Source organism: Anoplopoma fimbria, chromosome 20 (assembly GCF_027596085.1).
Source record: "Anoplopoma fimbria isolate UVic2021 breed Golden Eagle Sablefish chromosome 20, Afim_UVic_2022, whole genome shotgun sequence".
NCBI classification, from domain to species: Eukaryota; Metazoa; Chordata; class Actinopteri; order Perciformes; family Anoplopomatidae; genus Anoplopoma; species Anoplopoma fimbria.
The window spans coordinates 6,220,229-6,339,781 of NC_072468.1; the positions used below are offsets into that span (position 1 = coordinate 6,220,229).

The following is a 119,553-nucleotide window of genomic DNA, read 5'->3' on the forward strand; positions in this document are numbered from 1 at the left end:
CAAAAAGGAAAGTTTCATGCTTCTGTGTGTGTGTCTTTTATGTGGGTCACCCCACCATGTCTAATGGCCCCTTGCTGCGTGCAGCGTCCTGCGCTGAGCTGCTCCCTGCTGTCACACTCACACACAAAAACAAACGCATACACGCAGCGGGGGAGATCTTGGGGTGTCCCTCACCCTAATACCCTCCACAATACACCCCTACTGCATCTGTTGCTCCTGTTCTCAAAGTTGAAAGTTGATCAGTGAAGTGCTAGCATGTCTCTGCAAAGATGGGTAACTACTTTTACCATTTTTCCTCTGCATTGTAGGTTATTGTTTCTTTATTTATTTACTCTAAATTGACTAGGGCGGGATTTTAAGGATTAGCTGATGACCCTCTCTTTGTGTTTTGTCTGTGTAAAATAGAGGTGAAGGCTTGGCCCTCTGCAGGCCTCCATCACACAGACACACAGACAGGGTATATCATACTGCTAACAATTGCCTCAAACAGGTGAGCATGTGCACCACACACATTTAAAACACCACTATGATTTGTGTTATGTATACTTCTCTTAGGATTCAGGTTTAGATGTAAGTCATCACTTGTGCATTATAGTAAAACCATTTGGTATGTTTGTGTTGTTGTGTATCAAATACATTGCTTTGGATGGAAAAACTACAAGTAGTAGTACTTTTTCAAAAAACAGCTTGTTAGCATTGAATGTTATAAGCTAACACAAAGCTAACCAAATCATGCTATCACTATGTCTAATGGAAAAAACTGAATCAAGTCAGCTTACACCTTATGTTGTAACAGTGTAGGTATATTTTATTGGTAGTATCCCTATTACTGGTCGGGTGGAGAGAGGGTTTATGTACATGTTTAAATGTATTCTGTCTGAATGTGTGTTGTTTTCCTGCAAAGACACCAGGGTTTTAAATTTGCTCTTTGTGTCAATCTAGGCTCTAACCAGACAGTAGGGAAGGAAAAAGATCATCATTAAAATTCTAGCAGTGCAATTTTATTTACAACCAGCATTGTGAAATAGTCTGAGGAGAGGAGAGTATAGGGGAGGAGAAGAGGGGGATGAATGAGTTACAGAGTGGGAGAGGGGGAAGGAAAGAAGAGCAAACACTGAGATGCTGAAAATTCAGATTTCTACAGCTAGAACCTGCCCATCCCCGCTGTACACCTGAAACAGACACTCAGACACATGAGGGCATATCAACAAAATGCATGGAGAAGGCATACAGGCATATACAATAAGTACAGTGAACATTCATGCTTACAAACTTGCTGCATACTCAAAAGAAAAAGGGCATGAAGCATATGTACATAGCATGTTCAGATGCTTTGCATTTGCAACATTGCATTCATATTTTATTTGATACATAAAGCATGGAAACACAGTCATACACACACAAGTTAAATCTCAGACACAGAGAAGCCAGCTACGTCAGTATATTTTCACACTGCGGTAGTGTCTCTTTGTCTGCCTGTCGACCAGCCTGCTGTAAGATGGAGGGCGAGAAATATGCTTTTAGCGGACGGCCTCGAAACACAGCAGGCACGGCTTTGTTATTTTTGTTTCTATACAGCATTGTTGTAATATTGATTTCTGTCATACCATTATTTTAGTTTGGCATTTGGTGTTTTTTCTTTTCATCAATGTTTGTATGTCTAATTGTTATACAAGTCAGGAGAGTGTATGTGTGTCAGCGCATGTCGAACAATGCATCGATTAAACTCACTAGGTAATATATATTACCTAGTGAGTATAATTAGAATATATAATTTCACAGTTATGTGTGCTTACTGTGTGAGATATGTTTCAACACAAACATTCTAACACATACCTTGTGTGTGTTCAGATATTTGTGTGCACATTAGTGGGGGATGGCGACCTTCTGTCCACCTGTCCACGGTATCAGCTGTTGTTTGTGTTAGCACACACACACACACACACTCACACAGAGCAGAGGTAATTTGTTCCAATCCCGTCCTTGTTGAAAAGGAGAACTGCAAGCAGCCTGGCAATTGCTATGACATAGAAAAACATGTACACACACATACCAACAACAGGACTAGATTACGATATGCATCCCAGCCCCTGCTGCAACATATGCCACCTTTGGAAAGCTTAAAATATTATTCAACACACTAATTTTTGATATTTTGTAGAATGTAATGCCGGGTGTCATAGCAGCTATTGATGCTATGAGCATATAAAAGACAACTTTTATACAAATTAATTTTGTGTCATCAGTTGTACTCTACACTGTTATATTAACTTTAAAGTTAGCGTCGACTACTTAAATACAGAAATGTTACAACACTATCAGATGCAAATACAATAAGTTATTTCCTACAAACCCAGGTCTAAAACCAGCACAGCAGTGTACAGGCATTTTTTACCTAGCAGTTGACAGTCCTGCACTGCCTAAAGAGAAACCCAATTCTATGGAAAAGCATCGATATGTAATTCACACGGGCACAAAATGAAACTCCAGAAATGCATGCAAGGCAGAGAAAGACACAGAGCCGTAGAGATTGATTCAGATGTATAGAAGGCCTCAGTGAGAGAGGCTTTGCTATTGTGTGATAAACACAAACACAGATGCATTTAGGCTTTGATTTCAGGTTGCTTTTTACTGCTCGCAGTGGGAGCTGTCCTAAAGAAACAACCCTCTCATACACACACACACACACACACACACACACACACACACACACACACACACACACACACACACACACACACACACACACACACACACCATGGACTGGACTGATAGGATTAGAGACTGGCGCTATAGTCAATCTCTCTTTTTCTTCCTCTCTCACCCTTTCTCTCTCTCTCTCTCTCTCCCTCTCTCTCTCGAGCCTGCCAAGCCTTGATTATTCACAAGGTTAGTTCCTGATTGCCTATAGCAGTAGCAGACACAGGTTCATTATCCCTCCACCTCTTTTCCTCTCCCTCTCGCTCTCTGTCCTCCTTGCAGTGAGTTAATGCACGATGGTTGAGTGAAAGGGCTGGAATCACAGAAACTAAAATTTACAGGCTCACAAAAGATCCACAAAAACACAGGGTGACTGAAATGTTAAATTTTCTTTTTCTTTTCTTTTTAAGTAAAATTAAGAGTCTATACAATTCTCGATTATTACTATCAATTAATTTGTCTCTATTCCTGCAGTCTTCCCTTATTTTCATTTCAGCCAAAACACTTAAGCACACTTTGATGTGATAATTAGGGAATCTGATTGAGGCTGAAGAGAATTATGTTATTGTTTTAATAATTAAAACATTTATTCACCCTACTCTAGAAAAATGTAATCTATCTATCTATCTATCTATCTATCTATCTATCTATCTATCTATCTATCTATCTATCTATCTATCTATCTATCTATCTATCTATCTATCTGTCTGTCTGTCTGTCTGTCTGTCTGTCTGTCTGTCTGTCTGTCTGTCTGTCTGTCTGTCTGTCTGTCTGTCTATCTATCTATCTATCTATCTATCTATCTATCTAGCTCTCAATAACTTGACTTTATGTTATCAAATCCACCATACCGTACCGCAAAATATTATTTAAGCATTTATTGGTTGATATCAGCTGTCGATTATCTTAATAAAAATACAGCAGAAGTGGAGACAGGCAGGTTTTCTAGACTACTGATGACACTGTATGTGTTTGTGTGTTGGAGGAAATCAGTGCTACTGCAGCAAGCTTCAAACGGTAGCCGTCGGCCAGCGCTCTGCTGTCACAGAGGGTTGTTATAAAACCTCCACTAGTAGCTCAGATAAAAAAAAAGCATATGAGGAATGATTCGAGCTAGAATTACCTGAACTAAAATTTCGATTTTGCAACACATTTGCTTATGAGAGTAATTATCCTGATATTTTGTTACAGATATTCCAGCAACAACTGAAGCTTTATTTATGTTGTTTCTCATTTGCTGTTAGGATATCGAAAGAGTGTTGGTTTTTCTTCCTGTCTGAAGGACAATGTCCCAATTCTGAGAAGAGTGTGAGTCTAGTGTTGACACATGTTAGTGCTGGCTGATTAGTAGACATATAAAGGAACACGCAGCTCCTCCATCACTATTCAGCCATTTTGTATCCCTGTCTGAGTGGATGTATGTGTGTGTGTGAGGCTTTTGTTAAGGTAATGCAGAGGAGAGAGAGAAAGAGCGAGGGAGAAGACACCGTGAAAAATGACACGGACCACAACCGAGTCCAGGGATGCTTTTTTCCTTTGATGGCTGCACATCGAAATCAAACAATTTCATTCATTTTCACCTCAAAAGTCCTAATTTTATAATAGCAGGGAAACACTTGAAATAAAATGTTTTAGTGATAAATTGGTAGGAAGGTGTTGTGTGGATCTGTTGTCTTTTGTGTCTTAAGTGGATTAACAGAGCGGTCAGGGAGACAGACAGCCAAAGTGGCAACCATAACCGTTGTTTACAAGCTTGTGTCGCCTCTGTCGCTTCAAATTTTCATATGATACTGATTTTTTTTTCTCAGGATTTCCCACAATAGCGGGGTGGAGTTTGTGCAAAATTGTTGTGTAATCTTTTTCTTAAAAGCACGAGAGTTGACGTAGTCACATCCCACATATTTACTGACATTTTATACATTTAAAGCTTCCTCAATACTGCTGCATGTGGTCAGATGAAATTCTATAGATGTTATTGTAAAATATTTTTACTATTATTTCGACATTGTTTTTATAACCGGTAAATTGACAAATTCATAATGTAAAATTCAGGATTTCTGATTCATACCATGCAGTATGCAAAATAAAAAAGTACTGTAAGCTACATTTCTGCATTTTATATTTTGAAATGAAATTGTTACTGTTAAATGTCACAATGACTTCACTTGTTTTAATATTTTTAAATATCCACATACCATTCAATTTCACAATCTCTATTTAATAAGGACAATTCCAGTAATGCACAGTACTGCTTAATCTGTCATTTTACCATTTTATTAAGGATACAATAGAAATATATGTAAAAAGGTATAGGTATTGTTCATAATTTTCACGGACACAAGACACAAACCATTAATATCAGAACAGTTAAATATGTATGGAAAAATAGTTGTTTCTATTACAACATATAAATGCAACACTACAAACATCTGATCATTTTCAGAACATGATTAATATTTTACCCAAATTCTCAACAACAGACTATAATGTTAAAATCCTTTGCAACATTAAGATATGTTGTGTTTTGTGAATACCTGTTAATATATTAACAATCATAGGGATAATCATAATTATTATCATTTACTTTATTAGGTCTAAAATGTTCTAGATAATTGACTATTAACATTAAGTGACGTGTTTCATTTTGATCCAAGTACAACGTTTTGATTTGGTTGAATATTAATATTTATTATTGTTATTATTGCATAGATATTTTAGATAGATTAGCATAGTGAATTGCCTCACTGATTGATTTTACAATTCTTGGAAAGTATAAAAACAAATGAATTGTATCCAATAAGTAGATTGTACATGTTTGAACATCATAGCTCCCCCTCTGGTTTTCAGGTGACTAAACATCTTAAATGCACCTCATTTGATGGGTCCAGTTTTTGTGCAAAGTCAAATCAAAGCTGTGATGCTAAAGTGTATGGTTGATTCTTTTTTTTCCCAACGTGTGCTTCAGTCCTGCTTTTATTCAAAAGTTTTAATGCAGAAGACTGATATTTCAGCTGCGCCATATATATTTGTACTTATTTATTTAATATAGTATTTTTGCCCTTTGCTCAAGTCCATTTTGTTTTTGTTGACATAATCATATACTTTCATAAAAAATCAGGCACTCAGCAGTCACCTAAAACACTATCTGAGTTTCATCTTTAACAAGGTTTTCATGCAGGTATACAAAATGTCTTATAAAAGTGTTCTACTGCAGATTAATTCCTGCTGAAAATTGTGTTGGAAAATACATTTATGCCTTACTTTTGTATCAGACTATTCATAGAGATCCAGATAAGAATAATTTTAAGTGAAGCTTTTTTCATAGTTATCATCATGCTGCATATTTCTTATAAAATAAATACTCAGTACTTTCAGATATGTTATCATGCTCCGTAGTTCTTATCTCTACAGGTAATAAATACGCCTTTATGTATACACTTAACCTTGCCTTCAAGAGATCAAAAAGATAAGATTTCTATAGTTTCTTAAGTGCTGTGAATTAGATGATGGTGTGAAATACCTTCGAGGCCTTGAAGTCACATCCAGTCAAACAGCATGTTTTATTTTATTTCTCTCATATTCTTTTGAAATGAAAAAAAAAGATTTCCATGGACATCAGCTGCTGCAGGTTGTGTATTGCTGCATCTGATGGCGTATTCAGTAGTTGACGTGTGTTATGTTGTCAACATATATTTGTGTGTTTGCCGTTAGGAGAGAATATATGCAGTGTTTGTTACTTGTTTTTTGTAGTTATGCATCAAAATTCAAGCTTCAGCATTTAATAATTTCTTTGTGTCAGTGCGTGCAATTTTGTGTTTAGGCTCATTCGATTTTGGAATCAATTAGATATATAGTGCCTGCTTTTATAGTAATACAGAAGATGCATAATGTCATCCACCTCTTCACTGATGTCTTGTGGCTTTCTTGCCTTCATGTTTTCGTGTGTAATCAAATAACACAATCAATGAATATAAACACCCACTTTTGTTTGTCTTGCAATAGCACTGAATGAGTGGTTGAATAAGAGATTATCGTGAAGGTGCACAAAGTCTACGACAATATTAAGACGACTGTGTGTTAAGCCAAATTATCTGTAAGTGTTTAAAAGGAGCGTCTTCTCCTAACCATTGAATCTATCATCTCCATTCAGTCCTTTTAGCTTTGACTGAGGCCTGTGCTATGAGCTGCTATTCATGTCCAACCATCTATGTAAACAGAAGAGTGTTGTCGTGACGATGTGCGTGTGTGTGCCGTAGCCTTTTAAACTGAGGTTTAGCATCCTCAGTGCTCCCTTTCTGTTGTCTATTTTTCACTCTTTCTCTTTTCTGTCCATGTCACACACTCCGTAGCGTGAACACACACACACAGTCAGTCAGTCAGACCTACGGAGGATCAGTCATGCTAGAGGTCGTCTTTGGGCCAACTTGACATTGTTGTCTATAAGCTGCTTTGGAGGCAGAGGAGAAGTTTAAAGGACAATTCCAAATAGTTTGTACAAGAAAAGGTATTCTTACAGGCTTTCACACATATAGCTCCGTGTCAGTGAACCACTCTTTGTACGGAAGGGCGAGGGCGTCAACTCATTCTCGGCTCAACCCTCCCCTATGTGAATAGAAACTGCAATTGATTTGCTAATGACAGAGTATTCACTCTTAATAAATGGTATAACAACTTTGTCCTTCTTAATATTGGAATGTTTGGAGGAAAATTGACTTCTTAAATTGATTGAATTGAAGGTGAACTGGAGCCAGACATGGAGATGTTGTTTTACGCTGCGGAGCAATGATTTGAGATAAAAGTGATACAGCTGTCCGTGACAGTTTTATTGCTTGAAATTGTTGAGGCAAACCGAATTATGATTATTGAATGAATGGACATATATGCTCAATCATTTATTAAATTAATCTGAGGGTAATCAATGCTCTTGGGTAGCGCTGTATTCATCTCAGTGGAGGATGCCTGGCTCAGACTGTCAATATCAGTGTCATTTTTTTATACAATGTTTTTACACGCAGACTTCACATGATTTAGTTTTAATTCAATTTAAATCACATTGTGTATGCCTGCTTTAGTTTTTCCATTCATTTTTATTAGGCTTTTACAATTTTTTTATTATTATTCAAAAAAAGTGTGGGATTGTAATTTGTAAGGGAATTTTTATGCTCAGTTCATAATCATATTCTATTGTTGAAAACTAAAACAAAAATGTATAGATTGCTTGTGTTTTTTTTTCTTAAAAAGAAAACAGGTAATTACTATGTTTATTCCCCCTTTTCCCTCCTTACGTACAACAACAACAACAGTTGCTGTAACATGCAGACCTGGCTGGTATCATTTTAGCATTGCATGATTTATGTTTTCTCTTTTTATCTATCCAAACTAAACCATATTGACTATATTATGACTAAAAATGATTGCACTATTTGAAATTGCATTTCCCATCAAACTAACATTTACACTCTTGTGGCTTGTTAGAATTATTTCTTAATTCATAATGATATGACAATAATAACGATAGTCATATGGGAAGTGCTGTGTAGTGACGCAAATGGCATATAAATCCAGATGTGACTGGCTTTAATGAGCAGATGTTGAAGAGAATCCAGCTGATAAATGACTTTTAGGAGCTTTAAACCCTCCAACTCCAGTATTCTGTATGTGGAGTTTAAATTGAACATGACATCATGAGATGTAATAAAATATCAGTGAGCCGTGTGGTAGCTTAGTCTACCAGCCACATATTCACAGTGTCATGTTGATTGAAATCCAGTGCAATGGCCTCCCTTACCCTCTGCCAATCTTGTACTTAATAAAACAGAAAATTGGCATATCAATAATCTAAAAAACAGCTGTGAATACAGTCCGGGGCCTTCCTTGTTCATAGGCTTGTTCATAGGCTTGGTGGTTGTCATGTTGTTGCTTTGCAGTAATGGATACTTGAAAAAAACCTTAGCGTGATTTTACCACTACATCCCAATGTTAGCACACCACACAGCTGTACTGTGGCTTTCAGCTCTTTCTGACGCCCAGACCCTCACTTGCAGTGTGTTGCCTCTCTGTCTGTGAAGGATAGAGTGCGGGATGGAGGACTTTTACCATGGCAACCACTAATGCAGTATAGATGCAGGGACTGAGCCTTGGCTACCGTTAATACGGGATCCATGGAAGGCAGGTGAAATGTCATCCAGGCTGTTGTTTTAAATGAGCAAGTAGTGCTTTTGATGTCTAGTGTGGTCAACACTAAATCCCACTTGGCTCTGCTGTGGAAATGAGGTTCCTGTATTAGTTCAGCACCATAGCATCTATTCTATTCAGTGCATTTTCAGCAGCTTTTAGATGACAAAAGAATCTCTCCACAACATGGCTTCCTACCCTGCATCATAGCACCACTACATTTTTTATGTCAGCACTGCCACTATTGTCAAGTTTCTCCTTCACATTGTTTCCTATATCGGCTTATACCGCCCAATCCTCATAATCCCTCTGTAGTCTGAGTCAAATATCTGGTTCCTGCAGTGTCCTCTCACCTTCGTCTAGGATGTGATTTCTGTATCCTCCTCTTCCTCCTCTTCACATACTGGATTACAACTGGGAAACTTTGAAAAGTGACACCTAACAGGTTAGGATAGAGTTTTGATTAAAGTAACTTTCTGGTTGATAACGTATCATGTTTTAGCTGTCAGAAAGGAAAAGTGTAACAATTTCACCCCTGTATATTTTGTGGTGAATAAGGTGATGTTTAGATGATGCAATGTTTGCATGTCATGTGTAAAAGAAATTCACATAAACTGAAACATGCAGTGTAGCAAACTAAATAAAATTGCAGATATACAGAGGCAGTGCTCCTTGATAATTGATTTAAAGCTAATTATTCCATATATGTGGAGTTCACAGACTACTTTATTTTATATAGGAATAAAACTGTTATATTCATAACCAACATGGATATTTCACCTTGATAAATAAATACATTCACAGATTGAGACATCCACAGCTCTACTGTTAATTTTAAATATATATAATCTTTGGTTTGCGCCTGAAGTGTGAGAGCCATTTTTCAAGGAGGCGTAAGTCACAACCCTCTACACGACAGTGTCGGTCCAAAACAAACATTCCTTCCATGTGGCCCTGTGTTTAGTGCTTCCCTGACCTGCCCTGCTGTTGCTGGGTGCGTGTGTTCCTGTGAGTTCGGGGGTGTTTGTTTTGTCTGCCCCTATCTATAGCTTTGTCCTGCCCCTTTCTTTCATAGTTAAAGAAAGGAACCACACCCCTCAGGCCTTGGCCTAGTGTATGTGCGTGTGTGGCGTTTCGCTCTCTTGGGATTTGGGGATTTCTACTGCAGTCTCTGTTCCTCAGCAATAGCTATGCAACGCCAAATACATATACATCTACAAAATAAAATTAACATAGGAAGTTCCATTAAAGGTATAATGTGCATTACATAAAGGTACACATTTATGCACACATATGCAGTATATACAGTATGTGCACAAAAATATAAATACCCACATACGGAAGGAAACACATAAAGATAGAGGCATGTCAATATGTCAATGCAAGCATCACATAGACACAAGATTGTGTACACACATGTGTATGTAACCACACCGAGTTTTCTTTGGCCAATAAGAATAGAGCTTGAATGTGACCTGTTCTTCCCTTGTGAATATTAAACCCCAGGGAGAGCAAAGCCTCCCTGTTTTTATCTGTTTTTGTGTGTTATTCCTGTTATCCTGGGTTCTGTGCGATCATGGGCTCGTCCTCTGTTTAGTGAGAGCAGCAGGCGCATACACATAGATGCATTTTCCTCACAAGCAAGCATTAAGCCGGATGAGTGCACAAGTCAGGATAATTGTTGGTTCTGTCAAGGTGTGTGTGTGTGTGTGTGTGTGTGTGTGTGTGTGTGTGTGTGTGTGTGTGTGTGTGTGTGTGTGTGTGTGTGTGTGTGTGTGTGTGTGTGTGTGTGTGTGTGTGTAGCAAGTAACAATGTATGCAATCCCCATTGGCTTGCGTATTTCTGCTGGTCTGAATTATAATTTTAATCTGCTTTAGCACATTTTCTGTTTTAAAACTATAAGACTCACCTGAAAAAACACTTTGTTGGATAATATATTCAGTCAATATTAAAATTCTGACAGTGTTTTTATATGAGAAATGTTGTCAGACCAGTTCCATGGATAAATTATGAAAGGTGAAGGTCTGATCTTTACCCAATGAACAGATTTATACTATTAGTTGATTACTTTCAAAGTGAATTGACCTGCACGGTGCATGATGTTGAATAGCAGACAGATATTATCAGCAAAGATGCACAATGATTCAGTCAGTATGGAGAATACATTTAGAAATCAGTCTTCACTTGTCCTGCATTGAAAGTTTGCTCAAATTGAGGGGCATTTGACACATTGTTTTACTACTTAGAGTAAATATTTAGTATTGTAGTGTAAATGAATACAGCTTTATGTTTTGGGAACGACATTTATTAACATACAAAAAAAATTGTCATTACAATTACAGTCCTATTTTTTCTAAAATATGTTGTCTTGATTTCCATACCAATCTGCATTTTCAATAAATTGCAGGTGTAAATACTCGTCCAGTGAACTCCTCACGCTGCCATGATGAAACAGGAATCCAGCTGGAAGAACAAGTGCTGTGTGGGCTCCCTGAAGTGGTGCAACACTGGGTCATTGGAGAGCCACAACGTATTTGGGAACAGAAAAGTCTGTGTTATTTCAGCACAGCCTGTTGGATGAAGGGCCATTTCAAAGGCATTATGGATTAATCTTTGGCAGGATCTCTCTAGGATCAAACAAAATTGGATGTTTAACCTCACGTGTCCTAGAGCTGAGAGTTATCTTGTGATAAACCAGGATAGAGAGGATTGAATCTGACCCACATTGGGTTAAACGTCATATACTTGTAAATTTATTTGAAATGACTTCTTAAAAAAAAAGAAAATATAGTGTGTATAGACATCCTTCCTCAGGTGAGTGTAATCCCAACCTTGAAAAATGATTGAATTCATGCTGTAACATTTTGTCCCATTACTGTTTCACTCCGCAAAAAGAAGAAAAAGACTCAAGGACTCTGTCCAGTCTTTCTCCCCAATCCACTTTACTATTTTTGTTATTAATAAAATAATTTTGTTTCTGAACATTCTCCCCTTTCATTTGATGTCTAACTACTCAAAAAACAAACGAAAATAAGAAAAACTTTGAGAATTTTGAGCAAGCTATGCGATCACCTGATGTCCTTTTCAGGTTACAAAAAGTGACCTTTTCAAATGCACAGTTCTATTTATTACTTCATATTGCTGTTCCTATTTTGTACACAGAAACACAGATTGACAGCTGCAACCTCCCATATCTTCACTTATCTTGAACTGTTTGTTATACTTGGCTGGGTGTAGAAATATAACCAAGTTCAGTTCAACAGGAGCAGTGATTGAAGGGTCTAAATGTAACAGGCATGGTGCAATTTCACAGTTAACATGCAGAAAAAACATTTTCAGAGACATTAAATAAGATTATTTACCCTGTGCTCTTACTCCAGACCCAATGGTCATGGAGTGATGGTGCCAATCTGGGTCTGACTAAAACTACTGGTCTATAATTTAAGTCCAACTCTGTAAAAGCACTTTTTTTAAAGATACATTTCTACATGATTTATTCTTAGAGCTTTTGCTACAAGTAAAGGCATTGTGTGACATAAATAACATACAGTTGGGATAAATAATAAATGTGTCACAGAGACATTTACATTTTGAAAGGTCTGTAAACCGTGGGGTAAAAGATGTCTGCATTTTGATTTATGATTGATTAACAGAGTTCAATCAGGTGCAAAATAAAAACACTGGGTTACTCTAATTGTGGATATGTTTTTCTGATTCATGTGTTGCACAAAAAATTCAAGGTTAAAATCAATGAACTTGATATATTAATCATAATAACCAGTAATATACACAGTTATGTTTTCAGAATAATTTTAGAAGGATTATATTCCTTGAAAAGGTTTAGGTTGGGGGAGCTCTATTTCAACAGATGGAAACTTCTTTTATGAGGAAATTTACAAGTAAACTACTTTACAAGACTGTGCGCTTGATCCACAGATACAGATTACACTACCTTTCCACAGATACACATTTTGGGAATATGATTAAATATCTGCAACCCAGAGTATTATGTCATCTTGTTTTCTTGAAGTCACTCTCTATGCCATGATTTCGTTCCTGTTTGGTGCAGGAGCCGGCTCCTGCGACATCACGTGGCTACATGAACCGAGCCAATTGATTTCACAAATCATGACTGTATATTAAACTGACTGAAACTGTCATTCCCGCTGTGGTTTGAAAGCCATTCAAAATTAAATCAATCACTCGAAGCTGCTGTAATTTTTCAATGTTGAAATCTAACGACACAGGGCGGACTCATTCTGGGTGATGTGTCACATATTGTGTATACTGGCTGTGATGATATAATTCCTTTAAATCCTATCTAGGGACTTCTTTATTGATTGTTTTGAATAAGAGTTTGGCTTTCTGTAATGTATTTCACTCACATAGTGAAATTAACGGTGAATGAAATAGCCTGTAGGCAGATGAGCAGAGAGGAGTTCACCTTTGTTTGCCAATGACAGTATTCGCTGTTGAATGAAGGGACAGTATGAAGGTAGCACATTTCCTGCTCTCCACCTTTATTAACACAGAGAATAAGGGACCAAACACTGACTAGAGGACTTGTAATGCATATTTAAATTTCCTATGTGGCCTATCCACTATCGTGTTATATTATTATTGAGCCAAATAGAAAGTCATCTGAAAATTAATAGCCACAACTCTGTGATCTCAGAATAAAGGGGAGATCACACTACTCACTTGAAGGACCTCGGCTATGCCCATAGATCACTAATAATTTTGATGACTGAATTTATTTTTAATGAAGTCTTGTAAAATGATTAATCTAACTCTGCAATATTTTGAAGCAATAATCCTTTTAGCAATGCATGCATTGTTTGATCAATTAAGTCTATAATACAATTGCCTGCACTCTGATTTTCTCCCACTCAAAGCATGAAAACAGTAGTGATGATTCACTTCCTTGAGATATTTCCTTAGTGGATGAGATATGATCTTATTCACAAACACATCTGAGTCTATTTCAGTAATCAACATGGAATCACTGACATTCACTGACTCACAAATGAATCACTTACACAAGGTGCTCCGACCTGCTGAGTGACTTTTTCTTTATCTGTTGGCCTAATCACACTGTTTCCTTTAGGAGGCTCATAGCCAATGAACTGCTTGCTGAACTTACACATGTAGGCCACAATAACAATTTGAATGGCCAGCAGCAGAGGGGTTACTGAACAAAAAAATCCAGCTCTTGAGGCTACTAATGTTTGACAGACATCTAGTGCCTATTAATTGACTGCCAGTGTAATAAAACAGCATCTCCTTGTTGAGTTTTTCTTGTTTGCAGTTTCCATTATTGTGTTTTATTGAACTTAATTTGACCCTAAGCATCACCTAGCTTTTTGAGTAAACAGTTAATTGTAAGGTATTTCAAATGAAACCCACATTTTGTCTCCCAGAACTTGCCTTTTCATTACTGTGTTTATTACTGATTGTTTGGACTATTTAAACTTGTTTTCTTTTTGTAAACGGTGGGGTTAATTATTTGTTTTACATGGGGGCAGGTGACAGTTGGTGGGGACAGGAGTGATACTGTTGACCACTCTCACTGTCCCACCATGTATAGGTGAAGGAAATGATGCGCTTTTTCACAGTCCAAGAGGTTTAACTTGGGGGAAAGGAATCGGATTTCCTTTTTGTAGTCGGCCGGAACTACGTTCAATTGTGTATTCATACTCTAGCTGTATACATTGATTTCATCTTGCGCTTTTCGTTAAATCATCTTAAACTCACAACCAAGGTGTGTATTTATTATGATGGGCAATCATACGCGGTGACATGTAAGAGTGGCATAAATCAAAGACTAATCATATTTTAGTTTCTACTTTTTTCGTGCGCACGGCAGGATATGTAACCGCTGGAGGTGTGCTCCGTCCTATATATATGCGCCGCCATCTTACATTTTCCAGTGTCTGCTGTTCCGGCCAAGTCATTATTGACTGACTGCGGAGGGAGTGGACGAGGGCTCCCCGCTGACGCTCGCCTTCACATTATTCTCGACTTTTGCCACTTCTAGGAGGATTTTACTCTCCAGGATCAGAGTAGACGGACTCGCTGTGTTGACAAGGGTAGGCTTCAACATTCAATCAATCTATCGGCTCTACCCAGTGTCTCCCTCGGCTCTGACGGTGCTGGTGTGCGGGCCAGCTGGGATGCCGCCGCCGCAGCAGCAGCAGCAGCAGCAGCTAGAGAGCCAGCGGCAGATATGTGGGATATGCCGGCCGCTGCCTGATGGGATCGTAACTACTACTCGTTGACTGTGTGGTAGCCCCGGGGCTGTGTTGTGTAACCTGGACCCCCGTTAGTAGTTAACGCTAGCTAGATGGGTCCGATGGATTTCACTGCCTCCCAATTGATCTGGGAGTGGACGCCGTGGTGTGTCCCGCTGGTTTGAGTAGTTAACGACAGCTGAGGATAGTTTACGATAGTTAACGACAGCTGAGGTTGGTTAAGGATAACTAAGGGTACTAGTGGCCCACTAACGCTGCTGGCCACATTCCTCCACTCGGACTCGTGTTTGTATCGTGTGTTCGCCTCTGGGTCGGCTGTGGGAGGCTAAACAGATGCCATTAGGCGTACATACGGCGTGTTAAGCGTGGTAACTTTTCCATAGTTACTTGGTCAAACTGAGCTGGTTAGTTACCGTAAAGCATTCCTCCCAAAGTTGAGTTGGAAGTTCGTAAAACTGAAAACCATCCTAAATGTGAGCCTTGAATCAGGCGAGTTGCCAACAATAGTCGCTCAAAACTCAAAATAACTGGTTTATATGTGAGTGTGTTGTAGGTAAAGTTTCTCCTGAGTGTGTTTTCCACTCGTCCTCTTTAAACAAAGACCGACACATTCCTCTCAGCCGCTGTGCTTTGGGAGGAAGACGAGGAGGAGCCAGAGGGTGAAATGTGAGTCCGTGGTGTTGTGAAGTCAGGGGCCGCCGGCAGCTGTGGGGAGAGGGGCCGCCGCACACTGTTATCCGGGTAGGTGGTGGTGGTGGGTGTTGGTCTGCTGTATTAAACGTGTTGGCTGCTTACTTTTGCACAACAATGTGTTTTTGTTCGGCTGCTGCAGAGGCACAGACGGGCAGCTTGATAAAGTTGCATTTCTCTCCGGTTGTCGCCATCCTGCCGATACGGACGACAAGCTTCAGCTGGAAAAGGTTTTTTTTAATGTGGTTTAGTATTACAAGAAGACGTGGCGGTGTGAGTTTCCAACAGCATTTATTATATATATTTGTATTTATTGGGAATCATTTAATGGAGATTAAGCTGCGGGTGGAGGATGTTTACGTCTCATTAAACGATTCCAGGTTGTTGTTTTTGTTGTTTTTGTCACGGAAGCTCTGAAACCAAACGTGTTTATTTTAAATGTGAACACAGGAGCAGGGACGAGTTGTCTTTGCAATTACTGAACACATAGTCTCTGGTGTTTTCATGCCCAGTAATTCACTGCTTTGTCTTTTGGTTTCTTTTAAATGGGTTAAAAAAAAAATTGTTTGCGTCTTTTTGTGGTCCTTTTTAGAGAAATCCCCTATCAGATTACACAATGGAAACCAAAAACGACAAACCAGCCATCTCGTCAGCAAAATCTCCTTCTAACGGTACATTAACATTTTTATCACTAGCGTGGGTGTAGTCTACATCGGAGACCGGTAGTGGTATGTTTTGATATAATCCACCTGCATAAGACTGTTCCATGAACCTTTGCAGAGGTGTTGCCATTGCCTAACACTGTTATTTTTTTTATTACTTATGACCCACCTTTGTGTCTGCAAGTGGTCATTTGTACGCAATTTCTAGATATGATGCACATTTTTAAATGTACCAACTTATACGATAATAGTTGTTATTTTCGATTTTATTTCAGAAATTATTTTCTGCTCGAATCAGCTTTGTCCTCATTGGGAGGTAAAGTGAAGAAAAGTGTTTTGCGTTTTTGTACTATTCACAATCTATTTGTTTTAATTACCCCCTTTTAAAAAATAATAATATATATATATATATATATATATATATATATATATATATGGATAATTATTGCGCAGAAGAAGGGAAACGTCAACATCATATGGCCATTGCTTGAATGTCCCCTGGAGCTCCTGTTTCTCACTGGTCATTTTGCAGTTGAAACACCGACCTAAGCACTGCAGCGGCCGCAGGCATTCAGCTCATTGTGTTGTTGGCAGCCGTCAGTGAGTGCTGCTGACCCTGCACATTACATGGCTAACATTGAAACCTTTGGCAGCTCCTTTCTCTCTGCTTCAGCTGATTATACAGCTGGTTTGGGTCATTAACTAATATGGATGTATTGGACTCGTTAGTTTTTTTGGGGGGGGGGTTTTTCACTTGAGAAGAAATTTACTTTGCATGAGTTAAGACGGATTTAGTTTTTTTTTGGATTGCCTGTTCTCAATAAATATATATATATTTTTAACCCAAGCACAGTGTGTTCCCTCTAACTAATGAATTGTATGTTATTTAAATGCAACAGCATGCTAGGAAGAGGCTGTAAAATTTAGCTACAAATGTCTGTAGCCAAAGGAGATAAACCTCCAAGCTCACATGCACTCACTTTGTGGCTCACATATGCTGACAGAATGGCATTCTTTTCTTTTCATTGAGAGGAAATATGATTGAAAAGTTTAGATGTGCAAAGCTGCTTTGAATTCGTTATGAATTAATAGATTTGATTTTCAAACCTCCTATGATTGGTTTATTTAGTGATGTAAGCGAGGATTATTTTGTGTTCCTGCATTTGCAATATAGATTTTTTTTCTTCTTATCCGCTTGAAGATGTTTAGTAATGCAAGATTTCCCACATGGCTTACAGATTTCTTTCACGCTTTCCTCCTAGCTTCTGATGTGTCTCGATAATTGGTTGAACTCAGTTATATTAGACTGTGTAGGTGTCATCGTGGACCTGTAATAACTTGCTGTTCAAGTCTTATTTTGTTTGTGAGGTTCAGAATGAAGGTATCTCATGATGGTTGTCAGTCATCTGACTTTATGCCTAATCCTGATTGAGTTGCCCTCTGTGTGATGTAAAGTAAGATCTATATGCTGGGAAATCCTGATGGTTCATTAAGCCCACCTTGTATGAGACAGATCTACACTATTGCAGGACTTTTCTTCATGGTTGAAATATGCGTTCATTGATTTTATAGATTATAATTTTCTGCCTTGTGTTACTATCAAGGTCCTTGCCGTTCTTCATCCAGCTCTGTTTACAAATGTTATGAGTTGTATTCCCAATGCTCCTTTTTTATGCTGTCTCTTCATGTTTGTCATTCACACATTAATGAACTCTGGCTCTCTATTTGTACACCATGTTTTTCATTACTATGCTCAGGGCAGTGAACCTGACTGAAGTACACTTAGACTGGCCGTCCAGTTCTGTGCTGGAGCAGTAAGCCTGTCATTTAAGTGTTGACCTGGGACAGAAGGTCTGTGATTACACTTCACTTCATAGGGTTTTGTGTGCCTGTGGCCATGAACATTTTTCAACATTTAAATTTTTGTGTGGCTGGAAGATAAAAATGTGTTTGAATATCTACACGCAGGGCTGCATGTATGACTTTCTATACCTTATTTCATCCCATATAATGCTTAAGGCAGCCATCTGACTCTGGTAACTGGTGTGTCACTCATTAGTCATCTGGTTTAAATTGTATGGCTTTTAACTGGAGCAGGCACGGCTCTACATATTGGATTTCACATCTGGCTTCAAAGAAACCGTGCGTTTGGATTTTTGTGGCCAGGCTGCTTGCCTGATATCAAGGAACTCTGACCGTTAACTCAAAAAAAACTCATTACAGTAAGAGTCTGACTTCTGGGTAAGGCTGCTATTTGTGTGTCTCAATTGGAGACCAGACTCTGCTGGTTTGCCCATCAAAAAAAAACTACATCTGGCTTTGGAAGCTACGCCAGTGATAAAGACCCACATTTTCCACCAGTGTGAATGATAAATGGTTCCACTGTGCGCTTTGATTGTATGTTTGATTTGTATACAGCCTTGTGGGGGACATATGGCACCCATTAGGGCAGGGCTAGGTTATGTGAGGGCAGGCCTGCAAAGCGTGGGAGGATGGTGTGTGAACAGTGAATTTGAGTTGGTGCGTTTGTGGTCAGAAGCAGCAGTCTTGGGGCCTGACTCAAGATTGCGTTTTTGAACACAAGAAGAAATTCAGAGTAGTGGTAGTAGAGTTATCATGAGTGTATTTGCATATTGGCAGCCATTTAACTCCACAAACTCCCACACATTCACCGGCACTCATGGCAGACTGAATTTTTACCACAACATGCCTGGCCGCTGTCTATTGTATGTCTTTCATTTCATTTAGTCTAGTTTTTGTTTTTTATTCTTTACTTCAATGATGTTCTTCCTCAGGATAACTTGTATAGAGCCTTTTCAGGCAGGATATTAAAAAGTCTCCGATAGAAGGCTGTTAAACATGTGACAAAAGGTTTGAAGCGATGGTGTTCTGTTTGTATGATATTTGTTAGCGTAATCTCCTCAAGGGTAGAGAAACTATGCAGGACACAGACAGTTAACCGCAACTAACGATCAGCAAGGTCATTTTTGATAAATGGTTACCAACAAACAAAAAACTATATACCTTTTTTAAATTGAGTCGGTAGTTTTTCTCATACAACAGGGGGATTACAGGGTCAGTCACAGTTAACCTCCGTCTTTGCTGTAGTCTATAAAATGCACTCAACAAGCCGCACTGTGTGGTTTAGAGAGAGGAAAAAACAGCAGTTTATATATTTTTATGTGCAAAAAGATAGTGGTATGATCTCTTAAGTGCTGTTCGGAGACCTGAGAGTTGAGTCTCTATTGAAATAATGAAGGTGATTACGTCACATAATAATGAGACACCTTGTTGATCTCTCTGAAACAGGACCTCCAAGATTCATGGTTGTGATGTAACATTTCCTGTCAGTATGTAAAACAAAAATAGCTGATACATTTTTAGCGATGCCGCATGGATTATGTTACCGTAACGGTATTTGCTACTGTTGATGCAGTCTTTGGCTGACTTAATGACACCTGGCAGCCTGCATTTCCTGCACAGTGGGAGTCATTTCGAAAGTAAATGGCTATTTCACTGGCAGAGGTTATTTATTGCATTATATTTCATTCTATTACAACCTCCAAAATCAGAAATAATGTCCCTACTGTCAAAATTTGGTGTACCGTTGAGTGATCACACAGAAACTTGAAATATCAAATTAGTTTTTCATAGCCATTTTTCATTAGTTATTGCTGTCAATACGTCTGACCTCACAACAGTAACCCAGTGGAACACCTGTTGCATCCAGCCTTGTGGCAAGAAGTGCTGCTTAGAGTTTGAATATAACACATTAACTTTCCATGGGGACAAATAAAAAATTGTCTGCCAAATATTCCTTTTGCCTAAGAGAAGTAGGTGCGGTTGCTCTGTTTGGTAAGAACATCATACTACTCGTAGTGCAGTATTGTGTGTTTGTTTAAATATATACAAGGCACTGTATTCAGCGTATGGTGTTAAATAACTTTTCTTAATGGCTGGTGCTGAACAAATATTGGCACAACAGTATCCATGTCAAATGAAGTTTTGGTAATTAAAGGCATTTGACAGTTGGCAGGTCTGGGGTTTTAACTTGGTTAGGTTACTGCAGGTTGTTTTTAGTCACCTACTTTCTCCAGGAAGGTATGAATAAATGATTGGCTCTTTAGTTGCCTAGCTCTAATTAACCTTAAGTTTTAAAGCATGTCCAAACTGGTACGCCATGTTTTGAAAGGATTTGATCGCTAGTTTTCTGTACGCTTAATCTTGAAATAAACATGTACAAAATAGATTTCCAAATCTATGGCTATACAGCCCCTGTTTGTCTCATTTTAGCCATGATTTTATTCTGCAGATTTTTCTCATCTCCTGATTTTGCTGGTTACTGTCATAACGTATATCTTTTGAGTATGAATTGGAAATATTCCCCCTTCAATTTCCCTTGTTTTTCCTGAATTACTCCCCTCCCCCTTGCTCTACCTCTCTTCTGCCATTGCCAGTGTTTACTTTCCTGCAGAGTGTGGTTTCGGCTTCAAAGCAAGCACAAGAATGTGTATACCCTCCTCCCTTCTCCTGCCTCTTTTCTCCCCACCCAATGCTCCACTTCCCCTGTACTTTCCTACCTAAATAGTTTTTAGCTGCTACACTTAATGATGGCTTTGTGTGGGAGCTGCTGCTGTTTGCATGGTTGCATTTGACAAAGGAGGAAATCCAAGAAAGGAAGGAGGCAGGAAATGATGGAAACACAGCCAATATACTTGACTGGAATATTTTCTCCTGAACCTACAATAATATTAATTTCTAAAAGCGTTTTTCTGCTGTTACCTAGGTAGGAATGATAGAAGGCGAGATGCCACTAAGGCAGTATGACTGACCGCTTTTTTCCTCCTGTTTTCAGATCAGGAAGCTGTGTCGGCCGCGGTTTGAGAAAGGAACATGGCTTCCCAGGGTGAGTTGATGGTTTTCAGACACACACTCGAACTCTTTCACCTCTTTGCTCTCTCCAGCTTCATCATTTGTCTGCATCTCTCTCTTGCTCTCCCCACACACACACACACACACACACACACACACACACACACACACACACACACACACACACACACGCGTGCATTGACTAGTACGCAATGTGTTGAACTTGCAGCATTTCAAAATCGGCCCCTTCTGGTGCAGATTTATGTTCTCATTAGAGCAAAGTGAATTAGTTATTGATTTCAATTTGAAACTTGGAGCACATGTAGAATCAAACTTTTATGTTACAATAATGTTGTAGCCATTGTTTAGATGGTTTGAACCCCACACTGTTTCTTAGACATTGTAAAGCTGTCCAATCCAATATCTCTTCATTATATTGTCTTTTGACAACATTTTAACAAGAATTTCATCCCTTTTTATATACTCAGCTTCTTGGTCATACTGACTTTTCCGAATGTTTTTCATTATGTTGATGCACAATTTCTTATTCTTCGTCTCTTTCCAGCTGATCTGATGGAGCTAGATATGGCCATGGAGCCAGACCGTAAGGCGGCAGTCAGTCACTGGCAGCAACAGTCTTACCTGGATTCAGGCATCCATTCAGGGGCCACCACAACTGCTCCCTCTCTCAGTGGGAAAGGTAACCCCGAAGAAGACGATGTCGACAACCAGGTCATGTACGAGTGGGAGCAGGGCTTCAACCAGAACTTTGCCCAGGAACAAGTACAAGGTAGGTCATAATACCCACAATTCACTGGTCTTTTGAGGGAGACACTTATGACCCTAGTAGCAGTTTGAGTCCCAATATAACAAAACAACTGTTCTTCTACCTCTACTAGACATAGATGGTCAGTATGCCATGACGCGTGCCCAGCGGGTGCGTGCAGCAATGTTCCCAGAGACTCTTGAGGAGGGCATGCAGATCCCGTCCACACAGTATGATGCAGCAAACCCCACCAATGTTCAGAGGCTGGCAGAGCCCTCGCAAATGCTCAAACATGCTGTGGTCAATCTGATCAACTACCAAGATGATGCTGAGCTGGCAACCAGAGCAATACCAGAACTCACCAAACTACTCAATGATGAGGACCAGGTAGTTGCCCATGAAAACTGTGAAGGCTTTTGAAGCCTTTGAGTATTTTTGAGTAGCTTTCCCTACGGTCATTCCCTAACATGTGTGCATGTCCCCACCAGGTTGTAGTAAACAAAGCAGCAGTGATGGTCCATCAGCTTTCAAAGAAAGAAGCTTCTCGCCACGCCATCATGCGCTCTCCTCAGATGGTGTCGGCTATTGTCAGGACCATGCAGAACACAAACGATGTGGAGACGGCTCGCTGCACCGCGGGAACACTCCACAACCTGTCCCATCACAGAGAGGGCCTGCTGGCTATTTTCAAGTCTGGAGGAATACCGGCTCTAGTTAAAATGCTTGGGTATGTAATTGGAGGATGGAGTGATACAGGATTTGCAAGGGTATTTTTCTTGGGTTTCCATTTGTTTGATGTGCTTTAGCTCCCCAGTACAGTAAGGCATGGTGTGGGATGTTTACACAGATGCTGGTAAAATAAATAAATGGTGCTGTTTGGTCAAATCCAGAGTTAAACAAAAACAGCATAACTTGGTAAAACGCTTCTTTCTGATAAATAAGCCTATCAATTGAGATAGGAGAAACATGAGGGATTACAATTGGCTGCTAACTCATCAAAGGCAGAGAGGAAGGACCCCTTGAGAAACCTAATCCATTATATTTTTAGTTGTGGATATTTCCTAGTGGGACAGTAATCTAATAAGCCTTTGTTTGTTCTGCAGTTCACCGGTGGACTCCGTCCTGTTCTATGCCATTACCACTCTCCACAACCTCCTCCTGCACCAGGAAGGAGCCAAGATGGCTGTCCGTTTAGCCGGGGGTCTTCAGAAAATGGTGGCTCTGCTCAACAAGACCAATGTCAAGTTCTTGGCCATCACCACTGACTGTCTCCAGATTCTGGCCTATGGAAACCAGGAAAGCAAGGTGAGGTCCAAGTTGGCAGAGGTGTGTGTGTGTGTGTGTCTGTATGTGGTCAAAAGTTAATACAGTGTTAAAACCAGTTAATACACATGTAGCTTTTTCGATGTGTAAGTTCATGCTTGTGTGATAAATTGGTCTCTGCTTGATGCATTCAGGCAAAGTTACTCCTCATGCCACTGTGGCCATTATGGCGACTCTAAACCCCTTACCTTTTTGTGCCTTCTCTTGTTGTGTAGTTGATTATCTTGGCCAGTGGTGGACCCCAGGCATTGGTCAACATTATGAGGACTTACACCTACGAGAAGTTGTTGTGGACGACAAGCCGTGTTCTCAAAGTTCTGTCAGTCTGCTCCAGTAACAAGCCTGCCATTGTTGAAGCCGGTATGTTTGGCCTCCTAAACATTTTAAAATGTTGTAATATGAGCTTCACTACCTTTCTTTCAGCTTATTTAAAACGCAGCAGTGCAAACTGCTTAGTCTAGGAACATTTAGTGATTTGAAGTGAAATGTTTCACATGCATATACAAACAACACTTTTTCCTTTTCTTTGTCCAGGAGGCATGCAGGCTCTGGGACTCCACCTGACAGACCCCAGCCAGAGACTGGTCCAGAACTGTCTCTGGACTCTCAGGAACTTATCAGATGCTGCCACCAAACAGGTAACAAGAACTGCCCCTTGTACAAACATTACAATCTTGATTGTCAGTGATGTAACTCGGCAGAAAGATGATAAACTCAACTATTTCTGTTGCTGTTTTTGAATTCATCTTAGTACCAATTGTTCTCCATGCTGTTGAAACTGCGTACTAATCTGTCCTTTCATGCTAGGTTCACAATTGTCTTTCTCTCCAGGAGGGGATGGAGGGTCTCCTAGGAACTCTGGTCCAGCTGCTCGGCAGTGATGACATTAATGTGGTGACCTGTGCCGCTGGCATCCTGTCTAACCTGACCTGTAACAACTACAAGAACAAGATGATGGTCTGCCAGGTCAGTACACACATTTAGTGACGGTTTTCAAATACTGTCCTCTAAATATTTTTGCCAGAGTATGGTTCTGAGTGTTCAAACCGTTATTATTTCCTCACTTGTGGTTACGCTTTCATAGTCTCCACCTAGTAAAAGCGAGTCCCCGTTAATCTGTTATACCAACTGTTTTTTGTTTTTTTTTGTAGGTTGGAGGTATTGAGGCATTAGTTCGCACAGTGCTTCGTGCCGGAGACAGAGAAGACATCACAGAACCAGCTATTTGTGCCCTGCGTCACCTCACATCTCGACACCAGGACGCTGAGATGGCACAGAATGCAGTCAGACTGCACTACGGGCTGCCTGTGGTCGTCAAATTACTGCATCCGCCATCCCACTGGCCACTTATTAAGGTACACACACACAGACTTGCCAGCAGAGGCAGCCACATAAGCTGCTTATTGCCCTGTCAGCCACTCATGTGTCTTTTCTTTTAGTGGTGTTTCCAGTTAAAATCGGTTTACACTTGAACACGCCTTGAATCTAAAATAATGGGCCAAGCCTGCCACAGTATAACTTCTGTGGAAAAGTGGAGTTGGCTATTAGTCCATGCAGGCAGCTTCGGGTCTCTCAGGACTGAATGTTTTTGTGAATTGAGAATGCAATACATTACTGCTGGAAGATCCGCTGGACGTGTCTAAAACCTGTAGATCTGCTAACTGTGATCGTTTTAGGCCCGGTCAAATGTAGAAGCTGCAAAACCGTGTCAGTACTGGCGTATAGTATCTTGTAGTGTATTTGTACTGACAAAAAAAAGCATTTCATAACACAAAGCTAGTCCAAAATTCCCAACACAATTCACCATCAACAAGGAAGGACATTTCAAATTAAATGTTGATAAAGAATGCCTTTTCTAAACGCACTTTTGGCTGTGGCTCTTTATCAGATGTGACTAATGGCTACCTAAAGTTGACATTTAGAACCGCCTTAATTGACATTTACATATGTTTGTTTGGCTACAGGCTACAGTTGGTCTGATCCGTAACCTGGCTCTGTGCCCTGCAAACCACGCTCCTCTGAGGGAGCAGGGAGCCATCCCCCGACTGGTTCAGCTGCTGGTCAGAGCACATCAAGACACACAGAGACGCACCAGCATGGGAGGCACGCAGCAGCAGTTTGTGGTAAGAGCTGACACACACACACACACACACACACACACACACACACACACACACACACACACACACACACACACACACACACACACACACACACACACACACTTCCATAACAACACACTAGCACGCCATAATTAATGGGAGTATTGGACATGCAGAAATCAAAAATGTAACTCTAGAGCTCTTGTTAGATTAACTTGACTGACTGAGTGTTTGTGTCATTAGGAGGGAGTTCGTATGGAGGAGATCGTGGAGGGCTGCACAGGAGCACTTCACATACTGGCTAGAGACGTCCACAACAGAATAGTCATCAGAGGACTCAACACCATTCCACTCTTTGTACAGGTAAAAAGTAATATTATTTTTGGGGGGGGCCTTGTGTCATCATGTTGAAATCATACTGACGCATCATTGAACATAATCTTTATTGTCTTCAACTATGTTATGTGGTTCTTGGAATTCTAAACTGCGAGATATGTGATGATAAATGGTTTTCGGTACCATTTTGGATTGAATAGGGGTTCTGAATATTACAAATGTCAGTAATTGTGTCATTGAGGTAGTTTAAAAAAATAAAATAAAATAAAACCCTCTCTGCCATGGTTGTTCCTGGATTCTTGGTTCAAGTTCAATTAATTGTACCACCTGTTGAGTGCGTGGCCGTGCACTCCAGGGATCTCTGCTTGTTGCATCCTCTCAGATCATATGTGAGTACTATGAAGGCTGAGAATATTTATTTTCTGTGTGCAGCTGTTGTATTCCCCCATTGAGAACATCCAGCGTGTAGCAGCAGGCGTCCTGTGTGAGCTGGCTCAGGATAAAGAGGCTGCTGAGGCCATCGAGGCTGAAGGAGCCACCGCACCGCTCACTGAGCTATTGCACAGCCGCAACGAAGGAGTTGGTATGTTCAGAAAAAACACGCTAATATACATCAGGGATCATTTTAAGCTATGCAGATGTCCAGCTGTGAAATTATCAGTTTTCTACAGACTGTTTTTATTTTCATTGATGTAGTCAAGTAAAGTAACATTTTCTGTAGCTATAATCATAGAAATGCCTGGCCTCTTGATTGGCTCTCTGCTTTATGACTAAACCCTCCATCTTCCCTCAGCTACCTATGCTGCAGCCGTTTTGTTCCGTATGTCAGAGGACAAACCCCAAGACTACAAGAAACGCCTCTCTGTAGAACTCACCAGTTCGCTCTTCAGGACTGAACCAATGGCCTGGAACGAGGTATGAAGCACTCAGACACTGTTGTTTTCACACTGCAAGCGGATGCTTGTTCACCGAAGATGACTTCAACGTGTAGATAAAATCCTTGTCTTTCTGTCTCTGTGTGTTGCTTTACAGACCGGAGACCTCGGTTTGGATATTGGAGCACAGGGAGAGCCTCTGGGCTACAGACAGGAAGGTGAGTCACCTCTTCACCTCTGGCTGGCTGGGAGACTCCCATGAGAAACACAGGAGGGGACATGGATGTCACAAATACCCTCATGTTCTGTTATTGTCTCTAAATCCATGGTCCTCCTCCTGCCTCCCTCATGTGATAACACAAGGACATTTTGTTACGGTCATGGCTGAGCTCTATCTGCCCATCTAACCATTGCAGATGACAGGATTGGCTGTTAAAGGTCATGATACACAAGCAAATGAACACATTGGTGAAGGGCAATCATGATTTCAACTTAAGGATGTAGATTGCTTTATCCCTGCTGTCACACCAAAAAAGGCAATACTGGTGCTTGTAGTTATTATCACAGTTGGCCATCTTAATTGTATGTGCCCCAGGACCTTGAACTGTGTACTCACCAATAGGCTAAGAGTTCAGGGTTAGCGGTTTATTTTTTATTTGCACTACTCTCCATTCCGCCAGCCAAATAAAAACAAAGACACGATGTTGGTGTTGTTGAGAGTACCTGGCCACCACAGATGGATTTCTGTTGGAGGAACCAAACAAAGCCATCAGTTTGAGTTCAGATAGCTTTGTCTGCTGGAGGATGGAGGTGTGCTGTGTTGCTGTGTATTGTTACGTGTGAATCATCGTACTACTGTGTGAACAGCTTGGTTTGTTAACATGCTTCTAACAACTGCTCTGCTTCCCCCGCCTCTCCCCCGTCCACTCCTTCCTTCCCCAGACCCAAGCTACCGTTCCTTCCATTCAGGGGGTTACGGAGGAGACACAATGGGTATGGAGCCCATGATGGACCACGATCTGGGTGGGGTCCACCACCCTGTCCAGGACTACCCCCCTGTAGATGGGTTGCCTGACCTGGGACACGCTCAGGAACTGATAGAGGGCCTTCCGCCTGGCGACTCCAACCAACTGGCCTGGTTTGATACCGACCTGTAAATACGATAACCAACATTACACTACACTTTTTACTAGGTAAGAATATCTTCACAGTAGCCTTCTATGCAAAAAAATTGATCTACTTTTACGTCTTGCCCCCAAAAGGCCTAAAAACAGGGGGAGGTTTTCTCTCTTTGTGGCGGAGAGGAGGGAGAGGAGAGTGGGTTGTACTCACTGTGGCTGCTGCATGTTTAGACTGGTTCTAATTGCAAAGCTTTTTGATGTGCGTTTGATGTTACTTGGTGTTTGATCTGTGTGTGGTCTTAACCAACATCTGTGCCCTGTCTCCTTTCTCTCCCCCTCATTCCTCCTCCCTTATTTTTCATTCTCTCCATCGTTTGCAGCTGTATCATGTGATCTGGATGAACCTGCATTGTGATTCGCCCATATGGAGGAGGCGGGGTTTCAGAAAGTGCCTGAAGAAGACTCAACAACAGCAAGCAGAGTTTCCTGTCTATGGGAACTCCATTGGGACAAACTAGATTTAAGTGCGGTTCTGTTCTGGTCTCAGCCTGATGGTGGGCTGACTTCAAATCCTGATGACACACAGATTTCGATCTCAACAATTAATTTTTGAAAAATGCTTTTTATGTACTGTTTTTCATTTTTCTTTAATTTGGTTGTTTCCTTTTTTATCCCCCCCCTCACGTCTATAATGGTACAAACTGATTCTAGCTTTTTTCATTATCCTGAATTATGATATTCATCTCTTGTTTTTGCAGTCCCTTGTATTTTTAAATCACTGGTAGTGTCGAGTTTTTTTTTTTTTTTTTTTTTTTTTTTTTTTTTTTTTTTAAGTGGTAATGCTCCATCCAAGTAAAGAATCTGATCCATTTTAAATGGTGTCCAAACACTAAAGTTAATCAGTTGAATTGTATTCTGATGAAGTGTAACATTGTGTAGCTTTTGTATAAAAAAAAAAAAAAAACATGAATTGGAAATCATGGTCCAAATATCAAGCTATTTTCTTGCTTTAAAGGTGGACACTGATGTGTCTCTGCTGTTCCAAAGGGGGTGTAGCTGACCTAGCTGGATGGGTGTGGCTGTGGAAGGACAGGGGTGGAGGAGGGCTCTTATTAGTCTACTGTTACTAAGGGGTGAGGTAGTAGGAAGAGCTGGTTGCTGTAGCCTGCTGTGTTCTGAAACAATAAAATGGACTGTCATTTCACCTCGACGCCTCCGTCTCTAATTTCACAAACACCTTAAATCCACACGTATGTAACGCTACACAGACACTTACTTTTGGAACGTTTATTAAACTAGAAAAACGGATCCACCAGTTGTGGAAAAGAGATAAAATGGACCTGCGGACACCATGCAGCAGGGTGCCTGGTCAGTTCATCTTCCTCATTAGAATTGGTCAAATTGCAGTTAGTATAATTTTTGATGAAATCAAACAACCGAGTCAGCTGTCTTAGCTGTAGATTAGTAACAATTGCATACAAAATTTGTTTTTTCTTTTTTTCAGAGGACATGGTGTTGCATGGAAGAGGCTGGAGAGGTTAGAGTACTGTTACCAACATACTACACCCTGTGTAGCATCATAATTACAAAAGACATGTTTCAGTGTGTAATGGAATAAAATATTTTAGAAGTGTGTTGCTCAAGGCCACATTCAAAGTAGACATTTGTGATTATGTCAGTTAGTGTATATGATCTCAGACATATGATAATTCTGATTCAAAGTATCGAGACACATCTGATGGTTAGTGGTTTGACGCCTGTAACAGTCATTAACTATCATGCTGTAATCCTGAGCAGTTTGAAGGATTCTAGATGGATGCTTTGATTTAGCTGTCAGCCATATCCATTACTGTCATTGATCCAATTTGCACATTTGATGAGTCCTATAGAGGGATGCACTGAGTGCTCTGACGCCACACAATCATTTATTATAAAGATCAAGCAAAAGACGAAATGGTAATATCTCAACATTTTATTCCAAAACTGACTACATCTTGAAAGAACAATCCTTAAACTGATTATTTATAGAAACAAGTTACCTGAAGAGAAATTTTAAAAAGCACATTACCAGTCATAAGTATCTTTATAGTTCCAAGATGATGAAATATTGGATGGCTCTGGTTTGCTTAGGGTTTATGGATTAAAATGTTTGTGTCCAGAGATCTCCTGAAGGATTTCAGCAGCCAGTGGGATCACATCAACTGGACACCTGGGACAGAGAAAAAATATTAACTGTATCAAATTCATGTTTAACTAGTGACACAAAAATATGATTTCAAATTTTCTTTAAAAAAAAGCTGGGGGGAGATCTTATTGTTTCATGGTTAAGAGGCAGACTATACTATGTCTTTTCATGACCTTTTTTAGGAATACCATATAATTACTTTTAGAAGCTTCTTTGACATACTATCATAAGACTTTCAATGACTTTTGTTTGGCATACTTTACAATGTTTCCCCCAACATACGATAAAAAAACTTTCTGGGCAGTTTTTTTGACATAATTACTTTTTTGACTTTGTTCAACACACAATTTTTTTTTTCAACATGCTTTACTACGACGTTTTTCAGAAAAAGTCGTAGAAAGATCCGTAAAAGTATTACATTTTTTATATTTTTATCTACTGTGACTTATTCTACTTTTTGGATCGGGGTTATATCTGGACTGTGATCGTGCCTCCTGCTGTGGCCCTGCTGACACCCACTGCTACTACCACTATTATTATTAGTCACATTACTATTATTATTCCCTGTACTATTACGCTTATTGGCTTTGCTTCTACCCTGGAGTCTTTGTGATCTCACCTCGCAGGTTTCCATAAATCGTGGCTGTACCTGGAATGTGGTTGTGCTTCCTGCTGTGGCCCTGCTGACACCCACTGCTACTACCATTGTTATTATTAGTCACATTACCATTACTATTCCCTGTACCATTACGCTTATTGGCTTTGCTTCTACCCTGAAGCCCTTTTTGCTTTCTCGCCTCGCAGGTTTCCATGAATCGTTGTGGTACCTGAACCGTGGTCGTGCCTCCTGCTGTGACCCGGCTCACACCCACTGTTACTTTGATTATTATTATTATTAGTCACTATTCCCTATATCATTATTTTAATTCTACAATAGACATTGCTGCTTTTATTATAATTAGTCTTAATTTTCTCCTTCGTTACTCTGCTTACTACTGTGATTATATGAATAATTTATGTCATATACATTGAATGTGCTGTAACTCTGTTATGTTGTTCATTCTGTACACATGACATCTATTGCATTCTGTCCATCCTGGGAGAAGGATCCCTCCTCTGTCGCTCTCCCAGAGGTTTCTTCCTTTTTTCCTGTGCCGATGTGAGGGTTCCGGGACAGAGGATGTCGCATGTGTACAGATTGTAAAGCCCTCTGAGGCTAATTTGTAATTGTGGGCTATACAAAATAAACTGAATTGAATTGAATTATTTAGATTTTTTTTCAATTTACAACACACCATACCATGACCTTTTTAAACGTTTTTCTAAATTACTATACTATGACTTTTTTTCGACATACTATACTATGACTTTTTCGACATACTATACTATGACTTTTTCGACATACTATACTATGATTTTTATTCTACTTTTTTCGACATACTATACTATGACAACTTTTTTTCACATTATACTACTTTTTTCGACATACTATACTATGACTTCTTTCTTTACTGTCCTACTTTTTCGACATACTGTGACTTTTATTCTTCTTTTTTCGACATACTATACTATGACTTATTTTGATTTTTTGACATACTATACTATGACCTTTATCAAAAATACCTGCCTACTTTTAATGAAACCTTTGCTAACATACTATTATACGTCTATTAAAGGTATATAATGACTTTTTATGACAAACTGTGATCTTTTATGATATTTGTTACTGAAAATGTTTCATGGCATAATATAGTTATTTATAGACTATTTATGACCTTTTCATGACATACAATACTATGATTTTTTGATGGCATTTTTATGATACCAAACCATACACATTACATAACCACAAAACCCCCTCTCTCTCATTCCTTAATTCCTGTCTACCTCTATCCATCTATTTAAACTGTTTAGTCGAAAAAAGACAAAAAAAAAATCTAAAGAAAATCTAAAGAAAGTGATAATAAAAGCAGTCTCTCTCTGCACACTGAATTATTCTAAACATTCATAGTGCCATCTGAATTCCTGACCATTTATGAACATCAGGCTTTTAGCATCTAAAAAATGATTTCACCATGCTACTTTACCAATATAAAGCAGGTACAAACTTTACTAAAACACACAGTTCAAAAGTCTCTATCACACAGGGGGCATGTAAACTTCACTGGTGACCAAACACAAGTCTTCATCAATACTTTAAGTGCAAAGTTGTTATGTCTTGTATTGAATAAAAAAGTATGCACATTCAACATAGAATCACAATGTACAGTGTACTACGTTGCATATAAATCTGTAAATATCAAAATAAAAAAGTAATGCTTGATAACTTGAACCCCCCTTCTCTTCCTTTCAGGTGCCTTTGAGGTCAACCTGACAGCCAAGCCAGCAGAAGGCCACACAATTAACCTAATTAACAGCACTCCAAGAGGCCACATACATCCTTGAAAGTTGTGAGTACAGAAAACATAAATTTGATCCTTTAAAGTTTTAAGACAAAATTTTTAGTTTAGAGTTACTCATTAAGTCCCTGTACTTTCACAGTCCTAAATAGACACTAAGCAGCTGCTCGGAGGACAGCGGAAAATATAATAATTGGTTTTAGATTACGGTGAATGGATATTACAGAACCGAATTAGCCTTACACCAGGCTTACACCAACACTTGGAGCCACAGATGGAGTCAAAGAACTGCAAGCAAAACTTAATGGACGAGGAGCTTCCTCACTCTGTTTTCTTCATCTTAATCTATTCTTCACAGAAATACAGTAGGGTTAGTCCATTCGGAACAACTTGGTCCTCAATAATTGGCCAGACGATTTTCAAATTGGCTTTAATGATGACTGACTAAAAACATAAATTCACCCACCCCTTCCTTACATGTTTGTCTATATTAAAATAAAGAGAAATAAATGCCTGACCATATGACATCATAGTGCTTTAGTAAGTGATAAAATAAAGAACAGTTTACATTTACCTATGGCAGAGGTGAGCTATTCTATAAACCAATGGCACCCAACTTTTCTTGTCTACTCTGACTACTCTGATGTTCCAATAATTTCTGTACACAGGACATGATCCTGAAATTGTGATATTTGATTCTTTTTTCCATTATGTTTGCAGATATAAGGGGGCAGCATAACTGACGGCTTTATGTTTGGCTAAAAGCATCAAGAAACATGAGATCAGGTTTAGGCACTCAAGGCTTTTCTTCAGCACGGAGAACTATGAATGATGCCTCTCCCCTCCCTCTACACTCGCTAACGCTTGAGATTTTGAAAAGGCATTCCTCAGGTTGCCATGGTAAAGTCCGAATGACATCATTTGGGTTGGGATCTCAGCCCAGACCTTCACTCTCCTTCCCACTCTTCTTCTGTCTCCTCTTTCTGCACCAACCATTCTCTCTTTTAGATCCCTCCCCCCTCACAACTTCTTTCATCTCCTGCCCTTTCTCCTAAAACCTCTGCTCCCCTACTTCTACAACTAAACCAGTGGGAGTGTGCCAGTCTCAGCCACTTCAAAGGCTGGAGCTGATCTCCGCTTTCATCTGCCAGAGAGGGAGAGGAGAGAGAAGAGGCGAGGCGAGAGGAGTAGAGAAGTGGGAGAGGGGTAGTCCAAGAGAGAGAGAAAGAAAGAGGTGAAAAAGAAAGAAAATGGAGGAGGGGAAATGGGTATAGAGGGTGACAAAAGGGAAGAAATGGGGTGACCAAAGAGAAAAGAGGGGGGAGGAAGGGGAGAGAAGGAGAGTCCTCTAGAGCAGGACAACAATACACCTTTATTATGGATCTGAGAGGGCATGTGTGTGATTGAGAGACAGAGAGTTTGTATATAAAAGGGAATAAAAGCTACTACTTGTGTGTATTCATTGTGTGTGTGTGTGTGTGTGTGTGTGTGTGTGTGTGTGTGTGTGTGTGTGTGTGTGTGTGTGTGTGTGTGTGTGTGTGTGTGTGTGTGTGTGTGTGTGTGTGTGTGACATGTCGCTAGTCTGATACATCAAGAGATCAAAGGAAGCATGGTCACTACGGCGACAAAACCCTTGGCTCGAAGAGCGAACACACATTCGGCCCACATACTCATAAAAGGCAGCCAGATGCAAAGATACATGTGCACACATGAACACACAGAACCAGCCCACATACAATGCATTTGAAAATTGTTGGCATCATGGGTAAATATCAGCTATTAGAAGGTTATATTTATTTTCATAACTATGTGAAATATTGTATGGGTTAATCTACAAATGAAGAAATAGGTAGTCCTGTTTCTAGCAGCAGCTGATTTTTAGATTTGGTCCTATTTCATTTTTTACAGATAGTGGAATTTAATGGATGTGCGTCTGATATGTCAGATTTAATACAGCCTCCTGCTTTGTAGTGCATTGCACTTAACATATATCTTTTTTTATAAATATGTGTATAGTGGACAAAACAATTATCTCATAAATTATCTTTCACCTATAAAATTAATTTAGCTCTTGAATTTAAACCATGTATAAATTATGATATTTTTAATGTAAAAAAATACTGTGAGTTCTCGTCATTTTGTATGACTAACTTTATTTTACATTTTACTAAACATTACTAAACAATCTATACTATGACTTTTTATGATATTTGTATGGCATACTATTCTATGACTTTATGGTATTTTCAAAACATACTGTACTATGACTGTTAACATATTTAAAAATGTTTTTAACATAATATACTATACATTTTTATGACATTTTTTAACATATTATATTTTGACTTAATAAGACATTGTTGTGACATTTTTATAGCATACTATATTGATGATTTTTAAATTAACTTTTTAATGCCACATACAATTAATTTAGCTCTTGAATTTAAACCATGTATAAATTATGATATTTTGTATTACATACTTTATTTTACATTTTTATTTACATTTTGAATACTAAACAAACTATACTATGACTTAATATTATATTTTAACTAACTTTTAAATGGCATACTATACTATAACTTTTTATGAAATATTAAAATATTTTTACGAAATTTTGCACGATAATCTGTACTATAATTCTCATGACATTTTTTATGCCAGACCATACTTTGACTTTTTGCAACATTTTTATGACATATTATACTATAAAGACCTTTTTTATGGCAAACTATAATATGACTTGGTTTTATCTTTGTAATGGCACACTATACTATTCATTTTTATGACATTTTGTATGATAAACTATGCCATAACCTTTAGTACATTTTCTCGGAAATATCATTTTTAATGAATTATTATAGCCTACTAAAATATAATATTTTGTGACATTTGTATGTTATACTTTACTCTACTTTTATGATATTTCCAGACAAAATCTACAACTGCTTTTCGTGACATTCTTATGAAATACTACACTATGACTTTTATGACCTTTTTGCATATTATAGAATATTTATTCCTATTCTTATGCCATATTATACTAAGACTTATGTCATACTATTCTTTGACTTTTTTGTTTACTTTTTATAGCACACTATAAACTTTGATGATACTTTTAAAACAAAAAAAAAATAACATGACTTCTTATGACATTTGTTAAGGCAAACTATAACATGCCATGTTTAAATTGTTGGGATGGTACCCTATGATTTTTTGACATACTGATATATGATTTTTCTCATTTTTAATACATAATTTACTATGACCGTGACATTTGATGGTATACCATAGTATGACTTTTTTTATGTATTATATGTTCCCATTTAATTACATTTTTAATGAATTTTATGGCATACTATGACTTTTTTTTACATTTTCTATGACTGTTTCTGCTATACTTTGCAATGACTTTTCATGATGGCATACTATTATGACTATTTAAAAAAAAGATATATTTGTTTTTATGGGATACTATACGACTTTTGTGACAATTCTTTTTTACATTTTTCTATGCTTTTAAGACATCATTTTAACTTTTTATGGCATGCCGTATTCTGACTTTTTATGATATTTTGTATGATATACCATACTATGACATTTTAGGACATACTATAAACCATTTCTTATGACATTCTATACATTAACTTTTTCATGACATATTATACCTACATTTTTATGATATTCTTAATGACTTTTGATGGCATACTATTTCATGCTTTTTTAAGACAATTAGCCAATCAAAATGAAATCTGGATAGAAGATAAAAGATTGTCGAGCTATTAGAATATTAATCAAATGATACAATTCAGGCCTCACGAAATATCAAATGGTGGCTGCAGGCTACATCGGGCGTAAACTTAGACCTATTTATAAACTGCAACTACTGTGGTCTATAAAACCTTCACACTCCTTCAGCTTTGACAAGGGCCTCTTACTGCTCAATCTACTTTTGCTTTTGGACTCATTGGTGTTTGACACTAGCCACCTCCTTTCAATTTCTTCCGCCAGTTTTCAGTACTCTGGTTCGGCTGCTGTCATCCTCTCAAGTGACAATTTGATAAATGATTTGCAAGCACTGGAACAACTGCTGACAAGGACACATTTTCTTCTTTGGACAAGAGCTCATTGAGCGTGATGAAAGGCTTAAGGATAGTACCAGTTTCCTCTTCCATGGCCCACTGGTCTGTGAGTTAAGTCCAGTGTTTAATCAGCCATTTCGGTAACGTTTGGGTAAGACAGTACTGCTGAAATGGGCCACCACGGCTTGCTAGAATGCTATAGCAGGAAGAATGTCAAGTTGGGACATCTTGAATCAATTTGTGCTCTGGGACCTGCTGAATGTCCTGGTTTACCTTTATTGTCCCGATTGCTTTTGCCCTTTTTCCCTAAGTGCCCCACAAGTCGCCTTCCAGCAACCACTATGCAGTGAACAGGGTCTTCTCTGAGAATTTGAGCAGTTTAGAAAACTGGTAAAGTTTGCTCTTTTCTGTAAATGTTTGGTGGCAGTTGACAGACTACGATGGCCAGGTTATACATTTTTTGAGATGATTTTAAAGCTCCCCTCCACTCTAACTGTTTGCTTCCCCGCTCTAGATCTGAACATTCCATCCAAAACACACATGTAAAAATGAGAGAAGGGCATTTTTTCAAGACTTTTAATGGGAATTAAGTTTCTACATGAATGTATGAATAAGTAGAAAGACGTTGAAAAAGCATTAATTAGTGTAAAATTTGAACATTTATCTATTAATTTGAATTTGTAAAACTTTGCAGAACACATGGAATATTTCTGAAAGTATGAATGGAAAAGAATAGCACACGTGTCTTAATTGTGCTGAATGTGTTGATATTTGAATTCAATTTCTACATTTAAAAATGTCGATGGAGTTAGATGACGACAATATGCGGGGAATAATAAAAATAACGCTTTTTTGTAAAAGAACATAGGTTGAGAATGCTTTCAGGGTTCACACCAATTAGCCATCATTGCTTATTAACATTTAGCAATTGCAAGACGTCTAAGCACGTAGATTTGAGATATTCCAATTTTCATTGGAATAGTGGGCACTTGGTTTTTTGGGGGTCATCTTTGTAAATGTTGACATGATTACATATACTTGACTTCTGCAACATCTTGTAGTCAATTGCTAGCCCTGTGACATTGTCAAGCTAATGCACTTTACGTGGTGATAAGCTATGTTGAGGAGCCCCGCGCTGCAAAGATAAAGTTAAAAGATAGAAAGCTGACATGATCTACTATCTGTTTGTCACTAACTCCCCCGTTTCAGTACCGCACTAGTATTTACAGACACAGACCTCTACACACAACTACTCAACTACAACAAACAGTGCTATCAGTCTGAGAATAACTAATAATAATAATTAATGTTGAATATTATTATTATTAGTAGTAGATTTATTATGACTGTTATTATCATTGTTATTAATAGTAATATATTATATATAATAAGATCATCATTATGATTATACATTTATTCCTCATTTAAGTTTGTGTGTTCCTTGTACATTTCCTGTGGTTGAGATTGTATTAATCTTGGTCCTCATTTTCCATCATCTTGACCATCTACACCCAAATCTTGCAGTTCCCAAACTCATAAAACTTAGTTACTGTTACTTTGTCAGATGTGTAAGGTGCTGCAGGCTAGGTTTTGTATCATTGATATGAGATCTCAAGAGACTACCAAACAAAGAAGTTTTGTTTTAAATATATGTATTAATTTAATCTTTCAGCTCTTTGTGTGTCATTAAACTGACACTGTCCTGCCAGAAGCTTGCATCCTTTCAAATAACTAGGAAAAGGTCAGTTTTGACATGTATAATCCTGACATGTTCAGACATGCATAAAAATAATAAGATGAAGGAAAGAGCCGGAGGACACACATCTAAATCCACAATGATTTGTTATTGGTATCCCTTGAGGTATGGTTTCAACACTGAAGTGCACATACTACTTACAGAAATTAGCGCTTCATATGAACATCTAAAAATTCTTGTTTTTCAATTTCAGATTTATACAAATTTTCTGTTTCACCCCTAAAAAATTATGGAAGGAATATTCCATAACACGTTGATTAGCTATATGACAGGCACAAGCGCATTTAAACAGTAGAAACACGCACCTGTTGGACGTAGTTATCTCCTGCAGTAGACTAATTAGCTCCGCTCCTTCAGGACATTCTAACCAATCAGATCGCTCTGTAGTCTGCACCTGGAGAAAGAGGGAGATGGGAGAAACAAAGTGAGTGAGAAAGACTAATGCCTGATGTATACTGCAGAGGCTGTGCACCATTAGATTCTGTGCGGGCACCTCCGCGCATGCTGGACATTCCTAGTATTTCAGACCCTTTTGAAAACCCCAGTTTTCAAACCCTTTTTCAGGCGTTTTTTGATGTACTTGATAAGTGTGACTTTATAGTTCCATACAAGTTTGTCCCAACACAATTCAATGGCTTGAAAAATATATGGCAGAGTTGGATAATGAGGATTAGCTTCTGTGCCTTGAATAAATAAGGTTGTTGTTGTTGTTGTTTTTTTGTACCAGGATGTGGGGATTCTTGTCTGGAAAAACTCTCCGGGGGCTCTGATCAAATGATGTATAGCGGCTGTAGCAAGTGCATTTAGGGCGTGTCTTATTCCACTTTTGCTAGTTAAATTGTGCATAATCTGTGAGTAAAGTAAGGCTAAAGGGGCTAAAGGGTTATATTTAGTTTCTTAATAAATCAAAGGTCTGTTTTGGGTGTAACATAAAACAAACCAATAAGAGTGTCATCTCCCAATCCCTCTAAAAGTCAGGAGCTCCTGCATCCTTTCAGGCTATTGGACAGCTAATGGGAGGTTTCAGGGGAGGAAGACTTCTCGGTCTTTATATCTTTCATTTATTCATACTTGTATTTTTGCACTGCTTACTGCTCCTCAGCTGTAATGTTTGTTGCTCCATGAATTTATTGAATGATACTATTGATGAATTTGTATACTACTCTGGATTACCTAGGGCTTATTTAGCTAAATAGTATTCCTCTCTCTTTCCTCACCAAATTTCCCTACTAAATCATTTGTTTCTTCTCTACGTCATCCTTGTGTTTTTATGCCTGTCCCGACATGTCTCCCACACCTGGATGTCTAGGCTCCACACCCAACCAGGAACACCTGGTTCAGAGTCTGCTGTCTGTTATGCATGCATGTATGTCACATCAAAAAGAGGAACTTAGAGTGGTCAAACTGTTAGTTCTGAGTTAAATCTGTTTTAATAATATTTTGAGAGTTTGTTGTGGAACTAAATAATATGTTCCATTAAGAGTAAAAACCGTTTGCCTATGTCTTTTTAAGTATTGTTCAAGGTGTTTTTGTTAGTGAATATTTATGTGTGTGTGTGTGTAATTGTGTGTGTTTGCGCATGCTTGTGTGTCAGCGTGTTTGGTGAACTAGCTCTCTCTGATCTCCGGTGACATCATCACCTCTGTCTCTGGCGACACAGCATGGTTGTTGCTAGGCAACGGGGTTAGGAGGAGACAAAGAAGCTCCCCTCACTCGCTTACTTTTCTCACAAACACACACACTTCGCCTTCCCAATCAGGGTGAGGAGACATTTATGTGTGCCTGCCAGCCAACGACTTAACACACACACACACACGCACACGCGCACACACACACACACACACACACACCTATTTATGATCCTTTCTCCATTTCTGCTCTCCACCACATCTTTGCCCTCCCCTCCCACTTATCCTCCTCTCTCCCCATCTCTACCTGACCAACACCCTGAATTTATTTCAGGATTTTGACTAAACTCAAAGTCAGATGAGAAGCACATAGACAGAAAGACAGACAGACAGACAGAGACAGTAGACTACAGACAGACCTCCAAGAGAAAAGAGCATCTGGAGCACAATGACTGACTTGTGCAAACACAATTTCAGTGTACTTCAGTCCCTATTTCACCAATAGAAGTTTGCTATCCTCGTACTGTGAGGCACATGATTCATCTGCATACTGCTGGAAGATGCGTGTGTGATTAAGTCATAGAGAGCTACAAACAGAGAGAAAGAGAAAAAGAGAGATACAGAGACAGAGATTGCAACCATTGAGGACTTTTGTCTGACTAAAGGACTGGTTGATGGATGATGGATTAACAGATTTCCATGTTTACGGTCCTTGCATTTAAAAGTTTGAATGATTGGACATAATATTCTTTGACATTTCGTATAAATTGTGCATACATTTTAATTCAGCATATTCGATACAAAAATACAACATACTTAAAACATTATTTCTGAATGTCACTACAGTGTCAGTATAATGGGGTTTAGTGTGCGACATACCTTGTGCATAAATATTAAGCCACCATTCCCTTAACATTGTATTGCCAGAGGTAGACTACTACGTTTAAAAAACTACAAATCAAACTTTTAAAAAATAAATAATAAATGCTTATTTCTCGGACAACTTTCATTTAATTAGCATTCCCTTTTAAATCTTTCCAAGTTGTGTGAGGTGAAAAAAAGACAAGTTGAATTCAGACTGATTCATTCTCCCTCTCTCCTTCTTTGCAGTTTCCAAGCTATTAGCGGGATCTTTGATTGAGATTAACAGAGCCCTGAAATCAATGAAAGATAATTAAAAAGCCTTTGTTGAAGGGCAAGCACTTGTCTAAAAGTGAGGGAGAACGTGTGAGTAATTGTGTGTCTGTGACGGTCTATCTATAAAAAAGTGTTGTGGATATTGAATGTCTATGGCATGCTTTCAAAGGTAATCTTGATAATGAGATTTAAAAAAAAACTCAATTTAGAAACGGTTCTGAAATGTTGATTTTAGTTGTTTTTTTTAAACTTTAGCAACTAGACCCCAAAGGGAAAAAAGTAAAAGATGGGGGAAGAGTATTGCAACCATACTCTGAGGTAACTTAAATATTTTAAATGAACTAATGTGCGCTGAGTCGAATGACTAAATGTGCAGAATGATAGATTGGTATTTATCTGAGCAAATAAATTATTTCTACCCCTAACATTGAGCTTCTCAGTGACTCGTCCACTAGCTACGAGGAAATGGCTTTCCTACTAGGAGTTTTCACACGAGGACACATTTGCTACAACAGACAGCTAGACACAAAAAGAGAGAGAGGTTAGTCTGTGGGCTTGTGTGCGACAGAGTTTGTGTGTTGGTGGTTCAAGTGGCTAGAACTAATTAGTGAGAAGACTAAAAAATTCTCACAAGCAAACTCTCTCCTCCACACATATACACACAAACACACACACACCAACAAATGTCAAGTAGCTGCCAGGCAAACCTTCAGTCAGGTCATATGATCTCAGGGTGACAGTTGACCTTGTGTCCCAAATGCAGAAACTATTTCATGACCCTACGGCTAGGCCAAATTATTAAGAATGCATTTTACATAATTCATATGGGTCTAAAGAAAATCAGTAAATGTTTCACAATGGTAATTTTAAGATCAATTTTCCATGGACCGCCATCACCAACCCTGCCTCTGTTTTACTCCTCATTTTATTTATGTGTGTCTATCATGCCACCTGATTAATGTTAGCTGCAGCTGCTCAGTTTTCTCCCTGTAACCAAATGGAGCTAATGCGGTTTCATTTTATTTTGGGGAATAGAAGCTTCACTAAATCTCAAACCTGCTTCATACTTGAGTCAGCCATCTTTGGCCTGTATTACAAATTATTTTGACTATCAGACAAAATTGGACAGACATTTGAACAGAGAGTGACAGGCAGATACAAACTAACACTTTCTCTTTCCCTCTGTCTTGCTCCCTCTGTCAGTCTAGTTCTAGTGATACTACACTCTATTTTCAGAACAGCAGCACATCAGGGCTGTCTGTGTGTGTGTGTGTGTGTGTCTGTGTGTATGTATGTGTGTGTGTGTGTGTGTGTGTGTGTGTGTGTGTGTGTGTGTGTGTGTGTGTGTGTGTGTGTGTCTGTGTGTCTGTGTGTATGTATGTGTTTGTGTGTGAGTGTCTGCACTGAGACTGTTCTCACCTGATAAAATGTCATACAAGCAAAATTGACATGTGTGTGAACATTTCTACATGTACATAGATGTTGGTCTGTTTGTGTCCGTGTGTGTCTGCCTGCCTATATGTGCACTATACTCACCAGTCGTTTGATGATCCTAAGTGTTGTGCGTTGGATTCGGGGGGTCTCGATGTGCATGTGTGTGTGCAGCACATGTGAAAAGCTTTGCAAACAGGAAGGCGACAGGCAGTCATAACCCTCTCCTCCATACAGCTGGACCAGTAAGGACAGACACTGAATAGATTCCTCCCAAACCTCATGATTTTCAGTGGACAGCTACAAGGAGAGAAAATCAGTTAATAAATGAAGAAATAGATACCTCCATGCACCATTTTTCGATTTACGTCACTGTCGTTACTGTTATGCCATGGGCTCAGTCTTCTTCTAATCATATATAAAATATCTGAATTAGAAATCTGAAATAAATTCAAACAATGAAGTCAAATTTTCCCCCACACAGTTTAGCATATTAAAGCACACTTTCAAGATAAATTTATATTAAAATGATTAATTAAAGCAACTATGTGCACAGTGTACAAATTTGCCATGATTTATTAAAATATTAAATATTTTATTAATTGAAGAAATATTTCACACAAACACTGCCAGAAATTATTAACTTTCTTTGGCTATTTTGATTAGCTTAGAAGCGATATCAGGTCAATGTAAAAAAAATGATACGCAGAATCATTCAGAATCGATGTTCACGTAAACGGTGCCCATTTTAGCAAGATTATTACAGGTAACTGACTCTTTCTAAATAAATGAATTTAAAGCAGTAAGTAAATCATAATACCTGCCATGCAAGCTGACTACTCTTCAGAACTGTATTTTTTCAACACAAGCAAGTTTTGCAATTTTAATGGTTTTAATTAGATTCAGGGATTATATTGACGCTGCTGCTCTTTCTATCCCACTAATCTCCCATGGGGTAAAAGGGCGGAGCAGAGACCGGGGTGTCTCAGCTGCCCCCTTAACACTCTCATACTCAACCACACTCCCAGATGCACACCCAACACTCAATGTGTCAAGTACAAGTAAAAACCTCTATTGTGTCCCTTGGGACATCCCCCCCTTTAGGTTCTCAACTTCCCAGCATTCACAGTACCCTCTCGCTTTTTCTTTTGCATGGAATCTTTCCAGGTCTCTACCTTTCCTCAACCCTTGCCTGTGAATCTGACTTCATCCTTTCATCTTTATATCATTCTTTAAACAGATTATTCTCCCTTCTTTCTCCAACTCCTTTTATTAATCTAAGTTACTGTTTTGAAATATTTATGAATCCTGTTTAATTTCAGTGTCAACCTCGCTTCAGTAGTTAAAGACAAAGACCATCATTCATCAAGCATTTCAGTTTGATTGCAACTAATATTAAAATGCTTCAATCATAATTATTTTAATAGTTCTGATTGAGGAGTGTTATTTTGCATCAAATTAATCTTTAATATCTGATTTTAAAATATTGTTTAATCCAGAGCCTGTTGATGTATGAATGGCTACTGAGATAAGATTACATTTCCACATTTCCCTCAACATAAAGTCCAAGATTGTACTCTCTCTTATCTTCCTCTTTGTTTTTCAGACAACATCACATTCTGTGCTGGCACTTGCCAATATAGAAGCCTCGTCAGCAGATTTCTGGGATTAATATTGGTAATAACAGTAGTATATTTACTTCAGTAAATGAGAATAATCATCTGTATCGAACAAACAAGCAATGTGAAAGAGGTAAAGTGCATCAATATAGCCGCATACACTCATTTCACATGCAGCATAGTAAATTTGCAGAAAAATAACTTAAATTCGAAAAAGGACTTCATTGCCATAACAGTTTACACACTCCTTTGGATGAAAGCTAACTAAGGAAGACATTTTAAATGAGCTTGATCAGTAGTGTAGCCATTTACAGTGCAGAAATGAGAGTAGGTTTGAGAATAAGTCTCATTTTACAGAAATGGTGTTGCTCCCTTATAAAATCACTATTCTAGCTTTAGATGGAACTTATTTAAGGTGTCCTGCAATTTAAATACAAAACAGAAAAGAAGTAGAGATCAAAATATTATAAGCAGTTAAAAATAAATTCTAGGACCAACTGTGAAATTATAAAGATTAGGACATTTTTAAAGTGACACACAGTCACAGATGTAGGGGGGCCAAGTGACTGTACTGGCTAAGTTTCGTAAAGTGTAATTTCAATCTAAGTAGTTGACTTGAACTAAAGAACTTCATCTTTTGTCATTAGTTGTGTTTTTACTTACCTTTACTCACACTAATAACTAATACAAGTATTACTTGTGTTCAGAAACCCTGTCACGAGGCTTATTCCTGACACAACATAATAAAACACTTAACCAGACGTGTTCTCTCTTTCTGAATCTCTCTCTCTCTCTCAAAAACAAATACACACACATACAAAGTTTGACTAGCTAAATCTGGCAAACATTTAGACATGCAATACACAAACATGCATGCAAGAAGTAAACACAGAAAATATTCATGCAAGGCATTGGCACACACACAGCTCTGTGAGTATTGGTCTCACCATGTGAATGAGGTGTGTGCTGAGTTGGCTCAGGGGTCTGTTTTCTAGGAGCAGCTTCTCTGCTGCCTCCATCTCTACTGCTGGACAAGATAGCCTCTGGCTCTACACACAGGTACACACACACACACACACACACACACACACACACACACACACACACACACACACACACACACACACACACACACACACACACACACACACACACACACACACACACACACACACACACACACACACACACACACACACACTAAATCATTTATAGAGATTTGACAGTCAATAATGATGGATCCAGAGAGCTGCCAAGACAGACTCTGACAGACTGAGACAGACAGAGAAAGGTCCACTGATAACTAGACTAAGAGAGGAAATAGTTTTTCTGCATATGTTGTGTTATTCTGAACCTTCTTCATCACCAGATGTGCTCAAGACAACACAGGTTGAACAATTTTTATTTATTTACTTTTAATTTTGTCACAATAAGTTATTTTTGCATCTCATTACAACTTCAGTCTCCCTTTTTTCCTGCCCCCATCTCATTAGCACCTCTGTCCCTCACTTATTTCAGTTCAGTCCATGCCTACAGTGGAACTTCAGGCCAATTAGCTGTGGAATAATGTGATTAATACTGGCACATATTTTCTCTCTCTCTTCCCCAAGTCACTTCTTCTCTGTTATGCTCTCTCTCTCCTTCCCGTTTTTCTTCTGTACTATATATAATCTCTGTCTCTCTCTTTCTTGACCAATGGCGTAATAGTTTGGGGAGAGCGTTCTAGTCACGTCCTTGCTCCTTATCAGACCTTATTACCCAAATGAATTTGGTTTGGGCCGAAGTTTTCTTTTTAATGAGCTTTGCATTTCTCGCAGAATTGATTTCCGCTGCACATTCTGCTTGCTCCCGTCCCTCTGTCTCTTCCTTTCTATCATCCATACTTCTCTCTCCTTCTTCCTTCCTCTTCTACCCAGTCTTTTACCCCGCCTCCCCTTTAGTCCCCCTACCCCCTGTCCAGGCATTAATATGTATGCTTTGGGCTGGGGTGCACACTATGGGGAGACAGGGGCTGTTGTGTGTGTGTGTATATGAGCGTATGTCGGTGTGTGTGTGTGTGTGTGTGTGTGCATGTGTATGTAGGAAGGCAAGCTAAGGACAAAGCCACTGGTGATAATGAGGCCGCAGGGACATAGCCAGACAGGCCCCTCTGTGTATGCCTTTGTGTGTGTTCATGTGTGTGTGTGTGTGTGTGTGTGTGTGTGTGTGTGTGTGTGTGTGTGTGTGTGTGTGTGTGTGTGTGTGTGTGTGTGTGTGTGTGTGTGTGTGTGTGTGTGTGTGTGTGTGTGTCCCAGGGATTTGGGACCCCATCCGCTTTCTCCTGAGTCCACAACTTCAATATTGCAGTTGCTTAAACCTGCAAGCTTCCATTGCACACATCAATGGTCACACATACACACACATACACCCATGCCTTCGGGGACATGGTGCGAGGGCAACATTTTGAGGGAATTGACTTTGTGATTCTGTGCTCAACAGAGATGAAATTGGTAAATTGTTGTGAATTGATGTGGGATATACATCAGCCTATAAGGACCAATGTAACATGATACAGCAAAACAGCTGACTTATAAGCTAACAATTGTTTAAAAGGATCAAATACTGTGGCTCTTTAAGGATATCTTAGCAAGGACTGTTGTGGTTTTTAGAAGTATATATTATAACAAATATTATAACTTGCGAGAATAGTAGCTAAATATTTGATCCACGGATACATTTTGAAGTAGTCAGTAAAGCAGAAAGCCACAAAGCTGCGATCACATCCACATTTACTTCTAACTAATTAACATTAAAATTAAAGGCCATTTATCTGCCTCATCAATGGGTTTTCATTCTTAAAATGCTATAATGTCGGAGCAAGTGTTTGAGTGATCATACCTGCAGTGCGGAGCGGACAACAACAGATGTTTGTTTTAGGATGTTGTGAAGCAGTTCCAGGAGGGCTTGTAGCACAAGATGGCTGTCCTTGCTCCCAGCATGTCCCTCTCCATCCAGGTGGACTAGTGCAGCCTCTGAGAGGGTGCTCACCACCACCTCTATTAGGCCTGTACAGTAGAGGAAAAGTATTAAAGGACTTTGACTTGTTTTCGTTACCAAGGCTTACCATTTTATACTCTGGTGACAGTCTACACCAGGGGTCTCAAACCTTTCTTCCTATGAGAGCTAACTTGGCAAAATGAAACTTGCCGAGATATTTCCATAGCTACAAGTTGTACGTTACCAACAGCAGACATTATTTCTGTTTTACTTTTATGGTCCTTTTATTACGGTACGGCCACCGCAGTCATCGCCTCTATTGTAATCCCGGCATTTGTGAAGGGCTTTTTTTGCTTTGTAAGGATGTGTTCCCTTTAAACAAAGCCTATGTTTCTACATTATCTTTCCTCATCAGTGTGGTCAACAGACACTGTTGTCTTTTATGCGTTGTTTTCACCCCCTATACCTTTTCTGGTCATAAAGAATGCTACCAGCTGGAAAATCCAATAAATAGTTGCGCTGGACTTTAGTGAAGTTGTGCTTGATGATACCTCTTTAACTGACTGACACGCTTGCATTACAAAAGATGCACACACATTTTTTACACTGTTTCCCATTCCTATAGTATATATTTTTTTAGTTTATTGGCCTAGCTAAATTCTACGGTCATTGTCATACCTGGTGTGAGCTTGCTAGCCTGCTTACTTTGAGTAATGTTAAGGTGTCACTGATGCAACCAAAGTTGCCAGACCAGAAAACAATCATCTTGTGTCAGAAGGGGGCAGGCTGTCTGTGAATTAAATTGGATGGACATTTAAACAGGTTTACAAAATGGCTTTGTGTTATCAACTTTATGTACATGTTCTTTGAACCTTAAGCAAGCTACTTGTTTGAGACCCCTGGTCTACACTAACCTGACCCGCCAGATGATATGTGTAAAATATGCATGTAGTCTCTGTGATGTCACCCATAAGTTTCTGAAGAGCCGTTGTGAAGCTCAAAGCGGGACACAGAATCTTGGGCATGACAAAACAACCTTACTGCGAGCTAATTCCAAAATAGGCGAAGAGGTTGATAGTCGGTGGAGCTGCTATTGTAGCATTTATGCTAACCTCTTCAGGAGCGGCCAGTGCTGTTATGAATAGTCGCCTCTTTGTGTCATTTTGCACACACCTCAAACCCACCCTTTACTGGTAGCAGTTTCTCGCAGGACGCTGATTGGCCCAAACACAATTGCAATACCTGTAGCCTGACAAGAAGGATTTTTGTGTGTTATGTAATCCCACAATCCTTGCACAATCTTGTGAAATTGCGAGAATCCAGCTGCTGTGCAAGGTAAGGTCTACACAGAAGGGGTGTGAATCTTTCGGTAACTCGTGATTTGATTCAAAATGGATTCTCGATTCAGTACATGGGGTGCTCATTTCAGGATGTACTCCAGTCCGCTGTGCACTAATAAAGGCGTATGACAAATGAACACATGAAAAGCAGAGTATGTGTGTACATGATTACACTAATTTTCAAGACATAAAGGCAAACTTAAGAAAGTTCAAGTTCAACTTGCGCTACTAAAAGTTTGAAGTATTTCTCAATTCTCAGCGACTTTAAGAATAACGAGTTTGAGTTATCCAAAAATTTTAATTTTGCCTGTTACATAAATACAATTGATAGGCTTAGGCTAGCTGCCTTTTTATGTCTAAGAAACCTGTCATTTTCAAAAATAAGTTTACAGCTGCATTATGACACAGCTTTGGCACATGGGTCTCTCATTGTCATTATGTTATATCAAATGTACAACAACATTTGTTCACAAGCTCGTTTATTCATTAATATAAGCTCAAATCAAAGATTGTAACCACCTACTTCTACAGCTTTTTTTCTCTCTCCTACATGATTGTCAGAAGTACAAACAATAAAAGTATACCTAAGCCTGACCTGAGTAAATCTTTGTAGCTGTGGGCTCTGGTTTGACTCCACAGTGCATCAACAGCTCCTCTACATGGAGAGGGACACTCTCCTTCTAAGGTCGATTAGCAATTAATTGTCACCAATTTTTTCCAGCAGCAAAATATAGCAGAATTTGACATTTAACTAATTAAACAGTATTCAAAGCTGTGCGAGTTGAATTCATCAGTGAAAAACAATAGTTGATAGTATCAACACACTCAAGTCCACAGAATGGTAAGTAGGTAACAGCAACAATAAAAGACATTTCAAATTTAGATTTTCATCTAAAAATACATTATGTTCTCTCTGTGTCTTCCTTAACTCTATCCTTCCCTGGAAAACTGTCTAATGTAGAACAGGTTGTAAAGCTGCTAACCCTTGCTAAGTCATGAATAAATAGCTCTTGCTAAAGTGCAAAACCATGTTCCTTTGCTTATTAAATTTAACATCACATAGAAGATACTGTGCATTTTGCAGCTCGATCTGGGTTGTTAGCAATTGTAGGCTTCGGTCCCTGAGGTGTTCTCTGTAAGTGAAGATTCTGCCCTGACTAGGTTGAGACATGAGACATGCCTTCCAATAAATGTACACTGCCAATACTTTGGCTATCAATAACTACAAACTACTTTGTTTTTATTTATGTGCACAAAAGGGGAACAGTTAAATAACTGTCTTCACTGGGGAAAACACACCCAGTGTTATTTTTTGTTTCCAATAGATCTTTATTTAGAATGTAGACGTTGTGTGTTTATTTTTGTAAGCAAAAATGCAACACTGCCAACATTAGAAAGCTATCAAGCTAGCCTGCTGTCAATTGGATGTTACTTTGTCAAGCTGCCTCATAATTGAATAAACAGACTGCTCTACTTTGGACTGTTCAGTCAAACACAGACCTTTAGTGCTGTTAATGTGATCCGACAATGCAGTCCTCTTGAGAGGAAAACTCTGTTCTAGATAGCTGCTCATGTATATGTAAATAAGATTATTCTGTTATTATATGTTGAGAATAGCTGTCATCATTATACACAGCATTCTTTACCAAATAAAAAAAGAACATTATGTTAAATATATTCCAAGAACAAAGAAATAATTTCAACCAGAAGCAACATTTATATCCCCATCAGTACTACAAACTTTCAGGTGCTCAGTCAAACATTCGCTATAGCTAGATGAAAAGCACACACACACACACACACACACACACACACACACACACACACACACACACACACACACACACACACACACACACACACACACACACACACACACACACACACACACACACACGCACACACGCACACACGCACACTTTTACTGGGGATATCCTTTGCAGGTGCTTAGACAATGGTTGTGGTGTCACAGCAGAGCAGCTAGTATGAGCTCTCTGCATGTTTGTGTGTGCATAATGTAACGATGAGTATTGCTGTTATTGAAAAGGTACGGACATGCATACATCTCTAGATTGTGTGTGGGTGTGTGTATGTATGTGTGCACCTATGAGTTGAGGACATAACTTAGTGTCATCAGAGGGATATCAACTTTATTCAGTCGACACTAACAAGTTCCTTTCAAAAAATGTCACATAAATACAAATATTGCATGCTCATTTTAAGACTCAAGGAATATTTTCTGAGTGGAAAACATTGTGCTTTGTCCTATTTTGGAGTTTAGACTTTTACGCGGTTAAAAATAGACATTCTACAATTCTTGGTGGCATTATCTATTTATAAACCACTGTAAAATTAGTTCTATTGGAAATAAACAGGATGGATGGCTCAGAGCATTACTGTCTAAGCAAAGTAGGAAGGTTTTTTGGGGACCGAAAAACCTACTGAACTAATTAAATCAGATTAATGGATACTATTTCAGTTATTTTTAAAGTTAAATTAAATATTGTACATGGTTTCAATAATGTGACTTTCCCTATTAATGTATGCAACGTTTGGGTAGGTTTTCAAGGATAGAGTGAAGCATGCTGTCTTAGTCGACGAGGATTTCTTAAGTCGACTAATATGCTTTTTCATGCTGAATGACTTATTTCAAAGAAACTTATGACCACATCTCTGGCAAACGAGAGAGAAACAATTCAAGCAACTAACTGATAAGTTGACAAAATCATATGAGTGTTTTAGTGTCAACTAAAAATGTTTTGATTGATTAAATAATAGAAGTCATATTTTATTCATAATATGTTAAAGAAGTGTCCCCTTCCTCCATATGCTTGGTTGGTCAAGAAAACAACCTGACTGACTCTACAGGAGCAAAAGCTGTCACCACAATTTTGCAGTAAATTTAAAATATATACCAAAACCAGAACACATACTCAAACAACAAAACAAGGTGCTTATCAGATATTTCCAAAATGTCCCATATGACTGTTCCAAAGATAAATTAAACTTTAGTTAAGTTTATGCAACTAAACAAATGAGTTAAAGTTAGGTTAAGACTGTGGTCAGGTTTAGGGAAATATCAGCACATTGCCACATATTTCAATAAACTACATATTATAATAGCTTATTCACACTCGGAAGTTGTTGTTTTTAAAACAAAATGCTTAAAATACAATTATATTTTAGAAATAATTATATGCACAACTTTTGACTAATATATAGGGATTGTAATGCAAACTGCACAAGTATCAATGTAATCTATACAGAGCATGACAGCCAAACATCTTTAATGAACTGTCAAAAGTGTTTTATTGATTGCTATTATGTAAAATAGCCAGTCCAGTGACCTCGTGTGCGTGAACACATCAATATGGATGTGGATATAATTTGCCAGGTGGCATAATTGATTAGACACATATGGACTGTCACACTATGTAGACAAACCATTATAGAATATTTTATTAACTGTTTGGGGAAATAACCTGAACCAATTTAAAATGGCATATTATAGATGCAAGTTCCACAGACACTAGATAACACCGATGCAGGGGCAATAACCAAAACACTCCTCTGAGCTTCTCACAGAAGGTCAAACGAAATAACAAAAATTGGTGGCAGACCAAACTCAGCGAGGAACGTCAAAGATTCTGAAGACATAAGGAGCCCCTAAAGACTTCTTTAATTAATTAAAGGATTAGCATGTTTTATTCAACTGACACCTTGTCAACACCCTCTAAGACAAAACTCATAGGTTGATATGAACACTTCTGAACTGTTGGGTTGATTTTTTATTACATGTCATACTCTATGTGTCAATTTTCACTCCAAGCAGCGAAGCTTGAGGCTTCATATCCTTATATAATCAGATTATAACCTAGACTTTCTATATTCATCTGCTTTATGTTCACAAATTAAAACCGAGCCTTCCACAATCATATAAAATAATAAGAACTTTGTTTAGGAAGAGTCTCTTAATCCCCTCTCTTCCCCTCCTGCCTCCCTTTATCAAAATGTCACTCACTTCAACCTCAAAATTTCTCCTCTATTATCTTAACCCTCCTCTGCGTCTTCTCACCCAATTGCACCAGACTCGCTCTCTGTGTATCCCATTCTTCCTCTCTGTCACCTCTTTGCTACCTTTTTTACCTCCCATTTTGCGCTCCTGTCTCTGTCATCTTTTTTACTATCTTCTTTTTCTTTCTGTTTAGTTCTCCCTCCCTATCTCTGCCTTTCTCTCTCTCTTTGGTCCCTCTGTCTTCATTCCCCAGGGGGTATTATCTCAGTCGGAGGCAAATCTGCCCAATTATAAACCTCATCTCCTTTTCTCTCTCTCTCTTTCACACACTCACACACATATTGTGCGCTCCTGCATCCACACGCACATCTCCTCTGTTTCACACATACACATGAGCATAAGCACAAAAAACATCTCCCTATTTTGCTCTTCTCCACTGTCTATTTAATTTCCTCCCAACACACACACACACCCACACACAGAGACAAACACACACACATACATACATGCTCACACACCTCCCTTCCCCTCCTCTTTCTGTCACACCTTAAAAAGCCAATTATACACGCTTCCTCCCTACTCCTCTTCTCTCCTCCTCGCCCTCTCCCTTCTTCCTTGCCATCAAAACACAGATCTGGAGTGAACCACAACTAAAAAAGGGAGAAGAGGAGAGCAGAAGATAGAACAAGACCTCAAAATAGAGAATATGGGAGAAGGAAAAAATGGGAACAGAGCGATGGAAGGAGAGGAGATGGTGGGGCAAGATGTGAGCTGAGTAGACTAGAAAAGTGGAGGGAGAACAGGAGAAGGAGTGACAAGAGGAGGTGAACAATTTAATACAGGAGAGGAGAGGAGAGGAGAGGAGAGGAGAGGGAGATAGCGTTAATTGCCCGGCAAGTATTAGTGCTGGGTTGACAGTTTCTTGTTGAGAAGGAACCTGATTGGATGATAATGATGCTGACTACAGAACTGCCGCACTGCTGACCCAATGAAAATAGGAAAGGTTGATAGTGGTGGTGGTAGTTTTGGGGAGGCAGAGGAAAAGACGGATAGACAGAATGAGACACAGAATAATCAGTGAAAGAGAGAGACAGGAACACAGTCCTTCGTATCATTTTGGGAAAGCAAGTATTATTGTGTTACATTTTCATTGCTGCTGAGAGTTGCAATTATACTGTGAACTGTGGGTCCTGAAACATTTGCATATACACACATACACACAAACGCAGCAGAGTTTGTAAATGTTTTGTTGCAAGCATCTGTAATTTACTGCATTCATTTTATAATGCTAGATTTAGGCTGCAACTGTACTTGCCTCAGCTTTTGTGCCTTTAAATCCGTATTTTATTGAGTTTCACCATAGCTGATGACAAAAAACTTTGCCTTTGCCTCACACACACACACACACACACACACACACACACACACACACACACACACACACACACACACACACACACACACACACACACACACACACACACACACACACACACACACACACACACACACACAAACAGCCAAGGTTGTTGACCAGGATGAGCTTTATGCTGCAGCAGGACAGCAGGCTGGGGAAAACTAGAGTCAAAAAGTAAATGACAAAAGCTAATGCTAGCAAAGTAGAAATACAATATCTACCCTCTGCTGCAGTAGGGTCAATGACAGACGGGCCTCTAGGACTCACTTACCTAACTCAGTAATAACAGTACTTTTGTAAGAGACAGTACAAAACAAGAAAGTAGAGAAAAGTTGGTTTTCAAAGCAGAGGTATCTTCCCTCTTTTCCAGCATACTGTAAGTGTGAACATACTCTACCTTGTTGGTATTGTGGCTCCAGGTCCAAGACTGTATCCCCGCAAAGATTACACAACAAGGCGATGGCATTCTGGACCATCCCACTGGTAACATAACTACTGTTAGCCTATAGAAAGTAAGAAGACAAAATAGGATAACAGGGTTTCAGTTCAGCTAACAACATCTTGTATTCCATTATGAATTCACAGTCAAATGTTTTCTATGAAGATTTCTTTTACATATTCTATCTAACATCAACGTAATTTGATGACTCGATTCGATAGACAATGTAATTAGAAGAATGGTAGTGAACTTTCACATATGGAGGGCATCGTTTTTATCATTAAAGTGTGTAAGAGTTTGAGGGCAGAACTATTATTCTTCCCAGACCTTTAAACTTTTTATTTACCATTTGGTAAAGCTTAGACCTAAAGCTCCAGTGAATGAATTTACACAAGGTCAATAATAACTAGTGTGGACCATACACCTCAGAAACCAACCAGCAAGAGAAAAAACTGTCTTTAATATGCACTGATAGGATTTATTTATTATCATTTTGTATTATAAAATGTATATTCTGTCCTGAAATCACTGGTTCATCAGTTCAGTAGGTCTCCAGTTTACTGGATGCAGGCCCATTGGCAAGTCTTTTTGTCACTACTGAATATCAGCGAAGCTTCTGTATAATAGAGAGCTGCTGCTTTTCCCATGTTTTATGGACTGCATGACAATGTGACATGAAATAAGCTATTTTCAGATGTTTCAGTCTTTTTGTTGTTATTAAAGGTCAACTTTGTACTTTGTAACATAATCAAACAGGTGCTCATTACATATGTATCATCAGAAGCACAGCAATATTGACAAATATTTCTTCACACAGAAGACACAGAGAAGAACTTGATATTTCATCTGAGGAGAATCTTATGTACTGCAAATTATTATTGTGAAAATTGTTATTGGGGCACAATGTTGAAAAAAGGGTTAAATTAATTGTGTTTATTAGAGGATGGTGTAGTGGATAATGAAAATGGTTAAGAAGAGAACAAGAAGTAGTTTCCAATTCCCTACTCCAATCTCCTCAACCTCTCCCTTCTCCTCCTTTGCTATTTCTCCACTCACGGTCTTCTTCTTCTCTTTCTCCTTCTTACAAAACCCTGTCTCCTACCTCCTGCAGTAATCCACTTCTCCGTTTCTCTCCTGCCCTCATTTCACTATTTGATCCTCTCTGAGATACACCAGCTCTGCCCGCAGGGTCTGCACGCATCAGAGTGATCTCTGTACGGGCCGATAAGCCTGGCTCGTACTCATCATTTGCAGTAGCCTGAGGCTGAAGACAATGATATCAATTCACACCTACTGTAGGACAACCTGCCTGTCAGTAACAGCAATGATAAAGCTAATTTATTTTTGATCTTTATGGACTAATGAACCGTGAAAGGACTATGATGTACATCACTGAAAGCATAAACCTGACAAAGAGCAAATAGGGAATGGGAAAAAAGTGACTCACTGTCTTGCAACTTAACTCAGAGCGTTCAACCTTTTTGGTGGTGCATTTACAGAATGTACAGTATAAGTGAGATAGGATTTGTAAAAGTATTTGACTGTAAGCCACTGTAATCAGTCTTCTGCCTCCTCAGGCACAACCAACCAGTTCAAGAAGTCTAGTCTGCTTCCTGACGTCCTTTCATGTCTGAAGCAGAACTACTTCATCATCCAGACAAATACAATTAGGTGAGTTTCTTCACGACAAGTGTGATCACCAGTGGCAGGTGTAATCAATCCAGATCACAGTGTTTCAGGCAGCAAAAATCAATGCAAACTTTAGCAATACAGACGGCACTAATAAATCCAGACATGACTGGTTCAGACAAGAGTAAACAATCAGGAGAGGAGTTAATCAGGCTGTTGGATAAGAGTGTTTAACATTCTGCATCAGCTAGTCGGGGCTGGACAGGCAGCCATGCAGAACACTGATTATTTAGTGTGTGTGTGTGTGTGTGTGTGTGTGTGTGTGTGTGTGTGTGTGTGTGTGTGTGTGTGTGTGTGTGTGTGTGTGTGTGTGTGTGTGTGTGTGTGTGTGTGTGTGTGTGCCTAAACTGTAAATTGTTTGCTGCAGCACAAGTGTTTTGGTTTGCTGAAAACAGATTGTACTGTTTGTGGGTTCATTAGATTGTGTGTGTGCAAAAAGGGTCAGATGAAATAAATTGTTTACTGGAAACGTTGTTATGCTTCGCTGATAACAGACACGTGCTGTGTGTTTGTGTGCATGCATTTGTGTTGGATACTAATAGCGGAGTCTATATTTTCACTCTATTAACCCCTCCTCCTCTCTATGGCTGACCTGCCAGTCAATTACAACAGCCCTCTAATAGGTCAACACCACTCAGACTTATTTGCATAACTACTTCTATAAGGGTTGGATGGAGCATGTAAAAGACGAAAGAGAAAGAAGGAGACAGAATACAACTGAGCTGGAATAAAATCCAGAAATGCCATAAAATAATACAGATTGGGATAATGTAGATTGATGAGCTGATTGTAAGACAATTTAACAGACTGACTGACTGATTCATTAAATGACTGAATGAGCAAGTGATTTGCTGATTGGCTGAATAAAATTGATTAATTGATTTAGTGAGATTGGTTTCTTACCATAATGAGTTGAAATATGGTTGGTAGGATCCTACTGTGATTGATCAACCTGAAAATCAAATGGGAAAAATACATATTGGAGCAGAGGTAGAAAGACGAGGGTCACAAATGTATTTAATTTTGAGGCAATTCACTGCAATGTTCACACACACACACACACACACACACACACACACACACACACACACACACACACACACACACACACACACACACACACACACACACACACACACACACACACACACACACACACACACACACACAACACATACGCAAACAAGGCCACATGCACACACACTGGGCTGTTTCATCTTCATTAAGTTCCGCTACAATGGCTCCTGTCCAGTTCCAGTGGAATTGTGGGGAAGAGTGTAAATGGAAAGAGGAGACGTGATGAGAGCAGATGAAGTGAGAGGAGGTGAGAGAGGAGAGAAAAGGACATGGAAAGAGGAGTTGAGAGTTAAGGAAAGGATGAGGGAAGAGAAGATTACATTTCATGAGGAGAAAGAAAGGAGAGGATTAGAGAAGAGGGAAGACGATTTGAGAATAGTGGGAGGACAGAGGAGTGGAACAGAAATGGATAGGAGTGAAAACAAAAGAGTGATGTGAATAAATCCACATTGAAAAACTAGAAGGAAAAGCTGTGAGAGAATCAGATAGAGGGAGAGAAATGGATGTCTATATTAGCAATGACATTCTGTCTACTTACTGATTAAGGTTCTTTGATTTCCAACCAATTACTGTGCGGTAGGAGAGTCAACACATATGCACACACACTTTGTGTAATAGAGCAGGAAGCATTAAGGCGGTAATGGGAACAAAGCCAGCTAAAGTCAGGTCGGTGTAAATATGCTAAAGGTAACAAAGCCCGTTCACTGATTTAAAAATCTGTCTTGATTTTAACTATGATCTATAGCTTGTCTGGCAGGCATCACACCACTTATGGAAACCTTTCTGTGGACTTTTCCGCAGCAAACACTTTCGATAATGTAATGTTTTTTTAACCTTATTAGAATGATGGTGTATAAACTGGGTGGCTGTGTTCATTTGATAAAAGTTAGATGATCCGGTAGAAAAGCACCTTGTTTTCATTAACTAGTCAATGTCTTACTTTGTGTTCTATAAGTTTGCTGATCCATTTAGTCTTTTTCTTAGAGTTTATGACTACTTTTGCTGCAGTCCTGTAACTTACTTTCAACACAGAAATCAATATCAGTATACTTTTAGCTTAATATGTGCTGAGAATCTATTCCCTACACCATTACATAGCTTCTGACCAAAAGCCTTAGCATCTGCTACCGATCTAAGAGTATTCAAATGCATTAAAAAAGATGTGTCTGTTTAGCTGAACAGTAGCCATGTCCATCATGAATACTGAGAACACAGACTGTCTGTAGGAGCTTGTAGAGTTGTGGGCACTGATTATATCTCTGTAATTGCAGTTTTTTACTAACCAGCGTGATGATGAACTATATTTTAAGATTGTACCCTATGTTAGGCCATCAACAGTTTATCTGATCTCGTCTTATGATCAGGTCAGTGTTTGTGTGCGTGTGTCTGTGTGTGTGTTTGTTTGTAGATGTGATGGATGTCCTCCCATTAGGTAGGTGACAGTCTGACAGATGAGAGGACAGGCCAGGCCAGCATGACATGATAAACTGAACCACCTTTAAACGACCAGCCATACATCAATAGACACAATGCACAACACCAGACATTGAACAACCCAGAGCACGACAGACCGCCTTTAATAGAACAAACACAGATGAGACAACCCTTACTGCATTAGTCATACATCATGAGTAGATTATAATAGACAGTATATATCACATTATGGACAACCACTAAGATGTGTTAACCTCTGCTCTACGTATGATATAATTCCGCTGTCAGATGTATTTGTAGCCCTAAATCATCGTCTTGGATAATTTTGCAAGGGCATACTGGACCTTGTTATGTGAAGTGAAAAGATAATAAACACCAAAGCTAAAGTCAGGAGATTGTTTCCTAGTGTTTTGAAAGTTATAGTCACTGGAATGTTCTGCCCTGGATGATGGTCCAATTATTCACAAATGACACAGCTTGATGAGTTTCTGTATCAACTAAAAATTATTGTATTTATGCATTCATCCACACCAGAGAACCCAGTAAAACAGTCTGTAACATGCAATTACAGATTTACCACCATGGTGTTGTTAACACCTAATGAATCCACTTTTATCTGGCTTAAGATGTCCACTGGAATAGAGCATATTAATGGTGTAATGGTTTTGCAAGGTTGAGTATATGAAAAGCTATTAAGTTATGGTAAAAGTAAAGGAAAAACACAATCCCAAGAATGACGGGTTGTTTAGGATAGAGTTACTTCTACAATCACAACACAATAACCAACCCAGTTACTCTAAGATAAGATATTAACTGATTCTTGACTTATAACCACCAACATTTGGCAGACAGACATTCAGTACGTATGAGGCGAAGACATACTTGGACACACACACATGTAACCACACAGCATAAGGTTCTTTGGCTAAAGGTCATAGAAAATGTAGTTGTTTGAAGGTGTGTCTGGGCTGTGATAATGCAGAGAGAAACAGCAAGCTGCCTTCCCAACGTTAATGTCCCCAATTTACCATCTAATTACCGCTCGGCTGGCTTCATAGCCACACTTATCTAACCAAGACCCAGGCAATTTAATTTCTGATTGTATAACCGGAGTGATGGAGGGAGAGTTGTGGAAAGAGGGCACAGAAAAAGAAAGAAATGTGGACTAATGTTAATAAATTAGAGATGGCAAGAGAAAGAGAACGAGGAAGATGGAGAATTAAAAAAAAATTATTGTTAATAATGTCAGAGGGAAAAGAGTGAGAGAAAAACAGAGATGTAGAGAGAAGAGTGCTGACACCAATTTGAAAGGTTCACGTCACTCTACTTGTGTCAAGGAAAGAAGGGGATGAGGGGAAGGGGAGGAGGAGAAGGACGGAGACGAGAGGGGGTAGTAATATTACTGATAAGAGAAGTAGGGGCGTATTCAGCTACGAGGGGGAACTCTGAAATCGGGAGGGGGGGTGGATGGAGATGGAGTGAAAATGGGATATTAGTGATAAGAGGTTTGTTGAGTTAGTATTTCTGAAGTAGATAAAATTTGTGGATGGAAGCAGGGACAGAAACGACAAAAAGGACAAAACAAGGCAATAAATCATGGTTGCTGGATTCTAGAATTCAGACATTATATTGTAATACGGATGAAACTGCACCCTATTTTCGCCTACTTTTTTCACCTCCTCAAGGAGGCGTTTAATGTCGATTCATGCTACCCCACCCATTAACACTTCCTCCTTTCTACACTCGATATCCACCTTTTATCACAATCTTCTCTACTCAGTGTAACCTTTTCCCCCCTGACTAAATCTCTGTCTATCTCTTTCCTACTCCCTCTTTATATTCTTCCTTTTGCCCCTCCATCCACTCCCTCTCTTTCACCCTCACCTTCTTTCTCTGTCAACAGCTGAAAAGAGAAGACAGGTGACCAGAGAATCAAGACTTACTGACAGCTGCTGTCAGAACAAATCCATCAAACACACATAAGCATGCACAAGTGAGTACACACACACACACACACACACACACACACACACACACACACACACACACACACACACACACACACACACACACACACACACACACACAACACACACAAGCATATGCACAGATAACACACAGATATGCACACACACACACACACACACACACACACACACACACACACACACACACACACACACACACACACACACACACACACACACACACACACACACACACACACACACACACACGTAAGTCATCTCATGGTAAGACTAGGTATCAGCAGATTCTCTGTGCAACCAAACCAGAAAACACATCATTACCTATTTTCATTTTGGTGTCAGTTGACTGCTTCCTCAAGACATGTTTTTAAATTCCTGAATACCGATTTACTTCAAAATTATGCAGTAGTGAATTTTTCACGCCAGCAATAATTTTGTCTTAGTGTCGTATATTTAAAGAGGGTGCAGTACACCTTTTAACAAAGCCCTTCAGGAGTAGCTGGTGTGCAAAGATATATCAGCACAATATGTCAAGTCTTTACACATCTTAGCTGATACAGCACCTTATGCCTGCCACTAAACTGATTACTAATGTAGAAAACTCTGGCTTTTAGAGGGGCGTAAAAGATCACTGCTAATAGTAAGTGTGTGTGTTTGTGCATTTATCCAAGCGTGCATGTATGTGTGTGCGTGGCTGTGAATAAAAAACTGTTAGTAATGATTCACAGTGCTGAACTGGGAATGACTGGCCTTGGCATTAAAACATTACACATTGATCGCCTAAAGTGTGCCTGTGTGTATTTTTGTGTGTGCCTGCTAGGACTGCAAAACACTTCAAGACAAACAAAACTTGGACTTGGATAGAGAACAAGAATATTGGAGTAAAACGTAGTGGAGTCTTCAGTTAGCAAATGCATTGTGTACATACAATTTCAGGTACTATAAAAAGGATAATGTATGTTAAGAGGTGGACCCAGGTCTAGGAGAACAGGCTGACCAGCATCTATAGAGCAGGTTTGCTTGTAAGTTGGTGCTGCTGTGCAGGGGACAACCTCAACTGATGTGTAATACACAGTGCTGTACTCTACAGCGTACCTTATTGTGTGAAAAATACCTGGGATGGTACTGTAAGTTATAAGGTCACATTTTGGTATTTCCATGCCTCAACAGTGTTTTGTGTGCAGTACCTGCAGATCTGCGTGCTGTGTTCAGTCATCGATACCAGCAGTTTGAGTGCGTAGAGTGGGATAGGCTCTGTTGCTCGAAGAAGAGAATCATACCTAGGCACAAACATGCACGAGTACAACATTTGGTTTTCATAGTGTTCATAATTAATGTTCTGTTCTTATCATTAGTTACAGAGAGTAAACTGGAACAGATCTGGAGAGAGAAGTGGAGAGGAGAACTAAAGGTATAATAATAGACGGAGAGGAGAGGAAATGTGTGAAGAGGAACAGAGGAGAGAATTCTAAATGCAAAGGGGGGAGGAAGGGGAGAGATGTGTGATGAGGGCAAGGAGGAGAAATGGACAAGAGGTAGAGTAACACATGGGGTAACCCTGAGAGAGAAGAACATTTTTTTAAAAGTAAGAATTAATAATGGTTTAGGAGGAGACAGTACAGATACACATAGAGGGTATGAAGGAAAGTAAGAAAATACCTAGAAAAGCCAACGTCTATTTTGTATGTTTGTTACTCTATCATGATGTGCAAACTGCACTTCTCTATCTGCTCTCCACAGATTGAACCCTCATTTGATGTCAACTCTCATAAAGACAGATGCTTGTCAGTTAACTGCATCTGGCAAGTACTGGGATGTGACCTGAACCCACAGAAGCAGGACAAAATAGTCTGTACAGCTATTTACCACATGAGTAGAATCCATAACAAGGTTGTTACTTGATATTGTCAAATGGGGGTTAAAGAAATGTTTTAATAGTGAGGGACATAATCAATAACAACATCACTGGCAGAAGACAAGGGTAGGAATCATTTCGATGATGTTCTCATTCAAGCTAAATGTCTAATAAAAAGTCACAATCAATTTGGTTACATTGTATTGATGTACAAAAGGCTACTCCTAGAACATATGACGCTCTTCTGTTCCTACAGAAACAAAACATATAAGAGGAAAACAGAGACACTGTCAAGCTCATATTTAGAAAGAGGCCGACCAACCTTGGAAGCAGAGATTTAGTAATGAGAGCTAAGATTTGATTGCAGGAGCTTCCATGATGTCTTCCTTCTGCTGCCCTTCCCCCTTCCTCTCTTCTCTCTTTATTTTCCTCCTTCTGCTCATCTTCCTCAGTTCCATTACTCTCTTGAAGCAGCAGGACAAGACTAAGTTCGGACAGCACCCTCAGAACAAACACAGACCACTCCACTGGAGCACACGCACACGCACACACACACACACACACACACACACACACACACACACACACACACACACACACACACACACACACACACACACACACACACACACACACACACACACACACACACACACACACACACACACACACACACACACACACACACACACACGAGAGAGTATTAATATAGTAGAAGTGTTTTGAGTACTGTATGTATGTGTAGTTAGGAGAAGCTTTTGGCTACATCTTGGGTGAGAGAATGTTTTATAGTTGTATTTTTGTTTTCAATGGGACCATATATGTATGTGACATTTGAAAACTACATGAAGTCATATGATTAATTTAGAGGCAACAACACTAATGCTAAAATGTGAGATTCTACTGTAGGATGTCACTGGAGCTTAATCCTAAAGGGAAAATATATTCAGTGACATTTTATGACCAGTTGTATTTTACTCCAAAAAATATATTTTCCTCTACAGCATTTAACGTTTCTTTCCCTCTTTATCCCATTTGCATCTCTTCTCTATAATTCTCTCCCAACCTGAAAATGACCCGCCATCTCTCTTACCATTTCTGCTGAAAGCCAGTGTTGTCAGAGGAGGCAGGATGGCATCCACAACCTTCAAGAGAGAGATAAATAGGCAAACCTAGTCAAGTTGCAGTTTACGTCCATGTCTGTCTAAAATGTCATCATTTTATCCTGCTAGACATCGGAATTATTGAAAAACGTTGTTGTGTGAAGTCATAATGACCTTTGACTTTGACCACCGATACGTTTGTTCCAAATGTGGTGAAATTCCCTCCAAAAGGTCCTGACATATTGGGTTCACAAGAATGGGCCATATGTATGGGCAACACAAAACATAATGCCTGAAAATGGCATAATAAAACTCCACACATGTCCTTCTGTATTGGTCGTTGACAGGCTACTCTGTGAGAAACTGATTACCTACTCTGTTGAAGCAATGCTAGAATCTTGCACAATTGCAAGCTGGTGTTATATAAATTCATCTGCAGATAATGTCTCAGTGCCATGGACATGAAACAACTCAGGTCAACCAGGCTGAAATTATGGAGCAGTAGAAAATCTCCTAGTAGAAAATGTACCAGGTAAACAACTGCCAATGTGCTCAGGGATTTTGTAGGTAAAGATTCATATACAATCTTACTGCTCGACATAAACAATATAAAGCTTAATTTGGTCACGTGTTCTCTCATTTGAGGCGGAAAGAAAACAACAATCAAGAAAACAATTTCCGCCTAAACTGTGAAAAACACTTAATACACAGCAAAACTGAAAGCAAATATATTTTAGATCAAACGGAATAGAGGACGCTGTTCTATATAAATTCAGTGGGCATCAACCACACAGACCACTGTCACAGAGGGTCAAATTACTATGGAAATGCACTGTTGAATGAGCTCTTTGATCAAGAACACATACACGCACAAATGTACTTCCGCAACTGTCAAAGTCCTTATTTAGGCATGAATCTGTATTGCATGAATTTGCATGATTACCAATATTACCATAGAAACAACACTAATGCTGAGTGAGTGTGTGTGAGGTCATTACATTGAAAGCCAGACCGAGGAAACTACAAAGGATGTTGTCCACCACTTAATGGTGTGTGTATTTATATCACAACCATCAAAAGACTGAATAGTGTGTGTGTGTGTGTGTGTGTGTGTGTGTGTGTGTGTGTGTGTGTGTGTGTGTGTGTGTGTGTGTGTGTGTGTGTGTGTGTGTGTGTGTGTGTGTGTGTGTGGGGCGGAGAGGCTTGGTGCAATTTCTCTGAACTGTGAACTATGGGGGGACATGTCCCCTCAATGTTTGAAATCCTGTCTTGTCCTCATTTTCTGGTTTGCTCTCTAACTTAGTTACCCCTCCACCTATTACTAAACTACAGATGCATTTCCTTCAATTTGCTTTACAGAAAAAACAAAAATAGCAATATACTATTTTATCTGTATTCTCACAGGACTAGAAAGGATGAAATGTGGTATATTTTCTCTTTTTTACCATTTGGAAATCACAGGCAACAGTGGGTCTTCTGAAATTCCACTTCTGTTTCTTCTGGTAGAAAAACCTCATGTATACACAGTTGATTAGGCTGTGCACAAAACTACTTTCTTCAAATATACCTGCTGTGCTGAAAATACTGTATATGATAAACACAAAAATAACTAAGATAGTCTTAGCATGTAGCTGGATATAGATTGTAGTCTACAAAGATGCTCACTATTTCTGGGCAATATTTGATTGAAAACTGTTTTATTCATTCATGACTGTTGTAAATATAAGTTTAACACCTTGCCTTTTTCTCTGAATTTCACAATATGCCCACACTCAATAAGCCAACTAGTGGCTGAATGCACATTTAGTGCAATAACATCATGCTCAGTGACTGAAGTCTATTTTTAAATGTATTGGTTTTCAGTTTATGCTTCAGATTTTTAAAAGGTCTGTCTAACCTGTAAAGTGTTGTAACTGTTTTTCTATATCACAGTTCAATGATACATCAAGGCAAATGGCACATTTAGTAAATTCTTCCCAATCACTCCTTTGTTTATTATGTAATGCTTATATAGCTGAAATGTTTCACATTTTAAGATGACTAAAGAACAAATGTAACATTTTCCCATAGAGTAAAAGCAGCTTATGTAAAATAGAAAAGATGAAAAAACGATGCTTGTGGAGACAAAACTTACTTCAAACTTTACTATGTGATGAAGATTCTAAGACATAACTAACTCAAACATGACTTTGTGTCCTTGTCCAGCGGGCAATAAAAGTTAATCTGAGCTGGCTGGTGGTAATTAAAGTGTCTCCCTGTGTTATTGACTATCAGTAGCAGCAACCTCCTCTTTGCTCCTTTCCTCTATTCCTCATCTCTTTTCTTTTCTCTCCCTCCATTCCGTCTGCTTCCTGCTGCTCTACACTTCCATACGTCAATAGTCATTAAACACAATCTCATCGCCCTATCCCATGCACATACACGCACGCACGCACACACACAGACACAAAGAAACACACACAGCTTTGATGAGGCTCTGTTGGTTCAATAGTTGATTAGTGTCTTGCCTAATAGCGCACAAGCTGACCTTCTGTGCTCTGACCACTGTTAGACAGGTTTACTAGCCTGGAAGACAAACACTTGATATAAAACCAGTGGCACTAAATGAAATGGACAAAAACTAGAGACTTTCATGGAGACTCTTCAACATACACCTGACAATTCTTATACACATTTACTCTCCTATAAATTAAAATTCACATAAAGAATAAGTCTTTGACTGCTTACTCTTCCTCACTAACTTCCTAGTTAATTACTTCTGTAATAAACATATTTCCCTATAAATTATTAACAATAAAATTATCCCAGTAGTTTGTTATGTAAAAGCATCTATTCGGAAGCAGCAATTTCAGGAAATGTTACGTGTTCATATGCAGTAACTTCACAAAACTCAGACCCTGCAGGGCTCGAGCCTTGGTTTTCCTCCTCTCTTCCTTCGCCTCTCCTCGGTAGAGAAACTACTTGGATGGGGGAAGAAGATTGGAGACCTATGTTTGATAAATTGTCCAGATTGTGCCCACGTGCTGTTCACACATCACTGAAATACGAACTCAATGAAGGCCACGTCGCATGTGGTCTGGCCGATCGGCTCCCAATGGCAGCGATATCCGATCTCGCAGCGTATAATTGACAGTTAATGTGTTCCGGCATGATCAAATGACAAAAGTCGCATTGAAAAGACAAGTGGAACAACGGTCACGTGCCATTATTTCACTTCAAACAGGCAGCAGTAGCAAAATAGTGGAGTCTGGAAAGGGCCAATCAGAGCTCAAGAATACAACATTCTGGTTACACTGAAATGCTGCCGTTTCTCAACTGAGATTTACTCTCATGCACACTACTGAAAGGATCTCAAACATAATACTGAAAGGATCTCAAACACATTACTAAATCACAAATGCGGCTTACAGAAATAATATTTTGAGCACTTTGTGAGTGTGTAAGTGCATTGTTTGTGCTTATGTGAGCATAAACGTAGTATGTAAGAGCTTTTTCTGTGAAGGTTCAATAGTGAATGAAAGAGTACTTTTTGAGTGTGTGAGTGGATTTCATATGTATGTGTATTTCTTTACTAAACTCTCTGCAGACGGTCAGTCAGTCGGTCGGTCCGTCGGTCGGTCCGACTGACTGACCGACCGTCTGCAGAGAGTTTCGTAAAGAAATATAGGAGACTTTGGAGATGACTTGTCATTATCCTGGTATGCTAGGAGTGGCCGTATAGACCATAATTCAAATTATCTTGCACATACATATGAAAGGCCTCCCACATTCACAACTGAACCTCTTCCCGGGGCGGCTGTGGCGTAGTGGAGAGCAAGGTAGTTCTCCAATCAGAGGGTCGGTGGTTCGATACCCGGCTTCGGCAGTCGATGTGTCCTTGGGCAAGACACTTAACCCCAAGTTGCTCCCGAAGGCTTGCCATCGGTGTGGACTGGATGTTGCATGAATGTTAGTTAGAGTCTGATGGTGGCACCTTGCATGGTAGCCTGTCATCAGTGTGTGAATGGGTGAATGGTATGTAATATACTACTGATTGTAAGTCGCTTTGGATAAAAGCGTCTGCTAAATGACTGTAATGTAATGTCTTACACAAACATAAAAAGCTCTTACATACTGCGTTTATGCTCACAAAGCACAAAAAAGTCCTTTCACACACTAAAAAAGTGTTCTTGCATTCACTATTGAACTTCTTACAAAAAAGTCAGTCAGTCAGTCAGCCAGACACTACAACAGACAGACACACAAACACAACCTGTCATTCAGCGCTGTGTCAGGAAGAGAAGAACGGGAAGGCAGTTGCATATTTACTTACAGTACTATGATGTGGAGTGATGAGAGCATGGTGCTGACTCAGGACTTCCACAATGGAAAGAGATGTCTTAATCAATTCCTCACACACCGCTGCACCTAATGGAAAATAAAATATAATTTAGCCCTACTGAAGCGCCTCCTCAATACAAGGGGAGGATGACCCACAGACTGTAAAGATGGCTGAGTGTACTCAATTTGTGGAATGTTGTTAATATTATAGCCTTTGAGCAAGGCACTGACCTTGCATCTTGCCTGCACAAGCACTTGAAATGCAATACCACACCTGTCTCCCCAAGGCTGGATGTATTTTTCAGATATCAAAAATGTCTTTATTGTAAAGATCACTTGTGAGTTTATGTACAGCTAGATAATGCTTAATTCATTACTTTAGTCTTTATTTATTCTGGTTAACAGTTTTACTGATTTTAAACTGTTAGTTTAACCATTTAAAGCAAAATGAAGACTTGTAAAAGCATCAGGTAAAACTATTAATGATAACCAAAAACATAAAAAAGTGTACAAAAGGAAAACACAATCCATAAGATGGTGAACATATGTAAACGAAAAGTGAACAGGTTTAGTTTGGTCAAAGAAATACAATATTATAGATTTTTACGGAACATGCATAAAAAAATATAGTAATCTAGAAAGTAACTCACCCAAAGCACTGGTCAGATTTGTTTCATTGGACTCTATAGAGGTGATATAGTTCTGAGAAAAAGAGAGGGTAGAAATGACATATAGATAAAAGACAACAGTTATGTATTTTTTGTATTGCTCTGTGATTATTGGTGGTTCTCATTTTTCTTTAAGCACGCACTGATCACTATGTATTGTTATGGAATTGGTTCCCAAATTTCTCCTGGTCTGAATATTATCAGCAATGGATATCAATACTATCATTTTCTTACATTGATTGTCTTAATGGCTTAAATATTGTTGGAATTCCACTAAACTGTATACTTTAACTTCGAATTAATTGAAATTCAAAATACGATTTAATTTTTTTTAACAGTATTTTTTTATGCCTTTAGTTTGTCGAACAATCAACAATCAAACATAATACTGTTCTTCCAAACACTTACCAGAAGTAATCCAATTTGAGCTAGAAACTCTTCAGATACAATTTGACATCTAAAGACCTATGAGAGGACAGTCACACAGACAATTAGTGAAGGGCTGTTGGGAGGGGAAGAGCAGGAAGACACATAACATTTTTTTTCTTGGAGGTTTCAAACCAACATGATGTTCGGTGTCACTGCACCTTCTGTAACAAGGTGTATCTATCTGGCCCTAACCTAGACTTACAGTACCAAAGCACAAGTGCATCATGACATTAACATGGTTTAATAACAGGCCTAAATAAAACTAAATAAAAAGTGCAATACTGTGCTGAACAATGAGAATGGGTGCTGGTGATCTATGAGAAAATCAGATGTGTATTGGAAGCAAAAATGCTAGAATTTTATAATCAAACAATGAATAAAACTCCTTAAGGTCTAAGTTACCTGTGATGAAAGAAGTTCCAGCACTACAGACATTGTAGGCAAAGTGTGCTTAAGCTGTCTGCTCTGGGCTGTAGATGGGTGTTTCCTCCCGATCACACCTCGTAATGCACATAAGACATCCTCTGGAGAGAGTAGAGGACACATGGAGACACAAGAGGAGATGAGAAGGGATGAGCGTAGCAGCTTGGGACTTAATGTATTGCAGTATTTTATTAAAAACGTCTTTTACTTTTAAAATGTAACACCAAGAGAAGCGCACATAATCACGATAACAGTATTTCTTATAGTTAGCCATAAAATATTTGCATTTGAATATTTTGTTTATCAAAACAATGATGAGTATATTGATTTGTAAAAAGGAATATACAAAGAACAAGCACACTTATGCAGAGGGGAATTTGTGTGCGTGCGTGCGTGCGTGCGTGCGTGTATACCCAGTATCAGTGGTGCAGTGCCACCCAGGTATACAATCACTAAATCCAGACACTGGGACAGGTATCCTAATTGGCTGGGGTTTTCTCTGAGGGGAGTGGCTTTGCGAAGGTCTCTCTCCAGGTGCATCACGAGTCTAGACACAAAGACACACATGCATTTTGGGTCACATTAAGTTTTTTGTTCACTCTGACTGCTTTTAGGGTTTCATTTTATTCTGGTAAATGTGGCTATAATGTTGACTGGATGCATACAAACGAGGGACAGGGAGATTGGCCAAGAGAGAGACTAACAGAAGGTCCTGAATTTGGGAATGTTTTTATCTCATCAGACTGCTTCTATTGAACAGTAATCAATAATATTCTATTCACAAATTCATAGCAGAGCCAAAAGGTCACCACTGCTTTCTGGTATTTATTACTGACACACAAACCCACCAACATGTGTGTATAAGCACACACAAGCACAAAAAGCATGGATGCATACAAATGCAAAGAGATTCAGAGAGGTCATATTAGTAAGCAAATATTGATTCTAAGCTTTCGACTGAGAATTGTGCAGCGGGAGTCAGGGATTACAAATTCAGTATTTTTCCTCATAATGTTGCATAAAAGATTAGCAGCCACGAATCACAGTTAGATGGAAGCCAACACAGCTGCTGTTGCTATATTAAGTCAGTATCAGGGGGGTTGCAAAATAGTTTTTCCATTTGATGTTATTGTTATGGTTTTAGTACTTCCAACCTTAAAGAAATTAAAGAAATTACTCACATTAATATCTTACCAACATATTATAGGTATTGAACACAATGATAATATTATAAATGAAAATGCAAAAATAAAACAAACAAAATGAAGAAATTCCACAATAATAATTCCACAGGACTGTAAATGTTTTCTTTGGTGGGAGAACATTTGAGTTACAACTAGTAGTATTAAGTTGCCTCATAAATGCCATGCAGCTTGTTTGGAAGGAGTGGCTTTGGGATAGACGGTGCACGTTGAGAAAGTGTTTTTTTTATTATTTTTGTGTGTTTCTATGTATTCTTATTTTTCAAAAGTTGTCTGATGTAGATGAAAGGGTCTAATCTGTAATGATTTGAAGTGTTTGCCTTCGAGAGACACTTAGAGTCTACAGCCATGTTAGGAGCCGTGTGGGGCTGGGTTTCGGCATAGCGATGCTTTAAGATAAATGCCATCATCATGCTAACATGCTCACAATGACGATGCTAACATACTGTTGTTCGGCAGGTATAATGTTTACATATGTTCACCATCTTAGTGTAGCTTTTCAGCATTCTAACATTTCCTAAATTGTGCTTCACACACATTACAGCCAAGGATGATGGGAATGTCATTAGTTTTGCAAGGTTTTTGTCATATGATGATGGTGTTAGCTCTATGCCTGCTCCCCGTCTCTCTGCCTATTTGTTTCACTGATAGACTTCTGCCAGTGTGGTCCTCTGTAAGTCTTCCAGCCATTTTTCCCGTTTGCTAAATAAAGAGAGACAAACTTGCCGCCTCTCTGTCAGTCGCTGTGGGAGACTCACAAAGTATTCACACACAACCGACCTACAAGGTCTCTGCTCTGTGTGTGTGTGTTTGTGTGTGTGTGTGTGTGTGAGAGAGACTGCGTCTGTTGAAAGCCATCACACTCCACTCCCAATGGCAATCTTGACACTTCCTCAGTGAGGCCTGAGCATGTTTATCTCATACAGACAAAAACGCATACACACCACAACACACACATATTTTCACGCCACTGAGGAGCTAATTAAACACAACGTGCCTGGGTGAGAGCAGGGCTGAGGGACGTGTGCCTGTGTGTGTGGTGGAATCATGCAGAGTGCTCAGTGGGAGAGAGACAGGCAGGTCAATTCTGACAGCTCTAACACAGTGAACAGAGGAAGAGCAAGAAAAAAGGACAGATAGCGAGAAAGTGTGTGTGTGTGTGTGTGTGTGTGTGTGTGTGTGTGTGTGTGTGTGTGTGTGTGTGTGTGTGTGTGTGTGTGTGAGACAGACATATGCATATATATATATATATATATATATATATATATATATAATTAATTGGAGTATATATCATGCATATATATATATATATATATATATATATATATATGCATCATGCATATTTACAGATGCATTGCAAGTTACTGTGGGGTGAAACACAGGACAACCGGCTAATGAACCATTTGAAGTTCCAGTGAAGTTACAACATACAGCAGCACAAACTGAATGTCCAGGGTACATACGTTTATATTATCATTCCCACGGCTGCTGTGCTAGTTAACGCAAAGGTTACACAGAGTACAACCGCCTTGCCAACAGCCCCAGGCAGCATTTTTATGAAGAAAGCCTCCCTTCTTAAAATAAATCTGCTTTAAATACCAGAACACTGTATTGAAAAGCAATCTATGAGTACTTGTATCAGAATGTGAAACCTCTGCTTCAACATAAATCACTCTACAAAAGCATGCTTTGCCAAATTTGTTGGTTCAATAATCTACTAAATCTTTAACTGTTATTGTAAAACATGAGCTATTCTAAAATGCTCTTATGAGTTAATAAATTTGAAACTACTGTCTTGTAATGTGGACAGGAGAAAACTGATCTTAATGTTGAATCTTGCTCAGACACAATCAGCTGCTGTGTAGCAGTATAGTTAAGAGGTCAACTTTCTATTGCCTATAACAATCAAACAAATCTGTACTGTGTACACGTGTCACTTTCACAAGCAAACAGTGTTTTTCATAACACATCTAAATATAGACTCTGAATAGGCTTCTGCATTCCATCTAGTGGGAACGAAAAGCTCTTGAACTTAGTGTGTCATCTTTTTTACCAAGTAATCAATAAATAACACCAGCCATCTGATTCGACTCTTGATCCAAGCATTTGCTGGAACTAACCATTGGATATTATACACCAAATTCACTGTGTTAAGTAATTGTTGTGGCAGTAACAACAAATGCCATTTCTTAAAAAAAATAAAAAATATGCCAAAAACCTGGAGCAAGATTTTGGATTTGCCCCACCACACTGTATCGTGAAGAGGGAATTCAGTTTTAGCTATAGTGCAGCTGTGTAAGAGGAAACAGTCTGGAAGCTACAGCTAAATAATTAAGGAGGAATCCCACCCTGAAATGGAATTCACAAATGGTATTTGTTTGTTCTCTGACAGTTCAGACTCTGTGTGAACATGGGCAACTACATTCCAGAGAAACTAATTAGCCAGTGGTTCGAGTGGAGCTATGAGTAAGCTTCACGGGTTCAAATCTCAATACAGTCAGTCAGTAGGACTTACTATGTGGTAAGATAACAGACACATCACTCTCAGGCAGCATGGTAAGCAAAAATGTGTTATAACCGTATTACAGTATAGTAAATTTAAAAAGAATGTTACTTTTTTTTAAACAAAATGAAGGGTCACATAGAGTGGTAGTTTCTACAAAAGTGCACACAGTTTACACCAAACCTTTAGGTTTTCTTTGACAATGCTTTAAAAGGAAAATGTAGTTCATCTAACTCAAAGAGTTATTCATGACGAGCTTCTGATATCCAGTAGACATAAGATGGGTCATTTTCCAAACAACCATGGTCAGGGTGAGTGACAAATTGTGGGCTACTTTCTAGTTGTTGCTCAGTTAGTAGGTTGAAACAAATGTACTTACACAATCTGGCTAGGAGCATGTAATAACATATCCTGAGGGAGAGATTTTGTCTTTGTGTGAGTGTAAGTGGGTGTGCATGTATTTACCTGTGTTGACAGCAGTATAGCAGTGTGTGTGTGTTGTCCTGTACTAGTAGCAGTAGCAGTAGAAATGCCTTGGCTCTTGTCACTGTGGATGGACTCTCAAGACAGCACAGCACCTTCAACACCAAATCCTACAAGACCCAAACACACAAATGAATAAAGTGAAACTGACTCTGTACAATCCAAGATACGATGCTTTGATGTAAATACAAGCCAGCTATATGGAACGGACTTTTAGCACTGCAACGCAACACGTAAATGTTTACATGGTTACATCCCAACAAAGTAGGTTGAGTATAAAGACAATCAATGTCTGCACACTGTACACACTGCTTTGTTCTCAGTTTGTCTTGTCAAAATATATTCCTGCAATGTATCTAAATAATGTATGCAAAGAAATGAGAACATATTCTGTGTAACATTTTCCCTAAGGTAATCTGAAAATGTGTTGACTAAGAGGCAAAAATTTTAATCAGCTCAGACTCTACATTATCACACAACCATGTACACACACAACACACACACACACAAAAAACAAACTTGTATGCCTACAGCTACTTTAGACATCCATTCACTTAGCATAAACTCAGCAGCAGTAACTGGTCGAAAAAAATTGTGACTGGCCAACATTCATTACCATTATCATTATCACCAACACCATACGCTTCTGACTGTCTGTGTGTCTGTGTGTGTGAGCTAATGTGATAAATTGTGCACGCATGTGTGTTTATGGGACGACACACCAAGTTAATTAATTTCAAAGCCCACTAGTGTGTGCCTAGCTGATAAGTCCCTCCCCACTACCCATAATGCTCTGCTGAAGTAGAAGGCTGTAGCGTGTTCATTCAGCCAATTAGCCTAGATACTGACACACTCTACAAATTAGCGTATGTGCATGCACACGCACACACACACACACACACACACACACACACACACACACACACACACACACACACACACACACACACACACACACACACACACACACACACACACAAACACACACACACACACACAACAGACAGAGTTCTGTGTAAACAAACTCTTGGACTGTCTGTCTTTGTGCCAGGGGAGAGAAAAGGGGGGTGAATGCATATCAGTGTATAATTATAGCAGAGTTGAAGTACTAAGTTTGAATGCTGGAGCTAAATTGGATGCTCAATGCAAATAAATTCAGCTCAGAGTCAATTACCAATGCTAGACTCCAAGTTAAAAACCTTCAAATCAATTTTAGCCCCTCTGCCTCACTAAGATTGGGACTTCGTATACACAGTATGGGCTGTCTTGTGAAAAATTAAATAGGAAATACATCACATTTAGTTCACTCACAGTTCAGCAAGTTCATGAACTATAAGTAAGAAAGAAAGAGAGACAGAGAGACAGACGGACAGAGACGGAGAAAGACAGAGAGACAGATAGAAAAATAGAAAAAGAAAAAGAGAGATAGAAAGCATAAAGTCAATATTTAGAGAATTTTAAGGTAGTTTAATTTGTTTCTCATGTTTGTTGTGTTTTCTTTCCTTGGTTGTTGTGTAAAAATATCTCTCTCAGGAACTTTTAGTTCACTAAGTGGTTAGACTCTCAATTTACCATATGCCTGGCCAAGCTCAAGATTGTACTTTGGGTCAACCATGGCACTCAAACCGTTATAGATGACCCTACAAGCTTTTATGACCCCACTTTTCTGGTTACGATCAGCCACATTCCTGAGGAAACAGAGACCCATCGAATTTAAAAATCAGATTCTTTAGATGGCGTTCTCCCCTCCCTATCTTGCCTCTCAACCAGGACACACATTTGTGATTAAATGTTGAGTTTAATCCTATCCATTCCATCCATTCATCAAACTGTTTGGTAACATTTTGGTGCTGAGTTAGCCCATATTTCAAATATGGAAGAATTGAATAGACTACGTGAGTAACTAATATTAATTCTGTAAAATAAGGCTAAAATGAAAATACCAAGAAAGTGGTTAATATGGGAGTGGTTTGCTGTTCCAGCCATACACTGCACCCCCTTTTCTCAAGAAGATAAAGCAAGATGACTTCGGAGGACAGTTGTCCTCTCTTGTACACTGCACTTCGACTCTGGACTCTAAATACTGTTAGTTAAAGTAATGGTGTCTTATGGCGTAAGCTGAATACCATAAGTATTTTATATTAATTTATAGGTTTCTAATTCATAATTCAATTATTAATTATAGTTACATATGTTGATATTAATTAATTAATATTACTTAAATCTGCTACCAGCAACAAGGCTACAAATGAAACCTCTCGAGTAGTGATGTTTTCACCTTCCTGTAGAATTTTTGCAATGTATTCTTACATTCTAATGGAGGTGTGCATAAGAGTTTACATTTACCTTGCTCTGTGTGACACGGTGTGTTTGGATGCTTGAGGTGAGTAGGGCAGCGGCCATAGCAGTGAGTAGATGCTGCTGGACCCTGGCCCCTGCTCCACCCACACCCTCCAAGATGGCCGCAGGGCCACAGGTGTCAATCACTGCCAAGAAGACTGCTGGGACCACCTGGGTTAGCCTTGAAAGAGCCTGGAGACATAGAGACAGACAGTTAAACACACATCTAGATAATGCATGTCATTAATGGATTGCGTTCCCATGCCGTTGTAATGTCATGTTACACTTGACGTTGCAAATATTAAGCTGTTAGTATCTTAAAACAAGAAACAAGTGCTCAACTGTACATAAATGGGGTGAACATTAACCTAAATGCGTTTATAATATCACCCACTGCGCCATTAACAAAGAAGTTAATATGATTCACAATCTGACAATAAGGAACATCAAAATGTTGCATGAGGGCTATGTTAATAGAAGTGCATGTAGCCCATCTCGATTTTTGGTTGATGTAGTTAAAAAAAGAAATATATTATATATAAATAAACTCATGTTCACAATGTTTACTGAGGTAATAAATCAAATGAGATGTAGGGTCCTTTTTTAATAGACTTCAATACAATCATACTTCTTTTTGCAACCTGAGGAGTCGCCCCCTGCTGGTCAGTCGCGATAATGCAATGTTTAAAGACATTTAACACTTCACTTGGCAGAACCGGAGATTGCTGCCTGGTTCCACAGAGATTTTACTATGTATGTATCTATGTCAGTGTTTATCCGTGTGTGTCTTCAAGCATGTGAACTTACAGAGATGGCAGTGACTCTGACAGCCTCCACAGTGGAGTGAGTGAACAGGTACCACAGGGCGGACCCTATCTCTGTGGTAACCAGGTGGTGGGAGGGTCCAGAGACAGCGGTGGAAATGTTCTCTATGGCTTTAGCAGCCATGTGATGAACTATGGAATCATCCTGTAAGACAGACACACCAAGACTTTTGTATCATATAAATCAACTTTGGAACAATAACCAACCAGGTAATTTGAACAAGTATATATTACTAACTGAAATTATGAATTAAGGTACTGGGTTATTGACAATTAGAGTCCACCAACACTAACACTATGACACTGACCCCAGTGACCCTCCTTAGCATATTCAACATGTTTAGAGATGATATAGACTGTGAGAACAGAATGTTGTACACAGTAAGTGTTAAAAAACCTCTTGCTTCGTCCAAAGGGCCAGTATAAATATGTATCAGTAGAACAGCTAAGTAGTTGATATCTTCAATTAGTACTTATATATGTTAAGTTTAGTTTTCTATGTGTGTGTGCATGTGCACATACATCTTACAGTAATAGCAGAGCAGCAGGAAGTGGTTTGTGTCCAAAAAATGTTTTTTTTTGCTTTTTCCCCCCCTCATTTTGTGTTCATTGTTGAGTTACAAACTCAAAACTCTATTACTGAAAAATGTCATACACCAAAAGGCAACGAAGAACAAACGCAATCACAAACTGACGATTAGATTAGCTCTCAATACAAAAACAAGAGTGAGGTAACCTTTGTGTGTGTGTGTGTGTATGTGAGTATAAGTTAGTGTGTATATAGCTATGGGTATACTGTATGTGCCCACACACCTTATTCCGAGTGGAGAATAGTTGTTTGTGTTCAACAATGGGGCCAGGCTAATGAAATCTCTGTGGCTGAGGAAATTAGTTTTTCCAGGAAAGTCATTGTGGAGAAAGACAGGAAGTAGAACAGTAGTGATTGCTTCTGTCAGGTTATTATTGTGTTTCACTGTGTTACATCACTTAAGACGCCACTCTCCCTAGATATGAGATACAAAGGAATCTATTCATAACACTTGGTTAACTGTATTTCGTGGCAAAGGTTTATAATAACAGCTGAAACATTAATTTAATCATGGCAATTTACGGTGGAGACTTATGACAATTACAGTGATACTCCAATGAAAATCACTATCAAACTTTAAACTTAAAGGCTAGTTTTGCAAAGATTTTAGTTTGTTCCTTATCACGAAAGTGCAGCTGTTATCAGCTGGAATTAATTTCATGTACAATGGACTCAAATGGTGACTAATTTTTGGACAATCCATTTCTCTGCTGTCCATCTGTGTGCTCAATATGTTTCAAAGAGCCATAGTTTTGGTGTAAGATGGTTAAATAAACTACTTCTGTTCCATATTCCCCTCCTCTTTAAAAGCTCCAACACTCAATACACGGATGGACAGCAGATGTAGATTATGTGGATTAGGATGAGGGAATATTTATTTGTCTTGAAATTGAAATACACATCTTCAAAGAAATGTTATTTATCTATTATCTATCGTAATAGACATACATTTAAACTGTGTATAGCTGCTGTGTGTCAGAAAGAGCAGATTGTCAATGCAGGTGTTACTGTTAGCCCTGTTAATTAACACTTACACCACACTTTCAATATAGAAAAATGTATCTCAACCCCATATGCCTTAACATATGCACTCTGCAATAACAGCAGAATACTGGCCCTACTGCCCTGCAGAAACCTTGTGTCCTGAAAGATTTTAGATTTTTGAAATAAGGAAAATCTTGATTCACTTATGGAGGCAAGGATGAACCTCTGACATAACAATGCACCAATGGTTAAGCTGTGATCCACAGTTATTTAACATTTTATATGAATCAAAACAGCCTATTCACACACATGGGAACTCCAATCGTAACCGAGAGCTAAAATAATCTATTACCTATTAATCTAATATAGGACATCACATTGTGTATTCAACACCAAGGGACTACGTAGCATGACAACGTAATGAATCCTCTGGCACCCCTGCGGGAACCAGTAGAATGGTCTGTTCCAGCATTCCCCAGGCTGTGCGGGCCAGCTCACTAATGAGCCCACGGGGGAGCACCCACTGTCTGTGTGTTTAATAGACTGTAGCCCTGCCAGGGACTACACAGAAAGAGGGGGAGACTGAAAGAAAGAGAGAGAGAAAGAGAGATGCACTGAGAGAGATATCCTTACATGTGGTGAGAAACAAGTGGCTCATGCAAGAAACTCCATCATTATGATGCAGAGGAAGAAATGCAGGAGACAGAGGAAAGAGCAAGTTATTCTCATTATAATTTCTCCCAGTATGAGGAACAAGTTCATCCGAGAAACACACTCATTATATTATACTCAGTGTCCTACTTAAACCTCACATATTGGGAAAGCCAAAGTAAAAGAGTACAAATTTTGCAACGGCTTTCCTTATAACTTGGCTACAAGGTCATCCAAGATTTTTTTCTAAGACTTTGCCAAGTCTGAACATAAATGGTGAGAGATCTATAATTTTACAGGACACATTTTGAATCATAAAATCACAGTACAATACCTGCATTTCTTAAAAGATGAGAGGCAGTCTGTACACAACCAAACAGACCAAATTTAAACATGTGAGGAGATTTTTGTTGGCTGTCCCCCTCACCTTCTATCTTTCAACTATTCTTAAACATATTCAGGTTATTGTTGAGCAAAGGACTAAGATTCTACAGCTTTGCTCACTACACTGTAGTCTGTAAACAGCGCTGCTTCGAGCTAAATGCAAATTTCAGCATTCTAACATTCTCACAATGACAGTGCTAACATGCAGATGTTTAGCATCTGTTATGTTTACCATGTTCACTATCTCAGCACATTTAACTTGATTGCATGCCAAAATAGTAAACTTATAGACCTTTTTCACAGACATTTTGGCATGTCACAAAAGAAAAAGCATAGGTGTAATTGATTACAGTAATACCAACTGCTTTCATTTTAGTTGAGAAAGTTGAAGGCCCTGGTATTGTGCATCCTGGCTCGTTGGCATGGCTTACTGAGACACTTAATCGGACTGAGCCATCGCAAAATAACTTTGTTTCACCTGTGTTTTTTTTGCTATGTCAAGTGAAAATATCTGTTGTTAAAGAATGTCTACGGCACTCAACACAAAGCTGAGGTTGATGGGAATGCAGTTAGTTTCCAGGCATTTGGGCATAGACATTAGTATATACAAAGTTTTGCTCAAGGCTTGCTAGTAGCGCTAGATGAAAAGTCAGGAGATAACAAAATGATTAAGCTTTATCCCTTTGGGACCCTGAAGATGAATATATACCAAATTGCATGGCCTTCATACAATAGTTGACAAGACATTCCACTAAGAATCAAGAATGTCAACTTAGTTTAGTGTAAGAGGAAAAGTTAGGGGATGAACAAAGTCATCAAATATGGTAGGCTTTATTTTATCTATTAATTTTTTAAATACAAATGTTAAACATCAAATCCCGACCTGCTTGAATCATTTTACAGCTAACTGTAGTGACTGCACTGAGCCTTGTCTCCCCATCTGTCTTCATTTGACAACACCTCCTCTCTGAAGCTCTCACAGTGCTCTTATAGTGTGTTGATAAATTTCCCCCCGAGTGTGAGGGACATTTGTTGGGCTGGAGTAAATTAGATTCAAGGTGTCTGAATAACTGAAATAATTATAAAATGAACAAATAATAGTAAATAAATGTTGAACAATATTTATAACACAAACAGTAACTGTAGAAAAAAGTGGAGAAATGTCAAACTTACCAAAAATATTGTGTAATTAAGATTCATGATCTAAAAATTACTTGATGATCAAGTGTAAAGTAAATGTAAAACAATGTTCCCATCCCGTGATTGAGTTTCAGAAAACGTTTGGACAATTCATATATTAGTTATCTCAAAGATCCCAAATGTTTCTACAACTCTGTATCTCTTCAATGATGATTGGTATAGATTTTATAGAATCAGTAAGGAACTAATTTGGCAGATTGTTGCTATGGCAACGGCAGCGCATGTACATGCTGCGGCAGGGACTGTAGCTTCCATGAATTCTGCTACATTTTTGTCTTTATCTGTTGTTGTTTTTCGTGTTTATCACTAATGGCATGTGACAGAATACATTCATCGACATCTGTAGAGGAAGCATGGGGATTGGATTAAGTGCAGAAGACTTTGAGACAATCACCGCCCACGGCCGACCAACCAGCCAGACCTGCCGGACCAAATGCCACTAAACTGCCCCCAGGGAGGAGAGCGAGGAGAGCGAGATGGAAGCTAAGCTAACCCAGCTAGGACCTGAGGCTACTCCACTACACAGCCTACTGCTGGCTGTCTGATGCCCGGCTGCTGAAAAATAAGATGGATGTAATAAGACTTCAGGCAAACCCAGCAACGGGAGGGCGAAGACTGTTGAGCCCACATCTTCACAGAGACCTATCTCCATCGTTCATCCTGGATCAAGCTGCACTTGACGGCTGGACAGCAGGACAGAGCGCAGGACTCCAGTGGGACGAGAGGAGGTGGACTCTGTGTTTACATCATGATGCACGGTGCTCAAACACAATCAAAGTTGATGGACAATGTTTTCCTCAGGTTGAATTTTTAATGTGAAGATGTCGGCCATATTATCTGCCAAGAGAATTGTTTTTGGTACTGCTGTTTACTTTCCTTATAATGCAAAGAAAATGCACTACAGGAATGTACTACTGTTTTTATTTTGTTTTGTTTGCCAGGTGTTACAAATGGGCTACAACTGAATATGTTTGTGCATCCCTGTGTTGCATATTGACAATAAATTATTCTTGAACCTGGAACCTTCATTTAGCGCATGATGTTCAGCCTTCTATAGGTGTCATGGGGCAGATCTAATTAAATGGCATATACACTCTCTTACTTTCAAATGTCAAACATCCAGCCATTTTTGAGTGTGCACTTTTTATCTTAATTTAAGACTAGTGGAGATTTCTGGTTTCCCAGGTTTGAATGTGTCAATTGCTGAAAAACATTTATTTTATCTTTTAAATAGGATTTCCATCTTTTTTGTCAAGTTGCAACAGGACTAACTGGCTTCCTGGCAACTGGATTGAATTAAAAAAATCTCCCCTTTTTTGTGGCTCAGGGCTGACAGATAAGATTTACGCACTTTGATCCCCTGGCTAAAGAAAGTTGGAAAAACCTCTGTTCCAAATGAAAAGAGTTATTAAAAGGCTAGGCAGATATGGAACAATAAAATCCTGTCTTCAAGTGTCGATCAGTAGATTAGTTTTATATCCAAACATGTTTGCACCTGGCCTCTGAGTCTCGAGTAGAAAGAGAACACATCACAAAAACTACATCACATGATTTGACGCAGGATTTGTGTGTATGCCTGTGTGTGCCTGTTCACATGTCTGATGTGGTTTCCCTCTGTAATTAAAGTCCTTCAGAAGCCAGTGCACCTGGTTTTGAATGAGCCCCTATGGCAAAGACACAGACACCATCTATCAGCCTCACACAGAACATCTAACAGCCCTAATAGGCACACTCAAAGAGAGAGACAGACCCACTGCCTGTCTGATTAACAAGCTAACAGACAGGCAGTGGGGCATGAAGGAAGAGGAAAGGACATGTGGACAAAACAGCAGAGAAGAGCAACAAGTGCAAATAGACAAATGGGAAAGTAGACAAACAGACAATCATATGTAAAATAACAGGCAAATCAGCAGACCAAACAAGGAGACAAACCAATAAAGACACAGAAATACAGGTAGGCAAATAGAGACAAAGGCAGTATCGGAATACAATCTTATATAGGAAAAGGAAAGGCTAATACAAAAGGAAAAATAGGATAAACAGGCAAGTGAACAGACAGGTTCACAAACACTGTTATTAGTTGTCATCTCTCCCTGTTTCTTCTGTGCGTAATGGACGTTTCAACAATTTTCTTTCAAAAAATTGCAAATCAATACTACCCAGTAACCATGTGTGTGTGTGTGTTTAAGTGTGTTTGTGGATGCATGCACATGGAGTGGTCATCTTATGTTAGAGACACAAGGGTAGGACCCATGACTGTTATAGCGATACCCCCTCTGTTCTCTTCTCCTTTGTGGAAGATAGTGATAAATCATTAATAGGCTCACCGTTGCTGCGCGTGTTTGTGTGTGTGTGTGTGTGTGTAAAAAATTATGTGTGAACAGTATTATAGTGATAGAAGCCAGGGGGCAGAAGGCAGAAATCCCCCTCTCACACACTCACACACACACACACACACACACACACACACACACACACACACACACACACACACACACACACACACACACACACACACACACACACACACACACACACACACACACACACACACACACACACACACACACACACACACACACTTTCCATCGGACTCATAAATAATTTCCTGCAGCTCAAGTCTGGCCTGGAAACCTGCCTTTCACTCCATGCCATTCACTCCCCCTCTCCAAGTACAACTCACTCTCTCTTTCTCTCTCTGACTCCCTGCCATCTCCTCTCCTTCTCCCAATGCACTGATGCTTCTCTCTCTCTCTCTGTCATTCCCTGCCATCCCCCACTATCCCCCGCTCCACTGGTAAAACCCACCATGCTCGCTTTGGCTCTGTGCCCCCCTAGTCGACCCCTTCTTCTACCACAACGATCTCTATCCCTCTCTCCAGTGCTTTACTTGTAAATCAGGAAAACTCTCAACAGCAGCGGAGGGGTCTGGGGTGATCCAGGGGGTCAGAAACCGCTTCAAAATCAAACTGCCTGGAGCACATTAGACAGGGTATTGGCGCTGTTCCTCAAAGCTGTCATGCAATAAACAGTGTGTGGCACTGGATTTACATTTAGCACATTGGTAGACAATCTCCTTCTCCAGACAAACACTACATGGGTAATGCATCACTAAACATTGGAGCCACCACTTCAGTAATAAAACAAAAATTACAAGTATACAGTTGGACACATATCAAATCAGACGATATACATTCTAAAAAGGTCAGCCAAGAGTAGTTAAAACATAAAATTTGTTATTTATGCTCAAGAGAAAATTAATTCAAAGTGAATTTTACTCTGCTCCTGGATTCTTCAGAACTGCATTGTAATACAGTAAAACCACAGCAAACTGCAACATACTTTATATCCCCTACATAGGCTAACAGTGCACAACATATTTCGTATTCAACCCGAGGTCAGGTAAAACCAATACATAAAATCAATATTCCTGAATCTTAAATGGCCCCATCCAGTGTCTGACTTATCTTTGGAAGGGGGTTAGCTAGTTCAAATATGTTTTGAAAGTTGCACTAATCAATAATTTTACATAAAAAATGAATCAAATGTGGAATGTGGAAGGTGCTGCATGTTGTGAAGGACTCACAGAAAATAATCAACCAACTCTACAGGCTTCATCCACACCGTATACTTTGTCGTTTTAAAAATTATCCATGCTTATTTTGTTCAGCACAACTATTTTAAAGTTCACAAACTATAAACGAACAAAAGAATAAATGCTGCTCTCCAGTATCAGTAGCAACTCAGCAGAGCTACAAGTGTGAGAAGTCGCTAACCGAGGGGGAACATGTGAGAGACGTACCTTGACCAAATATCTTGACCCATAATCTAGTAAAACTTCTATTTTTAACTGTTCATCTAAAAGTAAATGTAATGTGTGTCTGTGTGTGTGTGTGTGTGTGTGTGTGTGTGTGTGTGTGTGTGTGTGTGTGTGTGTGTGTGTGTGTGTGTGTGTGTGTGTGTGTGTGTGTGTGTGTGTGAGAGAGAGAGATAGATCAAGGCCTAAAGGCGTGTGTGGGAAATACAATGGAACAAGACCTTTATTATAGGTACCAACTGCAGAGTAGACAATCTGCTTCCTGTTAACAACAGCACGCGCATGCCAAGTGTACGTGAAAGATTATGTGATATACGTTTTCAGGCATGTTAGTATGGAAGGAGATTATTTCCAAAATGTTGCTGAACGCTTGTGTGAACAGAGTTGTTTAGAACGAAAACGTATTAGTGTGGATGGTGCCTGCAGTTCCCCTCAGCTTAGCTACTCTATATAAAATTGTATTGTTTTTTTCAGGCAGCAACTCCACTTATTAAACTCATTTCAAATCAGGAGCAAGGAGCTGCTTTCAGCAAGAAAACAAACAACAACCCAAAAAACAACTGTATGCTGCATTACCTGTCCAGCACCGAATGGCAGACAAAGTCAGGAACTAGCTGGTGAACATAGTAGAGCATCTAACAGCTGTTTCCCTCAGCAGTATGTTGGGACCAACAAAAGAGCTAAAACATGCATTCACATGCATTTCTTCCAACCCTAAACCATTCCAGGCAGAGTGCATTAGTTGGCCTTTGGGAGGCTTATCCCAGTATGATGGTTGATGAGTGAGGGACCACTCAAAGCAGAGAAATCCACTTGCACATCCTTGTGAACTGGGTGGTCCTGGAAGCTTGGTGATATAATAGGTGCAGGGCAAATGCTTGAGGTACTGTAGTTGGCAAGCTTAACACTAACATGCTAGCTAGCAAGGAACATGCCACAATAACCTGCCAAGTCGCAAACTAGATGTTAAGTTACAGTAACACAGTTTATTCAAGAGACTATTTATATCACTGACTCAAGTCTCACAAAGGTCTGCAAACCACACCTTTTGTTTCTGGGAGAAAATCCAGTGATGGCAGCGATTCCTTTGCAATGCAATTCATTTAATTGACTGTGATAAATGCTAGTGTGGCTGAACCCTGAGACTTCCTGTATTCTTAAAATGTTCCACAAATATATATCATTGCAGCATCAGTAATGATGGTCATATCTCAACAGTGCAAATATAGGTTGGTGGAAGTATAGTAACCTATGGTATAGTCTGATCAGCGTGTTAACTCCAGGAAATGTAATGCCCATGAGACAAAGTTAGACTATTAAGACTGCCCTGTAATAAAATAGCAAATATACTTGTGCAGCCACGAGGAAAACAGCCAGTCAGGGAGAGGGAGGAAGAGAGACAAGGTGGCAAGAGGGAGGGGAGAGGAGGGTGAGAGGGAGAGATGGAAAGAGAGGAAGGCAGGTTGGGTCTAGGGATGAGCGTCTGGTCCCTAAGGCTGTGTGTGTGTGTGTGTGTGTGTGTGTGTGTGTGTGTGTGTGTGTGTGTGTGTGTGTGTGTGTGTGTGTGTGTGTGTGTGTGTGTGTGTGTGTGTGTGTGTGTGTGTGTGTGTGTGTGTGTGTGTGTGTTTTTCCGTCAGCCTCCTCTCACAGCTCAATAATGATAAATAAGTCAACCTCCTTTCTCCTCCTGTCACATACACCCCTCCTCTGTTCATCTACCCCCCCAATACACTCCCAGTGGTAATGAAGCAACAGTAGGTACTAGCTGACAAGTGTGCAGGCCAGAGTTTCATCTATATTCATTCTGCTCTGGTGGGCTACCACAGTAAGACCCCTTCTACCTCTGAGAGACAAAACAACATCCATCCACACTCTCCTCTCCCTCAACCTGTACCCTGTATGAATCAGTCTCATCCCCCACCAAAATTCTGCTTATTCGGCAGAAGTTGCCCACCTTGTATAAACATTACTTACGAAGAAAACTATTATATCTTATGGTATGATGTTGAAGCCCTCGGCTGTAAACAATTTGATACAAAAAGAAGTAAACCAAAATGTAAAAGTGTAAGTAGCCAATGTTAAAACCTCACCGTTCTTCCAGCTGCAATGAATTAAGGAGGAAACACAGTCACAGACTATATTGTTCAGGTAAAGAAGCTCAGGGTCTCAACTAAAATAATACCAGGTAAATATCAAATTGTCAGTAGCATGATGCCAATATTGATATATTACCTGAATAATTTAATTATGTTTAAGGCCATAGCTTCATCACTGTGACATCTGTGACCTTTTGTTATACTATTATACCAACCAAAGTCATATTTTATCTTTTTTTCTTTCTTATTGACAGAACATGAGAGGGGAAGCATAATTAAATAGAAGTAGAGAGCAGAAAAATAGAAAAACAGCCAGAAAGCTACCTATATTTCTGCTTGTGTTTCTGCTCCATCTACTGCATGCGTGTGTCTGGAGGGTCCTAATTGCTGCTGAGGTCAGGCTGCTGAGCAGTAAAGGGTTGTGTTTGATGCAGGTGAGAGTGTGTGTGCGTGCATGTGTGTGTGACTGCTCTGCATGCCCTTGACTTGCAGCTGGCAAACAACGCTTTAGGCCCCCACAGCTGCCTCATCATTACTGTTCACAGGGTTCCCCTGCCACACACTCGCACACACAAACTCGCAGGCACACACAGTGAGAGAGACTTAGTCACAGCTACACAGGCACAGACACAAAAACAGACACACGCAGACATACACAGAGACACTCACCCCTTCCCGCAGGCTCCTCATTAAGCCAGTGTAGGCGGCAGCGGGAACGAACCACAGTCCCTCTGGGGAGCCTCTCTTCTCCTCCTGATAGAGAGACATAGAAAAGACAGGGAGAAAGGGTGAGAGGAGAGAAGAGGAGGGGGACGTTGGGGGGGCAGTGGAGGAGTAGAGTGGGAGTGAGAGAAAGGCAGAGAGATAACGTGGAAGGGATGCAAGTAGAGAGGAGTGAGGGAAAGGCCAAAAAAAGGCCAAGTCAGGGAGGGGAGAAGGGTCATGACATCCTGATTACTTGGTTACCACGTCTGTAGTTGAAAATGCTTTCATAGCTGTTTAAATCCATATTCATCCAAGTTCTAAAATACTGAATTAACGTACAAAATTAGTAAGTGTAAGCACAATGTTTTCTTTCATTTTTCTTCTTTGTGTAGTCAATCATCTTACTCACATTTACATAATAAGAGGTAAAAAAAATGTCAAACTTTCCCCATACTCATTAAATTTCAGGGGACTGCAAATTATATTTTCAAATCTTCTCTCAACTACTGCTTTAACAAAAAATACAAAATGTTGTTTAAAATATATCAGAAAATAGTTGTAAAAGTCTATCATAACCACCTAAATAACACCTTTTTTTTCATTTTAAAACTATATGAAACTGAGAGAAGAAGTAAATTGCCACATTTGACAAACTGGAAGCAGAAAAGTTTGGCAGTTTTGTTTGATAATGACCTAAATGATTTGCTTCTTTTGTTGAATCACTCGTATTCATCTGATCATGTTGAAAAATGTGTATCTTTCTTGACAAAATATGTTATATATTCACTGTTATACCAGAATGTTCTATCTTCTCATGAAACAATGCCACATTCTATTGCTACTCTGCTAGGCTTTAGGCAATATCTAACCTTGAGGGTAACGACAGCACTGGAGGCTAGAACTTATCGTTGTCATTGACTGGTTCTGCAGAAGAAGACGGGACAACGTGGAGGATTTTACCAGGGGACACTTAAAGGATTTCCATATTACTTAAATAAAACTGTTTCTCCTGCCATTAAACAGAAAAAGTGATTCCAACTGTCAGGATGAGTTCACATCCTGTGTTTGGGATTTTCATTACAATTGGCTGTAATGAAGATATTAGCTATGGCTGATCAAGTCCTCAGTCCTGATTTCTGTGGTCATGTACTATTCTAAGAAAGAAATTCACCATACCCAACTGTACCCACCATATGGGAATAGTCTGACAACTTTTTGTTTTAACCTTGAAACTATCAGTCCAAAAGTCCAAAAAAGTTCATGTTTCTGTGGTTATAACCTTGAGAATAGAGGCAGCAATGCAGCTGATCGTTGACCCTGACCAGAAAACCAACCAGACAGCGCTCTACCAGTCTAGGGGACTGAAACAAGACTCAACTCTACAAATCTAATAATTACTGTTCTTTTAGAGCTCTCAATTACTTGACTGGCTCTGCTGGAAGGACATCAGAGTCTCAGGTCAAAACTGAAATAAGTGACAAGTCTGAGACAGAAGACCACACAGAACTTAAAGTTGTGCTAATCATAGTAATCGACTAAAAAACCCAAACAGTTGAAGATTTTCAAAATCTAATCCTCATCCAAAGCAGATAAGCAGGTGGTCTTTCAACAAGAAGGTACTTCCAACATCTAACTAATGACTACCTTTGCTTAACATTGAGCCTGCACTAAGCGCTCTCTAATCATGACTCTTGAACCTTTAATAGAGCTAGAGGTATAGGTCATAGCATGTACATAGCTGTCTGTGGTTCTTAGAGCTCTACCAATGACATCATTTGGAAGCATCAACAATACAGAAATTAAAAATAAAATAAATGTTAAAAATAAAATCAGAAAGTAATGAGTCTACTACATTTTTCTAAACAAGTAAATGCATCTTTTACTATTTACTCTAAAAATGACAGCCAGCACAGTGACTTACACATTACTTACAACACAAGTAATGTGAGCTCTTCTATGCTTCCGTTGCAGATTTCTGTAAGTTTATTTCGTATTATGGACTTTTTGTACAGGCCTAAGAGCAAAACATTACAGTTGTTAAGGCTTCATGTTACAAAAGTATGCAGTCATTTATCTGTAGTAATGAGAGAAAGGAGTGGAATTAACTTTTGGATGTTCTTTAGGCAAAATAAGGTTTTGACTTAACTTCTGAGGTTATCAGAAGTTATCACTACATGATTAAATCCTCATTTAGATTATTTCACCTGTGGGTGAATAGTTTTGCAAACAGCCTTGCTATAGGATTGCATATAAAAATACTAAATAGGTTCTGGTGCCACAAAAAAGTGCAATTAAAATGTCACATGATTGGTCACATGATCTAACAGAGCACCATTAAATCTGTTTATCACAAAAGGGGAAGAATGTGGCACTAAAACAAATCAGCCACTTGAGGACATATACTCACAGAACAGGCAAGGAGGACATTCATCAGAGAGGAAACAGAGACCAAAGATAACTGAAGGTGCAGGAAAGCTCCAAGGCTGAGATCGGAGTATCTGTCCAAAGGACCACTTTAAGGCACACACTCCACAGAGATGGGCTTTAAAGCAACAGTGTGTAACATTTGGGGGTTTATTGGCAGATATTGAATATAATATTCACAAATATGTTTTAATCAGTGTTTAATCACCCAAAACTAAGAATTGTTGTGTTTTCCTTAGCTTAGAAAAAGCCATTTATATCTACTAAGGGAGCTGGTCGTCTTCCACGGAGCCATCTTGAAATGCCATGTTTCTACAGCAGCCCATAACAGACATTGGCTGTGGCGAGACCCCTTTGCGTATAACGTTATCTGAAGGTAGGGATGCCTTCCCAAACCCAGTATTAAACGGGCCCTGGTGCTAGATAAAAAAGATCCTAGTATTGATAAGAGGATTGGCCAGAAAAAAAGCCATTGGTTAGAGGGAAAACATGAAAACATGTGGGGAGTTGCCCAAAGGCATGCGGGACACTCCAAATATGTAAGTGACATTGTCCCCATAATCCTGAAACATGTTACAGAAGAATTGCTGTATGCAAGTGTATGTATGTCCAGTGAAGAACCTTCAACTTAGCTTTTATGTTTCATTTTCTTCCTGTAACTAACACACATTTACACTTTTAAGGTACTACTCTAAGCGGGGTACAGGAATCAGACTATTATAGAGTTATAATTGGTCAAGAACACATTGACATCCATGGAAAAACACTAGCTCTTGCAGGAGCATCAAAGTTAATTTATTAAGAGCTTTACTGGACACTGATGAGATTCCTCATGGCTTCAGGAGAGTAATAAGTGTAATCAGGCAGTGTGATCGATTTTTGAAGGTTATCCATCAGTCTTGTAAATAAAAATCTTACACTTAATCGACTTGCCTGGCTAGATTGAGGTTAACCAGAAATAAATTGGGATCACCTTTTCTAATGAAGTCAAACAAAGCCTCCTTCACTCTCTCTTGTAATTTTCAGGGCTTGGGGTCAATTCGCTTTCGATTCAATTTAGTCAGCATGTTAATTCTAACTCCATTACATAATGACAGAGCACTCAGTTTCATCAAGATTGGTCTTTCTCACTGAAGTAATAAGAAATGTGTTTTGATCTTTATGGCATTTGGCACCAGTGTTTTGCTCGGTTCACTTTGACTTATTAACCCTCAATAAATTTGCCATTCTGCAATATTTACTTCAGAGTTGGGAAAAGAGAAACTTTTCTCCGAGAGATGATTTTCACTCTTCACTTTTAAAAAGCAATCTCTTCAGGGCATCCTGTGTGTAAGGTCCAAGTGTAAGGTCCAGACTCCATAAACACACTTTTATGGGCTAGTTTGTGTAGTTTGCACAATATTTGGAGAATTCACTAGAGTGAGCATCTTTACAGTTTGCTTATTATTTTAGGTAGTGATTTATCAGCAGATTGAGCTTCAAGTGGATCTATGTGTTTATTGCATTTCTCATAACATGTAATAATTTGAATCAATCTATGCAATTATTTAATTTTGCAGAGGTTATTATGTATGAGGGCCTCCACAATATTACCAGTGCTTCAGATCTAATTAATGACCCCACTATAGGATGTTGATTTCATCAAAATGTTTGATTGAAATAAGCAGTCTCCGAAGGGTCCAGATAGCTTTTCAACGCTGATTTCTACTAGTGTGGTCAGCTTATGTGACTTTAAAAATGCATTTAGCTGAACTGTCTGTGACTTTTTGTCAAAACTTCAAACTAATAAATATAAATGTATTTATTTACCACAGTCAAGTGGATTTTCACACTATTCAGTGGTCAAAAACTGGAAAAACAAATAACAGAAATATTAGAATATTGATCCTTAATTTTTATCCCATGTCCCATGCCTCTTTTTCGCCCTGTCTAAAAGAATATACCCTTTAAAAAGTAATATTCGTGTCAGCTATGGAACTACTGCAAACTGTGCCTTGTGTGTGCATTCAAGCAAGTGCACGTGTACACATTTCTCACATATACAGTATGTGTTTGGATCCATTCAAATGTTTCCTTTGGATCAATCAACTGCAGTATTTTTGCATCACAGAAATATGAAAAGACAAAAATAAAGAGAGAGAGTCTACCTGAGAGGCGATGAGGTAGAGGATCTCCCCCAGTGGTGGCAGCAGGAACTGCTTTATTTTGTTATTTCTCAGGTTATCTCTCAATAGGTCTGTCAGTGTGGACACAACCTGGAAAGCAAGAAGATATATGGTTTCATCAGCAGTAGTCTTTTTTATTTTTGCCAAATCAAATAAAAAAATGTAAAACTAGACTTCATGCTTTATTTAAAAAATGATCAACGATAACATTTTAAAAATATCAGTTATAATTGCACAACGGTGTTAATCCTTCATATCCTAGAATATAAGAGGACATGGAAAAATTATACAAATTAAGATAAACTCCGATAAATTCATCATATCTTATACGTGGATGAAAATATATAGTTACAATATGTATTTAACACTCTTGGGACATCTTTGCGTACTTTCAAAGTTTTACTGAAAGCTGACCAGGCAAAATGGGTTGTATTTTGAGGAATGCATAATTCCAGTACCGATCTCCCTGCCATACAACTCTAACTTTTAACATTGATTCTATTTAGGGATGTCTGTGATCTCTTTTGTGTCTGACCAAAAAGGAAAGAAACTAAAGCAAGGCAAAGGTAAAAGGAGAAAGAGTGAGGAGGAGGAGAAGGTAGCGTGAGAAAAGAAGGGGGAAACAACAGTAAAAAGGAAAGGAAAGAAAAAAGGAAGTCAAAGCGGGAAATAGAAAAATAAGAGCTGGACAGCAGCAATAACAATCTCACTGAAAACCATTGAAATGAACAAACGCACCCCAAAATACTCGGTAAGGGACACACACGAATACATGTATAGAGAAACAAGTGTTTTCAGGGCACTAAGTATATGCATACACATAAGGTACACAAATTCATGCAATCATATGCAGTGAAATGCACTGCACCCTCACACACACACACACACAGTTAAGTATATGCAGAGACAGCCTTGCTGGCTGGCTGCTTCCTGGCATTAGCATTACTGCCAGCTTCCCCCCTCTGTGATCTGATGAAAGTTCTGCTTCACTCCTCTATCACTCCCTCCCTCTTCTCCACCTTTCTTTTTCCATCCCTCTCGGTTCTTGGTCTCTCTTTCCTCATTGTTTTTCACCCTTCTTGTGTCTTTTTTCTCTTCTTGCTCTACTTGTAATCGCTCTCAATGTACATAACATCTTTCACTCTCCCCCCTTCTTTCTCTCACCTACATCATTCTCTCACACTTGCTTGCTTTCACAGTCTCTCACCTTCTGTCTCTCTTTCTCGTTGTAGGGTGAGAAGTGGTAACAGTCTGTTTGTCATGTACTCTCTCAACATATCTTCCCCTTTCCCAGAAGAATTATTCTTTCCTTTTATTTCTGCCCAAGAATCGTGGCGTATCCTCATGCGGGGCCATCAATGAGCATGGTACAGCATCAGTTTGCCACTGGAATCCTGAGCAGGTCTGAACTTTATTGCGAATACACTGAGACTAGGACGGAAGCCAATATGTATGACTTAGTTGACCTTATTTAAAGTTATAAACTAAAAACTCAAATCATGCTGTGTAATTTCTAACCAACTATGGGAATTGTACAAGTGTGCTGTAAAAGAAACTGCTCTTGGTTTTCTGCCTCTTTCCCACATTATTGTCCTCCGTTCTTCTCCGTCACTACCTTCCTGAGCTGAACCCGCTAATAACATAAATGGCTGAGTGCATAGATGAGATTCTGTGGTGTGTTTGAAACTGGTCTCGCAGCTGCTCTCAGGCAGAGGGTACTGAAAGGCACCCCTGTGCAACGAGCCAGAGTGGAAAAGCAAGCATAAACGTGCACACACACACAAAACTATATTCCCTTCTAGAACACATTATCATTATTTCAGCATCAACACTCCCTCAAAATCAAGTAATGCACATGAATACACACAAGGAAACATACACACATTAACTTAATTAACATACACTAAAAGCATTCATAAAGTCACACCAAGGATAAAAAGACATCCCAACACCTCACACAGAAGTCTTGCATATACACAAACAAATATGACACCTACAAATATCGCAAATGAGCTACTGTATGTCTACACTTGGGACAGATGTTTTTAAGAATGAACATGTTGGTGGATTATCTGTGTTATAAGGCAGGAAATGCACATTATTTTATTGCTAATACAAGGCATGTCTTTGCTGAGGTGAGAAAAGAGACTAAGATATAAAGCAGTATTGGAGCATTGCAGTCAGAGGTAACCCTCTTTTCTTCAAGCTTTTCACCTACATTTTCTTTATTTTTTAAAAAATGTACATACCAAGATGTCCTAAGAACGACACTTGCAAAATGTATGCATGTTCTGAAGTGTCCCATGGCATATTTGACACACTGTTTGTCAAATGGTAAAACAAGACAACACATGCGTGGCTATAATATACAAGTTGTTGTGTTAAAACTGTTTAGTTCATGAATCAAACACCAAATTTAAGAGATTACAGATTAGCACAGGCTCTGAGAATATCTTCACCGTCTCCAGGAAACAATAATGCTGTATTTTCTGTGTGACCATTATACTCTATACTGTAGTGTAGGTTTTGGATGGTTTTCATCAAAATGTATTAGTTATAGATGTTCACACAACACAAGTGGTTCAAACTCTCATATATTCCTTACAATATTTACAAATGCCCTCTGAATGCGTGTTCCTAAAGATTGTTGTGGGCTTTAGAATGCCTTAAGACCCCGTATCCCATGAAACACCCTGCAGAGTGGAAGCTTTACCGGCTAAACAGCTGTAAACGCCACACAAAAACTTTATAGGTGATGATAAATGTAACGGAAAATGATATCAGTTGGTTCTGAAAGCACAGCTTCCCTACGTCGCATAAGGAAAGCAGTAAGCTTGCGATAGACACATTAATCCAGAAAATATTATTCTCATTTAATTTTATTCAAGGAGAGAGACAGAGAGGGTGAGGGACAAAGACAGAAAAGAGATAAGAGGCGGAGAGACAGAGAGGGGAAAGAGAGACAGAAAGAGAGACAAACAGGTGTGTTTGTGTGTGCATGTGTGCGTGTGTGTGTGTTGGGGGGGTCGAAGCATATAGCGGTTACTATGGTAACTAAGCCCAGCCCTGACACTCCAATCAGTAGGACTGCAGCAGGAGAACCCCTGCTGAGACGACAACTCACACACACACGAAAACTCAAGTATGTGTCGTTTTATTGGTCATCTGTTAGTACCATCACAGAATAATACACACACACACACACACACACACACACACACACACACACACACACACACACACACACACACACACACACACACACACACACACACACACACACACACACACACACACACAAATAGGCAAACCCCTGCTGAGTCTATAGATGGAGGCACTCAGTCATAGACACAAACAGACTGACATACAGACACAAATGAACACCTTTGTCCTTTTCTTAACAATCTGTCATCCTACGTTAGCTGGAGGGATGTAAGGACAGTAGCGGAAAAAATGTTCCGCCATTTGTCTTTAACAACAAGCGCACTGACAAAAACACTGCTATGCCACAGTCGGCCATTTTGTAAATCACCGTGACGACTCAGTAGCAGTAAAGTGTCGAAACAAGTGGAGAAAGAGAGAAGAAAAAGATAAACCTGGAAAGAGAGCGGATGTGGGATCAGATCTACCGTAGCCGGAATGGATTACATTCAAAATAGATGTGATGGAGCAGACGACGAGACAAAGAAGTGTAGAGAGATGCGAAAATGTGTTTAACTTTGTTGAGGATGAAAGGATCAAATAAGGGAGAGGCTCGCCATCCCAACGACAAACAAAACTGCTTTTAACATTGAATTAGTCCAACACAGCTTGGTGGGAACATGTGTGTGTGTGTGTGTGTGTGTGTGTGTGTGTGTGTGTGTGTGTGTGTGTGTGTGTGTGTGTGTGTGTGTGTGTGTGTGTGTGTGTGTGTGCAGTAGTGTGTGTTTGTTTAGGGGCGCTGAGTTAAGTATTTGAATTGTCTGTCACTTTCTAGGAAAATACACTCAGTTGCTAAATTATTAGGTACACCTACATAAAACAAAAACAGTCAAACTAATAGTCAACTCAAGTAAATTTTATTTATATAACCCAATATCAGTAATTTGCCTAAAGGGGCTTTACAATCTCCCTGCCCTGGAGGAGTGATCTCTGGTACTCTTCATTATGTTTCTTTACTTTCCCCCCCCCATTAAAGCGTTTTTAGGGGAGTTTTTTTCCGTATACAAATCAAGGATCTAAGAACAGAGTGTGTCATATGCTGTACAGATTGTAAAGGCCTTTGAAGCAAATTTGGGATTTGTGATATAGTGTTATATGAATAAAATTGACTTTACAAATTAGTTTTGGCAAGGTATACCTAGTAAAATATAGATTCGTACAGCAGTTTCACGTGTATCATTCCAATAACTATGCCAAAGAGAGTCCACTAAGGTGATATTAGTAGTATTAAATAAAAAAAGTAGATTATGCAGTAGCATATGTAAATAAAAACAAATAATAAACAAATAAGATAAATAAATAAGACAATACACTAACAATACACTAGCGTTACAACATTAGCAATAGCAAAAGCTGGAACACTAAATTCAATTTGTTTATGATCAATCGATCATAATTTCTACTCATATTACTATAGAATGTTTGATGAAGGAACTGTATAAGCAAGTTCTTTTAAATATTTTCTGAGTTAGAGAGAAAGAGAGAGAGAGCGAGAGAGAGCGCGCAAGCAAGGGAGAGAAAGGTGTTTTTAGTGTCTCTGAGGCTAATGAAAGACGTGCTGTCTTGTAGATTTTTAATGCCACCTGCTGGTACAAACTAGTACTATAAAGTTAGTGTCGACAGATCAGGTATTCCCATCCACTTCTTGTGATAGGTCAGTTTTTCCCCTACATGTTGTGCTGGATGTTTTAATTATTGAGGATATGCCCCTAAACAGAACTAAAGTGGGGATAAAAATCTAACAAAAATGACACATCTATTAAGCAACAAAAATGCAACGACATGCCCAACAACATTAAGCAAGACTTATTGTTAATAAAGAAACAACGATACATACTGCATGAAGTTTTGCACACATTGTTCTTATGTTTTCCGCTCTTATGCATAAATGTGCAGTCATACTTTCAGTAGATCTGCTGGGATGTACTGTCACCTCATGGTGGGAACTGGTACTGCAGGTTTTAGGCCCCCAAAATGTTTTTAAAAGGTTTTAGAATTCCATCTTATCATCCATCCATTATCTGTAACCGCTTATCCTTAGAGGGTAGATCAGCATGAGCCGATCTCAGCAAACAGGTGGCCAGTCATTCATAGGGCTGACAGACAGACAACCATTCAAACTCACATTCACATCTATGGGCAATTTAGAGTTTTCAGTTGTCTTTGTATGGAAGCCCAAGCTAACACAATGAGAACATGCAAACTCCACACAGAAGAGCTTGTTTTTGAACACTTTAATATGACTATAAACATTTACCTTGTTTTGGTGTAAAATTGGAAACAGATTTGTTTTAAGCTCTTTCGTTGCTACTGTACCACTAAACCTACTAAAGGCTGAATGAGTAGAGATATACTGTAATTCTATTATCTATCTAAACGTGACTTTGCAGTGGAAAAAAAATAGTATTCAAAATTCGATGTGTGTGAGTGTGTGTGTGTGTGTGTGTGTGTGTGTGTGTGTGTGTGTGTGTGTGTGTGTGTGTGTGTGTGTGTGTGTGTGTGTGTGTGTGTGTGTGTGTGAGAGAGAGTGTGTGCTTTACAAACCTCAGAAACAGGACTGTCCTCTCCTAATTCAGTACAATGCAGAGCCAGTAGACCGATCACTCTGAGAACCTTGCTCCGTCTGAAAAAAAGAAATGTTTTATCAAATAAAAACGTTTAAAAAAAGTATTTTTAATCCCTTACATAACTGGAAACTTAAACATGAATTTTCAGTTCATGTCTTAACCTTATAACATCCAACAAAATAAAGGGCACCAGGTCTTTGTTAACACCCACTTTGTTTTAGCTATTTTGGCATTGATAGGAGTAACTTTGAAAAACGGTTCTTAATGAACTGTAAAAGAAAGGGATATTACAGCAAGGCGCACAATCATGCTCTGTGGTTTATAGAGATAATAAATACATAATGTACTTACACATCCCAGTTTGGAGCTAGTCGTAATTGCTGGGTCAATACTGGAAGCTGAAAGAAGGTGGGTGGAGATTAGAGAGACAGATAAAGAAAGAAAGAAGAAAAACAAACAAGATTAAAAACCCAGTCTCTAAGAAACGATGACATATGATAGCAAATCATGGGTTTTCGATTCATTATGACTTTTAATAAGCTAAGTTTGTAAAAGCAGCAAAACAATTGCATTTTTAAGGTCTGATGGGTGATAAAACAGATGAGCGGTGTGTACAAAACTATTAAAACACCATGATGTATCAGTACTGATATGTCGTGAAAGTAGTCAAGATCCAAAAATAATTTTGAGTTAATCAAGTGTTTTATCATCAGTAAATTCCTAATTTTGAGAAATATATGTTTTGGGGCATTTTGTGTTCACAATCTATTAAAAGAGAAACCATTTTCTTAGCCTTGAATAATTGTATGGTACTATGCCCTTGTCACTGCGCTAATGATTCCTACTTCTTGCTGAAAGCTATTGCAAGAACCTCACACATATTACAAGTTCCGGGGGATGCTGTTTGCTTACAAATGTGGCTAGATAATGTTTCATACAGGGAGCGCAAGGACTGAGGGGTTGAGGAAACAAAAAAGTGATTATATAAAAAGATATTAAATTGCATGTGTTTGAAGTTTACAAACATTCAAATGGAAAAAAGTTACGATATTTTACAACCTCAGATTCACTTAGCTGAGAGCAAGGATTCCAACACTGCCATGCAGTGCTGTAGTCTTAAAAATATTCCCAAAAACTGAAAAATGTTGTTACATTTTTTTTGTTAAACCCAGCCATTAGGGATGCATCAATATTTCAACATGGATCCTATGTAAATTCATGTAGTCCTACCAGTGTTGAGTTCATCAGCCTGTTAGCAATCACTTTATGTCCAACTACACAACAGAGGTAGCACAGCAGGTTGAGTCTGGAGCGATTGGCTGTGGAGTTAGGAGGAGGAGCAGTGGAGGGGCTCTGCTCTTCAAGAGATGAACAAAGCGGTAAGAGGAAGACAGTCCACTCTTCATCACTCAGGGACTGCAGCTTCTCAACTGGAGAACAGGAGAGGAGAAAAAGTCAGCCTCAAGACACATTAGAGCAAATGACCACATACTGCACTGATTGTCTGTACTTTCTATGGGATAAAATCTCACTTGATATTGACTTGAAAAACAAAAGTATCACAGTACCTGAATATGTTGGTACACAAAGGGTTTTGGGATCAAAACGCACAGGAGGACTCTTAAGAATCTGATAAAAAGACAGAACACCACACAGTGAGCCTCAGTATAATCTGTCTGATCTTCATACCAAAATTAACATGTAGCTATTTCCTCACTTTCTCAATTTCTTTTCTAAATATTGTTTACCTTATACAATTTGATTGTGAGATGGAGGTTATAAGCAGAGGCTCCTCCTCACAACGACACTTACGACTGAAGATTATTAAAAGTCAAATAGATGCATTTTAAGTAACTGAAAACACCCTGGACTCTGAAATGGCTTATGTCCAATAATATTGTACGTTTATACCTTAGGGTTATCCATGATTGGGGTGACAGTCAGATCAGAGTCAGTATGGAGAAGAGCTTTAACAGAGGATGTGATGTCAGTACCAGTCCTGGCCTAGGAGGAGGTGAAAGAAAAGAGAGGAGAGTCAAACTCAGGAGGAGGAGTGAAGTGTTCACCAAGCCCACCAACAAATTGAGGCAGAGGATAACATAATGTTAGACCTAAAAGTGAATATATTTAAGTTTTTTCTAAAACAGCATTAATGTGAGTGGCAGTAACCTGAGGTGCATGGGTCTGGTTCGTGGAGTCTGAGATACTGCAGCTTCTCCTTGAGGTGGTACGGGAGCTAGAAGGACAACAGGAAAATAATGTCAAAATATACTACTATCTGCTTATGGCTGTTGGATATGTGTGCATGAGGCTGAGAATAGTACAGTATTGCTAAGAATAGATATGAGAGTAGCGCTGGGGCCACTCATTCTAAAATGATGCTTCAACAATTACAGTACTGCATTATACTGTTTACTTCCCTGATGTGTGTTCAATACAAGAGCTTGGACGGAGAATAAGTTAAAATATTTTGTGTAACACTTTTGAGATTCATATTCTTCTTCAGAAAGTAAAAATGAACGAGGACATCAATTAGTTTACTGTGACCCAGGCAAAACAGGTCCACAGGACAACAGATGAAATGAACTGAATACCTGAGCAGAAAAATGGCTTCCGTGTTGTCCTCATCCACACCACTCTTTGGCCTGAGCTCTGATACATTATCTGGAGGAGGAAGCACAAAAGATACAAATCAGATTGTATTGTGATTGAATATTCTTTATATATGCAGAAAAAGGTTTGCTGATCATGTCTGTTGTTACGGTCTTTCCATCAATCTCAAGTTGAGAAACAGCCTTGCTTAGGGTAATGATGGTAGTGGTTTCCTCCCATAAATAAAGTATATAATGTCCAATCAACAACCTTTCATATCAACCTTTCATATCAACCATAGTAACACGCATACACACAAGGCAGACACACACAGAGCACATAACTACCAGTTTAAACTGGTTATTTTAAACATTGCATTACATAGCATGTAGTGGCCAAGTATCTCCCATTTCTAACTTAAAACAAATAAACATAGACATATGAGAATGTCTTACCTAGCATTAATGACTTATTGGGCTGCAGTGTGTGGCACATCTGCTTGGCCCCAGTTAGCTTGGGGCCATCTTCTGTCTTTGCCTCCTCCTCTCCTCCTCTCTCCTTCCCCATCTCCATATCCAAGCCGTGGCTGTTCCTTAAAGCGGCGTGTCTGACAGCTTGCTGGCAATCAGTCTTTCTGTCAGATGGCCTGTTAGTTGTTGAAGTTGCTGTCTGTGATGAGATTAGTTTCTTAGAAATCCTAAAGGGTGGCTGGGTGCTGGAAAGTTTGTCTGTATGTCCTGGAGGGAAAGGGTCAGGGATCCTTGTGTGTCTGTGGAGTTATTTAAAAACCCATATAAACACAAAATACTCAACTGGGGAGAAAAACCTTCACATGAACTGTTTGGAATAAATAGTATTGTAATTCTGAAGGCTTGTAGGTGTGTTGTGCGGATTAAAAGAGAATAGACTGGGCTTGAACAACATTTTGACCTCTTCATATTCCATAAGGGTGGGCCTTACTACTTTAACAAAGAAAATCTGAAAAGCAGTGAAATAGCTGCAACAAAATGTCAGTAGAACAATGTAGGAGCTCTAAAAAAAGAGAGAAATAAAAATATAATGACACACCTCAAGCTATTTTTAAAGACACCCTCACAGCTGCTTATTTCCTCCTGATCCGCTTCGTCATCCTCCTCTTCTTCTCCTTCTTCTTCCTCCATTAGTACTTGCGTCCAGAAAGGGTGGCCCAACAACTCTGGCCAGTCCATCCTAATAAACAAAAAACAAGAAAAGTAAACATTAAGACAGGGCTGGGCAATATGGATATAATCAAAATATTTTTGACCAAATATCTCGATATCAGTATTTCGATGATATTCAAGGGTTGACAGTTGGTGCTTCCACAAAATACTTACACAATGAGCATTTTGATAAATAATCATCAGTAATGTAAATATAATGATTATGTGTGTAAAGGCAAATAAAGTAATTCAATGTTGCAGTTAAGTCAATTTCAATCTCTTAGAAACTCTATAGCTGTCCATTTTTATTTGAGTCAAGAACTAAACTTGCCTTATTAATAAAATATAAATAATGTTAGTACAAAGAGATAATATAACTTATAAATAATACACAACAATAACACAGTAAGCATTGTGATGTTAGGATTCTATATGTGTGTGTGTGTGTGTGTGTGTGTGTGTGTGTGTGTGTGTGTGTGTGTGTGTGTGTGTGTGTGTGTGTGTGGTGTCTATGAATCCGACCTCTTATCTGGGTTTTTGTTGAGCAAGCGTTTCAGAAGATTCAGGAATTCCTCACTGGGAGGACTGGCTGAAAGCACTGTAACAAACAACACAGAAGAAATGTTCATAAATTTAAACCAAAAAACAACTACTCTATAATAAAAAATAAATTATGTCAAACATCACATCTGTGTGTGACTCTGTCTGTGTTCCAGCATGTGTGTGTTTGTGAGAGAGTGCATCACCTGTCTGTGTGGGAGGTGGTGGTTCCTGATGTAAAATCATCTCTGTAATTTCAGTGTAGCTCTCAGAATAGAAAGGAGGTTTACCTGGGAAGCAAAAAATGTTTTCAGTCGTATTTACTTTTTTCTATTTTTTTCCATCAGTAGCATCATCATAAACATCATGAATGACAGTTACCCAACAACAGAGTACATTAGCGAGAGAAAAAAAAAAAGGGAAAACACATGAAATTCATTACACTGTGTACTTTATTATACTCCTATGCCGGTATCACTGTACGTGAGTGTGTGTGTGTGTTTGTGTGTGTGTGTGTGTGTGTGTGTGTGTGTGTGTGTGTGTGTGTGTGTGTGTGTGTGTGTTGTGTGTGTTTGTTTGTGTGTACCAGAAAACATGAAGTAGAGCGTACAACCCAGAGCCCAGAGATCAGAGCTCATACTGGTTTCTGATCCCTGCAAAACCTCTGGAGCTCTGTAAATTGAAGGACCTGAAAATACACACGGGTACAGTAATTAGGAAAAACAAAAATAGTAAAAGAAGACGGTCATCCTTATTACGAACATGGGATGTTTTGATGTTGAATTTGAACTAAACTGTTTATTTTATTAGCTTTCGTATGTTTGGTCATTCTATTACAAACTGGCTTTTATGTGATGTTGTGTTTTCTGTTGTTTTATAGCCTTGCTTTGTCCGTCAAAGCACTTTGTAAACTCTGTTTTTAAAGGTGCATTTACCATTTAATCTGTTCCTCGTGTTGTCAAAGTGCTCCTTGCCATCTCCTTCCCCTGCCTCCTCAGATGTAGAGAGCAAGGCGAAGAAATCCTCCAGTGTCTCTCCGTCTGCCTTGGACAGACAGAAGTTACCAAACTTCAGGGTGCCACTACCATCCAGTAGGATCTATGGGCAACAAAGGGAGGGTTACTGTATTCATCTAATAATCATAATGTTTCTGTTGTACTGTTAGTCCTGCAAAAACAATAATTCAGATGCAAACCTTAGCAGGGGTCAAGTCAGAGAAAATGATTCCTAATTCATGGATGTATTTCAGTCCTTTGAGCAAGTCCCATCCAAATCTCCTCACCACATCTTCTGACAGACATCCATCATGACCAATTATAGACTCCAGGGAACCACCTGATAGATGGACATGAGTGTAAAAAGAGAGCAAGCAGGAGAGAGACCAAGAAACTAGATACAGCAAGACTAACACTTGTTTCAAATAGCCAACAATCCCTTATGCCTAAAGAACATGTGCACCATCTTAACATGAAAGTGAATTGCTGTCATTAGTCAAATAAACCAGAATATAGTACTATTTGTGAACATTATCAGTTGTAAGCTGCTTTAAGATGCATTTCTCCTTCCACATGTTTTGATGGCTAGAAATCAGCAGTCAGTTATCACATCTAATGGTGCATGACTGCTTCTCAGGAGTGCCAGAAATAATCACTGACCTGTACAGAGCTCCACTACCAACCAGAGGTGGTTACTTGTCTCATACCATTCATAGAAACATACAATGTTCGGATGATCCAGATCATTGGTGAGACGTACCTAAAAGGGGACGGAAACAAGACATCATTAAATCTGTAGGTTTTCTATATTACGATGCTCGAAATCAAAATTTTCCCTAAAATAATTCACATGCTTTGATCTCAGTCCTGACTGAGATCATGCTCAGTCAGGACTGTTGACAAACAATGTTGATAGAAATCTGGGAAACTCATTAACTGCAAATAAGGCCCAAAACTCTAATGTCTAAGAGTAATGTTTTAATGTATATAGTTTTTATGTTTTAAGTCAATATAACTATAACTAACTATATATAACTATAACAATAATATATTAAAAAAATATTTCAAAGTTGGTACTTTCATGCCTTTTCAGGCTTAATAATACAACTATACTAAAACTTATGAACTAACAAAAAAATTATGAAAATGTAACAGGTGTCTTGATACGTTTATACAGTTAAAATAATTATCCTACATGGTTAGTGATCTCAGGTCTCTTGGCTTTGTCGGCGCAGATGATGGCTACATAGTTGAGATTGCCTTTCCTTCTTCCTTTATAGACAACAGAGCTACTGCCAGCCCCAAGTTCCTCATACAGGATGAAGTTCTCCATCCGCTGTGGAGAAGGGAAAAAAAAGTATTAAGTTTTAATCATTAACGTTAGATATCTTAAGAAGTTGAGAGAGTAGAGTTTGTCATCAATAAGGGAAAGAAGCAGGGAAGTATCCGACACAAAACCAAACAGTATGACCTTAGCTCTATCATCAATGCTGTGCATTGGCTGAGAAGAAATGTGCTATTTAAAAACTATTCTAATAATTATAGTCCGTAGAATTATTCAAATTCCATAACCTGAAAACCATTTGAGCTGTCGTTCATATGGTATGACATTACCTAACATCAGTCTTTATAAAGAGAGACACAGCACTACATATGGGGTCATGAAGTCAAAACGGGGTCAAACAAATAAATAAATATAATAAAATATGGTCATTTGCTGAACATATAGGTTAGGGTATATTGGTTCTCTCAAGTTTGCCATGTGGGTAACTCACATTTAGCATAGGCTCACATCTGTCCACATCTTACGTTAGCTGTACTATGAACTGTCCACCTGAACACGATGATGACAATCAGGGCTAATTAGCTTCAGATCACGTGACACCTGTGTGACGCTGACTGCTCGGTCATTACATAGTTTTAACTTGCAGCCAGCTACAACATGTAGCTTCTACACTTGTATTATATGGGCATGTTTGGAAAAAAATGTGGTTAACTTTTAGTTGGGTGAATAAGAGCATATTAAGCACGTTAACTGTCCATGTATAGGATAACGGTTGGCTTGTATGAAGCCTGGTGACCGCTAACTAACGTTATCGTCTTTTCCAAAGCACATGCAGGTTTGTTCGCTAATGACAAGATAACAGCTCACTGCAACACATACGAAGTGACGTTATTAAAGGAACACATCATTCAAGTAGACACAGAGACACACAATACTCACTAAACAATGTGTTTTATATCCCTCACGTTTACTATCAAACTACCTCAGAACTTCTCTCTTCAGCAGCCCGCTGTGTGTGTGTGAGCGGAAGCGAGATGTGCCCGGACGGTTACACTTCCAACTGGGAGAGGGGTGTCCGGAGTTATTCACATTAAATTAAAGCGAAACCTGTCCACCAAAGTCATTGCATGCGTACCGAGGCGTACAAAGAGGTGCAGTTGTGCTTATGAAATATTTCCACATACACACGAGTCACAATACGGGTAAGTTACATTGAATAGGTTGTTAGTTTTGACCCGGCCGCGTCCACATGGTCTATTCCGGTGTTGCTAGGATACGAGAGTGCACACAACAGGCAGCGCATGGAATACAGCAAAAACTGCCATTACAATTACTGTATTTAGCAAACAATGGAAGGTCATTTACTGTACAGGGTCCTGATTGGCCTGTTAGGGGACAATAGTCTGCTGTTAGCCCCCTACTGACGCCCTCTGTAGGCTATGTAAACTGCCATTGAGACCAGAGCAACCCGTCCCCCATTGCTGGAACAATCCAGCATGTGAGCACAACATAACACTAAAATAATAACTAGGGGGTCTCATGCAATGTTGACAAATTAAAAATAAATAAAATTGAATAGGTTCAACTGTGCAAAGCCCCATTCTAGATTCATTTGAGAAACTTGCACGTGACCCTGCATAGGGGTCAACCATCCCCAATGACCCTCCACTTACTACAAACACTGTCCAACATTATGTAAAACACTACAGAAATACATGTATGCATAGAGCCTTTTTCAGGGTGTGGGCATGACCTTAATCCTATATGGTTCTCCATTGTCTATAGATTAAAATCATCCAGGCCTTTTGTCTTGCAGTTTGATTCCAAGCATTTTTAGAAACAGAGAGATAGATTTAGAGAATTTACATCCAAATTGTTTGTTTACTGGTCCATGCTTTGCCCATCTCTGGGTTTTAGTTGGACAGTCTATTCATAGACCTGGCCCTACTGTACATCACACCCACTTGTCCCATTCTCTTTTACCAACCTGGTGTGTCCCTTCACATGTGAATTATTTCTGATTATGGAGTCTAACATTTTGTACTCTCTGAATATGAGCTCACACCACAGAAGCTGATTCCTCTTCATTGGGTACAAGATTGAGAATATTGTGAGATAAAAGATGATGATTTCTTCAAAGAGACTCCAAATTCACGGAACCCCACTGTAACAGATGAGGACACCAATGCATGAATCTGTCAGCACCATGAGACCTGCTGTGAATGAAACCCTTTGCCACTCTCCTCTAACAAAAATGATCCCAAAATCTATTTTTAGTGTTAACGTCACATTCAAATATGAGCCCAGAGTTCTTCACTGTCTTTCTTTTCTGTTTTAAATGATGGTTTCGTCATAAAAAGAAGTCCTGATGAAAAAAGTTGGCGGTTAAAATGTAGAAATCTGTGTTTTCCTGGTCTCTAGTAAGCGTGTTTATGTTTAAATAATGATCATGCATGTTTAAATGATGCACCTGGAGACAAAATAGCAACCATCCAATCCTCAGGTCTACTTAAAGAACAGTCGTTCACCTGACAAGTTTCATCAAAGCGACAGAAAAGGCCACAAATCAAGCCCATATTTAACTATGAAGAAGTTTAAAATGTTGACTATTCCACATAAAGACAGCGGTGGGAAAAGTGTTAATTTATTAGTTGAATTAAGAATCAGAGTTTGGGCCCCTACTGCCTGCATATAGATGAAGCATGAACAACAGAGACCATGGAAATCTTCTCAGTGCACGTAATTTAAATCTCCAAGATTAACCAAAGATTCCAAGAATACCATTTCCCGAGGGCGCATTTTATCCTACAAAATAAAAGCAAGAAAAAATTGTAACGAACGTAAATTACCAAAGTAGGCTTTTGTGGTAGTGACTGGTGATAATTTAGTCCTTTTTGTGAGGTGATCATCTGCCACAATCAGAAATGTATCAGGAATCGTATTGACCAGAATCATTAAAAATGAGTCACAAAGCCATAATCTCTTACTGTCGACCACTGAAGCATCGGTAATTTGTTGTCTTCTGTACAATTATATTAGTTAGTTGGACAGTCAAACAAAAGTGAGACAAGATTGACACAGATAATGTCATAATTTGCAAATATTTCAGACCTTGCTTTGGGTTGGTGTTAGTGTTTGTGCTTTTCATTTGAAAATATAAAATGTAAATAATCGCATTGCCATGGTGCCAAAATACCTTGTTTCTTTTATGTGCAATAGGAGTTTCAAATGCCTATAGACAAGCTCCGTAAATGCAGCACTGTGCAAATGACTTATTGAAACATCATCAATCATCAATTAAAAAGCTTCCCTTCCACCATCACATTATAATATACGTAATGTCCATGTCCCGAGCATAGGCTGTTTTTATAAGGTCCAAACACAAGCACACAGTTTACAAACTAGCTCTTGTGGTAGTTATTTAATGAAGTCACAAACTTGTTTAATGTACTTGAAGTAAATATATATTGTATAGTATGTGTATTTATTGTCTGTGTAGTTGTATAGTATAGTATGTGTATTTATTGTCTGTGTAGTTGTATAGTATGTGTATTTATTGTCTGTGTAGTTGTATAGTATAGTATGTGTATTTATTGTCTGTGTAGTTGTATAGTATAGTATTGTATAGTATTTATTTATTGTCTGTGTCTGTGTCTGTGTAGTTGAGCTGCTGCAACACTTGAATTTCCCCCATGGGGATCAATAAAGGAATATAATAATAAAACAGACCACTCAAAATCAAAATAATGTTAGATTAATGCAATTTATTTTTGAAATGACTCACACCGGATGTAGAATCCTATTGCTTCTACTTTGACTCAGCTCTACTCTATTCACTCACCCCTGCAAAGGAAGCCCAAAAACCAAAAGAAGCTCGTAAAGTGAGGTGAACAGACGCGGGGCTGACTCTGAATCACACCCTCAGTACTCCTCCGTCCACTTGGCTTGACTTTCGCCTGATAGTGGCTTTAAATGATCTGATACCGGTCCGTGTGGAAGCCTATGTCCCGTGGGGGAGCACTGCATGGTTTTGGGGGGTAACGTTACCACAGCCGTCGGTTAGTTTGGTTAGGCGTGGCAGAGATAACTAGTCAGGGGTTAATGTAGGGTTTTTGGTCCAGTTAAGCATCTCAGAAGACGACTGATTGTATTGAGGTATCCGGTTAGGTTCAGGGACACGCACATCGACGGGGAAACGGACTTTGACGCCGACACCGGTCGCATGGTAGTGGATGAGCACATTGTCGCGTTCAGGGAGCCGCTAAATACGCTTTAACTTGTGTCGCCAAACAGACATAACGGGATTATTATTCTGCATCGATCGACAAAACTGGTAAGAAGTTTTTTGTTTTTTTTAATTTTATTTTTGTGGTGAGTTTGTGAACTCTTTGTAATTCAGATTTAAAGTTTGCTGATCATATGGGGGGGTACAGCAGCAGGTGCGGGGAGCCACACGGTTACTCTTCATAGGACCGCAATGCTATATCACTTAATACATGGCGTGTTTTCAACCAGTTTAGTTCATGAGAATAATACGCGTGTCCGGTTTAGTAACGCTACCAAGTTACCTCTGCTTTCTGCCCTTACTTGGTCCGACTCAGAGGTGAACATATTCAGCCTAGTGAGTTTGTCACAGCGGCCGGTGGGCACGTTTTAATAAGATTTATTTCAGATTTAGCGAGGCCTAATCCCACCACAGAAAATCTGCCTCCACTCGTTAAAAGTGACTTAAGCAGTCGGACTGATTATCACATGGACTTCTCAGAGCTGTGAACAAACTTTTGCCTTTAGTGTCAACATGTTTATTATTAAAAATCGGACCAATAAGTGGGATCACTTTTTTTTTTTTAAGTTTTGCGTTTGCTAAGTGCACCTTCATCATAGTGAAAAGCTGACATATTACACACTACATCCACAGACAGCAGGTTGCTTTCCAACTTCAATGCGTTGGGATGCATTCATGTTTATTTATTTTTTTTTATTTTTTTCTCTCTCTTCATGTCCTCTGGGCTCACATCTGTTAGACACATTAGTTTGTTTGCTTTAAATAATATTATTTGAGTCATGTTAAACCCATTGGGCTATCCCATATTGAATTTCTTCATTAAACTAATATTGAAATTGATGTTGCTTATTCAGATTTCTCATTACAAACCAATCAAAAGGAAGGAACTAGAGATAATGAGCCTCAGGACAGTTAAAGAAGGCTTGTGCAGCTTGACTGTTATGTGGATTGTGGTGATGAGTCTGCAACACACTAACGTACATCCAGCATAAAAAGGTACGGAGGGGTCAGTGATTTTTAGTTTACTTTAGCTACTATTCGGACAAGCAGAGTTTCTAAGCCAGTCCGGAGAAGCTAAATAATGCACATGATCTGTGGAGGGCCTGTCTACGGTCTCACTGCTCTCACACACACACACACACACACACACACACACACACACACACACACACACACACACACACACACACACACTCAGCAGGCCTCACTGTTAACACACAGACTTCTGAGAACACTCACACAACCAATGGCTGGACCTGAAGGGACGGCTCGAATATCCCACAGATAAGAGCGACTGACAGATGGGCTGTGGGGGTGTTTGGACACACACACACACACACACACACACACACACACACACACACACACACACACACACACACACACACAGTCAAAGGCTTGTAGCAAATGGGAAATCACTTATCACTAGAGATGTGTGACGTCAGTATTTTGTAACCCTATCACCCCTTTCAATCAACTAAAATGAGCCCCTTTTCCAAAAACTGAACAGCATCAGCACTCGTTCATTTCTTTTAGAATGACATGCTACAAAAAAGACAAATTGATCGAGTGCTCTGCCAGCACACAGACTGTCATGTTAGTGTGCTGAGACAGATAACCCACAGTATTGGTAGAAATGATAATGAAAGCAGAGAAAAATTCAAAGGTTGCTTTAATGTGTGAATGAGGCACTTACTATATTAACTTCAAAGCTCCTTAACTGCACACTATCACTGTAGCTTTATGGATTTACGACTCGCTGAGTTTCTTCGCTGAGCTTTAGGTTTTCAAATCGATCTGGTGAAGATTTATGGATCATATAAAATATCAAGTATGTATCACAACAACTGCAATAAATCTAGTAATCTGTATTTATTACCAAGCACAAATTAAGTTGATGTAATGCTCATAACTGCAGGAGTATTTCAAAGCATACAATGTGGAACACAAAAAAATGACAGATACAGTACTTATGATGCATTCTATAAAAACTATGTAACTATTTGATGCAGTTTTAAAATACAAAGGGGGGCTTAGTTCAGTGTAATGGCCTTTGCTGTGATTTAGAACAATATAGTGTGATATGCTTTTGTTAAATCCAACAGTAATTTAATGCAATCAAACTATTTGTAAGCAAAATAAAACTGTACATTTGCAAACAGAATGAATTATTTTGAGTGTCCGTGTTACAGTTCACTGAACTGAGACAAAGTGATGCAGCTCTCTGTGAGAAACATATGGACTGGAGGTTATAGTGGATAAGATAAGATAATCCTTTATTAGTGCTCCCTGCACTCCAAAGGACCTCCTCAGCAGATGGAGTCTGCTCTGACCCTTTTCATAAAGTGCATTTGTGTGATCAGTCCAGTGCAGTTTATTGTTCACGTGAACACCCAGGTACTTATAAGATTTCACAATCTCAATGTCCTGTCCCTGGATGTTCACTGGTTCCGGAGGACAATGTTTACCCCGGCAGAAGTCCACCACCAGCTCTTTGGTTTTACCAGAGTTGATCTGGAGGCGGTTCCGCTGGCACCATCCTATGAAGTCCTGGTTCAGTTCCCTGTATTCCCTGTCATCACCGGCGGAGATGAGGCCGACGATTGCAGAGTCATCGGAGAACTTTTGCAGGTGGCAGGTAGCAGAGTTATATTTGAAGTCCGATGTGTAGATGGAGAAGAGGAATGGAGCCAGAACGGTTCCTTGTGGGGCCCCCGTGCTGCAGGACACCAGATCTGACTCACACTCCCGTATCCGCACATACTGTGGACGGTTGGTGAGGTAGTCCAGGATCCATGCAGTGAGGTGGTGGTCCACCCCGGTCTGCTCCAGCTTGTCCCTCAGAAGCAAAGGCTGAATGGTGTTGAAAGCACTGGAGAAGTCGAAGAACATGACTCTCACAGTGCTTCCAGCCTGTTATGTAGTCTGTTATGGTGTCTGTGAGACCGTCGATGTCCTCCCCATGGGCATCACTGAACACTTCCCACACAGTCGAGTCGAAACAGTCCTTAAGAGCCTCCTCGGCTTCATCGGACCATCTTTTGACTGTGCGGGTCACAGCTGGCTGCCTGTGCACACAAGGTTTGTACACAGGCCGGAGGTGCACCAGGTTGTGGTCAGATCTTCCCAGGGGAGGGAGGGGTGATCAGGTGTATGCCTCCTTGGTGTTGGCATACAGCAGGTCCAGGGTTCTGTTGTCTCTGGTGGGGCAGGTGATGTACTGGGTGAAGGTGGGCAGAGTGGAGGACGGAGGGGCATGGTTAAAGTCACCAGAGAGGAGGGGAGGAGGAGGAGGGGAGGGCATTGGGATGTTGTGTCAGCAGCCTGCTTGAGTGTATGACGTCACAGGCCACTTCTCCGTTAGCAGAGGGGGGGATATACGCAGCTATCATGATAACGTGCGAAAATTCCCTCGGTAAATATACCGGCCTCATGCTAACGGCCAACAGCTCAATGTCCTCTGTACAGGTCTGCTCCTTAACAGTGATGTGTCCAGAGTTACACCATCTATCATTCACAAACACTGCCAGACCTCCTCCCTTCCTCTTACCGCTCTCCGTTGTCCTGTCTGCCCGGATGATGTGGAACCCGTCCAGTGCAGCGTTGGTGTCCGGAGTCAGCTCCGTCAGCCATGTCTCCGTGAACACCATGACGCTGCACTCCCGGTATTCCTTCTGATGGCGAGTCAGTGCTGATAACTCGTCCATCTTGTTGGGGAGAGACCTCACGTTTCCCATGATGATGGAGGGGAGGACGGGTTTGAAACGTCTCCTCCTGGCTCGACGTTCTACCCCAGCACGGCATCCCTGTCTCCTCCTCCTCAGCTCACGGGGAACCTCGGGTCTCTCCTCCGGCAGCAGCAGCGCCGTGTCCCGGAGCGCTAACAGCTGACCCCTGCTGTAAACAAAGGGGGCCATGGCTGCGGGCTGAAACTCCGGACACGGTGGTAGAAAGTGCAGATAGACAGCGACAGACTGTACGTGTCTCGCTGCCATAGTGCACTGTAGTTTTAAACAATTAATTAAGTAAAGAAAAATAACAAAAAGTAACAAAAAACACAAATTTAAAGGAAAAAGCTCACAGGTGAGCAGGAGCTGCTGTAAAAGGCAGCCACTCGCGCGGTCAGACTCAGACCTAGGACAAACTTTTATCTCTTTTAATGTAGAGATTCTCTATTGAGTTTCAGCCACGGGCCCCTTACAAGATAAAGAATATACCTCAAGTATGTCCCCTTGGATTTAATTTGGTTAAGCCTATTGTCTTTATACTTCTATAGTCTTAGTTATGTGATATTATTACACAAGAGAAATGTATTAGAAAGATGGCAGACATTTATTGAAACCATTTGCAGATTCTAAGTTCGATTTGTTAAATTAGAACATAATATATGTTACTATATAACTAATATATGTACAAGGAATGACAGATAGATGGAGCTTAGTGCACCAGACAATTTAAAGAGCTGCTGTTGCACAATATTTTTTAGATCAGATTTCAGATACTTAATTTGATTGCAAGAAGTTTTGTTTTGTCTTTTGCTTCTCACATCTTAATGGAAGCGACAAGGATAAAAAAAAAAGTTGTAAAAACTTTGACCCAGGTCTTGTACATTTCCAGTGTTTGATAAAACTGGATCAACCTTCCAACCTGGCAAGGCTGACGAAGAGAGATTTAGGCTGTGCCAACTTACAGGATGATTCCTGAGCCATAGTTAAAGACTGTCTATGCTATCTGCTGTTTTCTCTCAGTGTTCCTGTTTTCTTGTAGAATAACTGTAAATGTCCGACCTTTGTCAGCTCCAGGTATCTTTCTTACATTACTCCATCCCCCTTCCTTTCTCTTTCCTCTGTCACCTTTTTCTTTCCCATGGGATTTCCTCCCTTTCACTCAGTGTGAGATTAAAGCAGGGACAGTCTTTTGAGCAAAGCATTCACACAGGCCTTGCTGTTACACGTGCACATCCATGAGCCTTTTTCCACTTTATTTGGTACAATATTTTTATGTCTTCCCCTAACCCTTAAACAAGGCGGTATCCTGAATTTACACGAAGGAAACTATAGGATTTTGGAAAGGATGTCTCAGCTTCCTTTGACTGATCATGTGACTTGTTGGGCTTTATAATACACTAGCTTCCTCTCTTCTCTCCTTTACTTCTCTCTTTGTCTTCCTCTTAGTCACTCCAGTATTCACTGAGACACACACAGTCCCTTCAGCTGTCTTCACAGGAAGGGATCAGATGTCTTTTGTCTGACAAAATGCTTGTTGGAAAACAAAGAACTGGTTTCCATGTGCATTTAAATGAGAAGGAGGAATTAGGGAAAAAGACATCCTAGGGACAAAAGAGATTTCTCCTGTATGCATGTTTCTTTTGTCTAAACCCTACTTGGCTCACCATCAACCCAACCTATCACTGAGACCAGTATTCAAACATATTTTATTGTTGTGATGAGCTCGACAGGACAGAGCAGGTAAATTATGTGACTTTAAACTACATTCAGTAAAGTTGAACTAGCAGGCAGACTTAAAGCTGTTAAGTTAATTAACTGTGTATCAGATAGTTACACCAGTTATGCTTGTTTACAACGATGGAACATGATTTTTTATTTTTTTTTATGTTCTTTGGGCACCAGTTTTTCAGTGCTGGTTTTAAGTACTCATCAACAACCCAATAGCATGACATCCTTACAATGGCATAACATAATGTATATTATAAGCAAAAAATCCTAATGAAAGTTGATGAGCCAGGGAGGTTCTCATGACTTTACGACATAACAGAAATAACACTAGAATGTAATTTTATACCAGTATCTCAGTATACCGCTGGGATGTAATGTTATACCAGTATCACAGTATACCGCGCTATTAAAACTGACTGTTTGTGTACATTAGTTATTTACCATATTGAAAAAACTGACATAAGTGAGTGTTTGTGAGTTAATGGTAGACAGCAGCAGACTGTCTGCACTGCTCACCTTCAGTATATGTTAATAGTTAATAATCATAGGACATTATTTTAAAAGCTCACAGCTGTTAGCAGCATTGTTACTACTACTACTACTAATAATAATAGTGGATTACTGTTACCTTGATATTTTGGTTATCGCACTGTAAAAATCTTATACCGTCACAGCCCTACAAACCGCTAAGCAACTAAGTCTCTGCCACCGCAGCTCTGATCAGCTCTGTATTACCACCATTGCTCTGTAATTTCTTATTTTTGCTCCAGAGTAAAAGTACAGATTATTGATTGCATTTCTGGTCAAACAGAGGAGTATTGGGTTATTGATCAGATCCATTGATCATAAAGTGGCCGACAGGAAGGGCTGTGGCCTGGACCGACCTTCATTTACAGCCTCACTCCATTTTGTTGGAAGCTGGAATTTCTATTCAGTTTTAAGATAAAAAAAAAGTGCTGTTGATTAGTTCTTATGCAAATATTATTATACTATAAATAACACAAGATATTCTCATATACATTTTCATCAATAATAAATATTTTGAACCTACAGTAGGGCAAGCTGAAAGAAGTTGCTGGCAAGACTGAGGGACTTTCACATAATCTGATTAGAGAAAAGAATGAGGGAATAAAATGAAACTCAACTCAATGCTAGAGGGAATGTTAAAGAGAGATTTGTGTTCAGGCTGAACTGACAGCTTATGTGTAATTATGTCCTCTCTGTACACAGTACAATGTTGACATTGGAGTTTTCAAGAGCAACCAATGTTTATTCTACTCTCCTGATCTCTGTCGGCTTCTAATAACTGCTGGGTTTATAGCAGGAGGATTTTATACCTTGGTCTTCTCACCATGGTGATATCCTCTCATGACTAAGCGATAATAAGGAGCCCATCACCCATCTGTCCCTAAGGCTCTGACCAGTTTCCTCAGGGCAGAGCTATAAGATGTCTTAAAACAGATTTGAGACTCGTCCTGACCTGAGTGTTTTAGTGCAAGACCATTCAGAGGAAGTTGTTTAGGTTGTATACAAGGTTATACAGTTATCCATCAGTATGTCCTTCTATCTTCCATTAACCAGGATAGATACATATTGAACAACACTAGTCAAAGTGCTCTATATGATCAGCTGTTGAAAGTAAGGAAATCCCCTCTAGCAAGGACAAACCTAGAGTGCTGCAAACGCATTACTTATGAATTGATGCATTGACTGTCATAGCACCAATGACTAAAAACTTTTGGACAAACTGGCTACAAACCGTTAGCTCACAGCAACATATAAGATGCATACGCATACATTTTCTGTCTTGTACTGACTCCTACTTCAGGATAAACTGCTGCAAACTGTAGGGTTGCTGTTGATACGTAGATTTTAAGCAGTGGACCAATTGAAAAGTGTAGTGAGGTGTGTTCCTAAGCCAAAGTGATTATTAGTGGATAGTTGTTTATGCAACATCTACACGTTACAGTGTAAAATAGTCTAGTTTATTGCAGTTGACCGGCAGTTGTGTCTCGATCAACAAATGGTTCTTTGTATTAAGAATTATAATTTGTCAGTAAGGATCCATCAGCTGAAGATTAATGATTTAAACCACAGATAAACAAAAACACACAAAAAGCACCTAAAACAGATCAATGTCCATATTCAAGTTTTCAAACTCTGCAGTGTATTTTGAATGCGTTTCCATGGTCACAGGGCCAGGAAACATGACTGATACATTCAAGGGTGGTCCAGCAGATAATACAAATTGGAGTAAAATGAATATATTCATATCATAACGCCAATTATGCACCCGTGCAGGTCCACAAATATATGCAGACAGGCCTGCATGCACACAGAAAAACAACCAATTTGCAATTACACATTATCAAACGTAATGCCTCACCACAAGGCATAACTAAAGCATAACCTGAGCACATCACCACATCTGTAACCTTTCAACACACATGATTTGTCATTATGTTCAAACCATGCAGCATTTGTCAACGATAATATGATTAACTCAAGCATCAATGATGCTCTGAGACGAATGTCACAGCACTTAAACTCATAAAAGTACAAAAGTAAAGAGGTGATTGTGTGTTCTCCTCTTTCCTGACATGAAAATCCTCTTTGTATGTATTTATGATATGAACCCTACCGTCCTCAATTATACATTTATGTTGTTGTGCTATACGATCTGTCCTTGTAGAGCTTCTCAGTACCCAACAGTTGGGCTATAACAGTGCTACCACATTTATTTAGTTTACCAGGATTAACAGGTCTCAAGGAGATCAAGTTGCAACACCAAAACACTGAGCTGGGTGGTGCAAACACTGGGTTTCCTTTAAGAGCTGAGAATCACTGTATGTGGTCTGTGTTGTAATGTCCATATAGTTACAGTTGAAGGCACAGTCAGGAGTAACTGATTAACAGAATGCGTTGAGAAATCATCTGAGGGAGGGATGCATCGTTGTCTTTCCCACTCCTCTAGACACTGTACTGATAATAAATACTCGTTGCCTGTACACTCATTAAGGACAATTGGAACTGCAACTAGCGACTACCTTCCTTATCCTTTTTTGATGAATAATGTTGTCTAAAAAATAAAACTTAAACAACAGCGCCAACATCTAAAATAAAATAAAAAAAATTGTGTGGTAGCTACTATACATTATTTTAATTTTTCCATTAGAAACAGGGGCTCTTCCTATTATTATATCACCTGCTAAATGTAGTCTGTTTTTTGGATGTAACTATGCTCCATCCCAGTTCAGAAATAAGTTGAGGCAGGAACACAGCATGTGGCCAAAACAACTTGAAGGCCTAAACAAAAGTCACTGCATGTAAAACGTTGAAAACATTAACATTCGCTGAACCAACACTGCAAAAACCACAACTTTTAAAATTGGAATCTCCAAAAAATAAATAGAAAGAATGTGGAAAACCACACCGTATCCCCAAGAGAGGATTTGCAGTTTTTGTTGTTCTGTGCACCGGCTCCAACAGCCCATTGAATTCACTTCCTCTAAACTGATTGCGAGCCCTGCTGAAGGACAGTACAGGGTGGGGATGTTATGGCCACAGCATTACATTAAATGCTGCTACTGTTGATCCTGGTACTGCTGAACTTTAACTTGAAAATACAGTAATGTTTGGTCAGCGTTTCTGCAATTATGATGACATCATTCATTCAGGGCCCTGGCTTTGAAGTGGTTCTGTTTTAAAGAGCTGCAAATACTTTTCCTCTTTATTAGTCACCTCCTTTGATTCTGAAGGGGGTCAGATTTTGTTTTAAAATCCCTCAAAATCATGTTTTTAACCTTTCCAGCCTGGTACACACCTTTTTTGTTTTGTTTGATTTTTCCCCCCCAGTCATCAGAAAGACTCCTGACCTATCAAAGAAGCATGTCACTGCAGCCTGTCATATGTTCTGCAGTGAGTACATGGTTTGTTGTCATTAGCAACAATGTTTGGATGTCCTTCCCTTCTAAATAATGGAAACTGTGTGACCTAAATACTATTTCCCACAAGGCACCAGGATCTGACTCAATATGTCGAAGAGGAGGTTTGGGTGGAAAAAAGAAAGATGAGTGTAGACAAGAACAGGAGAGAGGGAGATGCTACAAAGAAAGTATTAGAGAGAATACAGAAAGAAGAGAAACGGAAGAACCACAGCTGTGTTTTTAATGATGACAGAGTCCAGGTTTAGCTACATATCAAGAAGCTTGTCTTGAGGTGTGTGTGTGTGTGTGTGTGTTGAAGAGTTGACTATTAATAGAAACAAAACCAAGTTTCTCTTCAAAGCTGGGCTGGCAGTGTGCTGAGTCCATTGTCTGCCTTTCTGCCTTTTATATATAATAAGGTTATTTGTCGTTCTTCTCATTCATAGTGTAATTAAGTGTCCTGCAACATATAATCTGAACCAGCTACTTACTAAACCCAACTCTTAATTATACCAGTATTCTACTAATGAGGTTGTTTTTTTTACAGCTATATTGTCTACTAAATTATATTTTACTGAATAATATGCTTCATTAGATCTACTGCATCAATTCAATGCTCATGTGCTTGAGTTAACTATATTCACTGGCTAGTGAAGAGTTCATTAGGGGCACCTAGGCAAAATAATGACATCTTAATACATTATTCTAGTGAAGCTGATATAGTCAGTGTTGGTCATTGTGTAAGAGGTGTAAGTGTAGTTAGTGGCGGTGTTGCAATTACATTGAAGTTTTTTTAATATTCCGTCCACTTCCTTTACAAGTTTGACACTGAAATTATAGGTTGTCATTTCAATAATTTTTTCAAGCAAAAATACCAAATGTTCTCTAGTTCCAGGCTCTTAACTGTGAGGATTTGCTGCTTTTTTTCCATCGTACATCATTGCAAACTACCTTCAACCTCAAGATGAGACATTTAGGACATGACATCACCTTGGATTAGAGAAAGTTGTGATGGGCATTTTTTCTTTTTACATTCAATACAATAATGATTATCTATAAATACAAAAATATCAGCAGATTATTTAATAATTAAATTGAATAATTAAATAAATAGTTTAGCATACGTTCTGTTTATGAACCAGTCAGCCATCATACACCAATAGACTGTATAAAAGAAGTGGACTTACTCACGGTGACGTCATCCATTGGTTTATGGACTACAGTTTTGAAGCCTCAAGTTTCTGCAATTTGGCTCTCGCCATCTTGTTTTTCTGAAAAAGAAGTGTCAGGGTGGAGCCAAGTACAACCAAACACTGAAAAATCATTTTTAGGCAACCAACATATTATTTTCATGAACTGAGAAAGGGTTAAAGTTCACGCTGTGGTAGCAACCTGTCAATCACAAGGTAGCCACGCCCCTAAAGCATACCCTGCTTTATGGTGTACTTACTTAAATGGGACCATAATATACTCAATAAACATCATGCTGTATTGAAGAAGCGAGGAACTAGCGATTGGGACCTTAAAGAGGTAATAAATAAAGAGAGATAATTTTCTCATAGACTTTTAAACAATCAGACTTCTTTTTGCAACCAGAAGAGATGCCCCCTGATGGCCATTAGACTGAATGCAAGTTTAAGGCACTTCTGCATTGGCTTCACTTAAGTACTACTGCTAGTCGAAGTGTGAGTGAGAGAAAGAGAGAGGGTTGTTTCAATTAATTCCTGTTTCTGTTCTGTTAATAGATACAAATAGGAGCATGTTTCACATAGTAAACTAATGAAAGGGTGTAACCCAAGCTTATAATGCATTGTTTATTTTCAATACTTTCAATTGATATCTTGCTGTATATTTTAATGCAGCTTATTGCATCTA

The 119,553-nt window shown here is 39.2% G+C and overlaps 2 protein-coding genes across 7 annotated transcripts; one reads left to right on the plus strand and one right to left on the minus strand.

Moving 5' to 3' along the window:
- The first annotated feature begins 14,790 nt into the window (after positions 1 to 14,790).
- On the plus strand, positions 14,791 to 28,856 carry ctnnb1 (catenin (cadherin-associated protein), beta 1). Of its 3 annotated transcripts, none has more exons than XM_054622468.1 (17): positions 14,791 to 14,964; positions 21,334 to 21,384; positions 21,916 to 22,140; positions 22,250 to 22,503; positions 22,605 to 22,843; positions 23,220 to 23,421; positions 23,655 to 23,799; positions 23,974 to 24,077; positions 24,247 to 24,405; positions 24,591 to 24,794; positions 25,404 to 25,562; positions 25,785 to 25,904; positions 26,310 to 26,460; positions 26,671 to 26,792; positions 26,910 to 26,970; positions 27,695 to 27,945; positions 28,254 to 28,856. In XM_054622468.1, exons 2-16 carry the CDS (start codon positions 21,372 to 21,374, stop codon positions 27,907 to 27,909), a joined length of 2,373 nt encoding a protein of 790 aa, XP_054478443.1. In that variant the 5' UTR covers positions 14,791 to 14,964; positions 21,334 to 21,371; the 3' UTR covers positions 27,910 to 27,945; positions 28,254 to 28,856. The 3 variants fall into 3 exon arrangements, with proteins under 3 accessions (XP_054478443.1, XP_054478445.1, XP_054478444.1); XM_054622470.1 differs by having other exon boundaries at positions 24,271 to 24,405; XM_054622469.1 differs by lacking the exon at positions 14,791 to 14,964 and adding an exon at positions 15,843 to 15,867.
- A 989-nt stretch (positions 28,857 to 29,845) lies between these two features.
- ulk4 (unc-51 like kinase 4) lies at positions 29,846 to 105,057 on the minus strand. Of its 4 annotated transcripts, none has more exons than XM_054622474.1 (37): positions 104,994 to 105,057; positions 103,922 to 104,062; positions 103,387 to 103,486; positions 102,927 to 103,066; positions 102,667 to 102,829; positions 102,318 to 102,419; positions 101,938 to 102,021; positions 101,714 to 101,789; positions 101,079 to 101,219; positions 100,466 to 100,779; positions 100,013 to 100,082; positions 99,588 to 99,654; positions 99,330 to 99,422; positions 98,987 to 99,047; positions 98,649 to 98,848; positions 97,770 to 97,816; positions 97,396 to 97,474; positions 91,633 to 91,740; positions 87,026 to 87,109; positions 76,619 to 76,780; positions 75,818 to 76,003; positions 73,454 to 73,581; positions 69,697 to 69,830; positions 69,263 to 69,384; positions 68,840 to 68,896; positions 68,414 to 68,465; positions 67,756 to 67,850; positions 63,434 to 63,485; positions 62,663 to 62,867; positions 61,673 to 61,765; positions 56,890 to 56,938; positions 54,256 to 54,361; positions 46,988 to 47,154; positions 45,058 to 45,159; positions 42,597 to 42,791; positions 38,601 to 38,689; positions 29,846 to 30,082 (listed from the first exon to the last, which is right to left on the minus strand). In XM_054622474.1, the coding sequence occupies exons 2-37, from the start codon at positions 104,057 to 104,059 to the stop codon at positions 30,007 to 30,009; spliced, it is 4,137 nt and encodes a 1,378-aa protein (XP_054478449.1). In that variant the 5' UTR covers positions 104,060 to 104,062; positions 104,994 to 105,057; the 3' UTR covers positions 29,846 to 30,006. The 4 variants fall into 4 exon arrangements, with proteins under 4 accessions (XP_054478449.1, XP_054478448.1, XP_054478447.1 ...); XM_054622473.1 differs by having other exon boundaries at positions 104,951 to 105,039; XM_054622472.1 differs by lacking the exon at positions 104,994 to 105,057 and adding an exon at positions 104,502 to 104,575 and having other exon boundaries at positions 67,756 to 67,844.
- Between the last annotated feature and the right edge of the window lie 14,496 nt (positions 105,058 to 119,553).

Excerpts from the sequence above, each read along its gene's own strand:
- ctnnb1 (XM_054622468.1), top strand. Across the intron at positions 25,905-26,309 it reads CCATTCCACTCTTTGTACAG|CTGTTGTATTCCCCCATTGA; the intron begins GTAAAAAGTAAT and ends TTCTGTGTGCAG. Across the intron at positions 26,793-26,909 it reads AACCAATGGCCTGGAACGAG|ACCGGAGACCTCGGTTTGGA; the intron begins GTATGAAGCACT and ends GTTGCTTTACAG.
- ulk4 (XM_054622471.1), bottom strand. Across the intron at positions 99,655-100,012 it reads GAAGCCATTTTTCTGCTCAG|CTCCCGTACCACCTCAAGGA; the intron begins GTATTCAGTTCA and ends TTGTCCTTCTAG. Across the intron at positions 56,939-61,672 it reads CACAGCACGCAGATCTGCAG|GTTGATCAATCACAGTAGGA; the intron begins GTACTGCACACA and ends TTTGATTTTCAG.